The sequence below is a fragment of the Phyllobates terribilis genome, unplaced genomic scaffold (genome assembly GCF_046119375.1).
Source record: "Phyllobates terribilis strain yellow unplaced genomic scaffold, ASM4611937v1 Scaffold_7__3_contigs__length_470593459, whole genome shotgun sequence".
NCBI classification, from domain to species: Eukaryota; Metazoa; Chordata; class Amphibia; order Anura; family Dendrobatidae; genus Phyllobates; species Phyllobates terribilis.
The window spans coordinates 464,086,769-464,230,947 of NW_027362767.1; the positions used below are offsets into that span (position 1 = coordinate 464,086,769).

At 50.1% G+C, this 144,179-nt stretch overlaps 1 long non-coding RNA gene across 1 annotated transcript; it reads right to left on the reverse strand.

Annotated features, from left to right (window-relative positions):
- Positions 1-5,443: 5,443 nt before the first annotated feature.
- On the reverse strand, positions 5,444-64,383 carry LOC141153349 (uncharacterized). Its single transcript, XR_012247292.1, has 2 exons — positions 64,297-64,383; positions 5,444-5,717 (listed from the first exon to the last, which is right to left on the reverse strand). It is a non-coding gene; the product is annotated as an uncharacterized lncRNA (long non-coding RNA).
- Between the last annotated feature and the right edge of the window lie 79,796 nt (positions 64,384-144,179).

Sequence of the window (144,179 nt, forward strand, 5' to 3'; positions counted from 1 at the left end):
GGGAACTCGTCTGATTGTCGTATGGAGTCGGGAAGGAATTTTTTCCCCAATGTGGAGCTTAGTGTTTGCCACATGTTTTTTTTTGCCTTCCTCTGGATCAACATGTTCGGCTATGGGGTGAACAAGATGGACTTAGTCTTCCTTCAACCTTAAAAACTATGTTACTATATTACTATGTTACTATGATACTATGTTATGTGGGGCCATTATACTGTATGGAGCACTATGTGGGGCCATTATACTATATGGAGGGCTATGTGGGGCCATTATACTGTATGGAGGACTATGTGGGGCCATTATACTGTATGGAGGACTATGTGGGGCCATTATACTATATGGAGGGCTATGTGGGGCCATTATACTGTATGGAGGACTATGTGGGGCCATTATACTGTATGGAGGACTATGTGGGGCCCATTATTCTGTATGGAGGACAATGTGGGGTCCATTATACTGTATGGAGTAGTATGTGGGGCCCATTATACTGTATGGAGGACTATGTGGAGCCCATTATACTGTATGGAGGACTATGTGGGGCCATTATACTGTATGGAGGACTATGTGGGCCCATTATACTGTATGGAGGACTATGTGGGGCCATTATAGTGTATGGAGGACTATGTAGAGCCCATTATACTGTATAGAGGACTATGTGGAGCCCATTATACTGTATGGAGAACTTTGTGGGCCCATTATACTGTATGGAGAACTATGTGGAGCCCATTGAGGACTATGTGGAGACCATTATACTGTATGGAGGACTATGTGGGGCCATTATACTGTATGGAGGACTATGTGGGCCCATTATACTGTATGGAGAACTATGTGGAGCCCATTATACTGTATGGAGGGCTATGTGGGGCCATTATACTGTATGGAGGACTATGTGGACCCATTATACTGTATGGAAAACTATGTGGAGCCTTTCATACTGTATGGAGGACTATGTGGGGCCATTATACTGTATGGAGGACTATGTGTGGCCATTATACTGTATGAAGCACTATGTGGGGCCATTATACTGTATGGAGGAGTATGTAGGGCCCATTATACTGTATAGAGGACTATGTGGGGCCCATTATACTGTATGGAGGACTATGTGGGCCCATTATACTGTATGGAGGACTATGTGGGGCCATTATACTGTATGGAGGACTATGTGGGGCAATTATACTGTATGGAGGACTATGTGGGGCCTATTACACTGTATGGAGCACTATGTAGGGCCATTATACTGTTTGGAGGACTATGTGGGGCCATTATACTGTATGGAGGACAATGTAGGGTCCATTATACTGTATGGAGAACTATGTGGATCCTATTATACTGTATGGAGGACTATGTGGGGCCCATTATACTGTATGGAGGTCTATGTGGGGCCCATTATACTGTATGGAGGTCTATGTGGGGCCATTATACTGTATGGAGGACTATGTAGGGCCATTATACTGTTTGGAGGACTATGTGGGGCCATTATACTGTATGGAGGACAATGTGGGGTCCATTATACTGTATGGAGAACTTTGTGGAGCACATTATACTATATGGAGGACTATGTGGGGCCCATTATACTGTATGGAGCACTATGTGGGGCCATTATACTGTATGGAGGACTATGTGGTGCCCATTCTACTGTATGGAGGACTATGTGGGCCTATTATACTGTATGGAGCGCTATGTGGGGTCCATTATACTGTATGGAGGACTATGTGGGGCCCATTATACTGTATGGAGGACCATGTGGGGCCATTATACTGTATGGAGGACTATGTTGGGCCATTATACTGTATGGAGGACTATGTGGTGCCCATTATACTGTATGGAGGACTATGTGGGGCCATTATACTGCATGGAGGACTATGTGGGGCCCATTATACTGTATGGAGGACTATGTGGGGCCCATTATACTGTATGGAGGACTATGTGGGGCCCATTATTCTGTGCAGAGGACTATGGGGGGCCCATTATATTGTATGGAGGACTATGTGGGGCCCATTATACTGTATGGAGGATTATGTGGGGCCATTATACTGTATAGAGGACTATGTGAGGCCATTATACTGTATGGAGGCCTATGTGGGGCCCATTATACTGTATGGAGGACAATGTAGGGCCATTATACTGTATGGAGGCCTATGTGGGGCCATTATACTGTATGGAGGACTATGTGGGGCCATTATACTGTATGGAGGACTATGTGGGGCCATTATACTGTATGGAGGACTATGTGGGCCTATTATACTGTATGAAGCACTATGTGGGGCCATTATACTGTTTGGAGGACTATGTGGGGCCATTATACAGTATGGAGGACTATGTGCTGCCCATTATACTGTATGGAGGACTATGTGGGCCCATTATACTGTATGGAGCACTATGTGGGGTCCATTATACTGTATGGAGGACTATGTGGGGCCCATTATACTGTATGGAGCACTATGTGGGGCCATTATACTGTATGGAGGACTATGTGGGGCCATTATACTGTATGGAGGACTATGTGGGGCCATTATACTGTATGGTGGACTATGTGGTGCCCATTATACTGTATGGAGGACTATGTGGGGCCCATTATACTGAATGAAGGACTATGTGGGGCCCATTATTCTGTGCAGAGGACTATGGGGGGCCCATTATATTGTATGGAGGACTATGTGGGGCCCATTATACTGTATGGAGGACTATGTGGGGCCATTATACTGTATGGAGGACTATGTGGGGCCATTATACTGTATGGAGGCCTATGTGGGGCAATTATACTGTATGGAGGACTATGTGGGGCCATTATACTGTATGGAGGACTATGTGGGGCCATTATACTGTATGGAGGACTATTTGGGGCTATTATACTGTATGGAGGACTATGTGGGCCTATTATACTGTATGGAGCACTATGTGGGGCCATTATACTGTTTGGAGGACTATGTGGGGCCATTATACTGTATGGATGACTATGTGGTTCCCACTATACTGTATGGAGGACTATGTGGGCCCAATATACTGTATGGAGCACTATGTGGGGCCATTATATTGTATGGAGGGCTATGTGGGGCCCATTATACTGTATGGAGGACTATGTGGGGCCATTATACTGTATGGAGGACTATATGGGGCCCATTATACTGTATGGAGGACTATGTGGGGCCATTATACTGTATAGAGGACTATGTGGGGTCCATTATTCTGTATGGAGGACTATGTGGTGCCCATTATACTGTATGGAGGACTATGTGGGCCTATTATACTGCATGGAGCACTATGTGGGGTCCATTATACTGTATGGAGGACTATGTGGGGCCCATTATACTGTATGGAGGACTATGTGGGGCCTTTATACTGTATGGATGACTATGTGTGGCCATTATACTGTATGGAGGACTATGTGGGGCCATTATACTGTATGTAGGACTCTGTGGGGCCATTATACTGTATGGAGGACTATGTGGTGCCCATTATACTGTTTGGAGGACTATGTGGGGCCATTATACTGTATGGAGGACTATGTGGTGCCCATTATACTGTTTGGAGGACTATGTGGGGCCATTATACTGTATGGAGGACTATGTGGGCCATTATTCTGTATGGAGGTCTATGTGGTGCCCATTATACTGTATGGAGGACTATGTGGGGCCCATTATACTGTATGGAGGACTATGTGTGGCCATTATACTGTATGGAGGACTATGTGGGGCCATTATACTGTATGGAGGACTATGTGGGGCCATTATACTGTATGTAGGACTCTGTGGGGCCATTATACTGTATGGAGGACTATGTGGTGCCCATTATACCGTATGGAGGACTATGTGGGGCCCATTATACTGTATGGAGGACTATGTGGGGCTCATTATACTGTATGGAGGACTATGTGGGTTTTATTATTCTGTACAGAGGACTATGGGGGGCCCATTATACTGTATGGAGGACTTTGTGGGGCCCATTATACTGTATACTGGTTGGCCCGTGACTTTGTCCAAGTTTTTCATTTTGTCCCTGTGTGTGTCTGAGCTTGACATCCCTGCTCTAATATGTGTGCGATCAGCTTCAGGTCTCTGGATATTCAGGAGCTGGAACCTCTGAACCTTCGGCTAATTGACCACATTGTGATCTGGGTGGAATCATCCTTTAATAGAAGGATGACGCCCAAACAATCCGCGACATCTGTGACCGAGGTGGGAGCATCCATTGTATTGTTGCAATTTTCAGAAATGATTCACTTGTTTCAGCGGAACAATAACTATGTCAGTCATGGTGTCCGAGTGACAGCAGGAAACGAGACTTATTAATTATCAGAGCTAATGATCCCACACCATCCATGGCTCCATTGTGACGCTGGTTCTACTCTGGGGGACATCGAGCTTGTGTGCAACTCCTGATAGCCAGATGTCACCAAGGAGCTCAAGCTGAAATTTCCAGTGATGTTCCCACACAATAAATGACCCGATTTTCACATAGATTCATTGTAGTCCACGTTCACACATCGCTTTGTATGCTGATCTCAATGAAGTAATGATGGAGTAAAATGCAACTATGGAGTAGTGATGGGCCGAGCACTAAAATGATCAGGTGCTTGATGCTCGAGTCGAGCACATTGGAATACTCGAGTGTGCGGTCCGAGCAACGAGCCCAATGTAATTCTATGGGAAACTCGAGCATTTTTCAGGCGGCTCCCCCCGGCGGTCTGCAGAGGACCTAAAAATTGCCCAAATCGATAAGAACAGTGCTCAAATGACATGAAAACAGCATGGGGAGGACCCCTGGAAGCATCTGACTCCCAGGTCAAAGCCTAAAAGTGTGCCCATCATAAGTGATCCTTGGCGCATGCGTAGATGCCTCCCGCCATGCACCTGTCGTTGCAGACTTGCAGCAATCACCGTCTACGTCCTTTTCCCAGTGCAGCGTTCAGTTGTCCCTACCCCATTCCTTAGAATGCAAGCGCAAGTATGCAGCCAGCCACCCACCCACAGGCTGCAATACTACACTGCCAATTTTTGACAGTTGCTTGCACTTGAAATGTGGCCTTTTAGGCTCGTGGAGGAGGAAGCTGTCCACAATCTTATAGCGACGGGGACTGGGTATCCATACTTGGTCCCCAGCCACCACTATTTGTCCCGGTGTCGTCTCCGCCTTCCACAAGCACGGGTCCCACAACATTACCCGTGCCCTCCCCAGTGAACTTACTGGGAAGGAGCACCTACCCACAAACACGTGGACAGGTGAATGTGGCCAGACACGGTACGGAGCCAGTCCACAGCTTTTTTTGCTGAGAGTTGTATTTCACCACAGCCATATTCTTTAGCTCGGTGAAAGTGTGACGGTTTCACCAATTTAAGATATACTAGGTAACTGCTCTCCTCCAAATTAAAGATGTCCGAGTGCATGCAGAGAAGCTAATTAACCAAATCTGCTAATCTGGTTGAAAAACTTCACTCAGAGACTGAACCACGCAAATGGCATACTTTATTACGTAGACATGGGGTTAAATAGCATTCTCCTTCTAGGTGGGATTAGTAAAATTTATTGCTCGTTTCTGATAACTCGGCACACTGTAATTTGTTCATCTATGTATCTCTTGGTCTGAGTAACGCTTTAGGAATTCCGATGGGAGGGGTGAGTTCTTCTCTCAGCGCCATCTTTGCCTACTCGACATGAATCTCTCTGTTATCAGCCATGCACATGCATACGTCATTCCCAGGAAATCATTTAGTTGTTCATGTCTACAAATTAGAACAGAAGCTGTTAGTTATATATTCATTAAATATTAACATATTCCATGTGCATATACACATTTGCATACATACATACACATAGAGTATTCCATCATCTCTATATTGATTCACACTGATTAGTTAATCTATTAAAAGAAGCTAATTGATTTTCTATAATATATATATATTTTACCTTGACAAAAGGACTGTTATAGAGGGAAACTGTATCTACTCCGGCTGTCATTTCTCCGTAACCAGGTTCCCCCCATTGTCACACACGACCATGCCTGGCTGTATGTTCAGCGTTGAGAGCCACAGATCGGGCTGCTGTGTTACAGCTTTCAACAACTCTGCAGCGCTGGGCAGCTTGTCACCTAAGTATTAAGCATGTTATCTTCAGCACAGCCTGTTGCCGCTTGGCCAAGGCAGTGCTGCAGTGCTTTCAGCTTGTGACTGATGTGGTCATTTCGGAGATGGAGGAGAAGGTGCAGGAGCTGAACAATGTGATTACATTGAGGTTACATTGGCGACTCTGTCTTTTATACTAAAGAAAGATCCTACAGTTTTTTTTTAACGTTATTTTTTAAGACAAATGCATTCACCGGGAAATGTCATTTTAACATTTTACAACCTTATCTGGCAATGTGGTGTGTGACACATCATCAGACACATCCTATTTCATTTATGATGGAGGGACTTTGAAAGTCACAAAGCCTATTTTTATAGGGCCATCAGGCGGCGTTTACTATTCTTAAAAGGCCAGCGGTCGGCCCTCACTATTGTTAGAGAGCCATCAGCCGGCTATGCTTTGTTGTTCCCATTATTAACGAGTGGGTCTCCAATACTGTTATTGCGTATCCAGTGATGGCAAGGGCTGACAAAAATTTAGACGCAACCCAATACCCCTTTGAAGAGACATAGAGGAGGGTCTCAGTAAAAAAAATGTTCCCATTATAAAGGAGCGGGTCTCCTATAGTGGTAATGCCCATGCTGTGACTGCAAGAGCTGCCAAAATTTGGGAAAAACCCCACTAAGAATTTAAAGACACATAGAGCAGGGCCACAGTAACGAGTATGACATGTTCCCATTAGAAAGGAGAGAGTGTGCTATAGGTTATGCAGTGAGTCCAACGGCTGACCAATTTTAGGAAAAACGGCACTAAGAATTTAAAGACACATAGAGCATGACCACAGTAACAAGTACGACATGTTCCCATTAGAAAGGAGAGGGTCTGCTATACAGTTACAGGGTATGCAGTGAGTCCAACGGCTGACCAAATTTAGGAAAAACCCCAATAACAATTTAAAGACATATAGAGCAGAGCCACAGTAATGGGAACAACATGTTCCCATTAGAAAGGAGAGGGTCTGCTATACAGTTATAGGGTATGCAGTGAGTTCAACGGCTGACCAATTTTAGGAAAAACCCCACTAAGAATTGAAAGACACAGAGCAGGGCCACAGTAACAAGTACGACATGTTCCCATTAGAAAGGAGAGAGTCTCCCATAGTGTTGGCCTATGCAGTGAATGCAAGGGCTGCCAAAAATTGGGAGGCACTTCAATTCCTCTTGGAAGAGACTTAGAGGGCCTCATAAAAAAATGTTCCCATTAGAAAGGAGTGGGCCTCCTATACTTGTAATGCCCATGCACTAATGTATGGGCTGACAAACATTTACCCCTGGGGGGTATACATGAACATACTGTATAAAATGTTTTTTTTTACAGGCATCATAAACACCCTTTAAAAAAATTATGTGGGTGTTGAATCACGGACCACGGTCACCCTGGTGATTTGGTGGTGGAGGATGAGGATGAGGAGAAGGAGGAGGACAAGAGCAAATATCCAAAATCAGGAAGCATATACCCATGTGTGGGTGTGAAGAGGTGCATGGGAATACACCTCCCAAGAAAAGACACTGGATCTGAGTTTATGTTACGCTGCTATCATTCGGTGGTGTTGAGAAGTCTGGCCCAATCCAGCCCTTGTTCATTTTTATAAGAGTCAGCCTGTCAGCATTTTCAGTTGACAGGCGGACGCGCCTATCGGTTATAATTCCCCCAGCGGCACTAAAAACCCGCTCTGATAAAACGCTGGCGGCAGGGCAGGCCAGGACCTCCAAGGCGTAGAGAGCCCGTTCATTCCACGTATCCAGCTTGGATACCCAATAATTATAAGGCACAGAGGAATAACGGAGGACGTTGGTACGGTCGGCAATGTACTCCCTCAGCATCTTCCCAAACTTTGCACTCCTTGTGAGAGTACCCCGCGTCTCAAGCCTTGTGCGATGGGAGGGGCTGAGAAAATTCTCCCAGAACTTTGACAATGTTTCCCTGCCTCTGCTGGATTGGACTTGTGTCTCTTTCACCTGTAGTCCTTGGTTGTCCAACGAACTATGACCTCTGCCACCAGCGTTTTCAGATGCAAATTTTTTTAATAGTTCCGCAACAAGGGCCTTCTGGTACAGCCCCATATTTGTAGACCTGTCCGCCTCAGGAATAAGAGATATAAAGTTCTCCTTGTAGCGTGGGTCTAGAAGTGTCACCAACCAGTAATGACTGTCACCCAAAATTTTGAGAATGCAAGAGTCATGGGAAAGGCACCATAACATAAACTCAGTCATGCGTGCCCGACTGCTAACAGACAAGACTTCCATGTCCTCACCAAGAGGACGAGTAACCATGCTCTCCTCCTCCTCCTCTCTGTCCTCAAGCCATCCACGCTGAAAAGACGGTATGACAGTTGTGCAGGTAGTACCGTCTATAGCGCATGAAACTAGCTCCTGTTCTTCTTCCTCCTCCTCCTCTTCCTCATTGTCACCCAATCCACGTTGGGATGAGATGAGGCTGGGCTGTGTGTAATCACCCTGTATGGTTCCTTTCTCCATCTCATCGTGCTCCGCCTTCAATGCATCCTCTTTGATTTTGAGCAGAGAGAGTTTCAGAAGACAGAGAAGTGGGATGGTGACACTAATTATGGCGTCATCGCCGCTCACCATCTTGGTGGAGTCCTCAAAGTTTTGGAGGATGGTACATATGTCTGACATCCATGTCCACTCCTGAGGTCTTATGTGTGGAGTCTGAACTGAATACTGACGGCTTTGTTATTGCTGGTACTCAACAACTGCCCTCTTCTGCTCGCAAATCCTTCCCAACATCTGCAGTGTAGAGTTCCAGCGCGTGGGGACATCACACACCAGTCTGTGAGCTGGAAGCTGCAAATGCTGCTGAAGAACGGCAAGGGCAGTGGAAACTGTAGCTGACTTTCTAAAATGGGCACACAGGCGGCGTACTTTGACAAGCATATCTGGCAGCTCCGGGTAGAATTTGAGAAATCGCTGAACCACGAGGTTAAGCACATGGGCCAGGCATGGTACGTGTGTGAGCCTGACTCGCCTCAGAGCCGCGACCAGGTTCCGACAGTTGTCACACATGACCATGCCTGGCTGTAGGTTCGGCGGTGTGAGATACAGATCTGCCTGCTCTTTCAGAGCTATCCACAACTCTTCAACATAGTGCGGTTTGTCACCTAAGCATATTAGCTTCAACACAGCCTGTTGCCGCTTGGCCGAGGAAGTGCTGCAGTGCTTCCAGCTTGTGACTAATGTGGTCATTTCGGAGATGGAGGCTGGAGAGGAGGAGGAGGCTGAGGAGGATGAGGTGCAGGAGCTGTAGACTGTGGGGGAAAACCTGATTGACCTAGGGCCTGCGATCCTTGGCATCGGGAGGATGTGTTCCGTCCCAAGGTCCGACTGGGTCCCGGCTGCCACTATGTTAACCCAGTGTGCCGTCAGTGAGATATACCGTCCCTGCCATCAAGCACTTGTCTACGTGTCCGTGGTTAGGTGGACTTTCCTGGTAACTGCGTTGTTGAGGGCACGGTTAATGTTTTGGGACACGAACTTGTGTAATGCGGGGAGGACACACCGGGAGAAATAGTGGTGGCTGGGGACCGAGTACCGAGGAACGACCACCGCCATCAGGGTGTGGAATGCTTCTGTCTCCACGAGCCTAAAAGGCAACTTTTCTAGCGCAAGCAGTTGTGAAATGTGGGAATTTAGTAGTGTGGCCTGTGGGGCGTTGGCTGCGTATTTGCACTTGCGGTTTCAAGGACTGGGGTATGGACAACTGAACGCTGCGCTGGGACAAGGACGTGGACATGCTTCCTGATGCTGCTACTTGAGAGTGTGCAACGACAGGTGCATTGCAGGAGGCATCTTCACATGCACCATGGACAGGGGATTGGCTTGCATGCACAAAAGCGGAAGATACAGTGGTGCCACCCGCAGACACTGTTCTTGGACCCTGAGGTTTGGCCCACCAAGTCCTGTGCTTTGCTGCATGTGCCTGATCATGCTGGTGGTGGTCAGGCTGGTTGTTTTTGTGTCACCCTGGCCTGGATGCCACAAGTATATTAAAGCTGTGTCTGAGAGCAAGGGGGAGGTTCTCTAGTCAGGGGAACATTAGCATGCAGTACCTCCTGTCTCAGGCCAGTAGGGGGAGCAGGCTGCCCCTATAAAAGCTGGTGCTGGGGGCAGGGTTAGTGAGAACTGGATGACCTGTCTCAGTACTGAGACGTGTCCCGGAGCAGAGCAGGGACAGAAAGTTGTATTGCACCTAAGAGGAAGTGTGGCAGGAGGAGAGCCACAAGCCAGAGACAAGAGGCGAAGTGAGCCTGTCTTGGCAGATAAAGGACTTAATTTACCAGACTTTGGTGTCTGAGGCTGGGAGGATTACACATCCTACAGCAGATAACCAGTCCGTAGGGGACTGTATATTCCTTGGCCTAAGAAGCCTGGAGGCTCTGCCACAACAGAAGGGACCAGTAAAGCCGTACCAGGCCGGGAGCAGAAAGGAACCCACGTCGCAGGCCATACAGGCGAGAGTACACGGAGAGCTCGGAAACGTGGGCTGTTACCCTATAAGGAGGAGATAGCCAGAAGGAGCGCAGAAAGCACGGTAGGCCTACACCCTCACCCTGACCAGGGCCAATCTCCCAATTGCTCTCAGACATCCAGGTCCCCTCCTAGCCGGGACTGTTTATGGGTCAGTTTACCTGTTTTAGTAAAGACCCTGGACTGCAGCCTGTTGTCTGTGTGCTCCTTCGCGCCTTCAGCACTACCGTACTGGGACTCTCACCACCATCACTCCCACCATCCATTATACTGCCCTGGGGCCGCACTCTTCCCGTGGGGAGTCACACTACCCTAGCTGCACACCTCATCAGCCCCAGCGGTCTGCATGCAGCGGCGGTTCCTAATAACCGCAATCCACGGGAGGCGTAGTCGGACATAATCATCAGCACATAACGGACTATCACTGGCCTGACCACCCTGAGCCACGGAACCGGGTTGCCAATACTACTCCCATCGTTCCCCTACTGCCCGGATCCGAGTGCCCCACGGCCCAGAGGGCGAGTCAGCTTTGGCGTAGTCGGCAGGATTGAGACCAACCCGCCACAAACGGGTATTGCGTGCCTGGAAAAGACTGTGAACCTACCTGAAAAGAGGTTCCCCGCCATCCGGAGCCGCTTCCCGCCATTTCCAGCCGTCTCCTGCCATCTTCCGTCGGTTCCCGCCATCTTCAGCCGTTTTCCCGCTATCGGACGCCATCTTCAGGACGCCGCGTGGGAAGAAGAGGGGCGTGGACGTCCAAACGGCGCGAGACCCGAAGCTCCGCCCCACGCACCGATGCTGCGCAAGGTCCTGGAAGGGAGAGAGAGCGACGCTGACGTCACCAGGACGCGACGCAAGGTCCTCGCCCGGAGCAGCATCAGCAGAGCAGCGGCCTACAGAAGAGGATCGTCGGAAGGTAGGCCGCGCTTAACTAGGGGGGAGGAAGATGTCGCACACAGAGGCGCCCACTACCACCAGCGCAGCTGCAGCAGCGGTGATGCCCTTTTCCCTGCCCTACATCCCTGGAGCGGCCTGGCTGCCTAAGTATTCAGGGGAGCCCCATGCCCTAACTGACTTTAAGGAAAGACTGTACAGTTTGTTCCAAGTTTACCTCCTGACAGAGGAACAGAAGGTCAGCATATTGACAGGGCAGTTAACTGGCGCAGCCCAAAGGGAGGTAAAATCATGGCCCACTGAGGAGAAAAGGACCGTGAAGGGTATTCTGGCCCGGCTGCGGGGTACCTTTGACACACGTACCTCCGCTGAAATTAAAATGCGGTTCTATGGATGTAAGCAGCGGGCACAGGACAGCATCAGAGACTATGCCCTAAACTTGCAGGAAGCCTTGAGAGCCATCAAACAAGCTGACCCTGGCAGCGTGCAGGATACGGATAAGCTACTAACAGAACAGTTTATAGAAGGTCTGCTGTCTAGCGCCCACAGGACCCAGCTGCGCCTCATGTTCTTCCAGAACCCTGACCTGACCTTTGCCCAATTTAAGGACAGGGCCATAAGGGTGCTCCGTGAACCCACAACAAGTGGCGCTATAAACCCCCGGCGCCCTGCTCTCACCTACCACCAGGAGGCGGCGCCCTCCTCTATGGACTCCGTGGGGGCTGATGCACAGGCCCTGAACCAAGCCCCGTCGAAAGATCTGCATCACCAAGTCCAGGAGCTGACCAGGAGCGTCGCGGCGTTGACCAGGACCGTCAAGGCGTTACAGTGGACCCGTCAAGACCCATCAAGTTGGCTTCAAGTCCGGAGGATGTCCCGTGGCGTCGACAGAGGTGGATATCGTTGTTCCGAGGGAGGCCCACAGACCGCTACGCACAGGATGGACAGCCCATTTGCCGTCGATGCAACCAGCCCGGACACATTTCCAGGTACTGTAATTTAAACGGGTCCAACCTGGGGCAGAGGGCCAACCCCCAGGCATAAGATCACCAGGCCCTTATAATTGGCGTGATAAGTACGTTGGGGGGCGCCCAGTTTTACCCGTGGTGCTGGACGGTATCCCCATGAGCGCTTTGCTGGATACTGGGTCGCAAGTAACCACTATCCCTTATGTACTTTTTAAGCAGTATTGGACTGATGCTGATATCACACGGTATCCAGACTGTAACTTGAGCATCATCGCCAGTAATGGCTTACCCGTGCCGCAGATGGGGTTCAAGGAGATGACCATTAAAATTGGTAAAGTTGAACTGCCGGCACAGGGAGTAATTATTGTGGTCATTGACCGTCGTGAAAGTCACCCTAAAATAACTGTGGGTACTAATGTAATTGAAAATTGTCTTTCAGAGGTAATTGTAATTCTACAACAGGTGGCGGTGAATGCTAGTTCCAGCCAACAGAGAGTCCTCAACAAGGAGATAAAAGCCCTGATGAGACGGCAGCAGGTAGAACTGTCTGGTGGTGAGATCGGTAGCGTAAGACTGAGTGACCCATTCCCCATTTCCATGCCTCCCAAAAGTGAAATGATGATCTGGTGTCGGACTGCAATCGGTTTGAGAGGTAGAGACTACCAAGCCATGGTAGAACCCGTGTACTCAGACAGCAGGCCCACCATTTTGACAGCCAGGGGGGTGGTTGATGTCCGTCATGGGAGGGTGCCCGTTCGCATTCTCAACATTGGAGAGAGAGAGGTACACTTACCCAGGTACGCTACACTTGCCAAACTGTTTGTTGTCGAACACAAAGCTATCAGGGCCGTGGAACCCTTGCCTCCATCTCCTCAGGCGGAGGGTAATGGCTCCCAGAAACAAAAGGAGGACTGGTGCCAGAAACTCCATGTGGGTGCTGACTCCACTCCCCTGCACCAAAAACAAGGAGTCTACCAGGTGGTCCAGGAGTACGAGAGAATTTTTAGTAAGCACCCGCTAGACTTCGGCAGAGTAAAAGGGATAGAACACCACATCCCCACAGGGAGCCACCCACCAATAAAAGAGAGACACAGGCCTGTACCCCCTGCACATTATCAGAACGCCAAGGGTATGCTGCGGGAAATGAAAGAAGCTGGGGTCATTAGAGATAGCTGTAGCCCCTGGGCAGCCCCCCTGGTTCTGGTAAAAAAGAAAGACGGCACCATGAGAATGTGCGTGGACTATAGACAAATCAACCGTATCACCCACAAAGACGCATATCCGCTGCCTAGAATAGAGGAGTCTTTAGCCACACTAAAATCAGCTAACTTCTTTTCTACTTTGGACCTTACTAGCGGGTACTGGCAGGTTCCTGTGGCAGAGGCTGACAAGGAGAAGACCGCCTTCACCACCCCGATGGGACTGAGTGAGTTCAACTGTATGCCCTTCGGGCTCTGCAACTCACCAGGGACCTTCCAGAGGCTGATGGAATGCTGTCTAGGGCACCGAAACTTCGAGACGGTCCTCCTTTACCTGGACGACGTGATCATCTATTCGAAGACTTACGAGGACCATCTAAAGCACCTGGCCGAGGTGTTCGAAGCCCTGGCAGGCTATGGCCTGAAGGTGAAACCATCGAAGTGTCACCTGTTGAAACTAAAAGTCCAGTACCTAGGGCACGTGGTAAGCGCAGAAGGAGTGGCCCCCGACCCTGACAAGGTCACAGCAATCAAGAGCTGGCCAAGCCCCTCGAACATCAAAGAGGTGAGACAGTCCCTCGGGTTGGTAGGCTACTACCGAAGGTTCATCCCCAGGTTCACTAAGATGGCAGCCCCTATGCAGGACCTCCTGATAGGACAGTCTAAGTCCAGGAGCCAAAAGCCACCCTTCAAGTGGGACAAGCCGGAAGAGGAGTCCTTCCACCAGTTGAAGATGGCCCTCACGGGGGATGAGATCCTGGCCTACCCTGATTATGGCCAGCCTTTCATTCTCCACACCGGCGCCAGTAATGTGGGACTGGGAGCCGTACTGTCCCAAAACCAACAGGGCAGAGAAAGGGTGATCGCGTACGCCAGAAGCTGAGACCCACCGAGAGGAACCCGGAGAATTACAGCTCCTTCAAGCTAGAATTCTTGGCGGTGGTGTGGGCCGTGACGGAACGCTTCAAGCATTACCTGGCCTCTGCAAAGTTCACGGTGTACACGGACAACAACCCGTTAACACACCTAGACAATGCAAGACTTGGTGCCCTGGAACAGCGGTGGATGGCCCGTCTCTCCAATTATGACTTTGTGAACAAGTACTGGGCAGGCAAAACCAATGCCAACGCTGATGCCCTATCAAGAATGCCTCACTTACCTGAAGGTGACTAAGACCCAGAAGAGCTGGAGGAGGTAGAACTCCCCGCGTTTCACCGGTATGGAGCCGCTCAATACTCCCACCGCGTGAAGGAGGAAGATCTAACCACCGTTATGATCAATCCCCTACCTCACCACAGCTGGGCCAAGACCCAAGATAGTGACCCTGCAGTCCGCCTGGTGAAAGATCTGCTGACCCAGGAAGATGCCCGCATAGATCCGGATGCTCCAGAGGAAGCCAAGCAGCTATGGAAAGAGAAGAGCAAGCTGTTCCTCTACGAAGGCAAGCTGTGCAGAAGGCTTGTCAACCACCGGACGCACGAGCTGACCTGGCAAGTCGTGGTCCCAAGGCGGGACGCAGCTATGGTCCTGGGGGCTTACCATGACAGAGTGGGGCAATTCGGTTGGAAGAAGCTGGAGTTCCTGCTAAGAGGAAGGTTCATTTGGGTCGGCATGAGAGGGGCTGTAGAGAAGTGGTGCAGAGACTGTGGCCCTTGTCACCTAAGGAGGAAGGACCGTGCCAGCCAGAAGACACACTTGAGGCCCATCGTCACCACGCAGCCTCTTGAGCTGGTAGCTCTGGACCACGTCAAATTGGCTCCAAGCCGGTCAGGATACATCTATGCCCTGACAATCGTGGACCACTATTCCCGTTTTCTAGTGGTGGTCCCGGTAAAGGACTTGACAGCCCAAACTGCGGCCAGAGCCTTCCAGCAATACTTCTGCCATCCACACGGGTATCCGGAACAGGTCCTGACAGACCAGGGTCCAGCGTTCGAGGCTGAAATCTTCCAAGAGTTCTGCAACCTCTATGGCTGTAAGAAGATTCGTACAACGCCTTACCACCCACAAACCAATGGGATGTGTGAGAAGATGAACAATATAGTCATTGATCTCCTGAAGACGTTGCCCCTGGAGGAACGCAGCCTGTGGCCAGAAAAACTGCCGGACCTGATAGACTTATACAATCATATCCCGGTGAATGCTACCAACTGCACCCTGGCTTACCTGATGCGAGCCAGACCAGGTAAGCTGCCCGTAGACCTGGAGATGAGAGTCCTAACACCTGAGGACACCTCTCCAGATGCAGACTAGGATACGGAAAGGCAACTGCAGTACAAGAAGGTACAGGAGAGTGTGGAGAAGAGCCTGGCCCAGGTGAGAGAGAGGCAAGAAAAACTCTTCAACCAACACGCTCCTGCTGGTCCCCTAGAACCTGGTGAGCAAGTCCTAAAGCGAAAAAGAAGGCTACATAAGTTGGACGACCAGTGGGAAAGGGAACCCTACACCGTACTGCAGTCTGATCACGACAACCCGAAGGTGTGCGTGATCACCAAGGACGGAGGAGAAACCACTAGTACCGTCTCCAGAGACCACCTCAAAAGGTGCCCCGAGCAACTCCGTAGTGCAGAAGAGGATCAGAGTGACCTTGAACCCACAGAGGACAAGGAAGAAATGATCAGTACCATTCTCGGAGAGTTCCCTCAGTCCTGGACTCGCATAAAGGATGCCATAGTGGTACCCGTCCTGCATTTCCTACAACCGACTGAGCAACAACCTGCACCAGAGCCGGAAGGTGAAGAGGAGCAAGCAGTTCCAGAGGCAGAAGAGCCTGTACCAACAGCCCAGGAGAGTCAACCCTCTGCTGACAGTGAGCCTGCCATGCCTGCGGTAAGCCAAAGGACCCGCAGACAGCTGCCTGCCCTACTTGTACACCCAGCTGGTAGCTGTACCCCTAACGCTAGTGGGGAAAGCCAAGTCAGTCCACCACCAGACAGTGGGTTAAGGAGGTCAACCAGGAGCACAAAGGGGCAGATACCCGCTCGCTGGAAAATATAGAGCGCGCTAAGATTGTAAATAACCCTGTTGCCAAATGTTGAAATGTTTGCCAAGTTACATGCATGTTTGGTAATTCTGTGTTTCAGTTTCTTGCAGTTTCCGTAAGGACTCAAAGGTTATGGACTTTTTATAACCGGGACCTTGTATGGACTGCGTTCGGAGCCTAACCAAGGAAGGAACTAAGACTGTAAAGGACTTGGGGTAGGACAGACCCCCACCTGGTTAAGGCTCCCCGTTGTATTGGTGATATGGACACCCGGTCACAGACCACACTGTGATCTTAAGAACTCAAGCTGTGCGTCGTCTGTCTGTTAATGTTTTATGGTTATGCATATTGTCTTTGTTTATTGTTTAGTCCCGGAGTATTAAATTTTACTAGGGGGGAATGTGTCACCCTGGCCAGGATGCCACAAGTATATTAAAGCTGTGTCTGAGAGCAAGGGGGAGGTTCTCTAGTCAGGGGAACATTAGCATGCAGTACCTCCTGTCTCAGGCCAGTAGGGGGAGCAGGCTGCCCCTATAAAAGCTGGTGCTGAGGGCAGGGTTAGTGAGAACTGGATGACCTGTCTCAGTACTGAGACGTGTCCCGGAGCAGAGCAGGGACAGAAAGTTGTATTGCACCTAAGAGGAAGTGTGGCAGGAGGAGAGCCACAAGCCAGAGACAAGAGGCGAAGTGAGCCTGTCTTGGCAGATAGAGGACTTAATTTACCAGACTTTGGTATCTAAGGCTGGGAGGATTCCACATCCCACAGCAGATAACCAGTCCGTACGGGACTGTATATTCCTTGGCCTAAGAAGCCTGGAGGCTCTGCCACAACAGAAGGGACCAGTAAAGCCGTACCAGGCCGGGAGCAGAAAGGAACCCACGTCGCAGGCCATACAGGCGAGAGTACACGGAGAGCTCGGAAACGTGGGCTGTTACCCTATAAGGAGGAGATAGCCAGAAGGAGCGCAGAAAGCACGGTAGGCCTACACCCTCACCCTGACCAGGGCCAATCTCCCAATTGCTCTCAGACATCCAGGTCCCCTCCTAGCCGGGACTGTTTATGGGTCAGTTTACCTGTTTTAGTAAAGACCCTGGACTGCAACCTGTTGTCTGTGTGCTCCTTTGCGCCTCCAGCACTACCGGTACTGGGACTCTCACCACCATCACTCCCACCATCCATTATACTGCCCTGGGGCCGCACTCTTCCCGTGGGGAGTCACACTACCCTAGCTGCACACCTCATCAGCCCCAGCGGTCTGCATGCAGCGGAGGTTCCTAATAACCGCAATCCACGGGTGGCGTAGTCGGACATAATCATCAGCACATAACGGACTACCACTGGCCTGACCACCCTGAGCCATGGAACCGGGTTGCCACTAGTACTCCCATCGTTCCCCTACTGCCCGGATCCGAGTGCCCCGCGGCGCAGGGGGCGAGTCATTTTGCCATCCCTGCTGATGCTGGCCTGGCAGGTGGTGCAAATGGCCTTTTTGGGGTTATCGGCAAAGTCTTTAAAAAACAACCAGACTCGGGAAGACCTAACAGTTGTACTGGCAACTTCCTTCTTGTTGGTGTTACGGGGAACGGTTGCCTGCCTTCTGTCTGCGGCCACCACACTGCTTCTTCCTGCTTGTTGGGGTGCTCTGCCTCCCTCCCCCTGTCTGCTGCTCTCCTCGCTCTGCATGTCCTCCTGCCAGGTTGGGTCAGTTACTTTCTCATCCACCACCTCGTCTTCCACTTCCGCTTCCTCCTCCTGACTTTCTGGCAATTGTGTCTCATCACCGTCCACCTCTTGTGACACTTTCCCACCGTCGCCTTCGTGTGACCGTGGCTGCTCAAATATTTGGGCATCACTACATGCGATCTCCTCTTGCCCCGCTTCAAGTGGACCGGGCGAAAGGCCCGAATCTATAAATGGAAAAGTGAACAGCTCTTCGGAGTGTGCAAGTGTGGGATCAGTTGTCTCTGGGCACTCGGCATGGTGGGAGGAAGGAGGATCAGGGTGAGGAATATGCGGTCCAGACTCACAGCTACTGAGACTTGACAATGTGGAAGACAGGGTGGTGGTGGTGGCAAAGTGACTCGAGGCATTATCTGCTATCCAACCAACAACCTTTTCACACTGCTCTGGGTTCAATAGTGGTTTTCTGCGGTCCCCTATTAATTGGGACAGGAAGGTCGAGCGAGAAGATGTGGGTGTTTGTTGTGGCACAAGTTCAGCTTGCCCAGGGCCTCGGCCTCTGCATGCACCATCACCATCACATCTAGTTTCCCGTCCCTTGCCACATGCCTTGCCCATTTTAAATGGAGGACAGTATCTTCCACGCTCACTACAAATGATTGAATTTGGAGCGAACTTATATGTGATCCGTGTGACGGACAAACCACAGTTTTAAATACCTGGTCTGTAGGTAAGTAGTTTGAACAGCAAACTGGTGTGAATTGCTTCACTGACACACTGAAATTTTTTTTTAATGGAGGCCAGAAATGGCAGTATTTTCTGACAACGTATATGTGATCCATGTGACGGAGAAAACACAGTTTTAATAAGTGGATTTTTAGCGCTGTAATATGGAAAGGACCTGGCTGTATTCTGCAGTGCCAACAAGCAAATGGCACAGAATAATGGTGTTCTCTCGATTGCTTTTTAAGCAAATAATGAGGATTAAGATCCAAAGAAAAGTATTCCTGGCCCCTGAGACCTGGGCCTTTGTATAGAAATATCTAACAGCAGCAGAAGGCAGAACTGGAATGGAGCCTCTTGTGCTATATGCACTGCAGTCTGCTATATACACCGCCTGCCTATATACACTGCCTGCCTATATACACTGCCTGCCTGCCTATATAATATATTAGAAAAACCCGGCACTCAAGATTTTAGTGAAAAATTATATAGAGTTTTTAATGAAGTAGGTACAATGGAATAGACAAACGTTTCGGTCCCTCGGGACCTTCATCAGTGTACAATGGTGGTCACCGCGTTCACACTGGACTGCATACAGGTCAGCACACCACAGCCATTGCCACGAACGTACCATTTCGGATTTATACTACATAGTATACATTGACAGTTTTCAGTTCAGCAACCGTAGTGGATTTTATCCACCCTCATGACCCTTGCCTTGTACACTGATGAAGGTCCCGAGGGACCGAAACGTTTGTCTATTCCATTGTACCTACTTCATTAAAAACTCTATATAATTTTTCACTAAAATCTTGAGTGCCGGGTTTTTCTAATATATTGTATTCGGCTTGGTACCCTACCCGTGCACCAAGAACTGATCAGGAGTGCGATAGTTTTTGTATTTTGCATGCCTGCCTATATACACTGCCTACCTGATATCTCAGCAGATGGATTAGTCCTCGGAAGGACTGTAGGTTGAGATGGATATGTGTCTCTAATATATAGTTTGGTACACCTACACTAACTAGAAATAAGTAAATCTCTCTCTGACGCAGCAGCACCTCTCCCTACACTGTCTGATCCCGGGGTAGACAGTGAAGAGCATGGCGGCGCCGGGTCTGATAAAGACCTGATGATGCTGTGCGGCCAGCCAATCACTGTAATGCCCAAAACCAACATGGCTACAGCATTACAGTGTGTGGCAGGCAATCCCTGCATGTTCATTGGCTCTCTAAAGAGGGCCAAACATGCAGGGAGAGGACCCGAGCTCCCGCTGAGCAACCCCGGAAATACTCGCAGAGCGCCGAGCGTCTCGAGCAGTGAGATGCACGGGCGAGCGCCGAGCAGTAGCGAGCATGCTCACTCATCACTACTGTGGAGCCCGTGAGTCAGGTGGGGGTTCCAGGGCCACGTGACTCCTCCTGGGATTTTGTTGCAATAGTATCTCCATCCACAGATTGCAGATACAGTTGAATACAAAGGTGGAAGAGCCATCCCTCCTTGCTGCGGCATTCAGCCTGTGCGACTTAGCTCAGCAGGCGCAATTACATGACTAGATCACGCCTGCTGTACAGAGCCTCCGTGCACACATTGCACAGAGCGGAGCAGCGGATCGAGCAAATGGGGGAGGTGAACAGGCTTTATTTTAATTCTTCTTTGCAAGCTAGTAAATGTGGGGGATATCCTGCTGTGTGGGGCATCATACTGTGTGTGGAGGCATCATACTGTGTGGGGAGGCATTATACTCTGTATAGGGGCTATGTGAGGCATCATACTGTGTGTGGGGGCATCATACTATGTGGGGAGGCATTATACTCTGTATAGGGGCTATGCGAGGCATCATACTGTGTGTGGCGGCATGATACTATGTGGGGAAGCATTATACTCTGTATAGGGGCTATGCGAGGCATCATACTGTGTGTGGGGGCATCATACTATGTGGGGAGGCATTATACTCTGTATAGGGGCTATGCGAGGCATCATACTGTGTGTGGGGGGGCATCATACTGTGTGGGGAGGCATTATACTCTATAGGGGCTATGCGAGGCATCATACTATGTGGGGAGGCATTATACTTTGTATAGGGGCTATGCGAGGCATCATACTGTGTGTGGGGGCATCATACTATGTGGGGAGGCATCATACTGTGTGTGGGGGCATCATACTGTGTGGGGAGGCATTATACTCTGTATAGGGGCTATGCGAGACATCATACTGTGTGTGGGGGCATCATACTATGTGGGGAAGCATTATACTCTGTATAGGGGCTATGCGAGGCATCATACTGTGTGTGGCGGCATCATACTATGTGGGGAAGCATTATACTCTGTATAGGGGCTATGTGAGGCATCATACTGTGTGTGGGGGCATCATACTATGTGGGGAGGCATTATACTCTGTATAGGGGCTATGCGAGGCATCATACTGTGTGTGGGGGCATCATACTATGTGGGGAGGCATTATACTCTGTATAGGGGCTATGCGAGGCATCATACTGTGTGTGGGGGGGCATCATACTGTGTGGGGAGGCATTATACTCTATAGGGGCTATGCGAGGCATCATACTATGTGGGGAGGCATTATACTTTGTATAGGGGCTATGCGAGGCATCATGCTGTGTGTGGGGGCATCATACTATGTGGGGAGGCATTATACTCTGCATAGGGGCTATGTGAGGCATAATACTGTGTGTGGAGGCATCATACTATGTGGGGAGGCATTATATTCTGTATAGGGGCTATGTGAGGCATCATACTGTGTGTAGAGGCATCATAGTATGTGGGGAGGCATTATACTCTGTATAGGGGCTATGCGAGCCATCATACTGTTTGTGGCGGCATCATACTATGTGGTGGGGAAGCATTATACTCTGTATAGGGGCTATGTGAGGCATCATACTGTGTGTGGGGGCATCATACTGTGTGGGGAGGCATTATACTCTGTATAGGGGCTATGCGAGGCATCATACTATGTGGGGAGGCATTATACTTTGTATAGGGGCTATGCGAGGCATCATACTGTGTGTGGGAGCATCATACTATGTGGGGAGGCATTATACTCTGTATAGGGGCTATGCGAGGCATCATACTGTGTGTGGGGGGGGCATCATACTGTGTGGGGAGGCATTATACTCTATAGGGGCTATGCGAGGCATCATACTATGTGGGGAGGCATTATACTTTGTATAGGGGCTATGCGAGGCATCATACTGTGTGTGGGGGCATCATACTATGTGGGGAGGCATTATACTCTGCATAGGGGCTATGTGAGGCATAATACTGTGTGTGGAGGCATCATACTATGTGGGGAGGCATTATATTCTGTATAGGGGCTATGTGAGGCATCATACTGTGTGTGGAGGCATCATACTATGTGGGGAGGCATTATACTCTGTATAGGGGCTATGCGAGCCATCATACTGTTTGTGGCGGCATCATACTATGTGGTGGGGAAGCATTATACTCTGTATAGGGGCTATGTGAGGCATCATACTGTGTGTGGGGGCATCATACTGTGTGGGGAGGCATTATACTCTGTATAGGGGCTATGCGAGGCATCATACTATGTGGGGAGGCATTATACTTTGTATAGGGGCTATGCGAGGCATCATACTGTGTGTGGGGGCATCATACTATGTGGGGAGGCATTATACTCTGTATAGGGGCTATGTGAGGCATCATACTGTGTGTGGAGGCATCATACTATGTGGGGAGGCATTATACTCTGTATAGGGGCTATGTGAGGCATCATACTGTGTGTGGGGAATCATACTATGTGGGGAAGAATAATACTCTGTACAGGGGCTATGTGAGGTATCATACTGTGCGTGGAGGCATCATACTATGTGGGGATGTATTATACTCTGTATAGGGGCTATGTGAGGCATCATACTGTGTGTGGGGGCATCATACTATGTGGGGAGCCATTATGCTCTGTATAGGGGCTATGCGAGGCATCATACTGTGTGTGGGGGCATCATACTATGTGAGGTAGCATTATACTCTGTATAGGGGCTATGCGAGGTATCATACTGTGTGTGGGGGCATGATACTATGTGAGGTAGCATTATACTCTGTATAGGGGCTATGCGAGGCATCATACTGTGTGTGGGGGCATCATACTATGTGAGGTAGCATTATACTCTGTATAGGGGCTATGTGAGGCATCATACTGTGTGTGGGGGCATCATACTATGTGGGGAGGCATTATACTCTGTATAGGGGCTATGCGAGGCATCATACTGTGTGTGGCGGCATCATACTATGTGGGGAGGCATTATACTCTGTATAGGTGCTATGCGAGGCATCATACTGTGTGTGGGGGCATCATACTATGTGGGGAAGCATTATACTCTGTATAGGGGCTATGCGAGGCATCATACTGGGTGTGGGGGCATCATACTATGTGGGGAAGCATTATACTCTGTATAGGGGCTATGCGAGGCATCATACTGTGTGTGGGGGCATCATACTATGTGGGGAGGCATTATACTTTGTATAGGGGCTATGTGAGGCATCATACTGTGTGTGGGGGCATCAAACTATGTGGGGAGGCTTTATACTCTATATAGGGGCTATGCGAGGCATCATAATGTGTGTGGGGGCATCATACTCTCTGGGGAAGCATTATACTCTGTATAGGGGCTATGTGAGGCATCATACTGTGTGTGGGGGCATCATGCTATGTGGGGAGGCATTATACTCTGTATAGGGGCTATGCGAGGCATCATACTGTGTGTGGGGGCATCATACTGTGTGTGGAGGCATCATACTATGTGGGGAGGCATTATACTCTGTATAGGGGCTATACGAGGCATCATACTGTGTGTGGAGGCATCATACTATGTGGGGAGGCATTATATTCTGTATAGGGGATATACGAGGCATCATACTGTGTGGGGAAGCATTATACTCTGTATAGGGGCTATGTGAGGCATCATACTCTGTGTGTGGGCATCATACTATGTGGGGAGGCATTATACTCTGTATAGGGGCTATGCGAGGCAGCATACTGTGTGTGGGGTCATCATACTATGTGGAGAGGCATTATACGCTGTATAGGGGCTATGCGAGGCATCATACTGTGTGTGGAGGCATCATACTATGTGGGGAAGCATTATACTCTGTATAGGGGCTATGTGAGGCATCATACTGTGTGTGGAGGCATCATACTATGTGGGGATGCATTATACTCTGTATAGGGGCTATGCGAGGCATCATACTGTGTGTAGGGACATCATACTATGTGGGGAGGCATTATACTCTGTATAGGGGCTATGCGAGGCATCATGCTGTGTGTGGGGGCATCATACTATGTGGGGAGGCATTATACTCTGTATAGGGGCTATGCGAGGCATCATACTGTGTGTGGGGGCATTATACTATGTGAGGAGGCATTATACTCTGTATAGGGGCTATGCGAGGCATCATACTGTGTGTGGAGGCATCATACTATGTGAGGTAGCATTATACTCTGTATAGGGGCTATGCAAGGCATCATACTGTGTGTGGGAGCATCATACTATGTGGGGAAGCATTATACTCTGCATAGGGGCTATGCGAGGCATCATACTGTGTGTGGGGGCATCATACTATGTGGGGAAGCATTATACTCTGCATAGGGGCTATGCGAGGCATCATACTGTGTGTGGGGACATCAAACTCTGTGGGGAGGCATTATACTCTGTATAGGGGCTATGCGAGGCATCATTCTGTGTGTGGGGACTTCATACTATTTGGGTTGGCATTATATTCTGTATAGGGGCTATGCGAGGCATCATACTGTGTGTGGCGGCATCATACTATGTGGGGAGGCATTATACTCTGTATAGGGGCTATGCGAGGCATCATACTGTGTGTGGCGGCATCATACTATGTGGGGAGGCATTATACTCTGTATAGTGCCTATGCGAGGCATCATACTGTGTGTGGGGGCATCATACTATGTGGGGAGGCATTATACTCTGTATAGGGGCTATGCGAGGCATCATACTGTGTGTGGGGGCATCATACTATGTGGGGAGGCATTATACTCTGTATAGGGGCTATGCGAGGCCTCATACTGTGTGTGGGGGGGCATCATACTGTGTGGGGAGGCATTATACTCTATAGGGGCTATGCGAGGCATCATACTATGTGGGGAGGCATTATACTTTGTATAGGGGCTATGCGAGGCATCATACTGTGTGTGGGGGCATCATACTATGTGGGGAGGCATTATACTCTGCATAGGGGCTATGTGAGGCATCATACTGTGTGTGGAGGCATCATACTATGTGGGGAGGCATTATACTCTGTATAGGGGCTATGCGAGGTATCATACTATGTGAGGAGGCATTATACTCTGTATAGGAGATATGGGAGGCATCATACTGTGTGTGGAGGCATCATACTATGTGGGGAGGCATTATACTCTGTATAGGGGCTATGCGAGCCATCATACTGTGTGTGGCGGCATCATACTATGTGGTGGGGAAGCATTGTACTCTGTATAGGGGCTATGTGAGGCATCATACTGTGTGTGGGGGCATCATACTGTGTGGGGAGGCATTATACTCTGTATAGGGGCTATGCGAGGCATCATACTATGTGGGGAGGCATTATACTTTGTATAGGGGCTATGCGAGGCATCATACTGTGTGTGGGGGCATCATACTATGTGGGGAGGCATTATACTCTGTATAGGGGCTATGTGAGGCATCATACTGTGTGTGGAGGAATCATACTATGTGGGGAGGCATTATACTCTGTATAGGGGCTATGTGAGGCATCATACTGTGTGTGGGGAATCATATTATGTGAGGAAGAATTATACTCTTTATAGGGGCTATGTGAGGTATCATACTGTGTGTGGAGGCATCATACTATGTGGGGATGTAATATACTCTGTATAGGGGCTATGTGAGGCATCATACTGTGTGTGGGGGCATCATACTATGTGGGGAGGCATTATGCTTTGTATAGGGGCTATGCGAGGCATCATACTGTGTGTGGGGGCATCATACTATGTGAGGTAGCATTATACTCTGTATAGGGGCTATGCGAGGTATCATACTATGTGTGGGGGCATCATACTATGTGAGGTAGCATTATACTCTGTATAGGGGCTATGTGAGGCATCATACTGTGTGTGGGGGCATCATACTATGTGAGGTAGCATTATACTCTGTATAGGGGCTATGTGAGGCATCATACTGTGTGTGGGGGCATCATACTATGTGGGGAGGCATTATACTCTGTATAGGGGCTATGCGAGGCATCATACTGTGTGTGGGGGCATCATACTATGTGGGGAAGCATTATACTCTGTATTGGAGCTATGCAAGGAATCATACTGTGTGTTGGGGCATCATACTGTGTGTGGAATCATCATACTATGTGGGGAAGCATTATACTCTGTATAGGGGCTATGCGAGGCATCATACTGTGTGTGGGGACATCATACTATGTGAGGAGGCATTATACTCTGTATAGGGGCTATGTGAGGCATCATACTGAGTGTGGAGGCATCATACTATGTGAGGTGGCATTATACTCTGTATAGGGGCTATGCGAGGCATCATACTGTGTGTGGGGAATCATATTATGTCGGGAAGAATTATACTCTGTATAGGGGCTATGTGAGGTATCATACTGTGTGTGGAGGCATCATACTATGTGGGGATGTAATATACTCTGTATAGGGGCTATGTGAGGCATCATACTGTGTGTGGGGGCATCATACTATGTGGGGAGGCATTATGCTCTGTATAGGGGCTATGCGAGGCATCATACTGTGTGTGGGGGCATCATACTATGTGAGGTAGCATTATACTCTGTATAGGGGCTATGCGAGGTATCATACTATGTGTGGGGGCATCATACTATGTGAGGTAGCATTATACTCTGTATAGGGGCTATGTGAGGCATCATACTGTGTGTGGGGGCATCATACTATGTGAGATAGCATTATACTCTGTATAGGGGCTATGTGAGGCATCATACTGTGTGTGGGGGCATCATACTATGTGGGGAGGCATTATACTCTGTATAGGGGCTATGCAAGGCATCATACTGTGTGTGGGGGCATCATACTGTGTGTGGAATCATCATACTATGTGGGGAAGCATTATACTCTGTATAGGGGCTATGCGAGGCATCATACTGTGTGTGGGGACATCATACTATGTGAGGAGGCATTATACTCTGTATAGGGGCTATGTGAGGCATCATACTGAGTGTGGAGGCATCATACTATGTGAGGAGGCATTATACTCTGTATAGGGGCTATGCGAGGCATCATACTGTGTGTGGGGGCATCATACTCTCTGGGGAAGCATTATACTCTGTATAGGGGCTATGCGAGGCATCATACTGTGTGTGGGGGCATCATACTATGTGGGGAGGCATTATACTTTGTATAGGGGCTATGCGAGGCATCATACTGTGTGTGGGGGCATCATACTATGTGAGGAGGCATTATACTCTGTATAGGGGCTATGTGAGGCATCATACTGAGTGTGGGGACATCATACTATGTGAGCAGGCATTATACTCTGTATAGGGGCTATGCGAGGCATCATACTGTGTGTGGGGGCATCATACTCTCTGGGGAAGCATTATACTCTGTATAGGGGCTATGCGAGGCATCATACTGTGTGTGGGGGCATCATACTATGTGTGGTAGCATTATACTCTGTATAGGGGCTATGCGAGGCATCATACTGTGTGTGGGGGCATCATACTCTCTGGGGAAGCATTATACTCTGTATAGGGGCTATGCGAGGCATCATACTGTGTGTGGGGGCATCATACTATTTGGGGAGGCATTATACTTTGTATAGGGGCTATGTGAGGCATCATACTGTGTGTGGGGGCATCATACTATGTGGGTAGGCTTTATACTCTATATAGGGGCTATGCGAGGCATCATAATGTGTGTGGGGGCATCATACTCTCTGGGGAAGCATTATACTCTGTATAGGGGCTATGCGAGGCATCATACTGTGTGTGGGGGCATCATACTATGTGGGGAGGCATTATACTTTGTATAGGGGCTATGCGAGGCATCATACTGTGTGTGGGGGCATCATACTATGTGGGGAAGCATTATACTCTGTATAGGGGCTATGTGAGGCATCATACTGTGTGTGGGGGCATCATACTGTGTGTGGAGGCATCATACTATGTGGGGAGGCATTATACTCTGTATAGGGGCTATACGAGGCATCATACTGTGTGTGGAGGCATCATACTATGTGGGGAGGCATTATATTCTGTATAGGGGATATGCGAGGCATCATACTGTGTGTGGAGGCATCATACTATGTGGGGAAGCATTATACTCTGTATAGGGGCTATGTGAGGCATCATACTGTGTGTGGAGGCATCATACTATGTGTGGAGGCATTATACTCTGTATAGAGGCTATGTGAGGCATCATACTGTGTGTGGGGGCATCATACTATGTGGGGAGGCATTATACTCTGTATAGGGGCTATGCGAGGCAGCATACTGTGTGTGGGGTCATCATACTATGTGGGGAGGCATTATACTCTGTATAGGGGCTATGCGAGGCATCATACTGTGTGTGGGGGCATCATAGTATGTGAGGAGGCATTATACACTGTATAGGGGCTATGCGAGGCATCATACTGTGTGTGGAGGCATCATACTATGTGAGGAGACATTATACTCTGTATAGGGGCTATGTGAGGCATCATACTGTGTGTGGAGGCATCATACTATGTGGGGATGCATTATACTCTGTATAGGGGCTATGCGAGGCATCATACTGTGTGTAGGGACATCATACTATGTGGGGAGGTATTGTACTCTGTATAGGGGCTATGCGAGGCATCATGCTGTGTGTGGGGGCATCATACTATGTGGGGAGGCATTATACTCTGTATAGGGGCTATGCGAGGCATCATACTGTGTGTGGAGGCATAATACTATGTGGGGAGGTATTATACTCTGTATAGGGGCTATGCGAGGCATCATACTGTGTGTGGGGACATCATACTATGTGGGGAGGCATTATATTCTGTATAGGGGCTATGCGAGGCATCATACTGTGTGTGGCGGCATCATACTATGTGGGGAGGCATTATACTCTGTATAGGGGATATGCGAGGCATCATACTGTGTGTGGGGACATCATACTATGTGGGGAGGTATTATACTCTGTATAGGGGCTATGTGAGGCATCATACTAAGTGTGGAGGCATCATACTATGTGAGGTAGCATTATACTCTGTATAGGGGCTATGCGAGGCATCATACTGTGTGTGGGGGCATCATACTATGTGGGGAGGCATTATACTCTGTATAGGGGATATGTGAGGCATCATACTGTGTGTGGAGGCATTATACTCTGTATAGGGGCTATGTGAGGCATCATAATGTGTGTGGAGGCATCATACTATGTGGGGAGGCATTATACTCTGTATATGGGCTAGGCGAGGCATCATACTGTGTGTGGAGGCATTATACTCTGTATAGGGTCTATGTGAGGCATCATACTGTGTGTGGAGGCATTATACTATGTGGGGAGGCATTATACTCTGTATAGGGGCTATGTGAGGAATCATACTGTGTGTGGAGGCATTATACTCTGTATAGGGGCTATGTGAGGCATCATACTGTGTGGAGGCATCATACTATGTGGGGAGGCATTATACTCTGTATAGGGGCTATGTGAGGCATCATACTGTGTGTGGAGGCATCATACTATGTGAGGTAGCATTGTACTCTGTATAGGAGCTATGCAAGGCATCTTACTGTGTGTGGGGGCATCATACTATGTGTGGTAGCATTATACTCTGTATAGGGGCTATGCGAGGCATCATACTGTGTGTGGGGGCATCATACTATGTGGGGAGGCATTATACTCTGTATAGGGGCTATGGGAGGCATCATACTGTGTGTGGAGGCATCGTACTATATGGGGAGGCATTATACTCTGTATAGGGGCTATGGGAGGCATCATACTGTGTGTGGGGGCATCATACTATGTGAGGTAGCATTATACTCTATATAGGGGCTATGTGAGGCATCATACTGTGTGTGGAATCATCATACTATGTGTGGTAGCATTATACTCTGTATAGGGGCTATGCGAGGCATCATACTGTGTGTGGGGGCATCATACTATGTGGGGAGGCATTATACTCTGTATAGAGCTATGCGAGGCATCATACTGTGTGTGGGGGCATCATACTATGTGGGGAGGCATTATACTGTGTATAGGGGCTATGTGAGGCATCATACTGTGTGTGGGGGCATCATACTATGTGGGTAGGTATTATACTCTGTATAGGGGCTATGCGAGGCATCATACTGTGTGTGGGAGCATCATACTATGTGGGGTCGTATTATACTCTGTATAGGGGCTATGCCAGGCATCATACTGTGTGTGGGGGCATCATACTATGTGGGGAAGCATTATACTCTGTATAGGGGCTATGCGAGGCATCATACTATGTGGGGAGGCATTATACTCTGTACAGGGGCTATGCGAGGCATCATACTGTGTGTGGGGGCATCATACTATGTGGGGAAGCATTATACTCTGTATAGGGGCTATGCGAGGCATCATACGGTGTGTGGAGGCATCATACTATGTGGGGAGGCATTATACTCTGTACAGGGGCTATGCGAGGCATCATACTATGTGGGGAAGCATTATACTCTGTATAGGGGCTATGCGAGGCATCATACTGTGTGTGGCGGCATCATACTATGTGGGGATGCATTATATTCTGTATAGGGGCTATGCGAGGCATCATACTGTGTGTGGGGGCATCATACTATGTGGGGAGGCATTATATTCTGTACAGGGGCTATGCGAGGCATCATACTGTGTGTGGGGGCATCATACTATGTGGGGAGGCATTATACTCTGTATAGGGGCTATGCGAGGCATCATACTGTGTGTGGGGGCATCATACTATGTGGGGAAGCATTATACTCTGTATAGGGGCTATGCGAGGCATCATACTGTGTGTGGGGACATCATACTATATGGGGAGGCATTATACTCTATATAGGGGTTATGCGAGGCATCATACTGTGTGTTGAGGCATCATACTATGTGGGGAAGCATTATACTCTGTATAGGGGCTATGCGAGGCATCATACTGTGTGTGGGGGCATCATACTATGTGGGGAAGCATTATACTCTGTATAGGGGCTATGAGAGGCAGCAAACTGTGTGTTGGGACATCATACTATGTGAGGAGGCATTATACTCTGTATAGGAGAAATGGAAGGCATCATACTGTGTGTGGAGGCATCATACTATGTGGGGAAGCATTATACTCTGTATAGGGGCTATGGGAGGCATCATACTGTGTTGGGGCATCATACTATGTGAGGAGGCATTATACTCTGTATAGGGGCTATGCGAGGCATCATACTGTGTGTTTAGGCATCATACTGTGTTGGGGGGCATTATACTATGTGGGGAGGCACTCTACTCTGTATAGGGGCTATGCGAGGCATCATGCTGTGTGTGGACGCATCATACTATGTGGGGAAGCATTATACTCTGTATAGGGGCTATGCGAGGCATCATACTGTGTGTGGGGGCATCATACTATGTGGGCAAGCATTATACTCTGTATAGGGGCTATGCGAGGCATCATAATGTGTGTGGGGGTATCATACTATGTGGGGAGGCATTATACTCTGTATAGGGGCTATGCGAGGCATCATGCTGTGTGTGGACGCATCATACTATGTGGGGAAGCATTATACTATGTGGGGAGGCAGTATACTCTGTATAGGGGCTCTGCGAGGCATCATACTGTTTTTGGGGGCATCATACTATGTGGGGAGGCATTATACTATGTGGGGAGGCATTATACTCTGTATAGGGGCTCTGCGAGGCATCATACTGTTTTTGGGGGCATCATACTATGTGGGGAGGCATTATACTATGTGGGGAGGCATTATACTCTGTATAGGGGCTATGCGAGGCATCATACTGTGTTTGGGGGCATCATACTATGTGGGGAAGCATTATACTCTGTATAGGGGCTATGCGAGGCATCATACTTTGTGTGGGGGCATCATACTATGTGGGGAGGCATTATACTATGTGGGGAAGCATTATACTCTGTATAGGGGCTATGCGAGGCATCATACTGTGTGTGGGGGCATCATACTATGTGGAGAGGCATTATACTCTGTATAGGGGCTATGCGAGGCATCATGCTGTGTGTGGAGGCATCATACTATGTGGGAAAGCATTATACTCTGTATAGGGGCTATGCGAGGCATCATACTTTGTGTGGGGGCATCATACTATGTGGGGAGGCATTATACTATGTGGGGAGGCATTATACTCTGTATAGGGGCTATGCGAGGCATCATACTGTGTGTGGGGGTATCATACTATGTGGAGAGGCATTATACTCTGCATAGGGGTTATGCGAGGCATCATAATGTGTGTGGGGGTATCATACTATGTGGGGAGGCATTATACTCTGTATAGGGGCTATGCGAGGCATCATGCTGTGTGTGGACGCATCATACTATGTGGGGAAGCATTATACTCTGTATAGGGGCTATGAGAGGCATCAAACTGTGTGTTGGGGCATCATACTATGTGGGGAGGCATTATACTCTGTATAGGGGCTATGCGAGGCATCATACTGTGTGTGGGGGCATCATACTGTGTGTGGAGGCATTATACTTTGTATAGGGCTATGCGAGGCATCATACTGTGTGTGGGGACATCATACTATGTGGGGAAGCATTATACTCTGTATAGGGGCTATGCGAGGCATCATACTGTGTGTGGGGGCATCATACTATGTGGGGAAGCATTATACTCTGTATAGGGGCTATGAGAGGCAGCAAACTGTGTGTTGGGACATCATACTATGTGAGGAGGCATTATACTCTGTATAGGAGAAATGGAAGGCATCATACTGTGTGTGGAGGCATCATACTATGTGGGGAAGCATTATACTCTGTATAGGGGCTATGGGAGGCATCATACTGTGTTGGGGCATCATACTATGTGAGGAGGCATTATACTCTGTATAGGGGCTATGCGAGGCATCATACTGTGTGTTTAGGCATCATACTGTGTTGGGGGGCATTATACTATGTGGGGAGGCACTCTACTCTGTATAGGGGCTATGCGAGGCATCATGCTGTGTGTGGACGCATCATACTATGTGGGGAAGCATTATACTCTGTATAGGGGCTATGCGAGGCATCATACTGTGTGTGGGGGCATCATACTATGTGGGCAAGCATTATACTCTGTATAGGGGCTATGCGAGGCATCATAATGTGTGTGGGGGTATCATACTATGTGGGGAGGCATTATACTCTGTATAGGGGCTATGCGAGGCATCATGCTGTGTGTGGACGCATCATACTATGTGGGGAAGCATTATACTATGTGGGGAGGCAGTATACTCTGTATAGGGGCTCTGCGAGGCATCATACTGTTTTTGGGGGCATCATACTATGTGGGGAGGCATTATACTATGTGGGGAGGCATTATACTCTGTATAGGGGCTCTGCGAGGCATCATACTGTTTTTGGGGGCATCATACTATGTGGGGAGGCATTATACTATGTGGGGAGGCATTATACTCTGTATAGGGGCTATGCGAGGCATCATACTGTGTTTGGGGGCATCATACTATGTGGGGAAGCATTATACTCTGTATAGGGGCTATGCGAGGCATCATACTTTGTGTGGGGGCATCATACTATGTGGGGAGGCATTATACTATGTGGGGAAGCATTATACTCTGTATAGGGGCTATGCGAGGCATCATACTGTGTGTGGGGGCATCATACTATGTGGAGAGGCATTATACTCTGTATAGGGGCTATGCGAGGCATCATGCTGTGTGTGGAGGCATCATACTATGTGGGAAAGCATTATACTCTGTATAGGGGCTATGCGAGGCATCATACTTTGTGTGGGGGCATCATACTATGTGGGGAGGCATTATACTATGTGGGGAGGCATTATACTCTGTATAGGGGCTATGCGAGGCATCATACTGTGTGTGGGGGTATCATACTATGTGGAGAGGCATTATACTCTGCATAGGGGTTATGCGAGGCATCATAATGTGTGTGGGGGTATCATACTATGTGGGGAGGCATTATACTCTGTATAGGGGCTATGCGAGGCATCATGCTGTGTGTGGACGCATCATACTATGTGGGGAAGCATTATACTCTGTATAGGGGCTATGAGAGGCATCAAACTGTGTGTTGGGGCATCATACTATGTGGGGAGGCATTATACTCTGTATAGGGGCTATGCGAGGCATCATACTGTGTGTGGGGGCATCATACTGTGTGTGGAGGCATTATACTTTGTATAGGGCTATGCGAGGCATCATACTGTGTGTGGGGACATCATACTATGTGGGGAGGCATTATACTCTGTATAGGGGCTCTGCGAGGCATCATACTGTTTTTGGGGGCATCATACTATGTGGGGAGGCATTATACTCTGTATAGGGGCTATGCGAGGCATCATGCTGTGTGTGGACGCATCATACTATGTGGGGAGGCATTATACTCTGTATAGGGGCTATGCGAGGCATAATGCTGTGTGTGGACGCATCATACTATGTGGGGAAGCATTATACTATGTGGGGAGGCATTATACTCTGTATAGGGGCTATGAGAGGCATCAAACTGTGTGTTGGGACATCATACTATGTGGGGAGGCATTATACTCTGTATAGGGCTATGCGAGGCATCATACTGTGTGTGGGGGCATCATACTGTGTGTGGAGGCATTATACTATGTGGGGAGGCATTATACTCTGTATAGGGGCTCTGCGAGGCATCATACTGTTTTTGGGGGCATCATACTATGTGGGGAGGCATTATACTATGTGGGGAGGCATTATACTCTGTATAGGGGCTATGCGAGGCATCATACTGTGTTTGGGGGCATCATAATATGTGGAGAGGCATTATACTCTGTATAGGGGCTATGCGAGGCATCATACTTTTTGTGGGGGCATCATACTATGTGGGGAGGCATTATACTATGTGGGGAGGCATTATACTCTGTATAGGGGCTATGCGAGGCATCATACTGTGTGTGGGGGCATCAAACTATGTGGAGAGGCATTATACTCTGTATAGGGGCTATGCGAGGCATCATGCTGTGTGTGGAGGCATCATACTATGTGGGAAAGCATTAAACTCTGTATAGGGGCTATGCGAGGCATCATACTTTGTGTGGGGGCATCATACTATGTGGGGAGGCATTATACTATGTGGGGAGGCATTATACTCTGTATAGGGGCTATGCGAGGCATCATAATGTGTGTGGAGGCATCATACTATGTGGGGAAGCATTATACTCTGTACAGGTGCTATGCGAGGCATCATAATGTGTGTGGAGGCATCATACTATGTGGGGAGGCATTATACTCTGCATAGGGGCTATATGAGGCATCATACTGTGTGTGGGGGCATCATACTATGTGGGGAGGCATTATACTCTGTATAGGGGCTATGCGAGGCATCATGCTGTGTGTGGAGGAATCATACTATGTTTGGAGGCATTATACTCTGTATAGGGTCTATGCGAGGCATCATACTTTGTGTGGGGGCATCATACTATGTGGGGAGGCATTATACTATGTGGGGAGGCATTATACTCTGTATAGGGGCTATGCGAGGCATCATACTTTGTGTGGGGGCATCATACTATGTGGGGAGGCATTATACTCTGTATAGGGGCTATGCGAGGCATCATACGGTGTGTGGGGGCATCATACTATGTGGGGAAGCATTGTACTCTGTATAGGTGCTATGCGAGGCATCATAATGTGTGTGGAGGCATCATACTATGTGGGGAGGCATTATACTCTGCATAGGGGCTATATGAGGCATCATGCTGTGTGTGGAGGCATCATACTATGTGGGGAAGTATTATACTCTGTATAGGGGCTATGCGAGGCATCATAATATGTGGGGAGGCATTATACTATGTGGGGAGGCACTATACTCTGTATAGGGGCTATGCGAGGCATCATACTGTGTGTGGGGGCATTATACTATGTGGGGAGGCATTATACTCTGTATAGAGCTAAGCGAGGCATCATAATGTGTGTGGAGGCATCATACTATGTGGGGAGGCATTATACTCTGCATAGGGGCTATATGAGGCATCGTACTGTGTGTGGGGGCATCATACTATGTGGGGAAGCATTATACTCTGTATAGAGCTATGCGAGGCAGCATACTGTGTGTGGGGTCATCATACTATGTGGGGAGGCATTATACTCTGTATAGGGGCCATGCGAGGCATCATACTGTGTGTGGAGGCATCATACTATGTGGGGAGGCATTATACTCTGTATAGGGGCTATGCGAGGCATCATACTTTGTGTGGGGGCATCATGCTGTGTGTGGGGGCATCATACTATGTGGGGAAGCATTATACTCTGTATAGGGGCTATGTGAGGCATCATACTGTGTGTGGGGGCATCATACTATGTGGGGAGGCATTATACTATGTGGGGAGGCATTATACTCTGTATAGGGGCTATGAGAGGCATCAAACTGTGTGTTGGGACATCATACTATGTGAGGAGGCATTATACTCTGTATAGGAGATATGTGAGGCATCATACTGTGTGTGGGGGCATCATACTGTGTGTGGAGGCATTATACTTTGTATAGGGCTATGCTAGGCATCATACTGTGTGTGGAGGCATCATACTATGTGGGGAGGCATTATACTCTGTATAGGGGCTCTGCGAGGCATCATACTGTTTTTGGGGGCATCATACTATGTGGGGAGGCATTATACTATGTGGGGAGGCATTATACTCTGTATAGGGGCTATGCGAGGCATCATACTGTGTTTGGGGGCATCATACTATGTGGAGAGGCATTATACTCTGTATAGGGGCTATGCGAGGCATCATACTTTTTGTGGGGGCATCATACTATGTGGGGAGGCATTATACTATGTGGGGAGGCATTATACTCTGTATAGGGGCTATGCGAGGCATAATACTGTGTGTGGGGGCATCATACTATGTGGAGAGGCATTATACTCTGTATAGGGGCTATGCGAGGCATCATGCTGTGTGCGGAGGCATCATACTATGTGGGGAAGCATTATACTCTGTATAGGGGCTATGCGAGGCATCATACTTTGAGTGGGGGCATCATACTATGTGGGGAGGCATTATACTATGTGGGGAGGCATTATACTCTGTATAGGGGCTATGCGAGGCATCATACTGTGTGTGGGGGCATCATACTATGTGGGGAAGCATTATACTCTGTATAGGTGCTATGCGAGGCATCATAATGTGTGTGGAGGCATCATACTATGTGGGGAGGCATTATACTCTGCATAGGGGCTATATGAGGCATCATACTGTGTGTGGGGGCATCATACTATGTGGGGAGGCATTATACTCTGTATAGGGGCTATGCGAGGCATCATGCTGTGTGTGGAGGAATCATACTATGTGGGGAGGTATTATACTCTGTATAGGGGCTATGCGAGGCATCATACTTTGTGAGGGGGCATCATACTATGTGGGGAGGCATTATACTATGTGGGGAGGCATTATACTCTGTATAGGGGCTATGCGAGGCATCATACTTTGTGTGAGGGCATCATACTATGTGGTGAGGAATTATACTCTGTATAGGGGCTATGCGAGGCATCATACGGTGTTTGGGGGCATCATACTATGTGGGGAAGCATTATACTCTGTATAGGGGCTATGCGAGGCATCATAATGTGTGTGGAGGCATCATACTATGTGGGGAGGCATTATACTCTGCATAGGGGCTATATGAGGCATCGTACTGTGTGTGGGGGCATCATACTATGTGGGGAAGCATTATACTCTGTATAGAGCTATGCGAGGCAGCATACTGTGTGTGGGGTCATCATACTATGTGGGGAGGCATTATACTCTGTATAGGGGCCATGCGAGGCATCATACTGTGTGTGGAGGCATCATACTATGTGGGGAGGCATTATACTCTGTATAGGGGCTATGCGAGGCATCATACTTTGTGTGGGGGCATCATGCTGTGTGTGGGGGCATCATACTATGTGGGGAAGCATTATACTCTGTATAGGGGCTATGTGAGGCATCATACTGTGTGTGGGGGCATCATACTATGTGGGGAGGCATTATACTATGTGGGGAGGCATTATACTCTGTATAGGGGCTATGAGAGGCATCAAACTGTGTGTTGGGACATCATACTATGTGAGGAGGCATTATACTCTGTATAGGAGATATGTGAGGCATCATACTGTGTGTGGGGGCATCATACTGTGTGTGGAGGCATTATACTTTGTATAGGGCTATGCTAGGCATCATACTGTGTGTGGGGGCATCATACTATGTGGGGAGGCATTATACTCTGTTTAGGGGCTCTGCGAGGCATCATACTGTTTTTGGGGGCATCATACTATGTGGGGAGGCATTATACTATGTGGGGAGGCATTATACTCTGTATAGGGGCTATGCGAGGCATCATACTGTGTTTGGGGGCATCATACTATGTGGAGAGGCATTATACTCTGTATAGGGGCTATGCGAGGCATCATACTTTTTGTGGGGGCATCATACTATGTGGGGAGGCATTATACTATGTGGGGAGGCATTATACTCTGTATAGGGGCTATGCGAGGCATAATACTGTGTGTGGGGGCATCATACTATGTGGAGAGGCATTATACTCTGTATAGGGGCTATGCGAGGCATCATGCTGTGTGCGGAGGCATCATACTATGTGGGGAAGCATTATACTCTGTATAGGGGCTATGCGAGGCATCATACTTTGAGTGGGGGCATCATACTATGTGGGGAGGCATTATACTATGTGGGGAGGCATTATACTCTGTATAGGGGCTATGCGAGGCATCATACTGTGTGTGGGGGCATCATACTATGTGGGGAAGCATTATACTCTGTATAGGTGCTATGCGAGGCATCATAATGTGTGTGGAGGCATCATACTATGTGGGGAGGCATTATACTCTGCATAGGGGCTATATGAGGCATCATACTGTGTGTGGGGGCATCATACTATGTGGGGAGGCATTATACTCTGTATAGGGGCTATGCGAGGCATCATGCTGTGTGTGGAGGAATCATACTATGTGGGGAGGCATTATACTCTGTATAAGGGCTATGCGAGGCATCATACTTTGTGTGGGGGCATCATACTATGTGGGGAGGCATTATACTATGTGGGGAGGCATTATACTCTGTATAGGTGCTATGCGAGGCATCATACTTTGTGTGGGGGCATCATACTATGTGGTGAAGAATTATACTGTGTATAGGGGCTATGCGAGGCATCATACGGTGTTTGGGGGCATCATACTATGTGGGGAAGCATTATACTCTGTATAGGGGCTATGCGAGGCATCATAATGTGTGTGGAGGCATCATACTATGTGGGGAGGCATTATACTCTGCATAGGGGCTATATGAGGCATCATGCTGTGTGTGGAGGCATCATACTATGTGGGGAAGCATTATACTCTGTATAGGGGCTATGCGAGGCATCATGCTTTGTGTGGGGGCATCATAATATGTGGGGAGGCATTATACTATGTGGGGAGGCACTATACTCTGTATAGGGGCTATGCGAGGCATCATACTGTGTGTGGGGGCATCATACTATGTGGGGAGGCATTATACTCTGTATAGAGCTATGCGAGGCATCATAATGTGTGTGGAGGCATCATACTATGCGGGGAGGCATTATACTCTGTATAGAGCTATGCGAGGCAGCATACTGTGTGTGGGGTCATCATACTATGTGGGGAGGCATTATACTCTGTATAGGGGCCATGCGAGGCATCATACTGTGTGTGGAGGCATCATACTATGTGGGGAGGCATTATACTATGTGGGGAGGCATTATACTCTGTATAGGGGCTATGCGAGGCATCATACTGTGTGTGGGGGCATCATACTATGTGGGGAAGCATTATACTCTGTATAGGGGCTATGCGAGGCATCATACTTTTTGTGGGGGCATTATACTATGTGGGGAGGCATTATACTATGCGGGGAGGCATTATACTCTGTATACGGGCTATGCGAGGCATCATATTGTGTGTGGGGGCATCATACTATGCGGAGAGGCATTATACTCTATATAGGGGCTATGCGAGGCATCATGCTGTGTGTGGAGGCATCATACTATGTGGAGAGGCATTATACTCTATATAGGGGCTATGCGAGGCATCATACTGTGTGTGGGGGTATCATACTATGTGGAGAGGCATTATACTCTGCATAGGGGCTATGCGAGGCATCATAATGTGTGTGGGGGTATCATACTATGTGGGGAGGCATTATACTCTGTATAGGGGCTATGCGAGGCATCATGCTGTGTGTGGACGCATCATACTATGTGGGGAAGCATTATACTATGTGGGGAGGCATTATACTCTGTATAGGGGCTATGCGAGGCATCATACCGTGTGTGGGGGCATCATACTGTGTGTGGAGGCATTATACTTTGTATAGGGCTATGCGAGGCATCATACTGTGTGTGGGGACATCATACTATGTGGGGAGGCATTATACTCTGTATAGGGGCTCTGCGAGGCATCATACTTTTTGTGGGGGCATCATACTATGTGGGGAGGCATTATACTATGTGGGGAGGCATTATACTCTGTATAGGGGCTATGTGAGGCATCATACTGTGTGTGGGGGCATCATACTATGTGGAGAGGCATTATACTCTGTATAGGGGCTATGCGAGGCATCATGCTGTGTGTGGAGGCATCGTACTATGTGGGAAAGCATTATACTCTGTATTGGGGCTATGTGAGGCATCATACTTTGTGTGGGGGCATCATACTATGTGGGGAGGCATTATACTATGTGGGGAGGCATTATACTCTGTATAGGGGCTATGCGAGGCATCATACTGTGTGTGGGGGTATCATACTATGTGGAGAGGCATTATACTCTGCATAGGGGCTATACGAGGCATCATAATGTGTGTGGGGGTATCATACTATGTGGGGAGGCATTATACTCTGTATAGGGGCTATGCGAGGCATCATACTGTGTGTGGGGATATCATACTATGTGGAGAGGCATTATACTCTGCATAGGGGCTATGCGAGGCATCATAATGTGTGTGGGGGTATCATACTATGTGGGGAGGCATTATACTCTGTATAGGGGCTATGCGAGGCATCATGCTGTGTGTGGACGCATCATACTATGTGGGGAAGCATTATACTCTGTATAGGGGCTATGCGAGGCATCATACTGTGTGTGGGGGTATCATACTATGTGGAGAGGCATTATATTCTGCATAGGGGATATGCGAGGCATCATAATGTGTGTGGGGGTATCATACTATGTGGGGAGGCATTATACTCTGTATAGGGGCTATGCGAGGCATCATGCTGTGTGTGAACGCATCATACTATGTGGGGAAGCATTATACTCTGTATAGGGGCTATGCGAGGCATCATGCTGTGTGTGGACGCATCATACTATGTGGGGAAGCATTATACTATGTGGGGAGGCATTATACTCTGTATAGGGGCTATGAGAGGCATCAAACTGTGTGTTGGGACATCATACTATGTGGGGAGGCATTATACTCTGTATAGGGGCTATGCGAGGCATCATACTGTGTGTGGGGGCATCATACTGTGTTTGGAGGCATTATACTTTGTATAGGGCTATGCGAGGCATCATACTGTGTGTGGGGACATCATACTATGTGGGGAGGCATTATACTCTGTATAGGGGCTCTGCGAGGCATCATACTGTTTTTGGGGGCATCATACTATGTGGGGAGGCATTATACTATGTGGGGAGGCATTATACTCTGTATAGGGGCTATGCGAGGCATCATACTGTGTTTGGGGGCATCATAATATGTGGAGAGGCATTATACTCTGTATAGGGGCTATGCGAGGCATCATACTTTTTGTGGGGGAATCATACTATGTGGGGAGGCATTATACTATGTGGGGAGGCATTATACTCTGTATAGGGGCTATGCGAGGCATCATACTGTGTGTGGGGGCATCATACTATGTGGGGAGGCATTATACTATGTGGGGAGGCATTATACTCTGTATAGGGGCCATGCGAGGCATCATACTGTGTTTGGGGGCATCATAATATGTGGAGAGGCATTATACTCTGTATAGGGGCTATGCGAGGCATCATACTTTTTGTGGGGGAATCATACTATGTGGGGAGGCATTATACTATGTGGGGAGGCATTATACTCTGTATAGGGGCTATGCGAGGCATCATGCTGTGTGTGGAGGCATCATACTATGTGGGAAAGCATTATACTCTGTATAGGGGCTATGCGAGGCATCATACTTTGTGTGAGGGCATCATACTATGTGGGGAGGCATTATACTATGTGGGGAGGCATTATACTCTGTATAGGGGATATGCGAGGCATCATACTGTGTGTGGGGGCATCATACTGTGTGGGGAGGCATTATACTCTGTATAGGGGCTATGCGAGGCATCATGCTGTGTGTGGAGGAATCATACTATGTGGGGAGGCATTATACTCTGTATAGGGGCTATGCGAGGCATCATACTTTGTGTGGGGGCATCATACTATGTGGCGAGGCATTATACTATGTGGGGAGGCATTATACTCTGTATAGGGGCTATGCGAGGCATCATACTTTGTGTGGGGGCATCATACTATGTGGGGAGGCATTATACTCTGTATAGGGGCTATGCGAGGCATCATACGGTGTGTGGGGGCATCATACTATGTGGGGAGGCATTATACTCTGTATAGGTGCTATGCGAGGCATCATAATGTGTGTGGAGGCATCATACTATGTGGGGAGGCATTATACTCTGCATAGGGGCTATATGAGGCATCATGCTGTGTGTGGAGGCATCATACTATGTGGGGAAGTATTATACTCTGTATAGGGGATATGCGAGGCATCATAATATGTGGGGAGGCACTATACTCTGTATAGGGGCTATGCGAGGCATCATACTGTGTGTGGGGGCATCATACTATGTGGGGAGGCATTATACTCTGTATAGAGCTAAGCGAGGCATCATAATGTGTGTGGAGGCATCATACTATGTGGTGAGGCATTATACTCTGTATAGGGGCCATGCGAGGCATCATACTGTGTGTGGAGGCATCATACTATGTGGGGAGGCATTATCCTCTGTATAGGGGCTATGCGAGGCATCATACTTTGTGTGGGGGCATCATGCTGTGTGTGGGGGCATCATACTATGTGGGGAAGCATTATACTCTGTAAAGGGGCTATGTGAGGCATCATACTGTGTGTGGGGGCTTCATACTACGTGGGGAGGCATTATACTATGTGGGGAGGCATTATACTCTGTATAGGGGCTATGAGAGGCATGAAACTGTGTGTTGGGACATCATACTATGTGAGGAGACATTATACTCTGTATAGGAGATATGTGAGGCATCATACTGTGTGTGGGGGCATCATACTGTGTGTGGAGGCATTATACTTTGTATAGGGCTATGCAAGGCATCATACTGTGTGTGGGGGCATCATACTATGTGGGGAGGCATTATACTCTGTATAGGGGCTCTGCGAGGCATCATACTGTTTTTGGGGGCATCATACTATGTGGGGAGGCATTATACTATGTGGGGAGGCATTATACTCTGTATAGGGGCTATGCGAGGCATCATACTGTGTTTGGGGGCATCATACTATGTGGAGAGGCATTATACTCTGTATAGGGGCTATGCGAGGCATCATACTTTTTGTGGGGGTATCATACTATGTGGGGAGGCATTATACTATGTGGGGAGGCATTATACTCTGTATAGGGGCTATGCGAGGCATCATACTGTGTGTGGGGGCATCATACTATGTGGAGAGGCATTATACTCTGTATAGGGGCTATGCGAGGCATCATGCTGTGTGTGGAGGCATCATACTATGTGGGGAAGCATTATACTCTGTATAGGGGCTATGCGAGGCATCATACTTTGAGTGGGGGCATCATACTATGTGGGGAGGCATTATACTATGTGGGGAGGCATTATACTCTGTATAGGGGCTATGCGAGGCATCATACTGTGTGTGGGGGCATCATACTATGTGGGGAAGCATTATACTCTGTATAGGTGCTATGCGAGGCATCATAATGTGTGTGGAGGCATCATACTATGTGGGGAGGCATTATACTCTGCCTAGGGGCTATATGAGGCATCATACTGTGTGTGGGGGCATCATACTATGTGGGGGAGGCATTATACTCTGTATAGGGGCTATGCGAGGCATCATACTTTGTGTGGGGGCATCATACTATGTGGGGAGGCATTATACTATGTGGGGAGGCATTATACTCTGTATAGGGGCTATGCGAGGCATCATACTTTGTGTGGGGGCATCATACTATGTGGTGAGGCATTATACTCTGTATAGGGGCTATGTGAGGCATCATACGGTGTGTGGGGGCATCATACTATGTGGGGAAGCATTATACTCTGTATAGGTGCTATGCGAGGCATCATAATGTGTGTGGAGGCATCATACTATGTGGGGAGGCATTATACTCTGCCTAGGGGCTATGCGAGGCATTATGCTGTGTGTGGAGGAATCATACTATGTGGGGAGGCATTATACTCTGTATAGGGGCTATGCGAGGCATCATACTTTGTGTGGGGGCATCATACTATGTGGGGAGGCATTATACTATGTGGGGAGGCATTATACTCTGTATAGGGGCTATGCGAGGCATCATACTTTGTGTGGGGGCATCATACTATGTGGTGAGGCATTATACTCTGTATAGGGGCTATGTGAGGCATCATACGGTGTGTGGGGGCATCATACTATGTGGGGAAGCATTATACTCTGTATAGGTGCTATGCGAGGCATCATAATGTGTGTGGAGGCATCATACTATGTGGGGAGGCATTATACTCTGCATAGGGGCTATATGAGGCATCATGCTGTGTGTGGAGGCATCATACTATGTGGGGAAGCATTATACTCTGTATAGGGGCTATGCGAGGCATCATGCTTTGTGTGGGGGCATCATAATATGTGGGGAGGCATTATACTATGTGGGGAGGCACTATACTCTGTATAGGGGCTATGCGAGGCATCATACTGTGTGTGGGGGCATCATACTATGTGGGGAGGCATTATACTCTGTATAGGGGCTATATGAGGCATCATACTGTGTGTGGGGGCATCATACTATGTGGGGAAGCACTATACTCTGTATAGAGCTATGCGAGGCAGCATACTGTGTGTGGGGTCATCATAGTATGTGGGGAGGCATTATACTCTGTATAGGGGCTATGCGAGGCATCATACTGTGTGTGGGGGCATCATACTATGTGGGGAGGCATTATACTCTGTATAGGGGCTATATGAGGCATCATACTGTGTGTGGGGGCATCATACTATGTGGGGAGGCATTATACTCTGTATAGAGCTATGCGAGGCATCATACTGTGTGTGGAGGCATCATACTGTGTGTGGGGTCATCATAGTATGTGGGGAGGCATTATACTCTGTATAGAGCTATGCGAGGCATCATACTGTGTGTGGAGGCATCATACTATGTGGGGAGGCATTATACTCTGTATAGGGGCTATGCGAGGCATCATACTTTGTGTGGGGGCATCATGCTGTGTGTGGGGGCATCATACTATATGGGGAGGCATTGTACTCTGTATAGGGGCTATGCGAGGCATCATACTTTGTGTGGGGGCATCATACTATGTGGGGAGGCATTATACTCTGTATAGGGGCTATGCGAGGCATCATACTGTGTGTGGGGGCATCATACTATGTGCAGAGGCATTATACTATGTGGGGAGGCATTATACTCTGTATAGGGGCTATGAGAGGCATCATGCTGTGTCTGTAGGCATCATACTATGTGGGGAAGCATTATACTCTGTATAGGGGCAATGCGAGGCATCATACTTTGTGTGGGGGCATCATACTATGTGCAGAGGCATTATACTATGTGGGGAGGCATTATACTCTGTATAGGGGCTATGTGAGGCATCATACTGTGTGTGGGGGCATTATACTATGTGGGGAGGCATTATACTCTGTATAGGTGTTATGCGAGGCATCATAATGTGTGTGGAGGCATCATACTATGTGGGGAGGCATTATACTCTGCATAGGGGCTATATGAGGCATCATACTGTGTGTGAAGGCATCATACTATGTGGGGAAGCATTATACTCTGTATAGAGCTATGCGAGGCATCATACTCTGTGGGGAGGCATTATACTCTGCATAGGGGCTATATGAGGCATCATACTGTGTGTGGGGTCATCATACTATGTGGGGAAGCATTATACTCTGTATAGGGGCTATGCGAGGCATCATACTCTGTGGGGAGGCATTATACTCTGTATAGGGGCTATGCGAGGCATCATACTCTGTGGGGAGGCATTATACTCTGTATAGGGGCTATGTGAGGCATCATACTGTGTGTGGAGGCATCATAGAATCATAGAATCATAGAATGGTAGAGTTGGAAGGGACCTCCTGGGTCATCTGGTCCAACCCCCTGCTGAAAGCAGGATTCACTAGATCATCTCAGACAGATGTCTGTCCAGCCTCTGTTTGAAGACGTCCATTGAAGGGGAACTCACCACCTCTCGTGGCAGCCTGTTCCACTCATTAATCACCCTAACTGTCAAAAAGTTTTTTCTAATATCTAATCTGTGTCTCCTCCCATTTAGTTTCATCCCATTGCTTCTAGTCTTTCCTTGTGCAAATGAGAATAAAGATGATCCTTCTACAATGTGACAGCCCTTGACATATTTGTAGACAGCTATTAAGTCTCCTCTCAGTCTTCTTTTTTGCAAGCTAAACATTCCCAAATCCTGCAACCGTTCCTCATAGGACATGGTTTGCAGACCAGTCACCATTCTGGTCGCTCTTCTCTGAACTTGCTCCAGTTTGTCTATGTCTTTTTTAAAATGTGGTGCCCAAAACTGTACACAGTATTCCAGATGAGGTCTGACCAAAGAGGAGTAAAGACCGATAATGACTTCACTATGTGGGGAGGCATTATACTCTGTATATGGGCTATGCGAGGCATCATAATGTGTGTGGGGGCATCATACTATGTGGGGAGGCATTATACTATGTGGGGAGGCATTATACTCTGTATAGGGGCTATGCGAGGCATCATAATGTGTGTGGGGGCATCATACTATGTGGGGAGGCATTATACTCTGTATAGGGGCTATGTGAGGCATCATACTGTGTATGGGGGCATTATACTATGTGGGGATGCATTTTACTCTGTATAGGGGCTATGCGAGGCATCATAATGTGTGTGGGGGCATCATACTATGTGGGGAGGCATTATACTATGTGGGGAGGCATTATACTCTGTATAGGGGCTATGCGAGGCATCATAATGTGTGTGGGGGCATCATACTATGTGGGGAGGCATTATACTATGTGGGGAGGCATTATACTCTGTATAGGGGCTATGCGAGGCATCATAATGTGTGTGGGGGCATCATACTATGTGGGGAGGCATTATACTCTGTATAGGGGCTATGTGAGGCATCATACTGTGTATGGGGGCATTATACTATGTGGGGATGCATTTTACTCTGTATAGGGGCTATGTGAGGCATCATAATGTGTGTGGAGGCATCATACTATGTGGGGAGGCATTATACTCTGTATAGGGGCTATGCGAGGCATCATACTCTGTGTGTGGGGGCGTCATACTATGTGGGGAGGCATTATACTCTGTATAGGGGCTATGCGAGGCATCAAACTCTGTGTGTGGGGGCATCATGCTATGTGGGGAGGCATTATACTCTGTATAGGGGCTTTGCGAGGCATCATACTGTGTGTGGGGGTGTCATACTATGTGGGGAGGCATTATACTCTGTATAGGGGCTATGCGAGGCATCTTACTGTGTGGGGGGGCATCATACTATGTGGGGAAGCATTATACTCTGTATAGGGGCTATGCGAGGCATCATACTGTGTGTGGGGGCATCATACTCTGTGGGGAGGCATTATACTCTATATAGGGGCTATGCGAGGAATCATACTGTGTGTGGGGGCATCATACTATGTGGGGAAGCATTATACTCTATATAGGGGCTATGCGAGGCATCATACTGTGTGTGGAGGCATCATGCTATGTGGGGAGGCATTATACTCTGTATAGGGGCTATGCGAGGCATCATACTATGTGTGGGGGCATCATACTATGTGGAGAGGCATTATACTCTGTATAGGGGCTATGCGAGGAATCATACTGTGTATGGGGGCATCATACTATGTGGGGAGGCATTATACTCTGTATAGGGGCCATGCGAGGCATCATACTGTGTGTGGGGGCATCATACTATGTGGGGAAGCATTATACTCTATATAGGGGCTATGCGAGGCATCATAATGTGTGTGTGGGCATCATGCTATGTGGGGAGGCATTATACTCTGTATAGGGGCCATGCGAGGCATCATACTGTGTGTGGGGGCATCATACTATGTGGGGAAGCATTATACTCTATATAGGGGCTATGCGAGGAATCATACTGTGTGTGGGGGCATCATACTATGTGAGGTAGCATTATACTCTATATAGGGGCTATGCGAGGCATCATACTGTGTGTGGGGCCATCAAAATATGTGGGGAGGCATTATACTCTGTATAGGGGCTATGCGAGGCATCATACTGTGTGTGGGGGCATCATACTATGTGGGGAGGCATTATACTCTGTATAGGGGCTATGCGAGACATCATACTGTGTGTGGGGGCATCATACTATGTGGGGAAGCATTATACTCTGTATAGGGGCTATGCGAGGCATCATAATGTGTGTGGGGGCATCATACTATGTGGGGAAGCATTATACTCTATATAGGGGCTATGCGAGGCATCATACTGTGTGTTGGGGCATTATACTATGTGGGGAAGCATTATACTCTGTATAGGGGCTATGCGAGGCATCATAATGTGTGTGGGGGCATCATACTATGTGGGGAAGCATTATACTCTGTATAGGGGCTATGCGAGGCATCATACTGTGTGTGGGGGCATCATACTATGTGGAATCATCATACTATGTGGGGAGGCATTATACTCTTTATAGGGGCTATGCGAGGCATCATACTGTGTGTGGAATCATCATACTATGTGGGGAAGCATTATACTCTGTATAGGGGCTATACGAGGCATTATACTGTGTGTGGGGGCATCATGCTATGTGGGGAGGCATTATACTCTATATAGGGGCTATTGCAGGCATCATACTGTGTGTGGGGGCATCATACTATGTGGGAAGCATTATACTCTATATAGGGGCTATACGAGGCATTATAATGTGTGTGTGGGCATCATACTATGTGGGGAAGCATTATACTGTGTATAGGGGCTATGCGAGACATCATAATGTGTGTGGGGGCATCATACTATGTGGGGAAGCATTATCCTTTGTATACGGGCTATGCGAGACATCATACTGTGTGTGGGGCCATCATACTGTGTGTGGGGGCATCATACTGTGTGTGGGGGCATCATACTATGTGGAGAGGCATTATACTCTGTATACTGGCTATGCGAGGCATCATACTGTGTGTGGGGGCATCATAGTATGTGGGGAAGCATTATACTCTGTATAGGGGCTATGAGAGGCATCATACTGTGTGTGGGGGCATCATACTATGTGGGGAGGCATTATACTCTGTATAGGGGCTATTCGAGGCATCATACTGTGTGTGGGGGCATCATACTATGTGGGGAGGCATTATACTCTGTATAGGGGCTATGCGAGGCATCATACTGTGCGTGGGGGCATCATACTATGTGGGTAGGCATTATACTCTGTATAGGGGCTATGCGAGGCATCATACTGTGTGTGGGGACATCATACTATGTGGGGAAGCATTATACTCTGTATAGGGGCTATGCGAGGCATTATACTGTGTGTGGGGGCATCATACTATGTGGGAAGGCATTATACTCTATATAATGGCTAAGCGAGACATCATACTGTGTGTGGGGGCGTCATACCATGTGGGGAGGCATTATATTCTGTATAGGGGCTATGCGAGGCATCATACTGTGCGTGGGGGCGTCATACTATTTGGGGAGGCATTATACTCTGTATAGGGGCTATGTGAGGCATCATACTGTGTGTGGGGGCATCATACTACGTGGGGAAGCATTATACTCTGTATAGGGGCTATGCGAGGCATCATACTGTGTGTGGGGGCATCATACTGTGTGTGGGGGCATCATACTATGTGAGGACGCATTATACTCTGTATAGGTGCTATGCGAGGCATTATACTGTGTGTTGGCGCATCATACTATGTGGTGGGGAAGCATTATACTCTGCATAGGGGCTATGTGAGGCATCATACTTTGTGTGTGGGCATAATACTATGTGGGGAGGCATTATACTCTGTATAGGGGCTATGCGAGGCATTATACTGTGTGTGGGAGCATCATACCATGTGGGGAGGCATTATACTCTATATAATGGCTAAGCGAGATATCATACTGTGTGTGGGGGCGTCATACCATATGGGGAGGCATTATATTCTGTATAGGGGCTATGTGAGGCATCATACTGTGTGTGGGGGCGTCATACTATGTGGGGAGGCATTATACTCTGTATAGGGGCTATGCGAGGCATCATACTGTGTGTGGGGGCATCATACTCTGTGGGGAGGCATTATACTCTATATAGGGGCTATGCGAGGCATCATACTGTGTGTGGAGGCATCATGCTATGTGGGGAGGCATTATACTCTGTATAGGGGCTATGCGAGGCATCATACTATGTGTGGGGGCATCATGCTATGTGGGGAGGCATTATACTCTGTATAGGGGCTATGCGAGGCATCATACTGTGTGTGGAGGCATCATGCTATGTGGGGAGGCATTATACTCTGTATAGGGGCCATGCGAGGCATCATACTATGTGTGGGGGCATCATGCTATGTGGGGAGGCATTATACTCTGTATAGGGGCTATGCGAGGCATCATACTGTGTGTGGAGGCATCATGCTATGTGGGGAGGCATTATACTCTGTATAGGGGCTATGCGAGGCATCATACTGTGTGTGGAGGCATCATACTATGTGGGGAGGCATTATACTCTGTATAGGGGCTATGCGAGGCATCATACTATGTGTGGGGGCATCATGCTATGTGGGGAGGCATTATACTCTGTATAGGGGCTATGCGAGGCATCATACTGTGTGTGGAGGCATCATGCTATGTGGGGAGGCATTATACTCTGCATAGGGGCTATGCGAGGAATCATACTGTGTGTGGGGGCATCATACTATGTGGGGAAGCATTATACTCTATATAGGGGCTATGCGAGGCATCATAATGTGTGTGGGGGCATCATACTATGTGGGGAAGCATTATACTCTATATAGGGGCTATGCGAGGCATCATACTGTGTGTGGAGGCATCATGCTATGTGGGGAGGCATTATACTCTGTATAGGGGCTATGCGAGGCATCATACTATGTGTGGGGGCATCATATTATGTGGGGAGGCATTATACTCTGTATAGGGGCTCTGCGAGGCATCATACTGTTTTTGGGGGCATCATACTATGTGGAGAGGCATTATACTCTGTATAGGGGCTATGCGAGGAATCATACTGTGTATGGGGGCATCATACTATGTGGGGAGGCATTATACTCTGTATAGGGGCCATGCGAGGCATCATACTGTGTGTGGGGGCATCATACTATGTGGGGAAGCATTATACTCTATATAGGGGCTATGCGAGGCATCATACTGTGTGTGGGGACATCATACTATGTGGGGAGGCATTATACTCTGTATAGGGGCTCTGCGAGGCATCATACTGTTTTTGGGGGCATCATACTATGTGGAGAGGCATTATACTCTGTATAGGGGCTATGCGAGGAATCATACTGTGTATGGGGGCATCATACTATGTGGGGAGGCATTATACTCTGTATAGGGGCCATGCGAGGCATCATACTGTGTGTGGGGGCATCATACTATGTGGGGAAGCATTATACTCTATATAGGGGCTATGCGAGGCATCATACTGTGTGTTGGGGCATTATACTATGTGGGGAAGCATTATACTCTGTATAGGGGCTATGCGAGGCATCATAATGTGTGTGGGGGCATCATACTATGTGGGGAAGCATTATACTCTGTATAGGGGCTATGCGAGGCATCATACTGTGTGTGGGGGCATCATACTATGTGGAATCATCATACTATGTGGGGAGGCATTATACTCTTTATAGGGGCTATGCGAGGCATCATACTGTGTGTGGAATCATCATACTATGTGGGGAAGCATTATACTCTGTATAGGGGCTATACGAGGCATTATACTGTGTGTGGGGGCATCATGCTATGTGGGGAGGCATTATACTCTATATAGGGGCTATTGCAGGCATCATACTGTGTGTGGGGGCATCATACTATGTGGGAAGCATTATACTCTATATAGGGGCTATACGAGGCATTATAATGTGTGTGTGGGCATCATACTATGTGGGGAAGCATTATACTGTGTATAGGGGCTATGCGAGACATCATAATGTGTGTGGGGGCATCATACTATGTGGGGAAGCATTATCCTTTGTATACGGGCTATGCGAGACATCATACTGTGTGTGGGGCCATCATACTGTGTGTGGGGGCATCATACTGTGTGTGGGGGCATCATACTATGTGGAGAGGCATTATACTCTGTATACTGGCTATGCGAGGCATCATACTGTGTGTGGGGGCATCATAGTATGTGGGGAAGCATTATACTCTGTATAGGGGCTATGAGAGGCATCATACTGTGTGTGGGGGCATCATACTATGTGGGGAGGCATTATACTCTGTATAGGGGCTATTCGAGGCATCATACTGTGTGTGGGGGCATCATACTATGTGGGGAGGCATTATACTCTGTATAGGGGCTATGCGAGGCATCATACTGTGCGTGGGGGCATCATACTATGTGGGTAGGCATTATACTCTGTATAGGGGCTATGCGAGGCATCATACTGTGTGTGGGGACATCATACTATGTGGGGAAGCATTATACTCTGTATAGGGGCTATGCGAGGCATTATACTGTGTGTGGGGGCATCATACTATGTGGGAAGGCATTATACTCTATATAATGGCTAAGCGAGACATCATACTGTGTGTGGGGGCGTCATACCATGTGGGGAGGCATTATATTCTGTATAGGGGCTATGCGAGGCATCATACTGTGCGTGGGGGCGTCATACTATTTGGGGAGGCATTATACTCTGTATAGGGGCTATGTGAGGTATCATACTGTGTGTGGGGGCATCATACTACGTGGGGAAGCATTATACTCTGTATAGGGGCTATGCGAGGCATCATACTGTGTGTGGGGGCATCATACTGTGTGTGGGGGCATCATACTATGTGAGGACGCATTATACTCTGTATAGGTGCTATGCGAGGCATTATACTGTGTGTTGGCGCATCATACTATGTGGTGGGGAAGCATTATACTCTGCATAGGGGCTATGTGAGGCATCATACTTTGTGTGTGGGCATAATACTATGTGGGGAGGCATTATACTCTGTATAGGGGCTATGCGAGGCATTATACTGTGTGTGGGAGCATCATACCATGTGGGGAGGCATTATACTCTATATAATGGCTAAGCGAGATATCATACTGTGTGTGGGGGCGTCATACCATATGGGGAGGCATTATATTCTGTATAGGGGCTATGTGAGGCATCATACTGTGTGTGGGGGCGTCATACTATGTGGGGAGGCATTATACTCTGTATAGGGGCTATGCGAGGCATCATACTGTGTGTGGGGGCATCATACTCTGTGGGGAGGCATTATACTCTATATAGGGGCTATGCGAGGCATCATACTGTGTGTGGAGGCATCATGCTATGTGGGGAGGCATTATACTCTGTATAGGGGCTATGCGAGGCATCATACTATGTGTGGGGGCATCATGCTATGTGGGGAGGCATTATACTCTGTATAGGGGCTATGCGAGGCATCATACTGTGTGTGGAGGCATCATGCTATGTGGGGAGGCATTATACTCTGTATAGGGGCCATGCGAGGCATCATACTATGTGTGGGGGCATCATGCTATGTGGGGAGGCATTATACTCTGTATAGGGGCTATGCGAGGCATCATACTGTGTGTGGAGGCATCATGCTATGTGGGGAGGCATTATACTCTGTATAGGGGCTATGCGAGGCATCATACTGTGTGTGGAGGCATCATACTATGTGGGGAGGCATTATACTCTGTATAGGGGCTATGCGAGGCATCATACTATGTGTGGGGGCATCATGCTATGTGGGGAGGCATTATACTCTGTATAGGGGCTATGCGAGGCATCATACTGTGTGTGGAGGCATCATGCTATGTGGGGAGGCATTATACTCTGCATAGGGGCTATGCGAGGAATCATACTGTGTGTGGGGGCATCATACTATGTGGGGAAGCATTATACTCTATATAGGGGCTATGCGAGGCATCATAATGTGTGTGGGGGCATCATACTATGTGGGGAAGCATTATACTCTATATAGGGGCTATGCGAGGCATCATACTGTGTGTGGAGGCATCATGCTATGTGGGGAGGCATTATACTCTGTATAGGGGCTATGCGAGGCATCATACTATGTGTGGGGGCATCATACTATGTGGAGAGGCATTATACTCTGTATAGGGGCTATGCGAGGAATCATACTGTGTATGGGGGCATCATACTATGTGGGGAGGCATTATACTCTGTATAGGGGCCATGCGAGGCATCATACTGTGTGTGGGGGCATCATACTATGTGGGGAAGCATTATACTCTATATAGGGGCTATGCGAGGCATCATAATGTGTGTGTGGGCATCATGCTATGTGGGGAGGCATTATACTCTATATAGGGGCTATGCGAGGCATCATACTGTGTGTGGGGTCATCATAATATGTGGGGAGGCATTATACTCTGTATAGGGGCTATGCGAGGCATCATACTGTGTGTGGGGGCATCATACTATGTGGGGAGGCATTATACTCTGTATAGGGGCTATGCGAGACATCATACTGTGTGTGGGGGCATCATATTATGTGGGGAAGCATTATACTCTGTATAGGGGCTATGCGAGGCATCATAATATGTGTGGGGGCATCATACTATGTGGGGAAGCATTATACTCTATATAGGGGCTATGCGAGGCATCATAATGTGTGTAGGGGATCATACTATGTGGGGATGCATTATATTCTGTATAGGGGCCATGCGAGGCATCATACTGTGTGTTGGGGCATTATACTATGTGGGGAAGCATTATACTCTGTATAGGGGCTATGCGAGGCATCATAATGTGTGTGGGGGCATCATACTATGTGGGGAAGCATTATACTCTGTATAGGGGCTATGCGAGGCATCATACTGTGTGTGGAATCATCATACTATGTGGGGAAGCATTATACTCTGTATAGGGGCTATACGAGGCATTATACTGTGTGTGGGGGCATCATGCTATGTGGGGAGGCATTATACTCTATATAGGGGCTATACGAGGCATTATAATGTGTGTGTGGGCATCATTCTATGTGGGGAAGCATTATACTGTGTATAGGGGCTATGCGAGACATCATAATGTGTGTGGGGGCATCATACTATGTGGGGAAGCATTATACTTTGTATACGGGCTATGCGAGACATCATACTGTGTGTGGGGCCATCATACTGTGTGTGGGGGCATCATACTGTGTGTGGGGGCATCATACTATGTGGAGAGGCATTATACTCTGTATACTGGCTATGCGAGGCATCATACTGTGTGTGGGGGCATCATAGTATGTGGGGAAGCATTATATTCTGTATAGGGGCTATGAGAGGCATCATACTGTGTGTGGGGGCATTATACTCTGTATAGGGGCTATTCGAGGCATCATACTGTGTGTGTGGCCATCATACTATGTGGGGAGGCATTATACTCTGTATAGGGGCTATGCGAGGCATCATACTGTGCGTGGAGGCATCATACTATGTGGGGAGGCATTATACTCTGTATAGGGGCCATGCGAGGCATCATACTATGTGTGGGGGCATCATGCTATGTGGGGAGGCATTATACTCTGTATAGGGGCTATGCGAGGCATCATACTGTGTGTGGAGGCATCATGCTATGTGGGGAGGCATTATACTCTGTATAGGGGCTATGCGAGGCATCATACTGTGTGTGGAGGCATCATACTATGTGGGGAGGCATTATACTCTGTATAGGGGCTATGCGAGGCATCATACTATGTGTGGGGGCATCATGCTATGTGGGGAGGCATTATACTCTGTATAGGGGCTATGCGAGGCATCATACTGTGTGTGGAGGCATCATTCTATGTGGGGAGGCATTATACTCTGCATAGGGGCTATGCGAGGAATCATACTGTGTGTGGGGGCATCATACTATGTGGGGAAGCATTATACTCTATATAGGGGCTATGCGAGGCATCATAATGTGTGTGGGGGCATCATACTATGTGGGGAAGCATTATACTCTATATAGGGGCTATGCGAGGCATCATACTGTGTGTGGAGGCATCATGCTATGTGGGGAGGCATTATACTCTGTATAGGGGCTATGCGAGGCATCATACTATGTGTGGGGGCATCATACTATGTGGAGAGGCATTATACTCTGTATAGGGGCTATGCGAGGAATCATACTGTGTATGGGGGCATCATACTATGTGGGGAGGCATTATACTCTGTATAGGGGCCATGCGAGGCATCATACTGTGTGTGGGGGCATCATACTATGTGGGGAAGCATTATACTCTATATAGGGGCTATGCGAGGCATCATAATGTGTGTGTGGGCATCATGCTATGTGGGGAGGCATTATACTCTATATAGGGGCTATGCGAGGCATCATACTGTGTGTGGGGTCATCATAATATGTGGGGAGGCATTATACTCTGTATAGGGGCTATGCGAGGCATCATACTGTGTGTGGGGGCATCATACTATGTGGGGAGGCATTATACTCTGTATAGGGGCTATGCGAGACATCATACTGTGTGTGGGGGCATCATATTATGTGGGGAAGCATTATACTCTGTATAGGGGCTATGCGAGGCATCATAATGTGTGTGGGGGCATCATACTATGTGGGGAAGCATTATACTCTATATAGGGGCTATGCGAGGCATCATAATGTGTGTAGGGGATCATACTATGTGGGGATGCATTATATTCTGTATAGGGGCCATGCGAGGCATCATACTGTGTGTTGGGGCATTATACTATGTGGGGAAGCATTATACTCTGTATAGGGGCTATGCGAGGCATCATAATGTGTGTGGGGGCATCATACTATGTGGGGAAGCATTATACTCTGTATAGGGGCTATGCGAGGCATCATACTGTGTGTGGAATCATCATACTATGTGGGGAAGCATTATACTCTGTATAGGGGCTATACGAGGCATTATACTGTGTGTGGGGGCATCATGCTATGTGGGGAGGCATTATACTCTATATAGGGGCTATACGAGGCATTATAATGTGTGTGTGGGCATCATACTATGTGGGGAAGCATTATACTGTGTATAGGGGCTATGCGAGACATCATAATGTGTGTGGGGGCATCATACTATGTGGGGAAGCATTATACTTTGTATACGGGCTATGCGAGACATCATACTGTGTGTGGGGCCATCATACTGTGTGTGGGGGCATCATACTGTGTGTGGGGGCATCATACTATGTGGAGAGGCATTATACTCTGTATACTGGCTATGCGAGGCATCATACTGTGTGTGGGGGCATCATAGTATGTGGGGAAGCATTATATTCTGTATAGGGGCTATGAGAGGCATCATACTGTGTGTGGGGGCATTATACTCTGTATAGGGGCTATTCGAGGCATCATACTGTGTGTGTGGCCATCATACTATGTGGGGAGGCATTATACTCTGTATAGGGGCTATGCGAGGCATCATACTGTGCGTGGAGGCATCATACTATGTGGGGAGGCATTATACTCTGTATAGGGGCTATGCGAGGCATCATACTGTGTGTGGGGACATCATACTATGTGGGGAAGCATTATACTCTGTATAGGGGCTATGCGAGGCATTATACTGTGTGTGGGGGCATCATACTATGTGGGAAGGCATTATACTCTATATAATGGCTAAGCGAGACATCATACTGTGTGTGGGGGCGTCATACCATGTGGGGAGGCATTATATTCTGTATAGGGGCTATGCGAGGCATCATACTGTGTGTGGGGGCATCATACTATGTGGGGAGGCATTATACTCTGTATAGGGGCTATGTGAGGCATCATACTGTGTGTGGGGGCATCATACTATGTGGGCAAGCATTATACTCTGTATAGGGGCTATGCGAGGCATCATACTGTGTGTGGGGGCATCATACTGTGTGTGGGGGCATCATACTGTGTGTGGAGGCATCATACTATGTGAGGACGCATTATACTCTGTATAGGTGCTATGCGAGGCATTATACTGTGTGTTGGCGCATCATACTATGTGGTGGGGAAGCATTATACTCTGCATAGGGGCTATGTGAGGCATCATACTGTGTGTGTGGGCATAATACTATGTGGGGAGGCATTATACTCTGTATAGGGGCTATGCGAGGCATTATACTGTGTGTGGGAGCATCATACCATGTGGGGAGGCATTATACTCTATATAATGGCTAAGCGAGATATCATACTGTGTGTGGGGGCGTCATACCATATGGGGAGGCATTATATTCTGTATAGGGGCTATGCGAGGCATCATACTGTGTGTGGGGGCGTCATACTATGTGGGGAGGCATTATACTCTGTATAGGGGCTATGCGATGCATCATACTGTGTGTGGGGGCATCATACTATGTGGGGAAGCATTATACTCTGTATAGGGGCTATGTGAGGCATCATACTGTGTGTGGGGGCATCATACTATGTGGGGAAGCATTATACTCTGTATAGGGGCTATGTGAGGCATCATACTGTGTGTGGGGGCATCATACTATGTGGGGAAGCATTATTCTGTGTATAGGGGCTATGCGAGGCATCATACTGTGTGTGGGGGCATCATACTTTGTGTGGGGGCATCATACTGTGTGTGGAGGCTTCATACTGTGTGTGGGGGCATCATACTGTGTGTGGGGGCATCATAGTGTGTGTGGGGGCATCATACTGTGTGTGGAGGCTTCATACTGTGTGTGGGGGCATCATACTATGTGTGGGGGCATCATACTGTGTGTGGGGGCATCATACTGTGTGTGGGGGCTTCATACTTTGTGGGGGGCATCATACTGTGTGTGGGGGCTTCATACTGTGTGTGGGGGCATCATACTGTGTGTGGGGGCATCATACTATGTGTGGGGGCATCATACTGTGTGTGGGGGCTTCATACTGTGTTTGGGGGCATCATACTGTGTGTGGGGGCATCATACTATGTGTGGGGGCATCATACTGTGTGTGGGGGCATCATACTATGTGAGGGGGCATCATCCTGTGTGTGGGGGCTTCATACTGTGTGTGGGGGCATCATACTGTGTGTGGGGGCATCATACTATGTTTGGGGGCATCATACTGTGTGTGGGGGCTTCATACTGTGTGTGGGGGCTTCATACTGTGTGTGGGGGCATCATACTGTGTGTGGGGGCATCATACTATGTATGGGGGCATCATCCTGTGTGTGGAGGCTTCATACTGTGTGTGGGGGCATCATACTGTGTGTGGGGGCATCATACTGTGTGTGGGGGCATCATACTATGTGTGGGGGCATCATACTGTGTGTGGGGGCTTCATACTGTGTGTGGGGGCTTCATACTGTGTGTGGGGGCATCATACTGTGTGTGGGGGCATCATACTGTGTGTGGGGGCTTCATACTGTGTGTGGGGGCATCATACTGTGTGTGGGGGCTTCATACTGTGTGTGGGGGCATCATACTGTGTGTGGGGGCATCATACTGTGTGTGGGGGCATCATACTGTGCATTTGAGGAGCATTTCTGGGTTATCTTACTCTATGGGAACCTGCTGGATCCTAGTGGATGAGAACAGTACGGGGCGCAGTCATCGTGTTCTTACAGCAATACATCTTCTTCTCCCTATAATTACAGCTTAGGTTTATTCCCTTCTTTAACTGCGCTACGCGCCATGTCCTTGCTTACATTTGCTACGGTCCCCCTTAATTTCTGTGTACGCCCCAGTTTGCGGTGTAATTTGTGACAATTTAAATGACAGTAATTTGCAGGACACCGGAAGCTCCGCCCATTCAGCGAAGCCCCGACCACTTCTGTGAAAAGTTGAGAGTAATGTAAACATTAAAAAAGTTGTACATTTTTGGAGCAAAACACAAAAGCCTGAATGTGCGATTGTTTCTGCTAGAAACCTTGCTCTTATATATTTTTTGTCTCCTCTGAGGATTCTTCCACAATGCAGAGATTTCTGGATTCATGTGTTTGCGCTTGTTCTGCCCCATCCGCCCGGTGACTTTACTGCAGTGTCTGATGTTTGATGCAATATCAATTTCAATGTGTCATCAATGATGGAGGAATAATGATAAATAACATTCCCATGTTGCCCTGACCCCTTACATCGCCATCAAGATGTAAGGTCTTTCTCACACCTTATTAACCCTCTGAGTTCCCAGACGCTCTGCTGTGGGTTCATTGTATCACACAGAAACTGATGGAGACATTTATAATCGTCATCAAAAATTCTGTTAATAATCAATTGGAAGAACAAACCTCTCTGGGTGGAAGGATTAGACGGAAATTTTTGATGTCGACTAGAATGTCGCTGGATTCATGAGTTATATTAGATGCTTCACAGAAGATATCACAGAGCCCCCACCATGCTTCACAGTAGACTTCACCGATCCACCACCATGCTTCACAGTAGACATCACCGAGCTTCCGCCATGCATCACAGTAGACATCACTGAGTCCCTGTCATGCTTCGCTGTTGTCACGCAAGGTGTAGGAAAGACTTAGTGCAACACAAAGGGAAGGGGGAAAGGGAGCCCAGACTCTAGGGAAAGGGGAGAGTGGAGACCTCCTAGGTAGATCTAATCTCACCCTGTCTCCACTAACGTCCCTATATTGGTTCTTCACCAATCGCCGCACGCGTACCTCGCCCTGACTTTCCCTGGCGTTGGGCCCTGGCTAGGGAAGGGAGGAGATGAACACTAGTCGATCCCCACTGACCACTACAAACAGCATGGGGGGACAAACAAGGGAAAATCGCTTAGCTTTAGACAACTCCAGACAAAAGTGCACACATCCTCTAGCACCAGAGAAGTAGAAGTACTGTTCTTGCTCAAGCCTTCACAAGGGATAATGTGAATATCGCCGGCACCTCCCTCTGGCACACAGCATGTATTTGTACACCCAGGCCAGAGTCTTATTTAGCCAGAGGAAGGTAGATGTTGGGTCCTAGAGAGACAGCTTCAAGAAGATGTCGGTAATGCCAAACAAAGAGATCTCCTGCAACCAACTGCAGGGCGACTGTCTGTCACTTCTGACTCACCCGTGACAGCTGTAGACATCACTGAGCTCCCGCCATGCTTCACTGTAGACATCACCGAATCCACACTGTGCTTCACTGTAGACATCATTGAACCCCCGCCATGCTATACTATAGACATCACCGAGCTCCCGCCATGCTTCATTGTAGACATCACCGACCCCACTGTTCTTCAATGTAGACATAACCGAACCGCGCTGTGTTTCACTGTAGACATCACCGAGCCCCTGCTGTGCATCACTGTAGAGATCACCGAGTCTCTACTGTGCTCCACTGTAGAGATCACTGAGCCCACTCCATGCTTCACTATAGACATCACCAAACCCCCAACTGTGCTTTACTGTAGACACCACCGAGTCCCCGCAGTGCTTCACTGTAGACATCACCAAGCCTATTGTCTAGTCCACATCTGCTTTCTATGCTATATATTTCCATTGCTCCTGCATGTTAATTGTCATGATTAAGAGCTATGCAGCTCGAATTGCGTCGACCGTTGCGCTAAGAAGTTTTTTTAAATTTTACTTTTTCATGTTTTAATCTACAAATAAATGTGATGTTTTAATGAATTTTGTATTTGCTGGATTTTCCCTTTTTTTTTTTTCAAGGTTCACTTGCCCAGGAAATCAGCCTGAAGCCTCCATGCACCACAGCCTTATTCCAGACTCCAGGCATTTCTCAAGCCAGTGAGCTGATGATTGCATCATTGTATTTTTGACCAAGCCCCCGCTGTGCTTGACTGTACACATCACCGAGCCCCTGCCATGCTTCACTGTAGACATAACTGAGCCTCCACCATGCTTTGATGTAGACATCTCTGAGGCCTCGCTATGCTTCACTGTAGACATCACTAAGCCGCCACTGTGCTTGAATGTAGACATCAACGAACCCCCATTGTGCTTCACCGTAGTCATCACCAAACCCCCACCATGCTGCACTTTAGACATCACAGAGCCCACGCCGTGCTCCACTGTAGCCATCACTAACCCCCCACCATGCTTCTTTGTAGATATCACTGAGCTCCTGCCATGATTCACTGTAGTCATCACTAAGTTCCCTTCGTGTTTCACTGTAGGCGTCACCGAGCCCCCGCTGTGCTTCACTGTAGATATCACCTAGTCCCTGCAGTGCTTCACTGTAGACATCACCGAGCCTCTGCCCTGCTTGAGTGTAATCATCATCTAGCTCCTGCAGCGCTTCACTGTAGACATCACCAAGCCCCCACTATGCTTCACATTAACATCACCGAGCCACTGCCTTGCTTCACTATAGACATTAATGAGCCCCTGCTGTGCTTCACTGTGGACATCACCGAGAACCTGCCGTGCTTCACTATAGACCTCACAGAGGCCCCACACTTCTTGAGTGTAGTCATCACCAAGCCACCACCATGCTGCACTATAAACATTACCCAGCCTCCACAGTGCTCCACTGTAGTCATCACTAAGCCCCACCCCATACTTCACTGTAGGCATCACAGAGCCACCGCCATGCTTCATTGAAGTCATTACTAAGCCACCACCATGCTTCAGTGCACACATTGAGCCCCCGCCATGCTTCACTGTAGTCATTGCTAAGCCCCTGCCGTACTTCAGTGCACACATCTCTGTGCTTCATTGCAGGCGTCACCAAGCCCCTGCCATCCTTCACTGTAGATATCACTGAGCCCCCAACTGTGGTTCACTGTAGGCATCACTGAGCCCCCGCCGTGCTCCACTGTAGACATCACCAAGCCCTCGCAGTGGTTCACTGTAGACTTCACCAAGCCCCCGCTATGCTTCACTATAGACATCACTGAGCCTCCACTGTGGTTCACTATAGATATCACCGAGCCCCCACCATGCTTCACAGTCGACATCACCGAGCCCCTGCCATGCTTCACTGTAGGCATTAAAATTTGCAAAAAGGGTTAAATAATTTTGACTGCAGCTTTACATAGTGGATGTACCAAGTGCACAGATTTATTCAGGAGAGGGTGTGCTGATCTAGTCAGAGGTCACAGAGTTAAATAGTGTAAAGCGCAGGGTCCAAGCAGAATTGACTTTTAGGCCATGTTCACATGTTCAAAATTTGATCAGTATTTACATCAGTATTTGAAAGCTAAAATTAGGAGTGGAACAATCAGAGGAAAAGTATAATCGTAACACGTCACCACTTCTACAATTTTCTCCCACTCCTGGTTTTAGTTTACAAATACTGTTGTAAAATACTGACCAAATCCTGAATGTGTGAACGCTGGTCCTAGTGGGATTCTTCTATCAACCTCTACAAGGAAACAAATCTCTTGGAAATGCTGATGTTTCGATGCCATTTTTATATCTCTCGCCCACATTCCATCTGCTTAAAGTACACAATGGTTAATCATTGCCTAAAACGCACAGGAATAATCAGCACCTGACGGCTCTGTACAGTCCTATCCCGGGCGCTGCACCTCGGCTTCTGCTTTCCAAACAACCTTTCACTCAGAAATAAAAATCCTGGAGCTGAGCATTTTACAATGTCATTTCTAAATTTATGAGGAGTCAAGGGCATACACAGAAATCATAGGACCCCATAGAACAATTCTAAACTGACAGCCCTCGCCCATCTTTCCCTTCCCCTAATTGTCCTATGGGAACAAGGAGGAACAATATATGGGCCCTATGCAACCCTATAGCCCATCATAATGCACAATTCCACCTGCGAAGTGGAAGTGGATCCCTTACCTCTCGGGTCCCGGGGCAGCTGCAGAGGTTGCATCAATGATATGTCCACCCCTCGCCCTACTCCTTTATTACAACTCCCTCACACCTAGCATTTACACAGTGCCACATCCCTCCTCTGATTCAATTGTGATGTGTCTGTATACGGAGCTGGTTTTTTTGCTACTTTATATATAAACTGCTCAGAAAAATAAAGGGAAGACTTAAACCACAGAATATAGCTCCAAGTAAATGAAACTTCTGTGACATCAAACTGTCCACTTAGGAAGCAACACTGATTGACAATCAATTTCACCTGCTGTTGTGCAAATGGAATAGACAATAGATGGAAATTATTGGCAATTATCAAGACACCCTCAATAAAGGAGTGGTTCTGCAGGTGGAGACTAGTGTTGAGCCACCCCCGTAGTGTTCGAGTTCGGTTCGTCGAACACCTTCGAACACCGTTAAAACCAATGGCAGGCAAACAAAAACACATAGAAACACAGAAAACACCTTCAAAGGTGTCCAAAAGCTGACAAACTGCTCAGAAGACACAACTAACACATGGAAAAGTGACAAGTACATATAGTCATGTGAAAAGAAAAGAGGTGGAGGAGTAAAAGGAGGGGGAGACACAGATATAGGCATGTCATGCCCTTCTAAAGTCCAAAAAGTGAGAAGCCGAGACGGCCAGTCCGTTCCTGCCTGTGCCACCTCCGTGTCGCCGGGTTTGTGCCAGAGCCGCGGTGGACCCTGACGGCCAGCCCCCCTCTCCCAATACTGGTGCCTGTCCGCTGGTGGGTCGAGCCCCCCCGCGGTGGGGGGGGGGTAACATCTGCAGAAGAAAGACCATCTTCCAGCCAAACTAAGATGTCGACTTCTTTTAGCGGACAATGTGATAAGATCCCATTCTTACGGCCACGCCCATCGCTACAAATTCCAGATGAGGCACAAAAACAGCAGGTGCTTCAACGGATATCAAGTGCTCCTTTAAGTGGGCTCTCCTCCACATCAACTTCAACATCACAAATACTCCAGTCCTCAAAGGTGTCACCCAAATCGCACTTGCTTCCTCACAGCTCCCAAATCTCCAGCTGCCCGTCTGAGTATGAGGTAGAACAGATGGTTGAGTCTGCAGAGCTGTTTACTCATACTATAGCCTGGGAATCAGAGGTCGGCTCCAGCGCTTCTGTGAATCAAGACGAGGAAATGATCTGCACTGATGCCCAGAATCTTTATGAGTCGGATCCAGGACCAGACGCAGAAGGTTCTGACCATAATGTAGACCCTCATTCCCAAACTGTAACTCCTGTTGGTGGAGACAATGAGGAAGACGATGATAAGACTCAAATACCTGATTGGAGCGACAACTTGACTTTTCGGTCAGGGCAGGAAGAGGTTGGCTCTGAGGGCGACGGGTGTGATAACACACAGGGTGATGATGACGAGGTTGGAGATCCCACTTACTGTCAACCCACAGTCAGACAGTCGATGAGGTCAGCAGAGGAGGTGGAGGAAGATGTGACTAGCCCTGGGGATGGGGATGACTCGGTACCCGGGCATTTGCCTGGCCTTGGGGATGTCGCGGTGGTCGGCTCCCTGGCCCGTACCCTGGGGTCACTCTTTAAAAGAGTGGATAATTGTTAATTTTATAAGAGTTCATGACGCCACCTGTGGTATCTGGTGACAAGCACCAGCGCTGCAGCAGTCCACTGAGGCCGGTGATAAGGCAGCTCGATGGTATAGCTCCCCACAGGTGGACCTAGGTCTCAGGGCAGCGTATGCAGGGGGAATGCAGGACAGGCGAGACCCAGCTGGGTCAGAGCAAGAACGGGAACGGACACGGTAGTCACTTCAGTACCTTTTACTGGAGGAAATTCAGGCACATCCCGGAGCACTGTAGGGTGAAGGGTGAATATCAGGATCCTCCCCAATGAGCGGGTGTAGGGCCTCCTGTTTCTTGCCTCTGCGTAGTAAGTTTCTGACCTGCCTGGAGCTAGGCCTAACTTTGTCTCTGTCCTGCGCTGGCTGACCTTGTGGTAGGTCCTTCTCTTGGAGTTCACGCTCCCACTAGGCGGGGCCTAAGCATCTCCTGGCTCTGTTACGTATCAGCACCTTAGCGATCCTGGGACTTGTAGTTCTCCAGGGATTCCGGTTATGCCTTACTGAATCTAGCTAGCAGGAGCCTCGTGCTCCACTGCTGAACTATTAACTGAGTTCTCTAGACTAGACTGAGCTCCACTGCAGACTGACCTCTCTTAGGCTTCTCTACTGCAGGAACTCTTCAGAGGAACTGAACTGCCTAGCTCCACCTTCCCTATTTATATCCCTAACGGGCTCCCTCTGCTGGTCTGAGGTGGAAGGTGGAGATGTGACGCGCCCCTGGGCCAGTGTTGTTTGGGGGACCCGGAGCCGGATCAGATGGGGGTTGTAGTCTCCGAGTGGCTGTGACCCGGTCCGTGCCCAGGGTGTCAAGCTCAGTGTGTGGCAGTCCTACAGATGTTATTAGTTCTTAGTGTCGACTACGCCACCCGTTGATTTGCGGTCAAAAGGCCGCCGCTGCAGCAGGGTCCGCTGAGGCTGTTGGTATGTGTGCAGCTTTGGTAGTATAACCCCCAACGGGAGGGGTATAGCCTCAGGGGGTCAGCCGTGGAGGATGGTGATTGTGAAGGTGCAGCAAGGAGACTCAGAGGCATAAAATGCAGTTCCAGGGTTTTACTTACTGGTGTTGCTCGGGTCACTGTGTACAGCAGTGACCACCCAAGCCGTGCTGCGTCCACCAGGTCCTGGACTCGGTCAACTCCCAGGCAACTCCGGAGTGTGGTCCTGAGCTCCTTTCTGACTCTCCCTTCTTCTGGCCGTTCCCACCAGGGATCCACCTAAGTCCGGCTCCCTCGGGCCTCCTGTTGGTAAACCCTTGTCTCTGGGTTCCCTGACCCTATTCTTGGTCTGCCTTCCGGGTGGATTTAGTGGGTGGTCGTGGCAGATCCTGCCCACGACCTCCGGACTCTGGCTGAGGATTAGTGCTGTAGCCTCCACCAGCTTGGGATCCGGTACCCTGTTGCCGACCCTTCACCCTTTTGTCCTTATTCTGGGATCTTGGGGTCCCCTCTGCGCCTCTGGGTCTCTCTTCCTTCTCCTCTGCTCTGCTTCTCAGGCTCTCAGACAGACTGTCTGACTGACTGACTGTGGCTGACTGACTGACGTCTCACAGACTGACCCTGATCTAAGATGGTGCCCACCTTAAATACTCCCTCTATGTGTGAGCTCAGGTGACCAGCACCCAATGAGCTCCTAACTTTACCCAGGCTGCTCCCCCTATCTGCCCCTACACTACTGGGATGTTCCACCCCCCTCCCACTCCAGCCAGGAACAGACACTGTCGTACCTGCACATTTCTCTAGTGGGAGTACCATCGGTCTGTTCCCCGGAAATGAGATGTGTGTAGTGCATGCAGCTAACTGAGCTCAGTTCCACACTCCATCCTTACCCGGGAGTGGAATATCACACCTCTGGGTTGAGGTGCAATACCCCTGTAGCAGCCGAATCCTCAGGGTGCTACAGATGTGTGAATGTTTATGGGGGCCTCTTGTGGAGGAATCCATCAATACACTCTTCTAGGATCTGAGATACCAAGCACAGCGGGGCGTCACAGATGCTATTGACGACGAGGTTAGGTTGCGCCTTCCTGGACAGAGACGGAGTACTGGAAGCACGTCAACAACTGCATCCTCAAACACAACTCTGCCTCTCACCACAAGTCGTAGTGGCTCTTCAGGTAGCATGGGCTCTAAGCCTTGCATAGCCTGAGCATTTATTCAGAATGATAAGGATGACCCAACTCGTGTTATCTGTAACATTTGTCACCAAAAGCTAAGTAGAGGCCAAAAAATCCATAGTTTGAGTACTTCATGCATGAACTGGCACATGGACATGAAGCATAAGTTGCAGTGGGAAGCTCACTGTGCTACAATGCGGCCTAGCAGGCTGGGCCAACCACCGCCTGCCCCATCTTGTGCATCCGCGGCCTCTTCATCCTCTGTGACTGGGGGGACAGCAGTCACACATGTTTTTGGATGCAGACCTGCCACCTCTTTACCTGCAACAGCCAGTGTGATTGGCAGGTCGTCAGTTCATTGGGAAGTGGAAACACCTGCTGATGTTGAGCGCTCTCTGACATCGATAGCACCACCTTTGGATCAAGGCAACCTAACATGTCCGCCTGCATCTTCCTCACAGACCGGCAGTTTGCCGGGGACACCCTACTCAACCCCGTCTAAGCACAACAGCCAGCCCTCGGTCCCTCAGATGTGGACAAGTAAAAGACCATTTCCTCCTAGCCATGACAAAGCTAAGAGGTTGAATTTCACCATCTGCAAGCTGTTGGCTACAGAAATGCTGCCTTTCCGCCTGGAGGACACAGTGGATTTTCTAGACCTTATGTCCGTCGCAGTGCCCCAGTACCAGATGCCCAGTCGGCACTACTTCTCAAAGAAAGGTGTGCCTGCGCTCCACCAGCATGTCGCACACAACATCACCGCTTCTTTGAGAAACTCTGTGTGTGACAGGGTGCATTTCACCACAGACACTTGGACGAGAAGGCATGGACAGGGGCGTTACATGTCGCTGACTGAGCACTGGGTAACTATGGTGACAGCAGGACAAGGGGCTGCTGTCCAAGTCTTACCGTCCCCACGAGTTGTGCGTCAATCCTCTTTATCTCGAAGTTCCTCCACTGCTTCTGCCTCCTCAACCTCCTCTCGGTCCTCCATCTGCACCCAAAGCCTGTCTGGTAATGCCACCTGCTTTCTAACTGCGCAGAAGGGATCCTGCACACCTCCTTACTATGCTGGCAGCAGGGCTCAACGGCATCAGTGTTTACTTTGAAATGTCTGGGAAATGTGAGTCACACAGCTGAGGAGTTGTGGTCAGCTCTGGAGACCCAGTTTCATGAATGGTTGTCTCCACTGGACCTGCAACCAGGCAAGGCCGTGTGCGACAATGCTGCAAACCTGGGTGCGGCCCTTCGCCGGGGCAATGTCACACACGTGCCTTGTATGGCTCACGTGTTGAACCTGGTTGTCCATAAATTGTTAGCCCACTATCCCGGACTAGATGGCCTTCTGCAGAGGGCACGGTCGCTGTGTGCTCACTTCCGCCGTTCGCATCCCGCAGCTCAACGACTTACATCTCTACAGAAGTCGTTGGGCCTGCCAGTTCACCGGCTGAAATGCGATGTGCCGACACGGTGGAATTCAACTCTGACCATGTTGCAGCGACTGTGGCAGCACCGACAAGCCCTGGTGCAATACGTTCTGACATATAGCCTGGGCCAACGAGATCCAGAGGTGGGGCAAATCACGCTGCAGGAGTGGTCTCAGATCAGGGACCTATGAAGTTGACGCGCCCCCTGGGCCGTGGGGTACCCTGAGCCGGGCCGGTAGACGCTGGGGGTTGTAGTCACTGTGGCGGTGACCCAGTCCGTGATCCAGGGCGGTCAATCCAAGGGTAATTTGTATATATGGGTTTTATAATGTCCGACTACGCCACCTCTGGAGTGCGGCCAAAGGGGCCGCCGCTGCGGAACAGTCCTCTGAAGCTGGTGGTTTTGCAGCAATGGTATTATTACTCACCACAGGAAGAGTGTAGCTTCAGGGCAGTGTGGGTGGATGATGGTGGTTGTAGTGCAGGGAGTCAGTAATGAACACAGAGTCCATGTGATGCAGTCCCAAGATCTTTACTCACAGTTGTTGCAGTCCAGATTACAGGTACCAGAGCAATCTCCCCCGTCGTGCTGTGCGTACTCAGTGAGGGGCTCAGTCCAACCGCAGATAGCTCCGGAGTACTTAGCAGGACCCCCTTCTGTGTGTCCTTTCTCTGGCCTTCTCCCTGCACCTCACACCCAGTGACACTTCTATCCGGTATCCTCGAGCCTTGGCGAGCGACGTGTGTTCCATCCCCTGGGTCCTATGTGGCTACCTTCTTAGTGAGACTGGTGTGGACTTTGGCCTGCAGTACATGAAATGCTGCAGCCTCCGGTTTCTAGTTGAGCCTTGCTGTATCTCCGCTAGTTGAGGGACCGGTTCCCCTTATATGGCCTGACCCCTCTACCTCCTGGTAGCAGCAGGAGTACGGGTGGCCTTCTGCACGGCCCGTAGCCCTAGGGTCCCTTCGGTTCCTGGAGCCTTCCTGCTCCCACTCCTCTCTTCTCTCCTTCAGTCCTGGGCTTCCCAGGCTAGGCCCGCCTCCGGAGCAGAGCTCATGCCGAGCCTCTGCTCCTGTCACTTTTCCTCCTCTGTCTGGCTTGCTCTTTCTAAGACGGCTTCCTATTTATACTCTCCCTGTCATGTGCTCTGCTAAGCTGCTCCCCTAAGCACCCACTACATAGGACCCTCCCACCAGCTAGGGACCTGGGACTGTGCTCTCCCTTAGGAGCAATCTCGCCCTACCCCCACTGCGGGTATGTGTTGGATGCAGGTGTTAGGGTCCCGAGCCATACGCCTTCCTTACCTGAGGGTGAGATACCACACCTCTGGGTGAGATGCAGTAACTCTGTGGCGACTGAACCCTCAGGGGCGCCACACACCCTTCTGCACAGTTTTGAAATGGCGACGAAGATGTTTAGTGCTGACGACGATGCCATTATCAGCATGACTATTCCGGTGATTTACATGCTGGAGCACACATTAAACAGAATTCAGAGTCAGGTGGTGGGACAAGAGGAGGTGGAGGAAGTAGAGGAGGAGTCGTATGCGGAAGGGATAACATCTCCAAGGTCCAGACGGTCGACAGCACCAAGGTGGCAGGCATGGGAGGGTGGGGGAAAAGGATTAACCAGGGTGCATGGCAGCAGCCAAACTGTTGAGGAAGGTGCAGGAGCCGAGGAAGAAGTGGAGGACGAACTGGCGATGGGCATGGAAGACTCATCAGATGAGGGAGACCTTGATCACATTTCTGTTGTGCGAGGTTTGGGGGAGAGGGCAGAGGAAGGAAGCATGATTCTTACCTCGCTACCAACACAACAAGGTCTTGGTGCTCCTGGATGCGCAAGACACATGAGTGCCTTCTTGCTGTGACGCGCCCCTGGGCCTGTGCTGAGTAGCGTTGCGCACGCGGGGGCCTACCCGGAGCCGGATCTGAGAGGGGTAGTAGTTTCGTGGCGGTGACCCGGTCCGTGCCCAGGGAGTCAAAATGAGCGGCAGTATTTAGCAGTAGATGTTAGAATGTTCGACTACGCCACCCATTGAATGCGGTCATGAGACCGCCGCTGCAGGGCAGACCGCTGAGGCCGGTGATACGGTTGTGCAGCGGGGACGGTATAACCCCCAATGGGAGGGGTATGGCCTCAGGGCAGCGGACGTGGATGATGAAACACTCGGAGATGGTGCGGTGTAGTTCAGGGTCTTTACTGGTGGCAAAGGTAGACCCTCCCGGAGTACTGGCTAGCGATCGGGGCCTGGTCAGTCCGCGAGCAGATGGGATCTCCCCTGGCCAGGCGGAGTTGTAGGCCTCCCCAACTAATCGTACTCTTCTGGCTACCTTGCTAGAGGCTGGTAAAAGTAGCCCACGTCCCTGAGTGTACCGTGTGGTGCTCACCCGTATGGCCGGTGACTCGGGGCCTTTTGGTAGCTTCCGCTCCACATCGCGGTGCTGGTCCCTTGCGTGTGACCGTGCCTTCGGGTTTCTTGGCCAGAGGACCTGAAATCCCCTGCCGGGCGGTTTCTGCTGCGGGGTAAGGATTAGTCTCCACAGCCTCGGACTCCGGGTCCGGTAAGAACTCTTCAATCAGGGCGAGCTCTACAGCTTCCAGCCCCTGATCTCTTTTTAGCACTGCTCCCACTGAGCTCCTGATCTTTCTTTTTCCTAAAGCTGCTCCACTCCAGACCAGACTGTGTCTCTGTCTGTGTTCTCTGCTCTTTCTCCCTAACCCTGCCTCAGCCCCAGCTTTATATAGGGGAAGTTCTTCCCCTCCCAGGACTGGGCAGGAGGTGTGGCATGCATAGGATGTCTGACCAGGAAACCTCCCACCTGCTCACAGACGTAATATTGCTATTACTGTGGGAACCAGACCCCTGGGGTGCCACATTCCCCCCTAGTGAAATTTAGTACTCCGGGACTAAACATATTTTTGTAAAACATAACAAGTAAAAACAGAAACAGTACAATAAAGAAAAACACATTAGGATGGTCACGGCATGTCCGCAACCGGGTGCAGTCTTTGAAGAAAACAAAGGTGTCCATTTCACCAAGAGACCGGGAGCCGTAACCAGGTAGGGGTCTGCCCTACCCCGAGTCTTTAACAGTCTTTAGTCCATTCCTGGGTTACGCTCTAAACATATGTACAAAGGATTCCGGATAATCCTTAAACGACACCTATAAAATAACTAAAAATACACAATTATTTACAGGCAACAATAAACAGGTAAATACAAATAAACAGTCTAAACACTTAGATCCTCCAACGTACGGGTAACTGGCCTCTAGTGGCTCTAGTGGACCTACGAAGCTGACTGACTGGTCCTGAGCTACGGGGTGTAGGAGCTGTCAAAGATAAACTGGGCAGCTGTCTACGGGCTCTTTGGCTCACTAGGGGTACGGCAGGCTCACTATAAGCAGAGGGTTGAACCTCCTGGTCCGCTTGTGTGGGGTCTTCTGCCTCCTGGAACGGCTGCTCTTCCAGCTCTACCTGTTTCTCCGTAGGTACTTGAGATGCTGGTTGGAGGAAGGTGAGGACGGGTACCACAACTGCGCCATTGACTTGAGTCCAAGACCGAGGGAAGTCTCCGAGCACAGTACTAACCATATCTTCCCTTTCCTCTGCGGGTCGAGGGTCTTCTTGTTCTTCTTCAGGGCTTCGTAGCTGTTCGGGACACTTCTTCAGGTGATCTCGGGATACAATGGCTGTGGTTTCTCCTCCATCCTTACTGATTATGCAGACTTTCGGGTTCTCATGGCTTGAGGGCAGTATGGTATACGGGTCCTTCTCCCACTGGTCGTCCAACTTGTGGAGGCGTCTATTCCTCTTCAAGACCTGCTCTCCAGGTACCAGGGGAACAGCGGGAGCATACTGGTTGTAAGTCTTCTCCTGTCTTTCTCTAGCTTGACAGAGACTTCGCTCCACGCTCTCCTGTACTTTCCGGTACTGCTGCTGCCTTTCTGTGTCCCAGTCTGCTTCTGGTGAAGTGTCCTCGGGTGTCAGGACTCCCATCTCCAGATCAACAGGAAGCTTACCAGGTCTTGCTCTCATTAGGTAAGCCGGGGTACAGTTGGTAGAACCTACCGGGATGTGGTTGTATAGGTCCACCAGATCAGGCAGTTTCTCAGGCCACAGACTGCGTTCCTCCAGGGGCAATGTTTTCAGAAGATCTATCACCACCTGGTTCATTTTCTCGCAGAGCCCATTGGTTTGCGGATGATAGGGTGTTGTTCTTATCTTCCGGCAGCCATACAGAGTACAGAACTCCTGGAAGACTTCCGCTTCAAAGGCAGGTCCCTGGTCCGTCAGCACCTGCTCCGGGTATCCGTGTGGACGGCAGAAGTGCTGCTGGAAGGCTCTAGCTGCTGTTTGAGCCGTTAAGTCCTTGACCGGGACCACCACCAGGAACCGGGAGTAATGATCTACGATTGTGAGGGCGTAGACATACCCAGATCTGCTTGGAGCCAGTTTCACATGGTCCAGGGCTACCAGTTCCAGTGGCTGTCGGGTGATGATGGGCTGCAAGGGAGTCTTCTGGCTGGCACGGTCCTTCCTTCTTAGGTGGCACGGTCCACAGTCTCTGCACCGCCTCTCGATGGTTCCCCTCATGCCTACCCAGTGGAACCGCCCGCGCAGCAGGAACTCCAGCTTCTTACACCCGAAGTGCCCAGCTCCGTCGTGGTATGCCCCCAGTACCATAGCCGCGTCTCTTCTTGGCACCACTACTTGCCAGATCAGTTCATGCGTCCGGGAGTTAACCATTCTGCGGCACAACTTCCCCTTGTAAAGGAACAGTCGACTCTTCTCAGCCCACAGTTGCTTGGTCTCCTCCGGAGCGTCTGGGTCAAGGCGGGCATCTGGCTGAGTCAGCATCTCCTTCACCAGTCGGACGGCGGGGTCACTATCTTGCGTTTCCGCCCAGTTGTAATGAGGTAAGGGGTTGAACGTAGCAGATTGCTTACCCCTTACACGGTGGGAATACTGGATAGTCCCATGACGGTGGAACGCGGGGAGTTCAACTTCTTCCAGTTCCTCTGGATCTTCCCCTACGTCCGGTAGGTTTGGCATTCTGGACAAGGCATCCGCGTTGGTATTGGAGCGTCCTGCCCGGTATTTGATCGTGAACTCATAGTTGGACAGGCGGGCCATCCATCTCTGCTCCAGGGCACCGAGTCTTGCCGTATCCAGGTGTGTCAACGGGTTGTTATCCGTGTACACGGTGAACCGGGAAGAGGCGAGGTAGTGCCTAAAGCGTTCGGTGACTGCCCACACCACTGCCAGGAACTCTAGCTTGAATGAGCTGTAATTCTCAGGGTTTCTTTCGGTGGGTCGCAGTTTTCGGCTGGCGTAAGCAATTACCCGTTCTTTCCCCTGCTGGATCTGGGACAGTACGGCTCCTAGCCCGATGTTACTTGCGTCGGTGTAGAGGATAAAGGGCTGGCTGTAATCAGGGTACGCCAGGATTTCATCCCCCGTGAGGGCCATCTTCAGCTAGCGGAAGGACTCTTCTTCCAGCTTCTCCCATCTGAAGGGTGGCTTCTGGTTCTTGGCCTTCCTGGACTGGCCTATCAGGAGGTCCTGCATAGGAGCTGCCTTTTTGGTGAAACCGGGAATGAATCTTCGGTAGTAGCCTACCAACCCGAGGAACTGCCGCACTTTCTTTACGCTGGAGGGGCTTGGCCATTCCTTAATTGCGGTGATCTTATCAGGGTCGGGAGCCACTCCGTCAGCACTCACCACGTGTCCCAGGTACTGCACCTTTGGTTTCAGGAGGTGACACTTGGAGGGTTTCACCTTTAGGCCGTAGTTTGCCAGGGCTTCGAACACTTTTGCCAGGTGTTTCAGGTGGTCCTCGTAGGTCTTGGAGTAGACGATGACATCGTCCAGGTATAACAGGACCGTCTCGAAGTTTCGGTGTCCCAGACAGCATTCCATCAACCGTTGGAAGGTTCCTGGTGCGTTGCAGAGTCCGAACGGCATGCAGGTAAACTCGCTAAGTCCCATCGGGGTGGTAAATGCGGTCTTCTCCCGGTCCGCCTCTGCTACAGGAACCTGCCAGTACCCGCTAGTGAGATCCAAAGTAGAGAAGAAGTTAGCAGATTTTAAAGCAGCCAAAGACTCCTCTATCCTTGGTAAGGGGTACGCATCTTTGTGTGTGATACGGTTGATTTTCCGGTAATCTACACACATTCTCATGGTGTTGTCTTTCTTTTTAACCAAGACTAGTGGAGCTGCCCAGGGGCTACAGCTATCCCTGATTACCCCAGCCTCCTTCATGTCTCTAAGCATCCCCTTGGCGTGTTGGTAGTGTTCAGGGGGTACGGGTCGGTATCTCTCCTTTATGGGAGGATGGTCTCCCGTGGGGATGTGGTGTTCTACCCCCTTTACTCGCCCGAAGTCTAACGGGTGTTTACTAAACACTCTCTCGTACTCTTGAACCACCCGATAGACTCCCTGTTTCTGGTGTGAGGGAGTGGAGTCAGTAGCCAAATGTAGTTGCTGACACCAGTCCTCTATTGTTTTCTTAGAGCCGTTACCTTCCTCTGGTTGAGATGGAGGCAAGGGTTCCACGGACTGTACAGAATTCTGGTTTATGGTGAACAATTTAGCTAGCGTGGCATACCGGGGCAGGTGTACTTCTCTCTTCCCGATGTTTATTATGCGAACGGGCACCCTCCCATGGCGTACATCAACCACCCCCCGTGCTGTCAAAATGGTGGGCCTACTGTCTGAGTAGACGGGTTCTACCATTGCTTGGTAGTCTCTACCTCTTAGACCAATAGCTGCCCGGCACCAAATCATCATTTCACTTTTTGGGGGCATGGCAATAGGGAAAGGGTCACACATTCTCACGCTTCTAATCTCACCACCGGAGAGTTCCACCTGTTGCCGCCGCATCAGTGCCCGGATCTCTTTTTGGAGCACTCGCTGCTGGCCGGAGCTGGCGTTCTTGGCAACCTGCTGTAAAATGAAAATCACCTCTGCAAGACAATTTTCAATCACATTAGTTCCTAGCGTTATCTTTGGGTGACTCTCGCGCTTGTCAATGTCTACAATGATCAGTCCCTGTGCTGCCAGTTCGACTCTACCTATTTTAATGGTCATCTCTTTGAATCCGATCTGTGGCACGGGTTGACCATTGCTGGCGATGATACTCAAGTCGTTGTCAGGGTAGCGGGTTATATCCGAGTCATTCCAGTACTGCTTGAAGAGCACGTACGGGATGGTGGTGACCTGTGACCCGGTGTCAAGTAGGGCACTCATAGGAATGCCTTCCAGTACCACAGGCAAGACTGGACGTCCTCCCACATATTTGTCGCGCCAGCTCGATGGGCCTGGTGATCTTTTTCCTGGGGGTTGGCCCTCTACCCCAGGTTGTGCCAGTTTAAAGGACAGTATCTTGCCATATGTCCGGGTTGATTGCAGCGGCGGCAGATGGGTTGTCCGTCCTCGTTGTATCGGTCGCTGGGTCTTCCTCTGGCCGGTGGGGTCCTCCTTGGTCGACGCCACGGGATGTCCTCCGGTCCGGATGCCAGCTGGATCTTCCCTGGAGCAGAAACCTGTAACGACTGCACAGTTCGGGTTAGTGCAGCAACGCTTTTAGCTAGCTCTTGGACCTGATGGTGCAGGTCTGGAGCCGGGTCATTGTTCAAAGCCTGCGCATCAGCCCCCACAGGCCCTGCCGACAAGGGCTCCGCCTCCTGGTGGTAAGCGGTAGTAGGGCGCCTGTGGGTCACAACGCCACCCGGTGCCGGTTCTCGGAGCACCCGGATGGCTCTGTCCTTGAACTGTGCAAAGTCCAGATGAGGATCCTGTAAGGCCATTGCCCGCAACTGGGTTCGGTGGGCATTGCAATATAGTCCCTCTATAAATTGTTCGGTCAACAGCCTGTCCTCGTTTCCCACGCCGTCAGGGTCGGTCTGCTTAATGGCTCTCAGGGCCTCTTGTAGGTTTAAAGCATAGTCTCTTATACTCTCATGTGCTCGCTGTTTGCACCCGTAGATCTAAGCTTAATCTCAGCTGAGGTGCGGGTATCAAAGGTGTCCTTCAGCCGGGTTAATATCCCTGCTACAGTCCTCCTCCCAGGTGGCCAGGACTTTACCTCCCTTTGGGCTGCCCCGGTTAGTTGGGCCACCAGGATGCTCACTTTTTGCTCTTCTGTGAGGGGGTACACCTGGAAGAGGCTATCCAGCTTTTCTCTAAAGTCATTCAGGGTATGTGACTCCCCTGAGTACTGGGGTAACTAGGCTGCCCCCGGGATATAGGGCATAGTGAAAGGCATGACCGCAGCAGCGGTGGCGCTGGCGGTGGCTGCGGCAGTGAAGCTCTCCTCCGTATCCGACATCTTCCTCCCCCCTAGTGGACCGTGGCCTACCTTGCGATGATCCTCTTCCGTAGGCCGCAGCTCCGCAGTGGATCGTCAGGGTCGAGGACCTTCCGTCGCGCTCCTATGACGTCGGCGTCTGCTGGGCTCCTTCCAGGACCTTACGCAACGTCCGGACGTGAGGCGGGGCTTCAGTTCTCGCGGGCTTTTCGGAGTCCACGCCCCTCTTCTTCCCACGCGGCGACTTCAAGATGGCGTCCAACGGCGGGAAAACTCCACGGATGGCGGGAAGAAGGCAGAAGATGGCGTCCAACGGCGGGAAAACTCCACGGATGGCAGGAAGGAGGTAGAAGATGGCGTCGGATGGCGGGAATCTTCACCACAGGTAAGTTTAAAAGTCTCTTTTTCAGGCGCGCAGTACCCGGTGGTTGCGGGCACGGAATCCTGCCGACTACGCCAAAGCTGACGCGCCCCTGGGCCTGTGCTGAGTAGCGTTGCGCACGCGGGGGCCTACCCGGAGCCGGATCTGAGAGGGGTAGTAGTTTCGTGGCGGTGACCCGGTCCGTGCCCAGGGAGTCAAACTGAGCGGCAGTATTTAGCAGTAGATGTTAGAATGTTCGACTACGCCACCCGTTGAATGCGGTCATGAGACCGCCGCTGCAGGGCAGACCGCTGAGGCCGGTGATACGGTTGTGCAGCGGGGACGGTATAACCCCCAATGGGAGGGGTATGGCCTCAGGGCAGCGGACGTGGATGATGAAACACTCGGAGACGGTGCGGTGTAGTTCAGGGTCTTTACTGGTGGCAAAGGTAGACCCTCCCGGAGTACTGGCTAGCGATCGGGGCCTGGTCAGTCCGCGAGCAGATGGGATCTCCCCTGGCCAGGCGGAGTTGTAGGCCTCCCCAACTAATCGTACTCTTCTGGCTACCTTGCTAGAGGCTGGTAAAAGTAGCCCACGTCCCTGAGTGTACCGTGTGGTGCTCACCCGTATGGCCGGTGACTCGGGGCCTTTTGGTAGCTTCCGCTCCACGTCGCGGTGCTGGTCCCTTGCGTGTGACCGTGCCTTCGGGTTTCTTGGCCAGAGGACCTGAAATCCCCTGCCGGGCGGTTTCTGCTGCGGGGTAAGGATTAGTCTCCACAGCCTCGGACTCCGGGTCCAGTAAGAACTCTTCAATCAGGGCGAGCTCTACAGCTTCCAGCCCCTGATCTCTTTTTAGCACTGCTCCCACTGAGCTCCTGATCTTTCTTTTTCCTAAAGCTGCTCCACTCCAGACCAGACTGTGTCTCTGTCTGTGTTCTCTGCTCTTTCTCCCTAACCCTGCCTCAGCCCCAGCTTTATATAGGGGAAGTTCTTCCCCTCCCAGGACTGGGCAGGAGGTGTGGCATGCATAGGATGTCTGACCAGGAAACCTCCCACCTGCTCACAGACGTAATATTGCTATTACTGTGGGAACCAGACCCCTGGGGTGCCACAGCTGCACTACCTGCAACATGACCCTCAGATTGTCAGAATTCGAAGTAATCCCGACTACTGGGTGTAGCGCCGGCGTCCCGCGCGCTCCTTCCCGGCCACTGTGCTTAGGGCGCGCGCGCGCGCTCTCCCTCCCTCTTAAAGGGGCCGCGCGCGCCGTCCTAAGGAGTCCCCGGCCAATGGCCGGAGGACTTCACCATATATAAGGCACCTCCTCCAAAATGGAGGTGCCTGAGCAATGTTGTTGCACTGTTCACTACTCTGCTTCAGCCCTCAGGTCCCGTTGCCAGTTACCTGCCAGATACCTGCCAGATTCCTGCCAGCTTGCTGTCTTATTCCTGCCTGATTATCTGCTACCTGCCTGCTAGTCTGAGGTCCGACGGTCTGCCTTACTACTCCTGTCAGTCTGTCTAAGGACCAGCCTGTCCGCTCACCTGGGAGCGCACTTCAGCCACCTGCCTGCTTGCCTGAGGTCCGACGGTCTGCCTTCCAACTCCTGTCAGTCTGTCTATGGACCAGCTTGCCTGCTCACCTGGGAGCACACATCTGCTACCTGCCTGCTAGCCTATCTGGAGGCTCCGCCGTCACGTGCTGTGACCACCTGCCTGTCCAGTGACTCCTGCCCGCTCACCTGGGAGCGCTCATCTGCTACCTGTCTGCTAGCCTACCTGGAGGCTCCGCTGTCACGTGCTGTGACCACCTGCCTGTCCAGTGACTCCTGCCCGCTCACCTGGGAGCGCTCATCTGCTGCCTGTCTCCTAGCCTACCTGGAGGCTCTGCCGTCACGTGCTGTGACCACCCGCCTGTCCAGAGACTTCTGCCCGCTCACCTGGGAGCGCTCATCTGCCGCCTGTCTGTTGGTCTTCCTGGAGGCTCCGCCGTCACATGCTGTGACCACCCGTTCATCCAGAGACTCTCGCCTGCTCACCTGGGAGCTCACGTTTATCATCAGCCGCCACAGGTCGTACCAACCCTTTACCCAGAGACTGCCCCGGTCACTTGCCGTGACCATCTGCCCGTTCATCCAGAGACTGCCCCGGTCACTTGCCGTGACCATCAGCCCGTTCATTCAGAGACTGCCCCGGTCACTTGCCGTGACCATCTGCCCGTTCATTCAGAGACTGCCCCGGTCACTTGCCGTGACCTTCAGCCCGTTCACTCAGAGACTGTCCCGGTCACCTGCTGTGACTTCCTGCCCGTCTTCCCTGGTCGCCACCCGCTCCCTTACAAGGACCGCCCCCTTGTATAGTAGCTCTGAGGTTCCGCCTCCCAGACCCGTTACAGTTTGCTCGGGCCATGGAACCCGGTGGCACCCAAGCTCCCTCGCTCTCGGACCTGTGTCATGAACTGTCCCGTCAAAGGTCCCAACAGGAGTCCATCCTGGGTCACCTGCGGAATGTCAATACTCGCCTGGACACTCTGACTGCTCCACCAGCAACCTCCCCCAGTGCCATGTCTCGCAATCCGGCAGCTCCGCTGCCCACTAATACCATGGTATCCTACCCCGGACCCCGGCTTTCTGCACCTCCTCGCATCGGAGGCGACTCCGCCCAGGCTCGGGGCTTCATAAATCAGTGCACCCTGCACTTTGAACTATTGTCCCACCAGTTTAACTCCGACCGAGCCAAAATTGCATTCATCATGTCCCATCTCACCGGGGAGGTCCTGGCCTGGCTAAATCCTCTATGGGAGAGAGGAGACCCCCTGGTGTCCAACTTGCCTGCTTTTCTCACGGCTTTCCGGAAAGTCTTCGACGAACCCGGACGGAAGACCTCATCCGCATCATCACTGCTACGCCTCCGTCAGGGAAGTCTCACCGTGGGCCAATATGCCATACGGTTCCGTACCCTTGCCTCGGAGCTGGCCTGGGATAACGACGCTCTGGTATCCGTCTTCTGGGAGGGTCTGTCCGGCCGTATTAAAGATGAACTTGCCGGTCGGGACATCCCTACCACTCTCGATGACCTAATAACTCTTGCCAACCGGATTGACCTACGGTTCCAGGAGCGTGCCAAAGAGGTCACCCGTGAGAGGAGGTTACCACGTCTAGCTCCTACTTTTCAGAAACCCGTCACTCCCTCCATCTCTACCCAGGTACACTCTCCTGAGCCTATGCAGGTCGACCAGACCAAGATGGTCAAAACCCGTCAGGACTTACGCCGTGCCGAGGGGAGCTGCTTCTACTGTGGCAGTAAGGAGCACCGGATCCGTACCTACCCGGAGAGGTCGGGAAACGCCTGTGTCTAGGTTCGCTCAGAGAGGTCGACCTAGACAAGAATAAATCCTCTCCATCTCTGCTGTTGTCAGTCCCAATCGTCTGTGGGGAGAACCGTTATTTCGAACTAGCCCAACTTGACTCTGGAGCAGCCGGGAATCTTATTTCACAGTCCCTGGTAGAGAAATACCGCATCCCCACCAAACCTCTGGCTGTACCCTTGTCTGTTGCTGCCGTGGATGGGGGTCTCTTACCACGCCCCATCCAACTCATCACCGAATCCATTACTCTGCAGGTGGGAATGCTGCATTCTGAGAGTATCTCCTTTCATGTTCTGCCTGGACTCTCCCACGCCCTCTTGCTAGGCCTACCTTGGCTCCAGAGACATGCACCCGTGCTTGACTGGCAGACCGGAGAAGTCCTTCGCTGGGGACAGGACTGCCATAAGACCTGTCTGGTTCCCGTCCATCCCGTCCGTCCTTCTCCTACCCCAGCTAATCTACCTGGACTTCCGATTCCTTATTGGTCTTATGCTGATGTCTTTAATAAAAAGGAAGCAGAGACACTACCCCCTCATAGACCATACGACTGCCCTATCGACCTGTTACCTGGTACTACTCCTCCCCGTGGGCGTATTTATCCATTATCCGCTGCTGAGACCCGGTCGATGTCCGAATATATTGAGGAGAATCTGGCCAGGGGATTCATCCGGAAATCTACCTCCCCGGTGGGAGCAGGCTTCTTTTTCGTCAAAAAGAAGGACTGCTCTCTCCGTCCCTGTATAGACTATAGAGGCCTTAACCAGATCACGGTGAAGAATAAGTACCCCCTTCCGCTCATTCCGGAGTTATTTGATCGTCTGAGGGGGGCTAGAATCTTCACCAAACTGGACCTCCGTGGGGCATACAACCTGGTTCGTATCCGTCAGGGGGATGAATGGAAGACGGCATTCAACACCCGGGACGGCCACTATGAATATCTGGTAATGCCCTTTGGTCTCTGTAACGCTCCTGCCGTCTTTCAAGAGTTGGTCAATGACATCTTCCGGGACCTTCTCTACTCCTGCGTAGTGGTGTACCTGGACGACATCTTGGTCTTCTCTCCGGATCTCCAGACTCACCGGAGGGACGTTCGTCAGGTCCTGCTCAGGCTCAGGCAGAATCACCTCTTCGCTAAATACGAGAAGTGCCTCTTTGAGCAGACCTCGCTTCCGTTTTTGGGCTACATTATTTCTCAGACCGGCCTACGAATGGATCCAGAGAAACTGTCTGCCATCAAGAAATGGCCTCGACCGGAGGGGTTGAAGGCCATTCAGCGATTCCTGGGCTTCGCTAACTACTACCGCCTCTTCATACCACACTTCTCTTCCCGGACTGCCCCAATTTCCGCGCTCACCCGTAAGGGTACTAATCCCAAAGAGTGGCCGCCCGAAGCAGAGGAGGCCTTTCTTTCCCTAAAACAGGCCTTCTCTTCCGCCCCGGTGCTGCATCGCCCGGACGGCAACAAGCAGTTCTTCCTGGAAGTTGACGCCTCCTCCTCTGGAGCCGGAGCGGTACTTACTCAAAAATCATCTTCCGGGAGAATGGTAACTTGTGGCTTCTTCTCCAAACTCTTCTCCTCTTCTGAGCACAACTATTCCATAGGAGACTGAGAGTTATTGGCCATCAAGCTGGCGTTGGAGGAGTGGCATTACCTGCTTGAGGGGGCTCTTCACCCGGTAATAATTTACACTGACCACAAGAACTTGGCTTACCTCCAGCATGCCCAGAGACTTAACCCGCGCCAAGCCCGGTGGTCCTTGTTTTTTGCTCGCTTTGATTTTGTTCTTCATTTTCGCCCGGCTGACAAAAACGTCAAAGCAGACGCCTTGTCCCGATCCTTTCTGGTGTCCGATCTTGAGGAAGAACCTAAACATATCATCGATCCCGCCAGAGTAATGCAGGTGGCTCCCGTGAGTCTAAATCGTCTCCCTCCCGGTAAGACGTTTGTTTCAGTACCTGATCGGAAGAAGATCCTACACTGGGGCCATTCGTCTAAACTAGCTGGCCACGCCGGTCAGAAAAAGACCCTCCAGCTTATTGCCCAGCACTACTGGTGGCCTACCCTGCACAAGGACGTAATAGACTTTGTTTCTGCCTGTGTGTCCTGCGCCCGCAACAAAGTCCCCAGACACCTGCCAGCCGGTCGAATCCTTCCGCTTCCTGTGCCTGCTGCCCCCTGGCAGCATATTGCTATGGACTTCATAACTGATCTCCCCTTCTCCGCCGGTTGTACGGTCATTTGGGTGGTCGCTGATCGCTTTTCCAAGATGGCTCACTTTATTCCCCTGCCAGCCCTCCCGTCTGCACCCGAGCTGGCTAAAGACTTTATCCGCCTCATCTTCCGTCTTCATGGCCTGCCCCTCCACATCGTGTCGGATCGTGGGGTACAGTTCACCTCACGTTTCTGGAGAGCCACTTGTAAACTGCTAGACGTCACCGTGGACTTCTCTTCCGCTTACCACCCACAGTCCAATGGTCAAGTGGAGCGGATCAATCAGAACCTGACCAGTTACCTCCGGCACTTCGTTAATGCCCATCATTCAGACTGGGTGGATCTCCTACCATGGGCCGAGTTCTCTTATAACAATCACGAGAGCGAATCCTCCTCCAAATCCCCGTTTTTTGTAGTCTTCGGTCAGCATCCTCGGATTCCTTTTCCTGTCTCCACCTCTGTGGACAACCCGGCTGCGGAATCTCTCGTTAGCAAATTTTCCTCCATTTGGGAGAGTACCCGATCCGCACTCCTTCAGTCGTCCGAACGGATGAAAAGACACGCTGACAAAAAATGCCTGGATCCTCCACAATTTCGTCCTGGAGATAAAATCTGGCTCTCATCTAAATATGTCCGACTCAAGATACCTTCTTACAAGTTAGGGCCTCGGTTCATCGGTCCTCTGGAGGTCATCAGTCAGATCAACCCGGTGGCCTATAAATTGAAACTCCCGGCCAACTTACGGATCCCTAACTCCTTCCATGTATCTCTCCTCAAACCTGTGGTACTTAACTCTTTTTCCAAGTCTACAGGTATGCCTCCTGCTCCGGTTTCTGCTGAGGACGAGTTTGAGGTAGAGAACATTCTTGCCACCAAAAGGGTAAGAGGAAAGACCTTTTTTCTAGTAGATTGGAAGGGGTTTGGTCCTGAAGAGAGAACGTGGGAGCCCCGGGAGAACATCCATGCCCCTCTTATCCTAGCTAAATTTCTGTCTGGCCTAAAAAAGGGGGGGCCTAAAGGGGGGGGTACTGTAGCGCCGGCGTCCCTGCCCTCTGCTAGGCAGGGACGCTGTTCCCCTCACCTCTCTGCTCCGTCCCCGGCGTCCTCCTCCCGCTCTGCTGGCAGCGCGCGCTCCTTCCCGGCCACTGTGCTTAGGGCGCGCGCGCTCTCCCTCCCTCTTGAAGGGGCCGCGCGCGCCGTCCTAAGGAGTCCCCGGCCAATGGCCGGAGGACTTCACCATATATAAGGCACCTCCTCCAAAATGGAGGTGCCCGAGCAATGTTGTTGCACTGTTCACTACTCTGCTTCAGCCCTCAGGTCCCGTTGCCAGTTACCTGCCAGATACCTGCCAGATTCCTGCCAGCTTGCTGTCTTATTCCTGCCTGATTATCTGCTACCTGCCTGCTAGTCTGAGGTCCGACGGTCTGCCTTACTACTCCTGTCAGTCTGTCTAAGGACCAGCCTGTCCGCTCACCTGGGAGCGCACTTCAGCCACCTGCCTGCTTGCCTGAGGTCCGACGGTCTGCCTTCCAACTCCTGTCAGTCTGTCTATGGACCAGCTTGCCTGCTCACCTGGGAGCACACATCTGCTACCTGCCTGCTAGCCTACCTGGAGGCTCTGCCGTCACGTGCTGTGACCACCCGCCTGTCCAGAGACTTCTGCCCGCTCACCTGGGAGCGCTCATCTGCCGCCTGTCTGTTGGTCTTCCTGGAGGCTCCGCCGTCACATGCTGTGACCACCCGTTCATCCAGAGACTCTCGCCTGCTCACCTGGGAGCTCACATCTATCATCAGCCGCCACAGGTCGTACCAACCCTTTACCCAGAGACTGCCCCGGTCACTTGCCGTAACCATCTGCCCGTTCATCCAGAGACTGCCCCGGTCACTTGCCGTGACCATCAGCCCGTTCATTCAGAGACTGCCCCGGTCACTTGCCGTGACCATCTGCCCGTTCATTCAGAGACTGCCCCGGTCACTTGCCGTGACCTCCAGCCCGTTCACTCAGAGACTGTCCCGGTCACCTGCTGTGACTTCCTGCCCGTCTTCCCTGGTCGCCACCCGCTCCCTTACAAGGACCGCCCCCTTGTATAGTAGCTCAGAGGTTCCGCCTCCCAGACCCGTTACACTGGGTTGCCACACTCTTAGATCCCCGGTACAAAAGTAAATTTGCCGAAATTATTCCTGCCATAGAAAGGGATTCACGCATGCAGGAGTATCAGCAGAGACTGTTGCAGAATCTTACATGTGCTTTTCCACAAAATACCAGTGGTGCACGTAGTGAATCTCACAGTTCCAACTTGCCAACCGTGGGACTGTCGAGTCTTCATCACTCAAACCGTAACAGTAACACAGTATCTGCTGGTAACAGCAATTTTGTGGAATCATTTCACCACTCTTTTAGACCATCCTTTGCAAGGCCACAGGAGACAAGAAGTCTGACACATAGTCAACGCCTAGAGACGATGGTACAGGAGTATCTCCAAGTGAACATTGAAGCCACGACTGTGTCACTGGACCCTTGCTCTTTTTGGGCTTCCAATCTGGATAAATGGCCGGAGCTAGCCACTTACGCCTTGGAGATCTTGTCATGCCCCGCAGCCAGCGTTCTGTCTGAACGTGTGTTCAGCGCTGCTGGTGGTGTGCTGACAGATAAGCGCACGCAGCTCTCCACTGATAATGTAGACAGACTCACGTTCATAAAGATGAACAAATCATGGATTCGCAAGGACTTTTCTACCCCTGTGTCATCCTGGGGAGACTAAAAGCTTGAGGATTTGATAAAATCACCCTACCAACCGTTTTAAGCAACTGTGGGGCAATTGATGCCACTTAACCCTAGAATGCATGACCATAAAAATCTACACTTTCATATACCTGGGGCCTTTTAGGCCCGTGTGCAAATAACATGGAATAACTCAAACTCAAATGACAAACAACTATATACATGAAGAATACCTAGAGTTTCAAAATTCTAACTAAAGTAATCTTGCAGAAAATAGAAAACAATTAACAGGGTGGGCCTGCGAGGCCCCAGGTATGCGTTCTAGGGTTAAGTGGTGTCTGTGCCACAATTTTGGGAAAAAATGGAGACTCTTTTTGGAGTCCCCTTGCTGTGTCTTACGTGATGTTGGCATCGTCAATTCCAGGTGGGTTGGGTCGCTCCCACCCCCTTTTAACTGTAAGAAACTACATACACTATGGCTTGGGGTAACACAGATGGTTGAGTCTGAAGAGCTGTTTATTCAGAGGTCTGCTCCAAAGCTTCAGTGTCTGCTAGTCAGTGTAGAATTTTTAACTGCATCTAGCCTAGGCAATACTTTGGGCGTAGTAGCCCAGCTGCGAAGCAAGCTGCACCGCCTGTGTATCTAATAAGAATTTTTAAATGCATCTAGCCTAGGCAGACTGTGGGGTCCCCCAACCAAACCCAGATGCTCAGCCCCCCTACCGCCCCCCTTTCCTTGACAATACAATAATGTAACTCTTACAACTGGATGGGTGAGGATCGGTCACAGCTTTATTAACTCTTTATACTCATTCCATTAGAAAGACATTTTATTTCTAAAATAATTCAGCTTGTTGCAGCATGCCCTGGGTCTCCACTCCGGCAAGTTGGCCAATAAGTGTAACTCTCCAACATGTCCTTTCTATTTCCAGGCCACGGAGGATCCTGCGTACTCGTATGCAGGACTCTGACCCCCACCCATCACTCTTAACGCTTGTTCCACTCCGTCCTGGAGTCCTGACAGGAATATGTCCAGTACAATATCCATTAAGTGAACAACGTCGGGCCGTATGAGGCCTGCTTTATCTCCTTCCAGTTGTCGGTGTCGTACCACTACACCGCCTCTGTCTCTTCTAAATTTTGCCATCCGAATATTTATTACCCGCCTAGTCCGTTCGATGGCCGTGATGTCTCGCGCACCTTGCCATACCGCTATCGGCACAATCTCTGACCATACTATAGCTAGTTTTGTGAAAAATTCTCTGAAGCGCTCAGTGTCTAGTTTCATTATTGCCATTAGTTATGCGCTGTTGTGATGACCTAGGTTGTTTCCCCCGGCCTGTATAACTAAGATGACCGGACATCTTGCCTCTCTCCCTACCTTGATTACCTCCATTAGTACCTGTGGCCATAGCAGGCCTCTAATACCTCTCTAGTTGAAATATGTGTTATGAAACGCTAATTTCCTCCCGCCTGTGCAGACTTTTGCCCTTTTTTCTGCCCAATACATATACGAGTGGCCTATCACTCACACTGTTGGCTTAGCGTCACCTGTAAAAGAAACAAACCACGTTAGGATAACAAGTCCGGTCTTATGTATCTTGCCAAACACGTGGATCACCATCTCCCTATCCTCTGAACTTCCGTTTCTGACAGTCCTGCTCTTGCTGCTTCCGTGGCCGCGCCTATGCGGAATGAGTGTGTCCCGTAATCTTTGGGGTGGTTCCCTGCCGATGTTATGCATTTATTAAATATAGCTTGGAACTGGTATCTTAATAATGGCATTCCATCAATGTGTGATAGGAAGAAATTACTTTGTGATCTGATGGTTAGATATGTTTTTACTATTGTTACCCGACTCAGTGTACCGTTTGTGGGTTGTAGAAGTACCCAAGTGCCCCTGCCCGCTGGAACCGTTTTCGATTTGTGTATGCGTAATTCAGTAGTTGGAAGTGAAATGCTACTCCGGTCAGACACCGCTGCGCTGACGCCCCTGATATGCCCCTCATCATTAGCTGGTGGAGAAATTCTATGGTGACTTGTGATCTGGCTTGTTCACATTGGTCAACCCGTCTGCCTGCTACTAGTCGTGTCCACTCTTCCCATGCCTTACCGTATGCTTGCCACGTCGACGGGGCAACTGACGCTCTGATTAATGGCATCAACTATTCGCCACTAGATCCCATAGGGAGGGTGGGCAACTGTTGCCCGATGGGTGGGCGTTGTGGAAGAGCTCTGTGAAAATCTGCCAATTGAATTGTTATAAAGCGTTAGCAGCAGCTTTAGACCCCTCAGCATAGTGGCTAGCGCGGACCCATATATTGTGTTTTAGGCACAGGAATGCTAGCCTGCGTAGTAGGCCTAGCACTGGGAGAGACGATGATGCCATCTTATTAATGCAGTGCGCTAGGCTGGTGTTTTTTGTTATCAAGCGTATATTTTTGTAAGCCAGGAGCGCGCCCCATATTTCTATTGCTACCACTATTGGGAAAAATTATTTTCAGGACTAGATGCAGCTAAAAATGATTATTAATTTAAAAGCTGGTGGAGCTTGGTATAGATGGCCTAATACAATGAGTCCCACACACTGCTAGAAGGCCAAATATTTTTTCAGAGCTAGATGCAGATAAAAAATTATATTCAATTTGCAACCTGATGAAGGTCAGTATAGATGGACTAATAGAATGATGCTATGCCCAAAAGGTTTTACTTCACTAGGTGCAGTAAAAAAATTGGTATTCTATACACAGGTGGTGTAGCTTGCAACACAGATAGGCTACTCCACTGACTAACACACTCTGCAATAGGCCAAAAAGGATTAGCTTTGCTAGATTCAGCCAAATGCTGTGAAAAAAACTTGCACAGCACTGGCACAGACCTGCCTGGTAAAAACTGATAGGAACTGATGTAACTTAGTCCTGAAAAGGACTGCAATTACAATTAGTCTTTACTCCCACAATCTATCTATTTAAGAGCACAGACCTGCCTGATAAAAGTCGTAGGAAATGCTGTAACCTAGTCCTTAAAAGGACTGCAATCACAACTCTTCCCTACTCCCAAGCTATCTGTAGATTTGTGCGAAAATTGGCTTGAAATTAACAAGGTATAGCGCACACAGCAACAGCGGTGCCGTCTAACACGCAGCTGCAGCAGTGAGAAAATGGTGGCGACGGGGAAAATGGCTGGGTCTTATAGGGCAAGGACATGTGACATACACAGCCAATGACACATGCCCTTGCTTGTGTGAAAAAAAGCACTTCGCTCCGTGTGTGCGCTGCTGATAGGCTGACAGATTGCACCTCCCCACTGCAAATGCGGGAAAGAGAAAAAAAAATGGAGATCTTCATTATTCCTGCAGAGATCCATCCCCTGCCCCTCCCCCCGCCCCGCTGTACACTCAAACTGCGTATTAACATTAATTTTCATCATTACTGAGAAAAAATCCAGTTATGATTTTGGTGCACGAACAGTTATCGAACATAACCTCGAACAGCCGAATTTTTCTCAAATCGTTCGTGCTCGCCGAACGGCTCGAACACTGCCCAAAACAGCTCGAATTTGAGATTGGCGAACAGTTCGAGTCGAACAACGCTCATCTCTAGTGGAGACCACAGACCACATCTCAGTACAAATGCTTTCTGGATGATGTTTTGGTCACTTTTGAATGTTAGCTGTGCTTTCACACTCGTGGTAGCATGAGACGGACTCTACAACCCACTGAAGTTGCTCAGGTAGTGCAGCTCATCCAGGATGGCACATCAATGTGAGCTGTGGCAAGAAGGTTTGCTGTGTCTGTCAGCGTAGTGTCCAGAGGCTGGAGGCACTACCAGGAGACAGGCCAGTACACCAGGAAACGTGGAGGGGACCGTAGGAGGGCAACAACCCAGCAGCAGGACCGCTACCTCCGCCTTTGTGCAAGGAGGAACAGGAGGAACACTGCTAGAGCCCTGCAAAATAACCTCCAGCAGGCCACAAATGTGCATGTGTCTGTGACGCGCCCAGGGGATGGGGACGACTCGGCGCCCGGGTCTTGTTGTTGCCTGACCTTGGGGGATGTCGCGGTGGCTGGCTCCCAGGCCCGTACCCTGGGGTCACTCTTAAAAAGGAGATAAAGGGGGGAAAGTTGTATGGGATAGGGGAATGTTCGTGACGCCACCCGTGGTGTCTGGTGAGGATCACCAGCGCTGCAACAGTCCTCTAAGGCCAGTGTTCAGGCAGCATCAGATGGTTCGGCTCCCCACAGGTGGAGCAGGGCCTCAGTGCAGTGTAGAGAGGGGTGTACAATGTAGCGCTGGCGGGTGCAGAGCCGCGGAGGAAAGAACAGACAGATGCAGTAGTTGAAGTCATCCAAGTCTTTACTCACAGTAGTGTTTTCTCAGCTCAGAGCTTCTCTCTGCTGTCACACGGCGAGCTGCGGCCGCCAGGGTGGGGTTCAGCACACCCCAGGCAGTTCAGGAGCACTTGTCAGGACCCCCGCTCCAGTGTGTTCCTCTCTTATTGAACTTCTCCCGCCTTGTGTCCCCCACTGAGTCCCGTACGGGTACTGCGATGTCCCTTGTGGGTAACGTGTAGTTCCCGGACCAACTGGGTGCCCTTTTTGGTGACTTGTAGTGAGAAAGTGGCATAAGGCCGGGTCCCTCTGGATAAACTTAGATTAGGGCATACAGCGACTCTGCTCCGTCCGTATCCCCCTGGGATCCACATAAGCCTCTGGACTTTTCCGACAGAGGCGTGAAGTGCAAAGTCAGATAATCGGGGACCGGTACCCCCTCTTGCGGCAGGGTCTCTCTGGCTGGGCCAGAACAAGGTATGCAGGTGGTGACTCCGCTCCGTCCACACCCCCTGAGATCCTTTTGCCTGTGGAGCCTAACTCCTCTGCTCCCCTCCTGGGCCTTCTTGGTTGGACTCTGACCGGGGGCAGAGCTGGTTATAACTCTGCCCCAATCCCCCGTCTCGAGGCCTGAGACCGGGAACCGTGGACCCTCAGCCGGCTGCAGCCTTGTGCTGACCTGCCATCCCAAAGACCCACGACCAAAGACCCGGTTATTAAAATGGCCTCCAGTTATATAGAATTCTCATAAGTGCTTAATTCAAATGCTTCCTCCACCCTCACTCACTACGTGGTTCCCCCTGACTTTGGTTCCCCCCAACTCCTCCATTCAGCCCCGGGGCAGCACTATGGTGCTTTAGGCCCCCTTCAGAACTGGAGTGGTGTAGTGTTGAGTGTGTGGTTGGGGTCCTGTGTAGTACTCCATCATTACCTGGGAGAGGAGATACCACACCTCATTCTGAGGTGCAGTACCCCTGTGGCGAGTGAACTCTCAGGGGCGCCACATCTGCACAAACAGTTAGAAACCAACTCCATGAGGGTGGTATGAGGGCCCGATGTTCACAGATGGGGGTTGTGCTCACAGCCCAACACCGTGCAGGACGCTTGGCATTTGCCACAGAACACCAGGATTGGCAAAGTCACCACTGGCGCCCTGTGCTCTTCACAGATGAAAGCAGGTTCACACTGAGCACATGTGACAGATGTGACAGAGTCTGGAGACGCCGTGGAGAGCGATCTGCTGCCTGCAACATCCTTCAGCATGACCGGTTTGGTAGTGGGTCAGCAATGGTGTGGGGTGGCATTTCTTTGGAGGGCCGCACAGCCCTCCATGTGCTCGCCAGAAGTAGCCTGACTGCCATTACGTATCGAGATGAGATCCTCAGACCCCTTGTGAGACCATATGCTGGTGCGGTTGGCCCTGAGTTCCTCCTAATGCAGGACAATGCCAGACCTCATGTGGCTGGCGTGTGTCAGCAGTTCCTGCAAGATGAAGGTATTGGAGTGTGGCGCCCTGCTGTGCATTGGTGCCACAGATCCCAGAGGGGTGCATGGACGGATTCCTCCACAAGAGGCCCTCATAGCATTCACACACCTCCACCTTCCACCTCAGACCACCAGAGGGAGCCCGCTAGGGATATAAATAGGGAAGGTGGAGCTAATCAGTCAGTCAGTCTGGAATCTACAGTCTGTGAGGAAGTCAGTCTGTGAGAAAGTCAGTCTGCTACAGCCAGAGAGGTTGTCAGGTCAGTTCAGACTCAGAGAGCTCAGATTAGTGAGCCTAAGGCGTGCCGACGCCGAAAGAGCGGTGAAGAGTAGCGAGGCCTACTGCCCGTGTGAAGCCTAGCGAGGGCCCCGAGCGTGGCCGAAGGCAAGTGGAGTAAGCAAGCTACATAGGGGGCAGAGGAGCTTAGCCAGCTCACCCCAAAACCATATACCGGACACCAGGTCCGTGTCTGCAGGGATTCCTACGCCCAGCAGAAACAACCGGAACCCCTGGAGAACTATATGTCCCAGGAACACCAAAATCTGACTGTTTTACCAGGGTCAGGAGTCACGGAGGCCCAAGAGACCAGGGAGTGTGATCTCCAACAGAAGGCCCTACCACCAGGTCAGCAGGCGCAAGACAGAGACCAAGTTAGGCCTAGCTCTAAGCAGGTCATAAACTTATCAAGGAAAGGCAAGGAACAGGAGGCCCCACACCCGCTCACTGGGGAGAGTCCTGATATGCACCCTTCACCCTACAGTGCCCTGGATCGTGCCTGAAACACCACCAGTAAAGATACTGAAGTGAACTCCGGTGTGCGTGCCTATTCTTCTATCATTCCTCTGACCCGGCTGGGTCCCCTCTGTCCTGCATCCCTACACTTACGCTGCCCTGAGGCCCCGCTCCACCTGTGGGGAGCCGCACCAACTAAGCTGCCTGAACACAGGCCTCAGAGGACTGTCGCAGCGCTGGTGATCCTCACCAGACACCACAGGTGGCGTCACGAACATTTCCTATCCCATATAACTTTCCCCCCTTCTTTTTAAGAGTGACCCCAGGGTACGGGCCCGGGAGCCGACCACCGCGACATCCCCCAAGGTCAGGCAACAACAAGGCCCGAGCGCCGAGTCGTCCCCATCCCCTGGGCGCGTCAGGAGCTATGGACTGGCCCGCCCGTTCCCCAGACCTGAATCCGATTGAGCACATCTGGGACATCATATCTCGCTCCATCCACCAATGTCACGTTGCACCACAGACTGTCCAGGAGTTGGCGGATGCTTTAGTCCAGGTCTGGGAGGAGATCCCACAGGAGACCATCCTCAAGCTCATCAGGAGCATGCCCAGGCATTGTAGGGAGGTCATACAGGCACGTGGAGGCCACACACAATACTCAGCCTCATCAAGAGCATGCCCAGGCATTGTAGGGAGGTCATACAGGCACGTGGAGGCCACACACAATGCTCGGCCTCATCAGGAGCATGCCCAGGCGTTGTAGGGGGGTCATACAGGCACGTGGAGGCCACACACAATACTCAGCCTCATCAGGAGCATGCCCAGGCGTTGTAGGGAGGTCATACAGGCACGTGGAGGCCACACACAATACTCAGCCTCATCAGGAGCATGCCCAGGCGTTGTAGGGAGGTCATACAGGCACGTGGAGGCCACACACAATACTCAGCCTCATCAGGAGCATGCCCAGGCGTTGTAGGGAGGTCATACAGGCACGTGGAGGCCACACACAATACTCAGCCTCATCAGGAGCATGCCCAGGCGTTGTAGGGAGGTCATACAGGCACGTGGAAGCCACACACAATACTCAGCCTCATCAGGAGCATGCCCAGGCATTGTAGGGAGGTCATACAGGCACGTGGAGGCCACACACAATACTCAGCTTCATCAGGAGCATGCCCAGGCATTGTAGGGAGGTCATACAGGCACATGGAGGCCACACACAATACTCAGCCTCATCAGGAGCATACCCAGGCGTTGTAGGGAGGTCATACAGGCACGTGGAGGCCACAAACAATACTCAGCCTCATCAGGAGCATGCCCAGGCATTGTAGGGAGGTCATACAGGCACGTGGAGGCCACACACAATACTCAGCCTCATCAGGAGCATGCCCAGGCGTTGTAGGGAGGTCATACAGGCACGTGGAGGCCACACACAATACTCAGCCTCATCAGGAGCATGCCCAGGCATTGTAGGAAGGTCATACAGGCACGTGGAGGCCACACACAATACTCAGCCTCATCAGGAGCATGCCCAGGCGTTGTAGGGAGGTCATACAGGCATGTGGAGGCCACACACAATACTCAGCCTCATCAGGAGCATGCCCAGGCATTGCAGGGAGGTCATACAGGCACTTGGAGGCCACACACAATACTCAGCCTCATCAGGAGCATACCCAGGCGTTGTAGGGAGGTCATACAGGCACGTGGAGGCCACACACAATACTCAGCCTCATCAGGAGCATGCCCAGGCATTGTAGGAAGGTCATACAGGCACGTGGAGGCCACACACAATACTCAGCCTCATCAGGAGCATGCCCAGGCGTTGTAGGGAGGTCATACAGGCACGTGGAGGCCACACACAATACTCAGCCTCATCTAGAGCATGCCCAGGCATTGTAGGGAGGTCATACAGGCACGTGGAGGCCACACACAATACTCCGCCTCATCAGGAGCATGCCCAGGCGTTGCAGGGAGGTCATACAGGCACTTGGAGGCCACACACAATACTCAGCCTCATCAGGAGCATGCCCAGGCATTGTAGGGAGGTCATACAGGCACGTGGAGGCCACACACAATACTCGGCCTCATCAGGAGCATGCCCAGGCGTTGTAGGGAGGTCATACAGGCACGTGGAGGCCACACACAATACTGAGCCTCATCAGGAGCATGACCAGGCGTTGTAGGGTGGTCATACAGGCACGTGGAGGCCACACACAATACTGAGCCTCATCAGGAGCATGCCCAGGCGTTGTAGGGAGGTCATACAGGCACGTGGAGGCCACACACAATACTCAGCCTCATCAGGAGCATGCCCAGGCATTGTAGGGAGGTCATACAGGCACGTGGAGGCCACACACAATACTCAGCCTCATCAGGAGCATGCCCAGGCGTTGTAGGGTGGTCATACAGGCACGTGGAGGCCACACACAATACTGAGCCTCATCAGGAGCATGCCCAGGCGTTGTAGGGAGGTCATACAGGCACGTGGAGGCCACACACAATACTCAGCCTCATCAGGAGCATGCCCAGGCGTTGTAGGGAGGTCATACAGGCACGTGGAGGCCACACACAATACTCAGCCTCATCAGGAGCATGCCCAGGCGTTGTAGGGAGGTCATACAGGCACGTGGAGGCCACACACAATACTCAGCCTCATCTAGAGCATGCCCAGGCATTGTAGGGAGGTCATACAGGCACGTGGAGGCCACACACAATACTCCGCCTCATCAGGAGCATGCCCAGGCGTTGCAGGGAGGTCATACAGGCACTTGGAGGCCACACACAATACTCAGCCTCATCAGGAGCATGCCCAGGCATTGTAGGGAGGTCATACAGGCACGTGGAGGCCACACACAATACTCGGCCTCATCAGGAGCATGCCCAGGCGTTGTAGGGAGGTCATACAGGCACGTGGAGGCCACACACAATACTGAGCCTCATCAGGAGCATGCCCAGGCGTTGTAGGGTGGTCATACAGGCACGTGGAGGCCACACACAATACTGAGCCTCATCAGGAGCATGCCCAGGCGTTGTAGGGAGGTCATACAGGCACGTGGAGGCCACACACAATACTCAGCCTCATCAGGAGCATGCCCAGGCATTGTAGGGAGGTCATACAGGCACGTGGAGGCCACACACAATACTCAGCCTCATCAGGAGCATGCCCAGGCGTTGTAGGGTGGTCATACAGGCACGTGGAGGCCACACACAATACTGAGCCTCATCAGGAGCATGCCCAGGCGTTGTAGGGAGGTCATACAGGCACGTGGAGGCCACACACAATACTCAGCCTCATCAGGAGCATGCCCAGGCGTTGTAGGGAGGTCATACAGGCACGTGGAGGCCACACACAATACTCAGCCTCATCAGGAGCATGCCCAGGCGTTGTAGGGAGGTCATACAGGCACGTGGAGACCGCACACAATACTCAGCCTCATCAGGAGCATGCCCAGGCGTTGTAGGGAGGTCATACAGGCACGTGGAGGCCACACACAATACTCAGCCTCATCAGGAGCATGCCCAGGCGTTGTAGGGAGGTCATACAGGCATGTGGAGGCCACACACAATACTCAGCCTCATCAGGAGCATGCCCAGGCATTGTAGGGAGGTCATACAGGCATGTGGAGGCCACACACAATACTCAGCCTCATCAGGAGCATGCCCAGGCGTTGTAGGGAGGTCATACAGGCACGTGGAGGCCACACACAATACTCAGCCTCATCAGGAGCATGTCCAGGCGTTGTAGGGAGGTCATACAGGCACGTGGAGGCCACACACAATACTCAGCCTCATCAGGAGCATGCCCAGGCGTTGTAGGGAGGTCATACAGGCACGTGGAGGCCACACACAATACTCAGCCTCATCAGGAGCATGCCCAGGCGTTGTAGGGAGGTCATACAGGCACGAGGAGGCCACACACAATACTCAGCCTCATCAGGAGCATGCCCAGGCGTTGTAGGGAGGTCATACAGGCACGTGGAGGCCACACACAATACTCAGCCTCATCAGGAGCATGCCCAGGTGTTGTAGGGAGGTCATACAGGCACGTGGAGGCCACACGCAATACTCAGCCTCATCAGGAGCATGCCCAGGCGTTGTAGGGAGGTTATACAGGCACGTGGAGGCCACACACAATACTCAGCCTCATCAGGAGCATGCCCAGGCGTTGTAGGGAGGTCATACAGGCACGTGGAGGCCACACACAATACTCAGCCTCATCAGGAGCATGCCCAGGCGTTGTAGGGAGGTCATACAGGCACGTGGAGGCCACACACAATACTCAGCCTCATCAGGAGCATGCCCAGGCGTTGTAGGGAGGTCATACAGGCACGTGGAGGCGACACACAATACTCAGCCTCATCAGGAGCATGCCCAGGCGTTGTAGGGAGGTCATACAGGCACGTGGAGGCCACACACAATACTCAGCCTCATCAGGAGCATGCCCAGGTGTTGTAGGGAGGTCATACAGGCACGTGGAGGCCACACACAATACTCAGCCTCATCAGGAGCATGCCCAGGCATTGTAGGGAGGTCATACAGGCATGTGGAGGCCACACACAATACTCAGCCTCATCAGGAGCATGCCCAGGCGTTGTAGGGAGGTCATACAGGCACGTGGAGGCCACACACAATACTCAGCCTCATCAGGAGCATGTCCAGGCGTTGTAGGGAGGTCATACAGGCACGTGGAGGCCACACACAATACTCAGCCTCATCAGGAGCATGCCCAGGCGTTGTAGGGAGGTCATACAGGCACGTGGAGGCCACACACAATACTCAGCCTCATCAGGAGCATGCCCAGGCGTTGTAGGGAGGTCATACAGGCACGAGGAGGCCACACACAATACTCAGCCTCATCAGGAGCATGCCCAGGCGTTGTAGGGAGGTCATACAGGCACGTGGAGGCCACACACAATACTCAGCCTCATCAGGAGCATGCCCAGGTGTTGTAGGGAGGTCATACAGGCACGTGGAGGCCACACGCAATACTCAGCCTCATCAGGAGCATGCCCAGGCGTTGTAGGGAGGTTATACAGGCACGTGGAGGCCACACACAATACTCAGCCTCATCAGGAGCATGCCCAGGCGTTGTAGGGAGGTCATACAGGCACGTGGAGGCCACACACAATACTCAGCCTCATCAGGAGCATGCCCAGGCGTTGTAGGGAGGTCATACAGGCACGTGGAGGCCACACACAATACTCAGCCTCATCAGGAGCATGCCCAGGCGTTGTAGGGAGGTCATACAGGCACGTGGAGGCGACACACAATACTCAGCCTCATCAGGAGCATGCCCAGGCGTTGTAGGGAGGTCATACAGGCACGTGGAGGCCACACACAATACTCAGCCTCATCAGGAGCATGCCCAGGTGTTGTAGGGAGGTCATACAGGCACGTGGAGGCCACACTCAATACTCAGCCTCATCAGGAGCATGCCCAGGCGTTGTAGGGAGGTCATACAGGCACGTGGAGGCCACACACAATACTCAGCCTCATCAGGAGCATGCCCAGGCGTTGTAGGGAGGTCATACAGGCAGGTGGAGGCCACACACAATACTCAGCCTCATCAGGAGCATGCCCAGGCGTTGTAGGGAGGTCATACAGGCACGTGGAGGCCACACACAATACTCAGCCTCATCAGGAGCATGCTCAGGCGTTGTAGGACATTCAGCTTTCTACAGAACAAAGTATTCAATGAGAAGATTTCATTCATTCAGATCTAGGAGGGGGGATTTCAGTGTTCTCTTTATTTTTTTGAGCAGTGTATATATATATATATATACACACACACTTACACATACAGTACTTTTCCTCTGATTTTTGCACTCCTGATTTTAGCTTTCAAATACTGATTCAAAATACTGATAGGGGGAGCTCACTGCATACAGATTTATAAAGTCACCACTAGGAGGAGCTCACAGCATACAGATTTATACAGATTTAATTCCCGCCTCCCTTCTAAGGTAGCACCTTCTCTCGCCATTAAAACCTTTTTCAGATCAGTTGTACATGACATAGAAAATCTTAAACTTAGATGCAATGATGATAGCAATTTATCACTGGCTCAAAAACGTGCTATAAACTCTCTAAAACAGAACACCCTGTTTGTTATAAAGGAGGCAGATAAAGGGGGTAATATAGTACTATGGCCAGTTGAGTTATACCTTGCAGAGGCAAAACAGCAGTTGGGTAATAGGGACTATTATATGGCTCTCCCTTCAGATCCCACTGAGTTGTTCAAAAATAAATTGGATTCTCTTTTGGAGGAGACATTTAGACAGGGAGTTATTGACAAGGCTCAACGGGATTTTTTAACCACTAGGAATCCAGTTATCCCAACATTTTACCTTCTTCCGAAGGTCCATAAGTCATTGTCGGCTCCCCCTGGCAGACCCATCGTTGCGGGCATTGGTGGCCTTAGTGAAAGGCCGTGCGAATATGTAGATTTCTATTTGCAGCCTCACGTTCTCGGACTCAAATCATATGTTCGTGACACAATGCACCTCCTTGATATGTTGGAGGGGCTCCATGTCCCGGAGGATACCCTTCCAGTGTCCATGGATGTGGAGTCCCTCTATACCAGTATCCCGCACCAATTGGGTCTACAGGCGATTGCCTCCTTTTTGCAGGGTCCGGAGTCCTCTGACCCTGCACACAATGCATTTTTGCTTGAACTGATGTCTTTTATTTTGAAACACAACTATTTTGTCTTCGATCGTACCTACCACAGGCAGGTCTCCGGGACTGCGATGGCTGCGCGCTGTACCCAACCTTTTCCTTGGTTGGTGGGAGGGGGAGCACGTGTACCTGTCGGCTTGTTTCCGGGGGCATGTCTTCAAGTGGTTCAGGTACATCGATGACATTCTTTTGTTGTGGACTGGCCCTGAGGATCTATGTGTGGAATTCATTTACATCTTAAATCAAAATACATACAATATACACCTTACCTATCAGATCTCAACCCGTTCAGTGAACTTTCTTGATGTGCATGTTACCTTAGAAAACAATAATATACGGTCTAACTTGTACCGTAAGACCACCTCGACAAACTCCGTGCTACATTATAGCAGTTTCCACCCACTGCACCTCAAAAGAGGTATCCCTTACAGCCATTTACTGAGAACTAAACGCAATTGTAGTAACACTGTCGATTTTGCATTTCAGGCTTGTGAATTAATCTCTCGGCTGAAGGCCCTGGAAAAACGATTAATACAGCACTGAACAGGGTTAGACATCTTGAGAGGTCGGACTTGTTACGACCTAAACCTAGAAAAGATGATACTTCAATCCTTTTGATTACTAATTACAGCAATCAGTGCAGGGATTTGCATGCCATACTCCATAAGAACTGGACTATTCTGCTGACTGAACCAAAACTGCAACATGTCATACCTGCAAAACCACTTTTGACTGCAAGGAGGGCAAGAAACCTTAAGGACGATTTGACAAGGAGCCATTTTATTCGACCTACGATGAAGTTGAATAGAGGTACGTCCCTCAAAGGCTCACATGCATATGGAAACTGTTCTATTTGCTCTTTTATGCCTTCCACATATGCCTTTGTGAACCCAGTGGACCAGAAGGAATTTACTTTGAGAAACTATATCAACTGTCGGACCAAAAACGTTATCTATGCGCTGGTCTGCCCATGCCCCTTGGTATACATTGGCCAAACGTCACAGGAGGTTCGTAAAAGAATCCAACAACACCTTTCGAATATTGCTCTGGCGGACATACACCTGAAGGCACAAAAACAAATTTCAGCCGTGGCAATGCATTATTTCGAGCATCATCACTGTAAGACCCGTGGGACATTGATTTATTGTTTGGACTATATACCCTCAAATATCCGTGGTGGTGCCATGTCACCGGCTTTATTACGTCTAGAATCTAGGTGCATATATAAATTGAATTGTGTATCCCCCAGAGGTATCAATGAGGATCTGCTATTCACTGGTTTCTATAAGAGATAGGGTTATGTGGGTGTACATTGTGTTTGGTACATGAGAATATCTCCAACCAGTACTGATTGTTTCTTTTGGTGGAGATGTCTGGCTGACTTCCGAACCAGGAAGAATACTTTTGAATGGTGGGGAGGCGGCAGGAATGTCACATCCGGTCATTGACACCATATTGCTGCGGTTTTGTTTTGAATCATTCTGGTCTTCTGTATTTCCGTCTTATAGTGTTTTGGTATGGCCGTCGCGTAGGTTTCATATTTACAGTCTAATATTGCGTATACTCACCTGCAGCTATTATTATTATTACTATTCTGCAGAACATTCTATTCCATGTATCACTTATTGCTATATCAATGGTCTATTGTAGGATGCGGCTTTGTCTTTTCCCCCCTTCCCCTTCTTTCTTATCTTGGGTATCTCTGGTTTTGCCCTAATCTATTGTTGGATTTACGCCTTGCCGCTCCCGGTGTTGCGTGTTACGCATATCTGTTGTGGGTGGTCGTTCCCGGCCCCTGTTACTACTTTTCACGTTATTGTGACTGGCATACTGAATGTGGGCGGCCTCCATCTACGATTGCCGCTTCTCTGACAGCGTGTCATGGTAACTTGCATTTCTGGATGTGGGCGGCCCCGCTGGTATCTTCCGGTGGGGCGGCTACTCGGCGCGATGCGGCTCAGCTTGACACGCACGCCGCGTCACGCCCCCTCTTTCTTATAAAATTATTTATTTATTTTTTTATATGTATTTATTTATTTATATTATTTTTATTTTTTTGATGAATCCACATAGCTGCAGGAGGAGGATATGGACTTACTGCTTTCTCTGGATCGTCATACTTGATCCATTGAGCATGAGGCTTCTACTTATCCTTGTCTCATTCCAATACAGATTTTCCCTCTGTCCAGTTTCCTATTAGCAAACAGGTGGGCTCATTCTATATATATTGTTCCCCTGGTGAACACTAGCATTATACCCCTGAGGAAGCCATTCAGTGGCGGAACGCGTGGGGCTGTGCATTGTGTTCCCGCTATCTGCCTGTCTTCCTGTTGCTGCACTCTCTTTGTGGCAGGTATAGTAGTTCCTGTATACCTTCTATCTGAATATATATATTGTTTCCCTGGTGAACACTAGCATTATACCCCTGAGGAAGCCATTCAGTGGCGGAACGCGTGGGGCTGTGCATTGTGTTCCCGCTATCTGCCTGTCTTCCTGTTGCTGCACTCTCTTTGTGGCAGGTATAGTAGTTCCTGTATACCTTCTATCTGAATATATATATTGTTCCCCTGGTGAACACTAGCATTATACCCCTGAGGAAGCCATTCAGTGGCGGAACGCGTGGGGCTGTGCATTGTGTTCCCACTATCTGCCTGTCTTCCTGTTGCTGCACTCTCTTTGTGGCAGGTATAGTAGTTCCTGTATACCTTCTATCTGAATATATATATTGTTCCCCTGGTGAACACTAGCATTATACCCCTGAGGAAGCCATTCAGTGGCGGAACGCGTGGGGCTGTGCATTGTGTTCCCACTATCTGCCTGTCTTCCTGTTGCTGCACTCTCTTTGTGGCAGGTATAGTAGTTCCTGTATACCTTCTATCTGAATATATATATTGTTCCCCTGGTGAACACTAGCATTATACCCCTGAGGAAGCCATTCAGTGGCGGAACGCGTGGGGCTGTGCATTGTGTTCCCACTATCTGCCTGTCTTCCTGTTGCTGCACTCTCTTTGTGGCAGGTATAGTAGTTCCTGTATACCTTCTATCTGAATATATATATTGTTCCCCTGGTGAACACTAGCATTATACCCCTGAGGAAGCCATTCAGTGGCGGAACGCGTGGGGCTGTGCATTGTGTTCCCACTATCTGCCTGTCTTCCTGTTGCTGCACTCTCTTTGTGGCAGGTATAGTAGTTCCTGTATACCTTCTATCTGAATATATATATTGTTCCCCTGGTGAACACTAGCATTATACCCCTGAGGAAGCCATTCAGTGGCGGAACGCGTGGGGCTGTGCATTGTGTTCCCGCTATCTGCCTGTCTTCCTGTTGCTGCACTCTCTTTGTGGCAGGTATAGCAGTTGCTGTATACCTTCTATCTGAATATATATATACTGGGCTTAGACAGCAATGTGCCCTCACATGCACCGTCTGTATGGGAGGACTCTTACCTGCTTATTTCTCTAATGCAGCTGCATATATTGTGATACAGTTGTTCTATAAGGTAGCACTCGTAATCGCAGATACTCATCAGATTAATATATTTGTGGGCAGATTTTGGGGAATAATCTGTATTGCCTCTATATTATTATACGTATTACACTTATATTTTGATATACTACACACCTTCACGGGTATTTGCTACATGTTTTAACTGGAGTGTGTTTAGTGTTCCTAATAAAATTTCTTTATAATTTTTCAATCCTTGCGGTTTGATTTTTATTGCTTATCAAGAATACTGGGTGCCTAGCACGTGCACCCCTTGTTCTCTTCAACGTTTCCAGTCTCTCTTTGGGAGGTTACTGGCACAGTATTCCTTTATTAAATATGTGGTGCTAGAATTTTTTTTTCCTGCTATCCAGATTTATACAGTCACCACTAGGGGGACTTCACTACGTACAGATTTATACAGCCACCACTAGGGGGAGCTCACTGCATACAGATTTATACAGCCACCACTAGGGGGAGCTCACTGCATACAGATTTATACAGCCACCACTAGGGGGAATTCACTGCATACAGATTTATACAGCCACCACTAGGAGGAGCTCACTGCATACAGATTTATACAGCCACCACTAGGAGGAGCTCACTGCATACAGATTTATACAGCCACCACTAGGGGGAGCTCACTACATACAGATTTATACAGCCACCACTAGGAGGAGCTCACTACATACAGATTTATACAGCCACCACTAGGAGGAGCTCACTACATACAGATTTATACAGCCACCACTAGGGGGAGCTCACTGCATACAGATTTATACAGCCACCACTAGGGGGAGCTCACTGCATACAGATGTATACAGCCACCACTAGGGGGAGCTCTCTACATACAGGTTTATACAGCCACCACTAGGGGGAGCTCACTACATACAGATTTATACAGCCACCACTAGGAGGAGCTCACTACATACAGATTTATACAGCCACCACTAGGGGGAGCTCACTGCATACAGATTTATACAGCCACCACTAGGGGGAGCTCACTGCATACAGATGTATACAGCCACCACTAGGGGGAGCTCTCTACATACAGGTTTATACAGCCACCACTAGGGGGAGCTCACTACATACAGATTTATACAGTCACCACTAGGGGGAGCTCACTGTACACTGATTTATACAGCCACCACTATGGGGAGCTCACTACACACTGATTTATACAGCCACCACTAGGGGGAGCTCACTACATACAGATTTATACAGTCACCACTAGGGGGAGCTCACTACATACAGATTTATACAGCCACCACTAGGGGGAGATCACTACATACAGATTTATACATCCACCACTAGAGGGAGCTCACTACATACAGATTTATACAGTCACCACTAGAGGGAGCTCACTACATACAGATTTATACAGCCACCACTAGGGGGAGATCACTACATACAGATTTATACAGTCACCACTAGGGGGAGCTCTCTACATACAGGTTTATACAGCCACCACTAGGAGGAGCTCACTACATACAGATTTATACAGTCACCACTAGGGGGAGCTCTCTACATACAGGTTTATACAGCCACCACTAGGGGGAGCTCACTACATACAGATTTATACAGCCACCACTATGGGGAGCTCACTACACACTGATTTATACAGCCACCACTAGGGGGAGCTCACTACATACAGATTTATACAGTCACCACTAGAGGGAGCTCACTACATACAGATTTATACAGCCACCACTAGGGGGAGATCACTACATACAGATTTATACAGTCACCACTAGGGGGAGCTCTCTACATACAGGTTTATACAGCCACCACTAGGGGGAGCTCACTACACACTGATTTATACAGCCACCACTAGGAGGAGCTCACTGCATACAGATTTATACAGCCACCACTAGGGGGAGCTCACTGCATACAGATTTATACAGTCACCACTAGGGGGAGCTCACTACATACAGATTTATACAGCCACCACTAGGAGGAGCTCACTGCATACAGATTTATACAGCCACCATTAGGGGGTGCTCACTACACACTGATTTATACAGCCACCACTAGGGGGAGCTCACTACATACAGATTTATACAGCCACCACTAGGGGGAGCTCACTACACACTGATTTATACAGCCACCACTAGGAGGAGCTCACTACACACTGATTTATACAGCCACCACTAGGAGGAGCTCACTACATACAGATTTATACAGCCACCACTAGGAGGAGCTCACGACATACAGATTAATACAGCCACCACTAGGGGGAGCTCACTACACACTGATTTATACAGTCACCACTAGGGGGAGCTCACTGCATACAGATTTATACAGTCACCACTAGGGGGAGCTCACTACATACAGATTTATAAAGCCACCACTAGAGGGAGCTCACTACATACAGATTTATACACCCACCACTAGAGGGAACTCACTACATACAGATTTATACACCCACCACTAGAGGGAACTCACTACATACAGATTTATACAGCCACCACTAGGAGGAGCTCACGACATACAGATTAATACAGCCACCACTAGGGAGAGCTCACTACACACTGATTTATACAGTCACCACTAGGGGGAGCTCACTGCATACAGATTTATACAGCCACCACTAGGGGGAGCTCACTACATACAGATTTATACAGCCACCACTAGGGAGAGCTCACTACATACAGATTTATACAGCCACCACTAGGGGGAGCTCACTACATACAGATTTATACAGCCACCACTAGGAGGAGCTCACTACATACAGATTTATACAGCCACCACTAGAGGGAGCTCACTACATACAGATTTATACAGCCACCACTAGGGGGAGTTCACTACACACTGATTTATACAGCCACCACTAGGAGGAGCTCACTACATACAGATTTATACAGCCACCACTAGGGGGAGCTCACTACATACAGATTTATACAGCCACCACTAGAGGGAGCTCAGTACATACAGATTTATACAGCCACCACTAGGGGGAGCTCACTGCATACAGATTTATACAGCCACCATTAGGGGGTGCTCACTACATACAGATTTATACAGCCACCACTAGGGGGAGCTCACTGCATACAGATTTATACAGCCACCACTAGGGGGAGCTCACTGCATACAGATGTATACAGCCACCACTAGGGGGAGCTCTCTACATACAGGTTTATACAGCCACCACTAGGGGGAGCTCACTACATACAGATTTATACAGTCACCACTAGGGGGAGCTCACTGCACACTGATTTATACAGCCACCACTATGGGGAGCTCACTACACACTGATTTATACAGCCACCACTAGGGGGAGCTCACTACATACAGATTTATACAGTCACCACTAGGGGGAACTCACTACATACAGATTTATACAGCCACCACTAGGGGGAGATCACTACATACAGATTTATACATCCACCACTAGAGGGAGCTCACTACATACAGATTTATACAGCCACCACTATGGGGAGCTCACTACACACTGATTTATACAGCCACCACTAGGGGGAGCTCACTACATACAGATTTATACAGTCACCACTAGAGGGAGCTCACTACATACAGATTTATACAGCCACCACTAGGGGGAGATCACTACATACAGATTTATACAGCCACCACTAGGGGGAGCTCTCTACATACAGGTTTATACAGCCACCACTAGGGGGAGCTCACTACACATTGATTTATACAGCCACCACTAGGGGGAGCTCACTGCATACAGATTTATACAGTCACCACTAGGGGGAGCTCACTACATACAGATTTATACAGCCACCACTAGGAGGAGCTCACTACATACAGATTTATACAGCCACCATTAGGAGGAGCTCACTACATACAGATTTATACAGCCACCACTAGGGGGAGCTCACTACATACAGATTTATACAGCCACCACTAGGGGGAGCTCACTACACACTGATTTATACAGCCACCACTAGAGGGAACTCACTACATACAGATTTATACAGCCACCACTAGGGGGAGCTCACTACATACAGATTTATACAGCCACCACTAGGGGGCGCTCACTACACACTGCTTTATACAGCCACCACTAGGAGGAGCTCACTACACACTGATTTATACAGCTACCACTAGGAGGAGCTCACTACATACAGATTTATACAGCCACCACTAGGAGGAGCTCACGACATACAGATTTATACAGCCACCACTAGGGGGAGCTCACTACACACAGATTTATACAGCCACCACTAGGGGGAGCTCACTACACACTGATTTATACAGTCACCACTAGGAGGAGCTCACTGCATACAGATTTATACAGCCACCACTAGGGGGAGCTCACTGCATACAGATTTATACAGCCACCACTAGGGGGAGCTCACTGCATACAGATTTATACAGTCACCACTAGGGGGAGCTCACTACATACAGATTTATACAGCCACCACTAGAGGGAACTCACTACATACAGATTTATACAGCCACCACTAGGGAGAGCTCACTACATACAGATTTATACAGCCACCACTAGAGGGAGCTCAGTACATACAAATTTATACAGCCACCACTAGGGGGAGCTCACTACATACAGATTTATACAGCCACCACTAGGGGGAGCTCACTACATACAGATTTACACAGCCACCACTAGGGGCCTGTAGTCTGTGGAGGAAGGTGTGGTATTTCGTTTGCTCCATAGGAGCCACCAGTTTTTTTTGCACCCAGGAATCCCCCCTCTCTGACCCAGGGAAGAAAGGGGTTTAGTGAGTGAACTGTGGGGCTGCGTCCCCGTCTCCCACCGCTCGGTCTAAGCCATCGAGGGGTGGGAGTTCATTGCTACTGACACAGAGGGTCACCAGATCCAGCAAGGCCCAAAGCATGGAGGAGCCCAGGAGGAGCCCAGGAGGACTGCAAAGCGCCTAAGGCTGAGGCGAGGGCCACTGCGGTGTCTCCTCCCGGAGGTGAGTGGAGTACTCGCAGAGGTGCGGCAGCGGCGGTGCAGAAAGATTGGGGCACTAGGGCCGCACGGCAGTCGGTTACCAGCTATGGCTCCTGCATCCATGTGTACCTCTGTGAGTATGAGGAGGCTGGGCAGACCCTGAGAAGGCTCTGGGAGGAGATGAAGGAGGCGAGGCCGGCTGCAGACAGAGCCTCCCACACAGACAAGTCTGCTCTAACAGCCAGGATATCCAGCCTGGGGATATGCATTGAGGGCATGGAAGCCCGGAGAGCGGCCATATCTGACAACATTGGGCCTTTTCGGGAAAAACTGGAAAATGAGGATCGATTCCACAACATGGCTGCTGCAAAGGAGCCAGAGGGGTCTCAGCGTCCGACCCAGGTGGAGATGGGGGAGGCACCGTACCCACCTGGGGGCTTGGTAAGTGATCTCCAGGCCACACACAGCGGGATAGATCCAGTGCAGGTCCCACTCCCATCAGACAATAGTATTTCAGAGGATGATGGGGGTGATGCGGATGAAAACAGCAGTAGTAGGGGCTGCCTCGTCATGCAGCAGATCCGTCAGCTGGAATCCCCAGTAAATTATGCCCACCTGAAGTTTGGGGATGAGGTCTGCGGGGACGAGGCAACCAGGAGGGGGAAAAAGAAACGGAAAAAAAGGAAGAAAACATTGGAGGAGAAGTTGGTGTTTGTCCCCTTACTGGGACCCTCAGTCCCGCTGTGTGGAGCACGCAACCCACCCCGGCCCAGGCCCTGCAGTGGGTCCAGTGCGAGGGAGCGAGGAGAGTACAAGAAATAGGGCGCAGGGCGCAGTCTCTGCTGGCGGTAGCAGAGGGGGCGAGAGTGGGCATGCGGCTGCAGAGCCCGACAATATGCGCAGTCTGGAGTGTAGCCCTGTGGCGGGCGGTAATAAGATCTATGGAGGTGTCCAGGCCCGGTCCTCTGGAGATAGGGGGGATGGCCTGGCGCCGGGGGGTGGAGACTGTGGGTACCTTGCCGCAGTGTTGGCGGTGCGCTGTCAGCCAGGGCCGCATCGTCGGCGGCATGTGCTGTGGTGTCGGGGTCCCCCACATGCAGATCCGAGGCTGGGCCAAAGTCAGGGACCTCGGCACAGGTTATCATCTCGGGTGCAGCTATAATGGCTGCGGTAATGCCGGCCCGGACCGTACCCTCGCCGGAGGTCGCACCACCGGGGTCCTCAACGTGTCTGTTACCTCCTGTATCTGCGGGGGACCCAGCGGTGAAGTGCACACAGGAGCGTGGAGATGGTCTGCAGCAGCAGCTGCCAGCACATGCTCTGCTGAAAAGCAGGGAGTGGTAGTTAAACCCTGCAGCATCGCCCTTAAAGGGACAGCTGCATTACAAGTAACAACTCCCCCCCCCCCACCCCCACAGCAGAGAGCAGTGTAAAAATACAAATGAAAATATAAGTAAGAATGGAAGTGGAAAAATGAGTGAAAGTGGAGTAAATGGTGTCTGTGACAATGGTGTAGGGTCAGGTGTTGGAGGGGCGCTTTCTGCTGGAGGAGTGGTTGGTGTGAATGGTGCCAGTGTGGGGACTTCTACTAGTGGAAATGGTGAGGCTGAGGTAAGCGAGGTGGAGATGGTTGACTGTGAGGTTGAGGGTTCAGGGAATTTAGGGGCTGGTCCATCGCCCCCCTCCCCTGGGGTTCTAGAGGGGTCTTCCTCATGTCCGGACCCAGGGAATGATGCTTTTTGCCCCCATTTCATGGAGGCCCTCAAAAAGGGAGCGGGCAATCAATGTAGAGGGAAGAGAGGTGGAGTTTTCCTGCTGGCTAGATAAGTTTGGTCTAGATGCCTTCCAAGAGAAAAAGTGTGTGTGTGTGTGTGTGTGTGTGTGTGTGTGTGGGGGGGGGGGGGGGGGGCATGTGATCCCTCTTGACAGCCTGGCAGGGGGTCTCCAGGAGGAATGTGGTTCTTCTTCTCTGAAGGGGTGATGAGGTGTTTCCATCTAGGACAAATGTGGTGAAGCTCCTCATGAAGAAGGATTTCAGGGCTATTGACATCTTTGCTCTGCTACATCCTTTTGGGACCTCCACCTTCGATATCAGCTTTGTTCGGCCGGAGGGCTTGGAGCTCTTTTGGTCGAATTATGAGCTGGTAAAAGAGGAGCCCGGTTGGCGAGGGTTTGCCGTGGCAATTTCTCGCCAAAGTAGGCCGAAGAAAGTGACCATTTTAAAGTGTAACGAGTCTCTTTCTGGCATCGACATAATGACCTGGTTGAACCGGTACGGCGAGGTTGTGGAAGTCCCTAAGAAGAACCAGGATGATTTTGGCATCTAGTTAAGGGGCTGGACCTTCATGGTGACGTTGAAGCGTTCAGGGGGCACTGTCACCCACATCCCTTCCTCGGCTTTCCTGCTAAGGCATCAGATTCTGGTCTTCTACCAGGGGCAAGGGAAGGTCTGCCACAGGTGCGGTGATCCTCGCCACTTCAGCGCAGGCTGCAAGGTGCAGAAATGTGCCTTGTCTGGCGAGGTGGGTCAACTCGCCGCATCCTGTGGTGTCATGCGATGTCACCTGTGTGGTGATCTAGGTCACCCGTTCAGTCGCTGCCCTCGTTCCTTCTCTAATGCCATGGCCGGCCAGGCGCAGGGGAGCCGCAAGGAAGTTCCTGGTGGTGCAACTTCTGCAGGGGTTGGAGGTGGCAGCAGTGGAGGAGCTGAGGGGTTGGTGAGGAATGGCAGGGCTAGGGGCCCCTCTTACCATCGAAGGCAGGCAAGGTGTCAGGAGGGCAGCGAGCAGGAGGAGCCTTCGTGAAACTGGGGTAATGGCTGCCCTCTCCTCAGAGGCGACGGCCCATGTCACTGAAGCCCCGGGGGAAGAAGCGGTGAATGAGGAGATCAGACGAATGGAGAAAGAGAAGGCGGCTGATCTCACAGATGCCTCCCAATATGAAAGTTTTGATGAGGACGGAGGGGAACAGCCAAAAGAAATGGGTGACAAGGGTGCCAAAAGTAAAAATAAAAAGAGAAAAAAGAAGGGCGGTGGAAAATCTCCTTCCTCCCTGACCAAGGTGCCTAGGGAAGGTCCCACTGACTCCCCTCTGATCCCCCTCTCCAACCGGTTCCAATCCCTTGACGACCCTGCTGAGATGGGGGTCGGGGGTGAGGTTCTGGAGGTAACATCGGAAGGGTCTTTGGGAGGGGGCAGGGTCTCTTCTCCGGAGGGTGTGTCTTCCCTGGGAGGTGGGGCCATCCCTGGGTCCGGAGATGAGAAAGAGGTGGGAGGGATGGATACCTCTGTCTCTCTGAAAAGAAGAGGGGGGGGGGGGGCTTCATAATCCGGAGATGAACAGGTGAGGAAAATGGGTACGAGGGAAGAAAAAAGCCATCTAACTCGATCACTCATGATGGCTGCACCCACCCTGTTGACTCTGACGTCCATTAATGTCACTAGTATAAAGTCTGATGCGGTTAGATTTACGGCCTTTGATTTTCTCACCCGTTTTAAAGGCTGAAATTTTGTTTTTGCAAGAGACCAGACTTACGGATATGGGGGCCATACGCACGGTGGAGAGCGAGTGGAGGTGCGGGTCCCCATACTGGTCTCTTGCGGCCGAGCCATGTAGCGGGGTGGCAGTCCTTTTTAAGACTGCATCGGTTGAATGCCGGAGAGTTATCGAGGTAGAAATGGGGAGGTGCCTGGTCTTAGACGTCTTCATGAGGGGACAGGAGCTTCGGCTCATTAACATCTATGGTTCACAGTCGAAAAGGGACCGTAAAAGTCTCTTCCTGAAGATTAACCCCCATCTTTTTACGATCCGGCAGGTGGTCTTTGGAGGTGACTTTAATACCGTCACAAGGCTTCGTGATAGGGGAGGCTCTATTGACTGGCTGGCTTATGATAGTAATTCTCTTAATAGCATAGCTAGTGACGTTCGCCTGGTGGATGTCCACCCCAGGTCACTGTGGTTTCACCTTTCATAGAGGTAGCTGCAGATCTAGGATAGACAGGTTTTTTTTGAAGGAGGAAGGAAGCATCTCTTCAGCAGTGTCCGTTGTTGAGGTGGAGTTCTCCAATCACTGTCTGATTTCTTTTTCTCTGAATGTTGCAGAAACCCCTTGAATGGGAAAAGGACTATGGAAGTTGAATTCATCCCTCTTGGAAGAAGCGGAGATAAGACAATCCATTGAGGACTTACTTCAGAGCCAGGTACCACTTTTGAATCTCTGTAGCAATAATTCAGAGTGGTGGGAGATGTTCAAGGAACGGGTTGCGAGTTTCTTCCGCCAGCTCTCGAGCCTCAGGAACCGGAACAGGTACTGCCTGTATCAGGAACTGAGGAGAAAACTCGAACATCTTGACTTGGCTGGAGATGACCATGAGGAGATTTCCAGAGTAAAGTCTTTACTCAAGAGGTGTCAGTACAATAGGCACACGTCTTTGGTTTTTGAGAGGGATTTCGGGAGGTACCGTACGCCCGACCCCTACAGAAACTGTAAGATGTCAGTGAGTTGTAAGGTGCTGACAGGTTTGGTAAACAGTATGGGTTCCCTGAACAGATCCAAATCAGGGATCCTGGATGTGATCAGATCTTTCTACTCACACCTCTTGGGGAAGAAGGATCTGGATCGGTATGTGATGTCGGCTTTCCTGGCCGAAGTCATCCCTGCGCCAAGGGTTGACCCCTCGCTTCACGTTTTGACAATCAGGGAAGAGGAAGTGCGACTGGCCATTGATGGGCTTCGGCCTAAGAATTCGGCAGGTCTGGATGGTTTAACATCCGAGTTCTAGAAGACCTTTTAGGGACTTCTTGGTCCCCCTCTTGACTGAGGTGTTTAACAAGTGTCTATCCACAGACGCTGTTTCCCGGTCAATGAGGCAGTTGGCCCTGATTTATCCTGTGAAAGGGTAAGGACTCGTCCCGTATTGAGAATTGGCATCCCATAGCTCTTCTCAATACGGACCGGAAGGTTCTGCTCAATCAGCTGGTGAAGTTTGCACCCCGGCTCCTTTTGAGAGCTCAGAATTGCTCTGTTCCAGGTCGCAGCACTTTTACTGCAGTACTCTGTGTCCGAGAGGCAGTGGAGCAGGGTAGGGCGGGTCACTGGAAGGGTTATTTGCTGTCTTTAAACCAGGCAAAGGCATTTGATCGGGTTAACCATAATTACCTCTGGTCTGTCCTTCTGATATACTGTCTACCTGGGGGGTTTGTAAATTGTCTCAAGATCTTGTATGCGGTGGCAGAGACTTTCCCGCTTGTGAATGGTTGGTCTGGCCGCCCTTTTGAGGTTGGGTCTGGGGTCCGCCAGGGCTGTCTGTTGAGCTCTCTGTTATACGTGTTCACGATAGAACCCCTTTTAAGGAGGATTGGGCGCGGGCTGTTGGCGGGAGTCAGGATGGATCAGGAGGCCCCAGAAACCACTCTGAGGGTGATAGCGTATTCCAATAACATCTCCCTTTTCGTGTCCTCGGGTGAGGAGGCGGAGTGGGTCATGTCTGAGGTTGGTCGCTACTCGGAGGCTTCTGGGTCGAGGATTAATCAGGAAAAGTGTGAGAGTCTCTGGCTGGGAGGGGGAGACCCTAGCTTTGGTCTCCCGGACACTCTTTCAGAGCCCCAGGCATTGGCAAAAATTCTAGGAATCGAATTTGGCCCAGAGCACTACCCCCAGCAAAATTGGGAGGGTAGACTTAAGATCGCCGCCTAGAAGGTGGACCAATGGAAGGGTTGGTCTTTGACGCTGAGGGAAAGGGTTATCCTGGTTAAGGGTTTTTTGCTAACCTTATTAACATACTTGGGCAGTGTTTGCATTTTGCCAGAGCCGCTCTGGACATGGGTCTACAGCTTGTTTTTCCAGATGTTATGGGGAAATAGGCTGAACCTAGTCAAACGGGAGGTCACATATCGCAAGAGGAGACTATGAGGGTTGGGTATGGTCAACCCAGTGGTGTGTCTAGTAAACACTTTTGTGAAGACTAACATTGCCAAACCTCTAGTCAGAAAAGGCTCCTCCATGGGTATTCTCCTGCAGGGAATGGCTTCAGCCCTTCTTCCAGGAATGGGAGACAGAAGGGCAAGTGAAGGACCTACGCACTCCGCATAGGTAATCCACCGGTGGGGTCTGGGTAGGTGGGAGATCAGGACCATGTCGAGGAAATTCTTTGACAGGAGGGTCCTGTTGACCCATTTCCAGAAGCCTCTGGTGCTCCTAGATTGCCCAAGTCCGGATCTGGAGGGCAGGCTGAGGTTATTGAATTCTACATTGGTTCCCTTAAAGTTTTGGAACTTGGCTTGGCGCTGCTTCCATGGGAAACTGTATGTAAGGGACAACCTGAAGTGTAGGAACTCCAAAGACCGGGGTTGTCCCCCTGAGGAGTGTTGCGACACGCTGGAAAGCATGAAGCACTTCCTCCTTCAGTGTCCTTTTAATACAGGGGTCTACAACGAGGTGGGTGGTTCCATAGGCTGGCCTCGGCTGGCACACCTTTGCTGGGTGGCCAGATCCCTGGGTGGCCGAGATCGGGGCACTTTATTTTTAGTCAGGTTTTACACGTGGAACGCACAGTGCTTAGTGTCAACTCAGCAGAAAATCCTCCCCTGGGACGAGGTTGTTAGGAATATTCTGGGCCTGGTGAAGGTGCTCTCTCTGGAGTATGAGAGGCTGGATGCAGCGAGGGCCTCTCTTCTCTGGAGAGGGTTCTCATTTAATGTACCCTAGGGCCTAGATAAGCAGGTAAGTGGTAGGGACAGGTAGATAGGTAGGTAGTTTCAGTAGGGACAGGACAGGGACAGCTGAGGGACAGTTAGGTAGGCACGCGGTGAGTTAGGTAGGGCAGGAGGGTCAGGCAGGGAGAGACAGGGAAAGGTAGGTAGATAATTAGGGGCAGATGTCTAGACCGGTAGGGACATTTGGTAGAGTAAGGATTGTTAGGATAGACGCCTGTCATCTCCGGTCTCCTGGTGGTGGGCTGGGGGCTTTTCACTCAGATTTTTGTTTTGCAGAAGTGGAATACTGATATAGGGCTTACAGGCACCAATCCTGGCTCCGGGTCAGGGGTGTAATATAGAGAGTTATGTAACGTTGTATTGTAAGGTGATGATCCTGTGGCTTACTGGGTTAATGCACCTGTCTTGTAAGCAGGGGGTCATGGGTTCCTCGGTGAGCTTATTTTTGTATTGTGTGGGGTTTTTTAGTGGTGGGGTGGGGGGTTAGTGCTAGGTTTGTTATAATTGTATTTGCTGTGTAACAAAAAAGATTGTGTGGTTTAGATAGCGGTGTTTTAAGCCAGGTGGCTTTTATGTTTCTTTTCAGGCGATGGAGCGGAGTTTTCTGTATGACAGTTTTGGTATGAAGTGTGTATGTGCGCGGGTATTGATACAATGTTTCTTCTCTCCTTGGGTGATGTAACCTGGGGAGGAGGAGATCTGGAAGGATCAAAAAGTGACTGACAACAAAGGGCAGAAGACAGCATAAGAGAGAAAGATGGAAGGAGGAAGCTTCTCTGAGAAAGAAGAAAACACAGTTTGCTTCTTTTTTTGGGGGGGTTAGCTTTGACTGGGGGGGTAATGCTGGACTTAGACTTCTGCTTTTGCTGGGGTTTGAATTTCGCTATTTATTGATTGTAAGTTTTCTATTTTTATAATAAGAGTTCACTGCATACAGATTTATACAGTCACCACTAGGGGGAGCTCACTACACACTGATTTATACAGCCACCACTAGGGGGAGCTCACTACATTAAGATTTATACAATCACCACTAGGGGGTGCTCACTGCATACAGATTTATACAGCTACCACTAGGAGGAGCTCGTCATTACATACAGATTTATACAGTCACCACTAGGGGGAGCTCACTACATACAGATTTATACAGCCACCACTAGGCGGAGCTCACTACATACAGATTTATACAGTCACCACTAGGGGGAGCTCACTACATACAGATTTATACAGCCACCACTAGAGGGACCTCACTACATACAGATTTATACAGTCACCACTAGGGGGAGCTCACTACATACAGATTTATACAGTCACCACTAGGGGGAGCTCACTACATACAGATTTATACAGCCACCACTAGGGGGAGCTCACTACATACAGATTTATACAGTCACCACCAGGGGGCGCTCACTGCATACAGATTTATACAGTCACCACTATGGGGAGCTCACTACACACTGATTTATACAGCCACCACTAGGGGGAGCTCACTGCATACAGATTTATACAGTCACCACTAGGGGGAGCTCACTACATACAGATTTATACAGTCTCCACTAGAGGGAGCTCACTGCATACAGATTTATACTGTCACCACTAGGGGGAGCTCACTGCATACAGATTTATACAGTCACCACTATGGGGAGCTCACTACACACTGATTTATACAGTCACCACTAGGGGGAGCTCACTACATACAGATTTATACAGCCACCACTAGGGGGAGCTCACTGCATACAGATTTATACAGCCACCACTAGGGAGAGCTCACTGCATACAGATTTATACAGCCACCACTAGGGGGAGCTCACTACATACTGATTTATACAGTCACCACTAGGGGGAGCTCACTACATACAGATTTATACAGTCACCACTAGGAGGAGCTCAATGCATGCAGATTTATACAGTCACCACTATGGGGAGCTCACTACATACAGATTTATACAGTCACCACTAGGGGGAGCTCACTACACACTGATTTATACAGTCACCACTAGGGGGAGCTCACTACACACTGATTTATACAGTCACCACTAGGAGGAGCTCACTACATACTGATTTATACAGCCACCACTAGGAGGAGCTCATTACACACTGATTTATACAGTCACCACTAGGGGGAGCTCACTACATACAGATTTATACAGCCACCACTAGGGGGAGCTCACTACATACAGATTTATACAGCCACCACTAGGGGGAGCTCACTGCATACAGATTTATACAGTCACCACTATGGGGAGCTCACTGCATACAGATTTATGCAGTCACCACTATGGGGAGCTCACTACATACAGATTTATACAGTCTCCACTAGGGGGAGCTCACTACATACAGATTTATACAGTCACCACTATGGGGAGCTCACTACATACAGATTTATACAGTCACCACTAGGGGGAGCTCACTGCATACAGATTTATGCAGTCACCACTATGGGGAGCTCACTACATACAGATTTATACAGTCTCCACTAGGGGGAGCTCACTACATACAGATTTATACAGTCACCACTATGGGGAGCTCACTACGTACAGATTTATACAGCCACCACTAGGGGGAGCTCACTGCATACAGATTTATACAGTCACCACTAGGGGGAGCTCACTGCATACAGATTTATGCAGTCACCACTATGGGGAGCTCACTACATACAGATTTATACAGTCTCCACTAGGGGGAGCTCACTACATACAGATTTATACAGTCACCACTATGGGGAGCTCACTACGTACAGATTTATACAGCCACCACTAGGGGGAGCTCACTGCATACAGATTTATACAGCCACCACTAGGAGGAGCTCATTACACACTGATTTATACAGTCACCACTAGGGGGAGCTCACTACATACAGATTTATACAGCCACCACTAGGGGGAGCTCACTACATACAGATTTATACAGCCACCACTAGGGGGAGCTCACTGCATACAGATTTATACAGCCACCACTAGGGGGAGCTCACTACATACAGATTTATACAGCCACCGCTAGAGGGAGCTCACTACATACAGATTTATACTGTCACCACTAGGGGGAGCTCACTACATACAGATTTATACAATCACTGCTGTAGGTAGCTCAGTACATCCATAGGTATTAGGATCTCATAACATACAGGTATAAACAGCCACCATTACCACTAGAGAGAGGTCATTATATACAGATTTATACATCTACCACTAAAGGGAGCTCACAGCATACAGAGCTATATGGTCACCACTAGGGGGAGCTAACTACATACTGATTTATACAGTCATAACATGAGGGAGTTTCCCCTAGTGGAGGCTGTGTAAATTTATATGTAGTGAGCTCACCATAGTGATGGCTTTATAAATCTGTATTCAGTGAGCTTCCCCTAGTGGTGACTGTATACATCTTTATGTAATGAGCTCCATCTAGTGGTGACTGTATAAATCTGTATGCAGTGAGCTCCCCCTAGTGGTGGCTGTATAAATCTGTTTGCAGTGAGCTCCCCATAGTGGTGACTGTATAAATCTGTATGTAGTGAGCTCCCCTTAGTGGTGGCTGTATAAATCTGTATGTAGTGAGCTCCCCCTAGTGGTGGCTGTATAAATCTGTTTGCAGTGAGCTCCCCATAGTGGTGACTGTATAAATCTGTATGTAGTGAGCTCCCCCTAGTGGTGACTGTATAAATCTGTATGTAGTGAGCTCCCCCTAGTGGTGGCTGTATAAATCTGTATGTAGTGAGCTCCCCATAGTGGTGACTGTATAAATCTGTATGTAGTGAGCTCCCCTTAGTGGTGGCTGTATAAATCTGTATGTAGTGAGCTCCCCTTAGTGGTGGCTGTATAAATCTGTATGCAGTGAGCTCCTCCTAGTGGTGGCTGTATAAATCTGTTTGCAGTGAGCTCCCACTAGTGGTGGCTGCATAAATCTGTATGTAGTGAGCTCCCCCTAGTGGTGGCTGTATACATCTTTATGTAATGAGCTCCATCTAGTGGTGACCTTATAAATCTGTATGCAGTGAGCTCCCCCTAGTGGTGACTGTATAAATCTGTATGTAGCGAGCTCCCCCTAATGGTGACTGTATAAATCTGTATGTAGTGAGCTCCCCCTAGTGGTGGCTGTATAAATCTGCATGTAGTGAGCTCCCCCTAGTGGTGACTGTATACATCTTTATGTAATGAGCTCCATCTAGTGGTGACTGTATAAATCTGTATGCAGTGAGCTCCCCCTAGTGGTGACTGTATAAATCTGTATGTAGCGAGCTCCCCCTAATGGTGACTGTATAAATCTGTATGTAGTGAGCTCCCTCTAGTGGTGACTGTATAAATCTGTATGCAGTGAACTCATTTATTATAAAAAATACAAAACTTACAATAAATAAATAGCGAAATCCAAACCCCAGTAAAAGCTAACCCCCCCAAAAAAGAAACAAACTGTGTTTTCTTCTTTCTCAGAGAAGCTTCCTCCTTCCATCTTTCTCTCTTACGCTGTCTTCTGCCCTTTGTTGTCAGTCACTTTTTGATCCTTCCAGATCTCCTCCTCCCCAGGTTACATCACCCAAGGAGAGAAGAAACATTGTATCAATACCCGCGCACATACACACTTCATACCAAAACTGTCATACAGAAAACTCCGCTCCATCGCCTGAAAAGAAACATAAAAGCCACCTGGCTTAAAACACCGCTATCTAAACCTGGGAATTGGATGTTTCGCCCCCAGCAGTTCGCCCCTGGGTACATTTCTCTCCCGCACATTTCGTCCCCAGCATTTGGCCCCCAGGATGTTTTGCCCCCGCACATTTCACCCCCGCACATATCGCCCCCAGTTCGCCCCAGTCCAGGGGCGAAATGTGCGTGGGCAAAACATCCTGGGGGCGAACTGCTGGGGGCAAATTGCTGGGGGCGAAACTTCCTATAACCATCTAAACCACACAAATTTGTATATATTTTTTTTTTTATTACTTGTCAGGCAAAAGGTATTTTTGCCCGAGTTTTAAAAAATGAGAGATGTTTTAAAAAGGAAAAAAAAAACCCACCCCCTATCTGTTTGTAAGAGAAGACATAGAACTCACTTTTGCTTTTCCCCAAACCAGGAATTTTTATGACCCGCCATAAAACCTCAGTCCAGGGCAAGCACTGGTACAAACCGGAAAATCCCTCCAAAAAATCCCATTGTTTAATTGTACAAACGTTTTATGCCAATTTTAATCACGCACAGGTCTGACAGAAACATCGGAACCACTTTTTTGGAATGCTTACCTTTTTCCCATTACAATAGTATAACTTGCATAACTGAGGAATGACCGGGAACTGAGATAATGGATTCTGAGCTTCTGAGCGTCATAGAGGTTTCATATTTAATATCTATCTTCATGAATATTGGTGACGGTCAAGATGATGTCTCCCTCTTGGATGTGGGACCCCCCCACACCAAGATATGGAATCTGAAGGATTTTTTAGGTCTTCTGCAGCTGGGTGGGCTCGCAAAGCCGAGCCCCCCCTTGTAAGGTAAATAAGGGGTGTTCCCCAGAGTTTTGGCTGCTTGCTAAAAACCAGATCGGCCATTTTTCAAGCCATTCCAACCAGGGACGCAGACGCATGCACTACATGCTGCGTGAAGGAATCAAGTCTAATTTCCGGGGAGCCGTCCCCCCCACAGAATCTGAGACCATCACCTTGTGAAGCAGATTTTGCTATTACTTATCCCTTTTATTTTAATAACTGTTTATGCATACATGTAAATTGTCTCCTTTATAATATCTTGTATATATTTTGTAAACACTGCCCACCTTTTGGGAGTAAATCATTAATTATTTACCAGTTTCTTTCTTCTTGTCCTATGTCGAGCAAACACGTTCCTCACTCGCTAATTCACGTTACCTACCAGGTACCCGATCCACCTGTTAAGCGATCGGTGGTGGCAGTATACCAGTATTTATGTGATATTGTGGTTTGAGGGTGGCTGGTCGGAGGTATATATACGTTCCTGGAAGGAACTGGTGGTATATATACGTCCTGTCACATCATGTGCCGCAATAGTCGACATAAATTAGAGCAGCTGCACCCGTGCTTATCCTCTGTCAATACCGTGTTTGACCAGCAGGATAAGGGGGCGCCAGAGAGCTGCAAGGTCTGACTCAAGAGTGGGTGTTGTTTTCATGACAAATTGGTGGCAGCGGTGGGATCATAGGACATTAGTGTTCTGGTTTGAGCAATCATTCCTCTCACTAAAAACTTGCACAAAAGTTCTGAAGATCGAACTCAGTGTTTATTAGATCTGAGACAATACTGTATGTGTAGCAGTTACCCCTACCCTTCTTCGATTTTTCTTTTCTATTTTTATTTTGGTGATCATGGTCATAGTTGGGGAGTCCTGGTATCACCAGCAGAAAAAGGACACTCTTACTGGAATATGTATAATCAAAGGCATTGACCCCCACGGCAAAAGCAAAGAACAAATGATTTCTGAACTGTTACAAGATGCTGCAGAGCCCGTCCGACAGCAGAGCCCTGATGAGGGGGCGGCCAGCCAAGGCCCGGATGGCGCTGCTGCAGGGGTCCAACCGGTGATTGCCAGCCATACCCGCAACCAGGGTAGTGTGGACCCCCACCTGCAGATGGCCTTGGAGGAGCTCGCCACAGACGATCATGATGGACGACTGCAGCTGATCCTGAAATTCCAGGAGCGGGCTGAGCGACAAGCTGACCGAGAGGCTGCTGAGCGACAAGCTGACCGACAACACCAGCTGGAGCTAGCCCGGATTCAGAAGGAGTTGCCCTCTACGCAGACCCGTGAGTCCAACAGTGCCAGCTGCTTTAAACCTCGTCCTGAGCACTTCCCTGTGATGGAAAAGGATGGGGACTTGGACACATTTCTGCGAGGCTTTGAAAAGGCCTGCAGGCAGTATCAGCTGCCCATCGACCAATGGGCAAGATATTTGACTCCAGGGCTCCGAGGAAAAGCTTTGGAGGTGTTTGCTTCCCTCCCTCGAGAGCAGGATGGAGACTATGAGGCCGTCAAGCAGGCCCTGATAAAAAAGTACCAGCTGACTCCGGAGGTTTACCGGAAAAAATTCAGAACCCTCCAACGTGGACCACATGACACCTACCGTGATGTGGTAGACGGGCTCCGAACCAACTTTGAGCAGTGGATCCAAGGACTGTCAGCGACCACCTTTGAGCAGCTAAAGGACCTGATGGTGAAAGACCAGTTCCTGCATCTGTGTCCGACTGAGGTACGGCAGTTCGTGATGGATCGGGAGCCACCTGATGCCAATAAAGCAGCGCAGATCGCAGACACCTACGAGGCCAACCGGAGACCAGAGGTGCGGAAGCCGGTCGTCGCCAGCTGGAAAGGGGGTAAGCCGTCAACCACCATCCCTGCCCCTGCCAGCCGACCTTCTGGAGGCCTTTTTCCCGTTGCCAAGGCCCTGCCTGCATCTGATGCCTGCAGGTGTTATTCCTGCAACCAGACTGGTCATCTCAGCACCACTTGCCCAGAGAAGCAGAGGAAGAACCCCCCATCCAAGGCCCCCGGGCCTAATGCATCAGTTCTTTTGGTGGGTGGGCCGGTTGGGAGGGCCTGTGAAAACTTTCAGTCTGTCAGGGTGGGGAACACTCTCACTGTAGGCCTCAAGGACACTGGGGCCGAACGAACCCTCATCCGACCCGAACTGGTGTCCCCTGAAGCGCTTATTCCAGGAAAGACCCTGACTGTCACTGGGATTGGGGGCGTCCGATGCCCCTTGCCCATGGCCCGGGTTTTTATTGATTGGGGTGCGGGGAGTGGGGTGAAGGAAGTGGGAGTATCCAAAAACCTACCTGCAAATGTTTTGTTGGGAACTGATTTGGGGAGGATGTTTGCTTATTATGTCCCTGACACCCCTCCCCGATCTGATACGGTTGGTAAGGTTAATGCTGATAATGTGAATGTCAATGCTTTACCTGATGATGATGATGATGATGATGATGATGATGATGATGATGATGATGATGATGATGATGATGATGATGATGATGATGATGATGATGATGATGTTGTTGTTGTTGTATTGGAAGGTGCAGGAGAACTCAGCCATGTCACTCTGCGGGGTGATGTTGCTGAGGATCCCCTAGCAGGAGCAAAGGTCAGTGCCAAGGGTAATGGGGAGAGGCACGAGGACCATGGCGCAGGTGGTGCTGTGCCAGTGACCAGTGTCACAACATATGGTGACCTGGCTGATAGTCGCTGCCCCATACGTAGCACTGTGCCTGAGGTAATGGAGGATGATGGAGAAGTAGTTCTCATGGCCTCGCCGGCTAATGAGACGGGGTTATTCCCCGGGGAGACGGCCTATATAGCCGCTGTTACCCGCAGTCAGAGTGCCCAGAACGCAAGTAACGCCCTGCCTTCTGGACCCTCCTCGAACAGAGGAATAACTGAATCAGGTATGGACCCAGAGCCGGTCCCAGAGGGTCCCAGTGAGGACGTGGCCTTAACCTCACTTCTGGCTTCCTCCAGCCAGGAGTTTCAGGCAGCTCTGCACTCAGATGCTAGCCTGGAGACGTTAAGGAGCCTCGCGGAGAAACCCACCTCCGAGTCGGATAAGGAGAGGGTATTCTGGAACCAAGGGAGGTTGTACCGGGAGACAGTTCCCTGTACGCCCCAACAGGAGTGGCTGAGGGAAAGACAGCTGGTCGTCCCTTACCAATTCAGGGATGAGTTGTTGCGGATCGCCCATGAAATTCCACTCGCTGGACACTTGGGGGTCAGCAAAACCAAGGCCCGGCTGTCTCATCACTTTTATTGGCCCAAAATGAGGACAGATGTGGTGAACTACTGTCGATCCTGTACCACGTGTCAAAGAGTGGGAAAGTCAGGGCCGGCCCCCAAAGCCCCCCTGATCTCTTTGCCAGTGATAGAGGAGCCTTTCCAGAGGATTGCTGTGGACATTGTGGGACCACTGGCCATACCCAGCAGCTCTGGAAAACGATTCATCCTTACCGTGGTAGACTATGCTACCCGGTATCCGGAGGCGGTAGCCATGTCCTCAATTAGGGCGGATAAGGTGGCGGACGCCCTCTTGGCCATCTTTTCGCGAGTAGGATTTCCCAGGGAGATGCTTACCGACCAGGGAACTCAGTTCATGTCACGCTTAATGGAGGCCCTATGTAAGAAAATGCAGGTGCAGCATTTGGTATCGAGTGCGTATCACCCACAGACCAATGGTTTGTGTGAGCGATTCAACGGTACCCTCAAACAGATGTTAAAAATGCTGGTTGAGACCCAGGGTCGCGACTGGGAGCGTTACCTCCCACACCTGCTATTTGCTTACAGAGAGGTTCCACAGGCCTCGACGGGGTTCTCCCCCTTTGAGCTCCTGTATGGCAGGCGTGTCCGAGGACCCCTTGGGTTGATAAGGGAATTCTGGGAAGAAGAGCCGAGCTCCCCAGGAGTGTCCATCGTGGAGTATGTCATGCGCTTCCGTGACAAGATGCAGACCTTGACGCAGTTGGTGCATGACAACATGGCGCAAGCCCAGGCTGACCAGAAGCATTGGTACGACCAGAACGCCCGAGAACGGACCTACCAGGTGGGTCAGAAGGTGTGGGTGCTGGTCCCCGTACCAAAGGACAAGCTTCAGGCGGCCTGGGAAGGCCCGTACATCATTCACCAACAGCTCAACCCGGTCACCTACGTGATCACACTTGACCACGAGCGGGGTAGGCGGAAGGCGTTTCACGTTAATATGATGAAGGCTCATCAAGAACGTGGAACCTGCGTCCTACCGGTCTGCAACCTGCCCGAGGATGGGGAGGATGACCCCCTCTTGGACATGCTCGCCCAAGCGAAGGCCAGCGGGTCCCTAGAGGATGTAGAGCTAAGCGACTTGCTATCCGCAGACCAGAGGTCTCAGATGCAAGCAGTGCTGAAACCCTTCCAAGCAGTGTTCACCAACCTGCCTGGCAGGACTGAAGTGGCGGTCCATGAAGTGGACACCGGGAATCATGCCCCACTCCGGCGGACAGCCTATCGAATCTCCGACGAGGTGCAGCATGTCATGCGCCAGGAGGTCGAGGAGATGCTGCAGCTGGGGGTGATTAAGCGGTCCAAGAGCGCGTGGGCCTCACCTGTAGTCCTGGTGCCTAAGAAGGACCGGACCACCCGGTTCTGTGTGGACTACAGGGGGCTCAACGCTATCACCGCCTCTGACGCACAACCAATGCCACGCATTGAGGAGCTGCTGGAGCGGTTAGCCAGCGCGAGCTATCTCTCCATTATGGATTTGAGTCGGGGATATTGGCAGATTCCCTTGAGCCCCGGGGCCCAGGAGAAGTCCGCCTTTATCACCCCCTTCGGATTGTATGAATCCACGGTCATGCCCTTCGGCATGAAAAATGCCCCTGCCACGTTCCAGCGAATGGTCAACCACCTGCTCCAGGGACTGGAGAGGTACGCAGTAGCGTACCTGGATGACATTGCCATCTTCAGTCCCACCTGGGAGGATCACCTCGAGCATCTGCAGCAGGTGCTCGGGCGCATTCACCAGGCGGGCTTGACCATCAAGCCGGGAAAGTGCCAGATGGGCATGAACGAGGTCCACTACCTGGGGCACCGGGTAGGTGGGGGTACTCTGAAGCCAGAGCCTGGGAAGGTGGACGCTATCGTGTCCTGGCCCACCCCCAGGACCAAGAAGCAGGTGCAGTCCTTCTTGGGCACCGCAGGGTACTATAGACGCTTTGTGCAGGACTATAGTTGCCTTGCGAAGCCCTTGACAGACCTCACCAGGAAGAGCCTACCCCATTCCGTCAAATGGACGGATGAATGCGAGGTGGCCTTTAGGGCTTTGAAGACTGCCCTGAGCAGCTCTCCTGTACTAAAGGCGGTCGACGGCACACGGCCACTCTTAGTACAGACCGACGCCAGTGAGTTTGGCCTCGGTGCTGTACTCAGCCAGGTCGACTCGGGGAACCAAGAACACCCCGTGTTGTACCTAAGCCGGAAACTGCTGCCGAGGGAAGTGGCCTATTCCACCATAGAGAAGGAGTGCCTGGCCATTGTATGGGCCCTCAACCACTTACAGCCTTACTTGTACGGGCGCCCCTTCACTGTCGTGACTGACCACAACCCCCTGAGTTGGCTGCACACCATGTCAGGTGCCAACGGAAGGTTGTTACGCTGGAGCCTCACCCTCCAGCAGTACGACTTTACCGTTCAACACCGCAAGGGCAGCGAGCATGGCAATGCCGATGGGTTGTCCCGGCGAGGGGAGCCTCCAGACATACGCTTGGAGGAGTACCAGAAGGTCCTACCTCCATAGCGCAGTCAAAAAGGGGGAGGTGTCAGGCAAAAGGTATTCTTGCCCGAGTTTTAAAAAATGAGAGATGTTTTAAAAAAGAAAAAAAAAAACCACCCCCTATCTGTTTGTAAGTGAAGACATAGAACTCACTTTTGCTTTTCCCCAAACCAGGAATTTTTATGACCCGCCATAAAACCTCAGTCCAGGGCAAGCGCTGGTACAAACCGGAAAATCCCTCCAAAAAATCCCATTGTTTAATTGTACAAACGTTTTATGCCAATTTTAATCACGCACAGGTCTGACAGAAACATCGGAACCACGTTTTTTGAATGCTTACCTTTTTCCCATTACAATAGTATAACTTGCATAACTGAGGAATGACCGGGAACTGAGATAATGGATTCTGAGCTTCTGAGCGTCATAGAGGTTTCATATTTAATATCTATATTCATGAATATTGGTGACGGTCAAGATGATATCTCCCTCTTGGATGTGGGACCCCCCCACACCAAGATATGGAATCTGAAGAATTTTTTAGGTCTTCTGCAGCTGGGTGGGCTCGCAAAGCCGAGCCCCCCTTGTAAGGTAAATAAGGGGTGTTCCCCAGAGTTTTGGCTGCTTGCTAAAAACCAGATCGGCCATTTTTCAAGCCATTCCAACCAGGGACGCAGACGCATGCACTACACGCTGCGTGAAGGAATCAAGTCTAATTTCCGGGGAGCCGTCCCCCCCACAGAATCTGAGACCATCACCTTGTGAAGCAGGTTTTGCTATTACTTATCCCTTTTATTTTAATAACTGTTTATGCATACATGTAAATTGTCTCCTTTATAATATCTTGTATATATTTTGTAAACACTGCCCCCCTTTTGGGAGTAAATCATTAATTATTTACCAGTTTCTTTCTTCTTGTCCTATGTCGAGCAAACACGTTCCTCACTCGCTAATTCACGTTACCTACCAGGTACCCGATCCACCTGTTAAGCGATCGGTGGTGGCAGTATACCAGTATTTATGTGATATTGTGGTTTGAGGGTGGCTGGTCGGAGGTATATATACGTTCCTGGAAGGAACTGGTGGTATATATACGTCATGTCACATCACGTGCCGCAATAGTCGACATAAATTAGAGCAGCTGCACCCGTGCTTATCCTCTGTCAATACCGTGTTTGACCAGCAGGATAAGGGGGCGCCAGAGAGCTGCAAGGTCTGACTCAAGAGTGGGTGTTGTTTTCATGACATTACTATTTTATTTTTTTATTTTTTTTGTTACATAGCAAACACAATTATAACAAACCTACCACCAAAAAACCCCTACAACTAAAAAAAACCCAACACAATAAGCTTTCCAGGGATTCAAACTCATGACCTCCTGTTTACAAGATAGGTGCGTTAACCCAATAACCTCAGCCCGCCCTCCAGATCCGAACTTGGGCAATCTGAGCACCAGGGGCCTCTGGAAATGGTTCAACAAGACCCTCCTGTCAAGGAATTTCCTCAACATGGTCCTGAACTACCACATACCCAGACCCCATTGGCAGATTACCTTCAGAAGCGGGGTTGCGTAAGCCGGGAGATGTCCATGCGGTGTGCGTAGGTCCTTCACTTGCCCTCCTGTCTCCCATTCCTGGAATAAGGGCCGAAGCCATCCCCTGCAGCAGAATACCCACGGAGGAGCCCTCTCTTTCCAGAGGTTTGGCAATGTTAGTCTTCACAAAAGTGTTTACTAGACACACCACTGGGTTGACCATACCCAACCATCCTAGTCTCCTCGTGCGATACGTGACCTCTCGTTTGACTAGGTTCAGCCTATTTCCCCATAACATCTGGAAAAGCAGGCTGTTGACCTGTGTCCAGAGGCGCTCTGGCAACATGCAGACACTGCACAGGTATATTAACAAGGGTAGCAAAAAACCCTTAACCAGGCTAACCCTTTCCCTCAGGGTCAAAGACCAACCCTTCCATTGGTCCACCTTCCCAATTTTTCTCTGGGTAGTCGATGCCTAGAATTTTAGCCGAAGCCTGGGGCTTTGGAAGAGTGTCTGGGAGACCAAAGCTAGGGTGTCCCCCTTCCAGCCAGAGACTCTCACACTTTTCCTGATTAATCCTGGACCCAGAAGCCTCTGAATAGCGACCAACCTTAGCCATGACCCACTCCGCCTCCTCTCCCGAGGACACGAAAAGGGAGACGTTATTGGAATACCACCCTCAGTGTGGCTTCCGGGGCCGTCTGGTCTATCCCGACTCCTGCCAACGGCCTGCGCTCAATCCTCCTTAAAAGGGGATCTATCGTGAACACTTATAACAGCGGGCTCAAAGGACAGCCCTGGTGGACCCCAGACCCAACCTCAAAAGGGTGGCCAGACCAACCATTCACGAGTGGAAAAGTCTCTGCACCCCGCATATAAGATCTTTAGCGAATTTACAAACCCCCCCAGGCAGACCGTACCTCAGAAGGACGGACCAGAGGTAATCGTGGTTAACCCGATCAAAAGGCTTTGCCTGGTCTAAGGACAGCAAATACCTCTTCCAGTGACCCGCCCTACCCTGCTCCACTGCCTCTCGGACACCAATCACATCCAGGATCCCTGATTTGGATATCCTCAGGGAACCTGTACCATCAACCAGATCTATCACCACTTTACAACTCACAAACATCTTACAGTTTCTGTAGGGGTCAGGCGAGCGGGACCTCCCAAAATCCCTCTCAAAAACCAAAGATGTGTGCCTATCATACTGACACCTCTTGAGTAAAGACTTTACTCTGGAAATCTCCTCATGGTCATCTCCAGCCAAGTCAAGATGTTCGAATTTCCTCCTCAGTTCCTGATACAGGCAGTACCTGTTCGGGTTCCTGAGGCTCGAGAGCTGGCGGAAGAAACTCGCAACCCGTTCCTTGAACATCTCCCACCACTCTGAATTATTGCTACAGAGATTCAAAAGTGGTACCTGGCTCTGAAGAAAGTCCTCAATGGATTGTCTTATCTCCGCTTCTTCCAAGAGGGATGAATTCATCTTCCATAGTCCTTTTCCCATTCAAGGGGTTTCCGCAACATTCAGAGAAAAATAAATCAGAGAGTGATTGGAGAACTCCACCTCAACAACGGACACTGCTGAAGAGATGGCTTCCTTCCTCCTTCAAAAAAAACCTGTCTATCCTAGATCTGCAGCTACCTCTATGAAAGGTGAAACCACCGTGACCTGGGGTGGACATCCACCAGGCGAATGTCGCTAGCTATGCTATTAAGAGTATTACTATCATAAGCCAGCCGGTCAATGGAGCCTCCCCTATCACGAAGCCTTGTGACGGTATTAAAGTCACCTCCAAAGACCACCTGCCGGATCGTAAAAAGATGGGGGTTAATCTTCAGGAAGAGACTTTTACGGTCCCTTTTCGACTGTGAACCATAGATGTTAATGAGCTGAAGCTCCTGTCCCCTCATGAAGACGTCTCAGACCAGGCACCTCCCCATTTCTACCTCGATAACTCTCCGGCATTCAACCGATGCAGTCTTAAAAAGGACTGCCATCACGCTACACGGCTCGGCCGCAAGAGACCAGTACGATAACCCGCACCTCCACTTGCTCTCCGCCGTGCATATGGCCCCCATATCCGTAAGTCTGGTCTCCTGCAAAAACAAAATTTCTGCCTCAAATCGGGTGAGAAAATCAAAGGCCGCAAATCTAGCCACATTAGACTTTATACTAGTGACATTAATGGACGCCAGAGTCAACAGGGTGGTTGCCGCCATCATGAGTGATCGAGTTAGATGGCCTTTTTCTCCCTCCCCCACCCATTTTCCTCACCTGTTCATCTCTGGATGATGAAGCCCCCCCCTCTTCTTTTCAGAGAGACAGAGGTATCCATCACTCCCACCTCTTTCTCATCTTCGGACCCAGGGTTAGCCCCACCTCCCGAGGAAGACACACCCTCCGGAGAAGGGACCCGCCCCCTCCCAAAGACCATCCCGATGTTACCTTTGGAACTTCACCCCCGACCCCCGTCTCAGCAGGGTCATCAAGGGCTTTGAACCGGTTGGAGAGGGGGATTAGAGTGGAATCAGTGGGACCTTCCCTAGGCACCTTGGTCAAAGAGGGAGATTTTCCACCTTCCTTCTTTTTCTTCTTTTTTTTTTTACTTTTGGCGCTCTTGGTACTCTTGTCACCCATTTCTTTTGGCTGTTCCCTCCATCCTCATCAAAACTTTCATATTGGGAGGAATCTGAGAGATCAGCCACCTCCTTTCTCCATCCGTCTGATCTCCTCATTCACCTCTTAGTCCCCCGGGGCCTCAGTAACATGGGCCGTCGCCTCCGAGGAGGGGGCAGCTGTTAGAACCCTCCTGTTGTTTTTGCTATCTTGTGTATTGCGGTCATGTGACCACTGGTAAGAGGGGCCCCTAGCCCTGCCATTCCTCATCGGCCCCTCAGCTCCTCCCTCACTGCCACCTCCAACCCCTGCAGAAGTTGCACTACCAAGAACTTCCTCGCGGCTCCCCTCTGCCCGACCGGCCATGGCATTAGAGAAGGAATGAGGGCAGCGGCTGAACGGGTGGCCTAGGCCACCAAAAGCATCATTCCCTGGGTCCGGAGATGAGGAAGATCCCTGTAGAACCCCACCGGCAGCAGCCGCATAACTAATGGTGCCTGCAGGCGAGTGGGGCGACGGACCAGCCCCTAAATTCCCTGAACCCTCAACCTCACAGTCAACCATCTCCACCTCGCTTACCTCAGCCTCGCGCTGGCACCATTCACACCAACCTTTCGAAACCACATTGACACCATTCACACAGCATAAACCGCCCCTCCAACACCTGACCCTACACCATTGTCACAGACACTATTCACACCACTCACACCACTTCCATTCTTATTTACATTTTCATTTGTATTTTTTACACTGCTTTCTGCTGTGGGGGGGGGGGAGTTGTTACTTGTAATGCAGCTGTCCCTTTAAGGGCGATGCTGCAGGGTTTAACTACCACTCCCTGCTTTTCAGCAGAGCATGTGCTGGCAGCTGCTGCTGCAGACCATCTCCACGCTCCTGTGTGCACTTCACCGCTGGGTCCCCCGCAGATATAGGAGGTGACAGACACGCAGAGGACCCCGGTGGCGCGACCCTCTCTGGCGAGGGTGCGGTCCGGGTCAGCATTACCGCAGCCATTACAGCTGCACCCGAGATGATAACCGGTGCCGGGGTCCTTGACTTTGACCCAGCATCGGATCTGCATGTGGGGGACCCCAACGCCACAGCACATGCCGCCGACGATGCGGCCCTGGCTGACAGCGCACCGCCAACACTGCGGGGAGCGGCGACCGCCGGCAAGGTACCCACAGTCTCCACCCCCCGAGCGTCAGCGGCTGCAGCAGGCACCAGGCCATGCCCCCCGTCTCCAGAGGACCGGGCCTGGACACCTCCATAGATCTTATTGCCGCCCGCCACAGGGCTACACTCCAGACTGCACATATTGTCGGGCTCTGCAGCCGCATGCCCACTCTCGCCCCCTCTGCTACCACCAGCAGAGACTGCGCCCTGCGCCCTATTTCTTGTACTCTCCCCGCTCCCTCGCACTGGACCCACTGCAGGGCCTGGGCCGGGGTGGGTAGCGGGTTCCACACAGCGAGACTGAGGGTCCCAGTAAGGGGACAAACACCAACTTCTCCTTCAATGGTTTCCTCCTTTTTTTCCGTTTCTGTTTCCCCCTCCTGGTTGCCTCGTCCCCGCAGACCTCATCCCCAAACTTCAGGTGGGCATAATTTACTGGGGATTCCAGCTGACGGATCTGCTGCATGACGAGGCAACCCCTACTACTGCTGTTATCATCCGCATCACCCCCATCATCCTCTGAAATACTATTGTCTGATGGGAGTGGGACCTGCACTGGATCTATCCCGCTGTGTGTGGCCTGGAGATCACTTACCAAGCCCCCAGGTGGGTACGGTGCCTCCCCCATCTCCACCTGGGTCGGACGCTGAGACCCCTCTGGCTCCTTTGCAGCAGCCATGTTGTGGAATCGATCCTCATTTTCCAGTTTTTCCCGAAAAGGCCCAATGTTGTCAGATATGGCCGCTCTCCGGGCTTCCATGCCCTCAATGCATATCCCCAGGCTGGATATCCTGGCTGTTAGAGCAGACTTGTCTGTGTGGGAGGCTCTGTCTGCAGCCGGCCTCGCCTCCTTCATCTCCTCCCGGAGCCTTCTCAGGGTCTGCCCAGCCTCCTCATACTCACAGAGGTACACATGGATGCAGGAGCCATAGCTGGTAACCGACTCCCGTGCGGCCCTAGTGCCCCAATGTTTCTGCACCGCCGCTGCCGCACCTCTGCGAGTACTCCGCTTAGCCCCACAGTTCATCAGCTAAACCCCTCTCTTTCCTGGGTCACAGAGGGAAGATGTCAGCGCCGCTCCCCGGTCCTCCCTTCACACCCTAGCCGCATGGATGTCAGCGGCACTGCCTGTGCGGATACTTCCGCTGCGAGAACCCGGGACAAGAGCGGGCGCTTGCAGCAGAAGTATCCCGACCCGCAGCGCCGCTCCCCGGTCCTCCCTTCCGCATGGAGGTCAGCGGCGCCAGCGGTCGGGGTCCTTCCGCTGCTACTGGCCGGGAGATGAGCACCTCGCGCCGGTCATCTCCCGGCTGCATCGCCACTGAGGTCCGTCCCGCAGATGAGCCGCTAATGGCCGCCATCTTTTTTCAGAAATCCCGCGGCGCTGATTGGCCGCTGCTGGACCAATGAGCGACGCTGGATTTCCAGGACAGACAGACAGACTGACAGACGGGATAAGACGATTGTTACAGGTCCGGGTGGTGGAACCTCTGTGCCGAGGTGCAAGGAGGGACCCAGAGGGGCGTGACTAAGTATCCACCCGAACCGACCCTGGTCGTACGGCAGCTAACGACACCGTGACCAGGGAGGGACCGAGCAGAGGGACCAGGTGCTATTCTGGGGACGACCTTGTAAGAGAGCAGGTGGCTCCCACGGGTCAGATGGCTGGGACTGACCGGTATGGCGGATGGACACGACAAGCAGGCGGAAGTCTCTGGTAGCTGACAGGTGGTCACAGTTCGAGAAAGCAGGGCAAGTAGCAGTTTTTAGGTTTACCAGGAAGGTGGTCACAGCAAGTGACGGCAGGGTCTCCAGGCGGACAGGCAGGAAACAGGCAGGTGCTCCCAGGTGAGCGGGCAGACAGACGAGGCGGGTAACTGGTGGGCGCTCCCAGGTTTGCGGGCTGATGGACACAGCAGGTGACAGGCAGGTAACTGGTGGACGCTCCCAGGTGAGCAGGCTGACAGACGAGACAGGTAACAGGCAGGTAACTGGTGGACGCTCCCAGGTGAGCGGTCTGACAGATGAGGCAGGTAACAGGCAGGTAACTGGTGGACGCTCCCAGGTGAGCGGTCTGACAGACAGGGCAGGCGGATGCTCCCAGGTGAGCGGACAGATAGCCAAGGCAGGTAACAGGCAGGTAACAGGTGAGCGCTCCAGGTGAGCAGGCTGGCAGGCTCGGCAGGTAACGGGCAGATAACAGGCTGGCAGGCAGGACGAGAAGTCAGGCTAGCAGCGGGACCTGAGGGCTGAAGCACAGATCAGACACAGTACAACTTTGCTTGGGCACCTCCATTTTGGAGGAGGTGCCTTATGTATGGGAAGTCCTCCGGCAATTGGCCGGGGACTCCTTAGGACGACGCGCGTGGCCCCTTTTAAGAGAGGGGGAGCGCGCGCGCCCTAAGCACAGTGGCCGGGAAGGAGCGCGCGCCCGCAGCAGCGAGGGAAGGAGCGCTGGAGGACGCCGCGCACTGAACAGGAAGGTGAGAGGGACGGCGTCTCTGCCTAGCAGGAGGCAGAGACGCCGATGCTACAGTACCCCCCCCCTTTAGGCCCCCCCTTTTTTAGGCCAGAGAGAAATTTCTCAAGGAGAAGCGGAGCGTTGATGTTCTCCCTGGATTCCCAAGTTCTTTCCTCAGGACCAAACCCCTTCCAATCCACCAGAAAAAAAGGTTCTCCCTCTTACCCTCTTGGTGGCCAGGATACTCTCCACTTCAAAGACGTCCTCAGCAGAAACCGGAGTAGGAGGAGTACCTGGATTGTCGGAAAAAGTGTTAAGGACAACGGGTTTGAGGAGGGATACGTGGAAGGAGTTGGGAATGCGTAGGGTGGCCGGGAGTTTTAATTTGTAGGCCACTGGGTTAATTTGCCTGAGGACTTCGAAGGGTCCGATGAACCGAGGGCCCAACTTGTAGGAGGGTACTTTGAGCCGCACATATTTGGAAGAGAGCCAAACCTTGTCTCTCGGACGGAATTGAGGTGGATCCAGACGTCTCTTATCAGCATATCTCTTCATCCGCTCGGAGGACAGAAGAAGAGCGGACCTGGTACTCTCCCAAATAGTAGAAAATTCGCTGACAAGAGACTCTGCGGCAGGGTTGTCCACAGAAGCGGAGACAGGAACTGGAATCCGGGGGTACTGGCCATAGACAATAAAGAACGGGGATTGGGAAGAGGATTCGCTCTCATGGTTATTATAAGAGAACTCGGCCCATGGTAGGAGATCCACCCAATCCGAATGGTGGGCATTAACAAAGTGCCGGAGGTAGCTGGTCAGGATCTGATTGATCCGCTCCACTTGACCATTGGACTGTGGGTGGTAAGCGGAGGAGAAATCCAGGGTGACGTCTAGCAGCTTACATGTGGCTCTCCAGAAGCGTGAGGTGAACTGAACCCCACGATCTGACACGATGTGGAGGGGTAGGCCATGGAGACGGAAGATGTGGCGGATAAAGTCTTTAGCCAGCTCGGGTGCAGATTGGAGACCAGGCAGGGGAATGAAGTGGGCCATTTTAGAAAAGCGGTCAACGACCACCCAAATGACTGTACAACCGGCAGAAACAAGAAGATCGGTGATAAAGTCCATAGCAATGTGCTGCCATGGAGCAGCAGGTACGGGCAGGGGCAAGAGATGGCCGGCTGGTAGATGTCTGGAAACTTTGTTACAGGCACAGGATGAACAGGCCGCGACGAAGTCTACAACGTCCTTATGCAGGGTAGGCCACCAGTAATGCCGGGCAATGAGCTGGAAGGTCTTCTTTTGGCCAGCATGGCCAGCTAGTTTAGAAGAATGTCCCCAGCGAAGAACCCTCTCCCGATGTGGTACTGCTACAAACGTCTTGCCGGGTGGAAGACGAGTCAGATCCAAGGGGGCCACATTCATCACCTTGGAGGAGTCAATGATGTGCGTAGGCTCCTCCTCTTGATCAGAGGACAGGAAGGACCGGGACAAGGCATCAGCTTTGACGTTCTTGTCCGCCGGGCGGAAATGAAGAATGAAGTCGAAGCGGGCAAAAAACAACGACCACCGGGCCTGGCGAGGATTGAGTCTCTGGGCATTTTGGAGATATGCCAGGTTTTTGTGATCCGTGTAGATGATTACCGGGTAAAGAGCCCCTTCTAGCAGATAGCGCCACTCCCCCAGTGCCAATTTGACGGCTAGCAATTCACGGTCTCCTATGGAGTAGTTGCACTCAGACGAGGAGAAGATTTTGGAGAAAAAGCCGCAGGTTACCATTCTCCCGGTAGAAGATTTTTGGGTGAGTACCGCTCCGGCTCCGGAGGAGGAGGCATCAACCTCCAGGTAGAATTGTTTATTACAGTCTGGACGATGCAGGACGGGGGCAGAGGCAAAGGCTCTCTTTAAGGAAAGGAAGGCCTCCTCGGCTTCAGGCGACCATACCTTGGGATTAGCCCCCTTACGGGTAAGCGCAGATATGGGAGCAGTCCGGGACGAGAAGTGTGGGATGAAAAGACGATAGTAATTAGCGAAGCCCAGGAATCGCTGGATCGCCTTCAAACCTTCTGGACGGGGCCATTTTAGAACAGAAGAGAGCTTCTCTGGATCCATTTGTAGACCTGTCTGGGAGATAACATAGCCCAAGAATGGAAGGGAGGTCTGGTCGAAGAGGCACTTCTCGTATTTGGCATAGAGGTGGTTCTGTCGGAGCCTAAGCAGGACCTGACGAACATCCCTCCGGTGTGTGGGGAGACCCGGAGAGAAGACCAAGATATCGTCCAGGTAAAACACTACGCAGGAGTACAGGAGGTCACGGAAGATGTCGTTGACCAGCTCTTGAAAGACAGCGGGGGCGTTACAGAGACCAAAGGGCATCACAAGGTACTCATAGTGACCGTCCCGGGTATTGAATGCTGTCTTCCACTCGTCTCCTTGACGGATACGGACCAGGTTATATGCTCCTCGTAGATCCAGCTTGGAGAAGATCCTGGCGCCCTTGAGACGGTCAAACAATTCGGAGATGAGCGGCAGGGGTATTTGTTTTTCACAGTGATTAGATTGAGTCCTCTGTAGTCAATACAGGGACTTAACGAGCCGTCTTTCTTTTTGACAAAGAAGAATCCGGCTCCAGCCGGGGAGGTAGATTTTCGGATAAATCCCCTAGCCAGATTTTCTTCAATGTATACAGACATGGCCCGGGTTTCGGCGGCAGACAATGGGTAGATACGCCCACGGGGAGGAGTGGCGCCAGGTACCAGGTCGATCGGGCAGTCGTATGGCCTATGGGGTGGCAACGTCTCCGCTTCCTTTTTACCGAAGACGTCCGCATAGGACCAGTATGGAGCCGGGAGACCGGGTAGATTAGCTGGAGTAGGCGGAGGGCGAGCTGGGAGGACCGGAACCAGGCAGGTCTTATGGCAGTCAGGACCCCACCGGAGTACTTCGCCGGATCGCCAGTTCAATACGGGTTCATGTGTCTGGAGCTAAGGTACAGTCATGGCCAAAAGTTTTGAGAATGACACCAAAATTATATTTTCCCATGATCTGCTGGCCTCTGGTTTTTATTAGTGTTTGTCTGATGTTTATATCACATACAGAAATATAATTGCAATCATATTATGAGTACCAATAGGTTATATTGACAGTTAGAATGAGTTAATGCAGCAAGTCAATATTTGCAGTGTTGCCCCTTCTTCTTCAAGACCTCTGTAATTCTCCCTGGCATGCTCTCAATCAACTTTTGGACCAAATCCTGACTGATAGCAGTCCATTCTTGCATAATCAATGCTTGCATTTTGCCAGAATTTGTTGGTTTTTCTTTGTCCACCCGTCTCTTGATGATTGACCGCAAGTTCTCAATGGGATTAAGACCTGGGGAGTTTCCAGGCCATGGACCCAAAATCTCTATGTTTTGTTCCATGAGCCATTTAGTTATCACCTTTGCTTTATGGCAAGGTGCTCCATCATGCTGGAAAAGGCATTGTTGGGCGCCAAACTGCTCTTGGACGGTTGGGAGAAGTTGCTCTTGGAGGACATTCTGGTACCATTCTTTATTCATGGCTGTGTTTTTAGGCAAGACTGTGAGTGAGCCGATTCCCTTGGCTGAGAAGCAACCCCACACATGAATGGTTTCAGGATGCTTTACAGTTGGCATGAGACAAGACTGGTGGTAGCGCTCACCTCTTCTTCTCCGAATAAGCTGTTTTTCAGATGTCCCAAACAATCGAAAAGGGGATTCATCAGAGAAAATGACTTTACCCCAGTCCTCAGCAGTCCACTCCCTGTACCTTTTGCAGAATATCAGTCGGTCCCTGATGTTTTTTCTGGAGAGAAGTGGCTTCTTTGCTGCCCTCCTTGAAACCAGCCCTTGCTCAAAGAGTCTCCGCCTCACAGTGTGTGCAGAAGCACTCACACCAGCCTGCTGCCATTCCTGAGCAAGCTCGGCACTGCTGGTAGTCCGATCCCGCAGCTGAAACAGTTTTAAGATACGGTCCTGGCGCTTGCTGGTCTTTCTTGGGCGCCCTGGAGCCTTTTTGACAACAATGGAAGCTCTCTCCTTGAAGTTCTTGATGATGCGATAGATTGTTGACTGAGGTGCAATCTTTGTAGCTGCGATACTCTTCCCTGTTAGGCCATTTTTGTGCAGTGCAATGATGGCTGCACGTGTTTGTTTAGAGATAACCATGGTTAACTGAAGAGAAACAATGATACCAAGAACCAGCCTCCTTTTAAAGTGTCCAGTGATGTCATTCTTACTTAATCATGACTGATTGATCGCCAGCCCTGTCCTCATCAACACCCACACCTGTGTTAATGGATCAATCACTAAAACGATGTTAGCTGCTCCTTTTAAGGCAGGACTGCAATGATGTTGAAATGTGTTTTGGGGGTTAAAGTTCATTTTCTGGGCAAATATTGACTTTGCAAGTACAGTAATTGCTGTTAAGTTGATCACTTTTTGACATTCAGGAGTATATGCAAATTGCCATTACAAAAAATTAAGCAGTAAACTTTGGAAAAATTACTATTTGTCTCATTCTCAATACTTTTGGCCATGACTGTAGACCCAGCAACAGGGAGTGAGAGAGTCCGGATAGCACATGGAAGAAGATCTTCTCAGAGTGCAACATTCCCACCTGCAGAGTTAAGGGTTCAGTGACGAGCAGGATGGGTACTGGAAGGAGTTTACCATCCACGGAGGCAACTGACAAAGGTTCAGTGAGATGCTTGGTGGGAATACGGTATCTCTCTACTAAGGACTGGGAGATGAGATTCCCAGCCGCTCCAGAGTCCAGGTGAGCATTTTCAAAGTGCCGATCCTCTCCCCAGGAGAGAGAGACAGACAAAGTCAGGGAGGGAGAGGACTTACTTTTGTCTAGGACGACCTCTCCGAGCGATCCTAGACACCGGCGTTTCCCGGCCTCTCCGGGCAGGAACGGATCAGGTGCTCCTTGCTGCCACAATAGAAACAGCTCCCCTCAGCCCGGCGTGACTCCTGGCGGGATTTGACCAACTAGGGTCTGGTCGACCTGCATGGGCTCGGGTGAGTGCGCCCAGGGAGTGACTGAAGAAGAGACAGGTCTCTGGAAGTTAGGAGCAAGGCGGGGAAACTTTCTCTCACGGGTGGTTTCCTTGGTACTTTCCTAGAACCGGATGTCAATCCGGGTAGCAAGTGACACCAGGTCGTCCAGGGTGGTAGGGATGTCTCGACCGGCAAGTTCATCTTTAATCCGAACTGAAAGACCCTCCCAGAAGACGGACAGCAGGGCCTCGTTATCCCAGGCAAGTTCAGAAGCGAGGGTATGGAACCGTATGGCATATTGGCCTACGGTGAGACTCCCTTGGCGGAGACGTTGCAGAGAGGAGGCTGACGAGGTCTTTCGTCCCGGTTCATCTAAGACTTTCCGGAAAGCAGTAAGGAAAGCTGACAAGTTGGATACAAGGGGATCCCCTCTCTCCCACAGGGGATTTAGCCAAGCCAGTGCTTCCCGAGTGAGATGGGACATGATGAAAGCCACTTTGGCCCGGTCGGTGGTAAAGTGATGTGCCAAGAGTTCAAAGTGCAAGGTGCACTGGTTTATGAAGCCCCGAGCTTGAGCGGGGTCGCCTCCGAAACGAGGAGGTGCAGAAAACTGGGGTCCGGAGCAGGATGCCATGGTATTGATGGGCAGCGGCGCTGCTGGGGTGCGAGTCGTGCAACTAGCGGTGGTTGCTGGTGGAGCAGTCAGTGTGTCCAGGCGGGAGTGGACATTCCGCAGGTGGTTCAGGATGGACTCCTGCTGGGATCTCTGACGGGAGACTTCCTGGTATAGGTCAGAGAGCGAGGGAGCTTGGGTGCCACTGGGTTCCATGGCCCGAGCAAACTGTTATGGGTCCAGGTGGTGGAACCTCTGTGCCGAGGTGCAAGGAGGGACCCAGAGGGGCGTGACTAAGTATCCACCCGAACCGACCCTGGTCGTACGGCAGCTAACGACACCGTGACCAGGGAGGATCCGGGCTGAGGGACCAGGTGCTACTCTGGGGACGACCTTGTAAGAGAGCAGGTGGCTCCCACGGGTCAGATGGCTGGGACTGACCGGTATGGCGGATGGACACGGCAAGCAGGCGGAAGTCTCTGGTAGCTGACAGGTGGTCACAGTTCGAGAAAGCAGGGCAAGTAGCAGTATTTAGTTTTACCAGAAAGGTAGTCACAGCAAGTGACGGCAGGGTCTCCAGGCAGAAAGGCAGGAAACAGACAGGTGCTCCCAGGTGAGCGGGCAGAAAGACGAGGCGGGTAGCTGACAGGTAACTGGTGGGCGCTCCCAGGTGAGCGGGCTGATGGACACAGCAGGTGACAGGCAGGTAACTGGTGGACGCTCCCAGGTGAGCAGGCAGACAGACGAGACAGGTAACAGGCAGGTAACTGGTGGATGCTCCCAGGTGAGCGGTCTGACAGACGAGGCAGGTAACAGGCAGGTAACTGGTGGACGCTCCCAGGTGAGCGGTCTGACAGACAGGGCAGGCGGATGCTCCCAGGTGAGCAGACAGATAGCCAAGGCAGGTAACAGGCAGGTTAGCGCTCCAGGTGAGCAGGCTGGCAGGCTCGGCAGGTAACAGGCAGATAACAGGCTGGCAGGCAGGACGAGAAGTCAGGCTAGCAGCGGGACCTGAGGGCTGAAGCACAGATCAGACACAGTGCAAACAACTTTGCTCGGGCACCTCCATTTTGGAGGAGGTGCCTTATATATGGGAAGTCCTCCGGCAATTGGCCGGGGACTCCTTAGGACGACGCGCGCGGCTCCTTTAAGAGAGGGAGAGCGCGCGCGCCCTAAGCACAGTGCCCGGGAAGGAGCGCGCGCCGGCAGCAGCAAGGGAAGGAGCGCTGGAGGACGCCGCGCACTGAACAGGAAGGTGAGAGGGACGGCGTCTCTGCCTAGCAGGAGGCAGAGACGCCGATGCTACAACGATTATATATATAGATAATACTGACCTCTATGTACAAGAATATAACTACTATAATACTGCCCCTATGTACAAGAATATAACTACTATAATACTGCCCCCTATGTACAAGAATATAACTACTATAATACTGCTCCTATGTACAAGAATATAACTACTATAATACTGCCCTCTATGTACAAGAATATAACTACTATAATACTGCCCCTATATACAAGAATATATCTACTATAATACTGCCCCTATGTACAAGAATATAACTACTATAATACTGCTCCTATGTACAATAATATAACTAATATAATACTGCCCCCTATGTACAAGAATATAACTACTATAGTACTGCCCCTATGTACAAGAATATAACTACTATAATACTGCCCCCTATGAACAAGAATAGAACTACTATAATACTGCCCCTATGTACAAGAATATAACTACTATAATACTGCAGCCTATGTACGAGAATGTAATTACTATAATACTGCTCCTATGTACAAGAATATAACTACTATAATACTGCTCCTATATACAAGAATATAACTACTATAATACTGCCCCCTATGTACAAGAATATAACTACTATAATACTGCTTCTATGTACAAGAATACAACTACTATAATCCTGCTCCTATGTACAAGAATATAACTGCTATAATACTGCCCCCTATGTACAAGAATATAACTACTATAATACTGCTCCTATGTACAAGAATATAACTACTATAATACTGCTCCTATATACAAGAATATAACTACTATAATACTGCCCCCTATGTACAAGAATATAACTACTATAATACTGCCCCTATGTACAAGAATATAACTACTATAATACTGCAGCCTATGTACGAGAATATAATTACTATAATACTGCTCCTATGTACAAGAATATAACTACTATAATACTGCTCCTATATACAAGAATATAACTACTATAATACTGCCCCCTATGTACAAGAATATATCTACTATAATACTGCTTCTATGTACAAGAATACAACTACTATAATCCTGCTCCTATGTACAAGACTATAACTGCTATAATACTGCCCCCTATGTACAAGAATATAACTACTATAATACTGCTCCTATGTACAAGAATATAACTACTATAATACTGCTCCTATATACAAGAATATAACTACTATAATACTGCCCCCTATGTACAAGAATATAACTACTATAATACTGCCCTCTATGTACAAGAATATAACTACTATAATACTGCCCCTATATACAAGAATATATCTACTATAATACTGCCCCTATGTACAAGAATATAACTACTATAATACTGCTCCTATGTACAAGAATATAACTAATATAATACTGCCCCCTATGTACAAGAATATAACTACTATAATACTGCTCCTATGTACAAGAATATAACTACTATAATACTGCCCCTATGTACAAGAATATAACTACTATAATACTGCCCCTATGTACAAGAATATAACTACTATAATACTGCCCCTATGTACAAGAATATAACTACTATAATACTGCAGCCTATGTACGAGAATATAATTACTATAATACTGCTCCTATGTACAAGAATATAACTACTATAATACTGCTCCTATATACAAGAATATAACTACCTAAATACTGCCCCCTATATACAAGAATATAACTACTATAATACTGCCTCTATGTACAAGAATACAACTACTATAATCCTGCTCCTATGTACAAGAATATAATTGCTATAATACTGCCCCCTATGTACAAGAATATAACTACTATAATACTGCTCCTATGTACAAGAAAAAACTACTATAATACTTCCCCCTATGTACAAGAATATAACTACAATAACACTGCCCCTATGTAAAGAATATAACTGCTATAATACTGCCCCCTATGTACAAGAATATAACTACTATAATACTGCTCCTATATACAAGAATATAACTACTATAATACTACCCCTATGTACAAGAATATAACTAGTATAATACTGCCCCCTATGTACAAGAATATAACTACTATAATACTGCCCCCTATGTACAAAGAATATAACTACTATAATACTGCTCCTATGTACAAGAAAAAACTACTATAATACTGCCCCTATGTACAAGAATATAACTACAATAACACTGCCCCTATGTAAAGAATATAACTACTATAATACTGCTCCCTATATACAAGAATATAACTACTATACTACTGCTCCTATGTACAAGAATATAACTACTATAATACTTGCCCCTATGTACAAGAATATAACTACTATAATACTGCTGCTATGTACAAGAATATAACTACTAAAATACTGCCCCCTATGTACAAGAATATAACTACTATAATACTGCCTCCTATGTACAAGAATATAACTACTATAATACTGCCCCCTATGTACAAGAATATAACTACTATAATACTGCCCCCTATGTATAAGAATATAACTACTATAATACTGCCCCCTATGTACAAGAATATAACTACTATAATACTGCCCCCTATGTATAAGAATATAACTACTATAATACTGCCCCTATGTACAAGAATATAACTACTATAATACTGCCCCCTATGTACAAGAATATAACTACTATAATACTGCCTCCTATGTACAAGAATATAACTACTATAATACTGCCCCCTATGTACAAGAATATAACTACTATAATACTGCCCCCTATGTACAAGAATATAACTACTATAATACTGCCCCTATGTACAAGAATATAACTACTATAATACTGCCTCCTATGTACAAGAATATAACTACTATAATACTGCTGCTATGTACAAGAATATAACTACTATAATACAGCCTCCTATGTACAAGAATATAACTGCCCTTTATGGACAAGAATATAACTACTATAATACTGCCTCCTATGTACAAGAATATAACTACTATAATACTGCCCCTATGTACAAGAATATAACTACTATAATACTGCCCCTATGGACAAGAATATAACTACTATAATAATGTCCCTATGTACAAGAATATAACTACTACTAGATGGTGGCCCGATTCTAATGCATCGGGTATTCTAGAATATGTGTGCGGCCGACCAGGTGCAATCAGCAAAACGGTGTTTAAATTTGGCGGCAGTATCGGTGATTGGTCACGGTCGGCCGGCGGCCGCGACCAATCAGCAGAGCGGCGTTTAAATTTGCAGCCTATATCGCTGATTGGTCGCGGCTGGCCACCGTGACCAATGAGCAGAGCGGCTTTTAAATTTGCTGGCGATATCGCTGATTGGTCGCGGTGGCCGGCCGCGATTAATCAGCAGAGCGGCATTTAAGTTTGCCGGACATCTCGCTGATTGGTCGCGGCCGGCCACCGCGACCAATCAGCACAGAGGTGTTTAAATGTGGAGCCAAGATCGGTGATTGGTCGCGGACGATATTTAAATTTGGCGCCCACATCGGTGATTGGTCGCGGGCAGCGCCAGCGACCAATCAGCGA